At 41.8% G+C, this 136,642-nt stretch overlaps 17 protein-coding genes across 29 annotated transcripts in view; 10 read left to right on the plus strand and 7 right to left on the minus strand.

The window, feature by feature from the left end:
- Positions 1-4,795: 4,795 nt before the first annotated feature.
- LOC105684020 (cyclin-T) lies at positions 4,796-15,312 on the minus strand. 4 transcript variants are annotated; one of them, XM_020851169.2, is made up of 9 exons: positions 15,172-15,312; positions 14,864-15,093; positions 14,003-14,213; positions 13,801-13,909; positions 13,682-13,727; positions 12,349-12,439; positions 12,068-12,265; positions 9,306-11,978; positions 4,796-4,913 (listed from the first exon to the last, which is right to left on the minus strand). In XM_020851169.2, exons 2-9 carry the CDS (start codon positions 15,007-15,009, stop codon positions 4,842-4,844), a joined length of 3,546 nt encoding a protein of 1,181 aa, XP_020706828.2. In that variant the 5' UTR covers positions 15,010-15,093; positions 15,172-15,312; the 3' UTR covers positions 4,796-4,841. The 4 variants fall into 4 exon arrangements, with proteins under 4 accessions (XP_020706828.2, XP_012252524.2, XP_020706827.2 ...); XM_012397101.3 differs by having other exon boundaries at positions 13,801-13,924; XM_020851168.2 differs by having other exon boundaries at positions 13,801-13,924; positions 14,864-15,096.
- A 276-nt stretch (positions 15,313-15,588) lies between these two features.
- Positions 15,589-18,748, plus strand: LOC105684022 (KAT8 regulatory NSL complex subunit 2). 3 transcript variants are annotated; one of them, XM_012397107.3, is made up of 8 exons: positions 15,589-15,727; positions 16,245-16,497; positions 16,552-16,733; positions 16,810-16,978; positions 17,618-17,796; positions 17,897-18,156; positions 18,234-18,374; positions 18,447-18,748. In XM_012397107.3, the coding sequence occupies exons 2-8, from the start codon at positions 16,250-16,252 to the stop codon at positions 18,696-18,698; spliced, it is 1,431 nt and encodes a 476-aa protein (XP_012252530.2). In that variant the 5' UTR covers positions 15,589-15,727; positions 16,245-16,249; the 3' UTR covers positions 18,699-18,748. The 3 variants fall into 3 exon arrangements, with proteins under 3 accessions (XP_012252530.2, XP_048512002.1, XP_012252531.2); XM_048656045.1 differs by having other exon boundaries at positions 17,633-17,796; XM_012397108.2 differs by lacking the exon at positions 15,589-15,727 and adding an exon at positions 15,916-16,032.
- A 78-nt stretch (positions 18,749-18,826) lies between these two features.
- Positions 18,827-25,596, minus strand: LOC105684050 (zinc transporter foi). 3 transcript variants are annotated; one of them, XM_012397144.3, is made up of 12 exons: positions 25,444-25,596; positions 23,613-24,082; positions 22,982-23,061; positions 22,659-22,887; positions 22,419-22,588; positions 22,156-22,359; positions 21,951-22,080; positions 21,611-21,883; positions 21,363-21,539; positions 21,106-21,293; positions 20,843-21,034; positions 18,827-20,762 (listed from the first exon to the last, which is right to left on the minus strand). In XM_012397144.3, exons 2-11 carry the CDS (start codon positions 24,070-24,072, stop codon positions 20,888-20,890), a joined length of 2,058 nt encoding a protein of 685 aa, XP_012252567.2. In that variant the 5' UTR covers positions 24,073-24,082; positions 25,444-25,596; the 3' UTR covers positions 18,827-20,762; positions 20,843-20,887. The 3 variants fall into 3 exon arrangements, with proteins under 3 accessions (XP_012252567.2, XP_012252571.2, XP_012252568.2); XM_012397148.3 differs by lacking the exon at positions 25,444-25,596 and adding an exon at positions 25,241-25,392; XM_012397145.3 differs by lacking the exon at positions 25,444-25,596 and adding an exon at positions 24,184-25,226.
- Positions 25,597-25,731: 135 nt separating this feature from the next.
- Positions 25,732-37,470, plus strand: LOC105684058 (serine/threonine-protein kinase ATR). 2 transcript variants are annotated; one of them, XM_012397163.3, is made up of 37 exons: positions 25,732-25,894; positions 25,986-26,191; positions 26,265-26,435; positions 26,508-26,665; positions 26,727-26,876; positions 26,962-27,163; positions 27,247-27,365; positions 27,444-28,012; positions 28,093-28,737; positions 28,812-28,995; positions 29,069-29,431; positions 29,494-29,616; positions 29,691-29,938; positions 30,015-30,236; positions 30,313-30,484; positions 30,569-30,695; positions 30,775-31,060; positions 31,141-31,301; positions 32,631-32,824; positions 32,904-32,988; positions 33,062-33,207; positions 33,276-33,392; positions 33,467-33,606; positions 33,668-33,892; positions 33,972-34,232; positions 34,301-34,526; positions 34,620-34,807; positions 34,895-35,076; positions 35,159-35,331; positions 35,411-35,554; positions 35,632-35,789; positions 35,895-36,126; positions 36,193-36,331; positions 36,410-36,524; positions 36,605-36,758; positions 36,840-37,073; positions 37,160-37,470. In XM_012397163.3, exons 1-37 carry the CDS (start codon positions 25,851-25,853, stop codon positions 37,340-37,342), a joined length of 7,446 nt encoding a protein of 2,481 aa, XP_012252586.2. In that variant the 5' UTR covers positions 25,732-25,850; the 3' UTR covers positions 37,343-37,470. The 2 variants fall into 2 exon arrangements, with proteins under 2 accessions (XP_012252586.2, XP_048511999.1); XM_048656042.1 differs by lacking the exons at positions 25,732-25,894; positions 26,265-26,435; positions 26,508-26,665; ... (1 more) ...; positions 26,962-27,163; positions 27,247-27,365 and having other exon boundaries at positions 26,022-26,191.
- On the minus strand, positions 37,372-42,642 carry LOC105683947 (odorant receptor 13a-like). Its single transcript, XM_020851190.2, has 9 exons — positions 40,115-42,642; positions 39,450-39,608; positions 39,203-39,383; positions 38,957-39,112; positions 38,771-38,883; positions 38,102-38,201; positions 37,921-38,025; positions 37,669-37,824; positions 37,372-37,580 (listed from the first exon to the last, which is right to left on the minus strand). The coding sequence occupies exons 1-9, from the start codon at positions 40,351-40,353 to the stop codon at positions 37,509-37,511; spliced, it is 1,281 nt and encodes a 426-aa protein (XP_020706849.2). The 5' UTR covers positions 40,354-42,642; the 3' UTR covers positions 37,372-37,508.
- Positions 42,643-43,106: 464 nt separating this feature from the next.
- On the plus strand, positions 43,107-48,635 carry LOC125500938. Its single transcript, XM_048655174.1, has 2 exons — positions 43,107-43,662; positions 47,391-48,635. The coding sequence occupies exons 1-2, from the start codon at positions 43,317-43,319 to the stop codon at positions 47,747-47,749; spliced, it is 705 nt and encodes a 234-aa protein (XP_048511131.1). The 5' UTR covers positions 43,107-43,316; the 3' UTR covers positions 47,750-48,635.
- Positions 48,636-51,513: 2,878 nt separating this feature from the next.
- On the plus strand, positions 51,514-66,171 carry LOC105683948 (muscarinic acetylcholine receptor DM1). Of its 3 annotated transcripts, none has more exons than XM_048655084.1 (7): positions 51,514-51,590; positions 61,158-61,441; positions 61,533-62,261; positions 62,377-62,671; positions 62,954-63,080; positions 63,197-63,553; positions 65,102-66,171. In XM_048655084.1, the coding sequence occupies exons 3-7, from the start codon at positions 61,763-61,765 to the stop codon at positions 65,798-65,800; spliced, it is 1,977 nt and encodes a 658-aa protein (XP_048511041.1). In that variant the 5' UTR covers positions 51,514-51,590; positions 61,158-61,441; positions 61,533-61,762; the 3' UTR covers positions 65,801-66,171. The 3 variants fall into 3 exon arrangements, with proteins under 3 accessions (XP_048511041.1, XP_048511039.1, XP_048511042.1); XM_048655082.1 differs by lacking the exon at positions 51,514-51,590 and adding an exon at positions 55,946-56,649; XM_048655085.1 differs by lacking the exon at positions 51,514-51,590 and adding an exon at positions 55,946-56,649 and having other exon boundaries at positions 62,377-62,656.
- Positions 66,172-71,468: 5,297 nt separating this feature from the next.
- Positions 71,469-87,186, plus strand: LOC105684046 (serum response factor). Its single transcript, XM_025746148.2, has 5 exons — positions 71,469-72,287; positions 72,985-73,236; positions 84,663-84,771; positions 86,559-86,687; positions 86,760-87,186. Exons 1-5 carry the CDS (start codon positions 71,622-71,624, stop codon positions 86,945-86,947), a joined length of 1,344 nt encoding a protein of 447 aa, XP_025601933.2. The 5' UTR covers positions 71,469-71,621; the 3' UTR covers positions 86,948-87,186.
- Positions 87,187-88,199: 1,013 nt separating this feature from the next.
- On the plus strand, positions 88,200-89,210 carry LOC105683979 (protein FAM136A). The gene is made up of 3 exons (XM_012397004.3): positions 88,200-88,390; positions 88,544-88,684; positions 88,778-89,210. The coding sequence occupies exons 1-3, from the start codon at positions 88,304-88,306 to the stop codon at positions 88,979-88,981; spliced, it is 432 nt and encodes a 143-aa protein (XP_012252427.1). The 5' UTR covers positions 88,200-88,303; the 3' UTR covers positions 88,982-89,210.
- A 3,171-nt stretch (positions 89,211-92,381) lies between these two features.
- Positions 92,382-100,844, minus strand: LOC105684024 (DAZ-associated protein 2-like). Its single transcript, XM_012397111.3, has 5 exons — positions 100,687-100,844; positions 93,858-93,926; positions 93,663-93,766; positions 93,377-93,541; positions 92,382-93,311 (listed from the first exon to the last, which is right to left on the minus strand). Exons 1-5 carry the CDS (start codon positions 100,700-100,702, stop codon positions 93,132-93,134), a joined length of 534 nt encoding a protein of 177 aa, XP_012252534.1. The 5' UTR covers positions 100,703-100,844; the 3' UTR covers positions 92,382-93,131.
- A 12-nt stretch (positions 100,845-100,856) lies between these two features.
- LOC105684023 (vang-like protein 2-B) lies at positions 100,857-105,222 on the plus strand. The gene is made up of 4 exons (XM_012397110.3): positions 100,857-101,540; positions 101,635-102,229; positions 102,313-102,471; positions 102,571-105,222. The coding sequence occupies exons 1-4, from the start codon at positions 101,398-101,400 to the stop codon at positions 103,405-103,407; spliced, it is 1,734 nt and encodes a 577-aa protein (XP_012252533.2). The 5' UTR covers positions 100,857-101,397; the 3' UTR covers positions 103,408-105,222.
- A 1,164-nt stretch (positions 105,223-106,386) lies between these two features.
- LOC105683981 (sodium-dependent nutrient amino acid transporter 1-like) lies at positions 106,387-110,992 on the plus strand. Its single transcript, XM_012397006.3, has 8 exons — positions 106,387-106,856; positions 106,941-107,193; positions 108,346-108,571; positions 108,670-109,044; positions 109,789-110,155; positions 110,253-110,529; positions 110,621-110,715; positions 110,814-110,992. The coding sequence occupies exons 1-8, from the start codon at positions 106,827-106,829 to the stop codon at positions 110,949-110,951; spliced, it is 1,761 nt and encodes a 586-aa protein (XP_012252429.2). The 5' UTR covers positions 106,387-106,826; the 3' UTR covers positions 110,952-110,992.
- Positions 110,993-112,443: 1,451 nt separating this feature from the next.
- Positions 112,444-116,157, plus strand: LOC105683962 (sodium-dependent nutrient amino acid transporter 1-like). 2 transcript variants are annotated; one of them, XM_048655575.1, is made up of 9 exons: positions 112,444-112,712; positions 113,574-113,880; positions 113,972-114,198; positions 114,312-114,686; positions 114,770-115,136; positions 115,265-115,364; positions 115,491-115,667; positions 115,736-115,830; positions 115,908-116,157. In XM_048655575.1, the coding sequence occupies exons 1-9, from the start codon at positions 112,689-112,691 to the stop codon at positions 115,982-115,984; spliced, it is 1,749 nt and encodes a 582-aa protein (XP_048511532.1). In that variant the 5' UTR covers positions 112,444-112,688; the 3' UTR covers positions 115,985-116,157. The 2 variants fall into 2 exon arrangements, with proteins under 2 accessions (XP_048511532.1, XP_012252388.2); XM_012396965.3 differs by having other exon boundaries at positions 112,447-112,712; positions 113,972-114,194.
- Positions 116,158-116,176: 19 nt separating this feature from the next.
- LOC105683949 (sodium-dependent nutrient amino acid transporter 1-like) lies at positions 116,177-119,852 on the minus strand. The gene is made up of 9 exons (XM_048655574.1): positions 119,712-119,852; positions 118,369-118,881; positions 118,038-118,266; positions 117,599-117,973; positions 117,313-117,499; positions 117,058-117,234; positions 116,879-116,978; positions 116,508-116,779; positions 116,177-116,443 (listed from the first exon to the last, which is right to left on the minus strand). The coding sequence occupies exons 2-9, from the start codon at positions 118,766-118,768 to the stop codon at positions 116,258-116,260; spliced, it is 1,926 nt and encodes a 641-aa protein (XP_048511531.1). The 5' UTR covers positions 118,769-118,881; positions 119,712-119,852; the 3' UTR covers positions 116,177-116,257.
- Positions 119,853-120,632: 780 nt separating this feature from the next.
- Positions 120,633-122,665, plus strand: LOC125501015. 2 transcript variants are annotated; one of them, XM_048655577.1, is made up of 5 exons: positions 120,633-120,804; positions 120,904-121,154; positions 121,251-121,509; positions 121,671-121,748; positions 121,883-122,665. In XM_048655577.1, exons 1-5 carry the CDS (start codon positions 120,643-120,645, stop codon positions 121,985-121,987), a joined length of 855 nt encoding a protein of 284 aa, XP_048511534.1. In that variant the 5' UTR covers positions 120,633-120,642; the 3' UTR covers positions 121,988-122,665. The 2 variants fall into 2 exon arrangements, with proteins under 2 accessions (XP_048511534.1, XP_048511535.1); XM_048655578.1 differs by lacking the exon at positions 121,671-121,748.
- Positions 122,666-123,527: 862 nt separating this feature from the next.
- On the minus strand, positions 123,528-133,073 carry LOC105683950 (sodium-dependent nutrient amino acid transporter 1-like). The gene is made up of 10 exons (XM_020851161.3): positions 128,573-133,073; positions 127,341-127,403; positions 127,179-127,271; positions 126,596-127,098; positions 126,146-126,520; positions 125,886-126,075; positions 125,633-125,809; positions 125,282-125,558; positions 125,103-125,197; positions 123,528-125,017 (listed from the first exon to the last, which is right to left on the minus strand). Exons 1-10 carry the CDS (start codon positions 128,585-128,587, stop codon positions 124,847-124,849), a joined length of 1,959 nt encoding a protein of 652 aa, XP_020706820.2. The 5' UTR covers positions 128,588-133,073; the 3' UTR covers positions 123,528-124,846.
- A 138-nt stretch (positions 133,074-133,211) lies between these two features.
- LOC105683975 (membrane-bound alkaline phosphatase-like) overlaps positions 133,212-136,642 on the minus strand; it is a 4,741-nt gene continuing 1,310 nt past the window's right edge. The window contains exons 3-9 of the mRNA XM_048655573.1: positions 136,032-136,157; positions 135,851-135,958; positions 135,541-135,761; positions 135,086-135,451; positions 134,054-134,396; positions 133,650-133,961; positions 133,212-133,566 (exon numbers count right to left, since the gene is read on the minus strand). Coding sequence (XP_048511530.1) covers positions 133,370-133,566; positions 133,650-133,961; positions 134,054-134,396; positions 135,086-135,451; positions 135,541-135,761; positions 135,851-135,958; positions 136,032-136,157 — 1,673 coding nt within the window. The 3' untranslated portion in view covers positions 133,212-133,369. The remainder of the gene's footprint in view (positions 133,567-133,649; positions 133,962-134,053; positions 134,397-135,085; positions 135,452-135,540; positions 135,762-135,850; positions 135,959-136,031; positions 136,158-136,642) is intronic.

The raw sequence follows: 136,642 nt of genomic DNA on the forward strand, positions 1-136,642 counted from the left end.
GTCAATAATTCGAGTGAAATAATAGTGAAAAATCGATGAAATATAACAGCGATTCGTTCTGAGTTCTGAATCAACCTTAATCGATATTATAGTTTTATTCGATTTAATTTAATATCGTGTACAAATATTATTAATTGACAAGCTAAATAATAAAAGGCAGTCTGCGTCGATTAAAGATCCTCCATAGTATAGAGATATACGCTACAGCTTACAACCCGACCTGTATTATCTACCGAGTTGCTTGCTTTTTTTTTCTTTCTGTTCTCTTTTTCTGTTGTTTTTTTTCGAAAAATATTTGTTAGAATCACACCTTACAATGATTTATACATATATATATGTAACGCACATATATATGTGAGTAAATATTAACATACACACTGGCTAAAATTAATTCACGTCGTTTAAATTACACGATACACTCGCAATTATACAATAAATGTATATAGGTATGCATGTAGGTTATTTTTGTTTTTTTTTTTCTTCTTCGCGTTTAGTTTTATTATATAATATAATAATATCTATATAGATATATGTATATATATACCTATGTACGTGCATGTGAAGAGTGATGATAGTCATTCATTTGGTATATTTTGGCATACAAAATAATTTTATTTACAGTTCGATAGTAATATTATTATTAATAATCAATCGATCGATCGATTAATTAATTATTTAATTAATCAATCGATCAATAGATCAATATTCGTTATACTCGTTTTTCTTTTCTTCTTCTTCTTTTCTTTTTCCATTATACTAAGCGGCGATATTATAGTATAAATGATAGGTATATTACTATTATAATAAAAATAATAATATTAACATTAATAATAATAATGATAATATTTTCACAATTATTTAGATTAATACAAGGGCCGGGGGGCGAGGGTTATCGTTTTTCCTTCTTTTCCTTTTTCTTTGTTTTTTTTTTTTTTACTTCTCTTAATAACTGCTATATGTACAGGAAACAAGAATGGATAATTATCCTATATAATGGTCTTATTAAAAACGAAAAATAATTATATAATAATAGTATAGAGAAAGAACATTGCGCAGAATAAATAGTTGTTGTTTCTCTTTCTTATTTTGCTTTTCTCTCTTTTTTAGTTTAGTTTTTTTTTTTACAGCGATTTTTTTTTTGCTGTTCAACCAATTTTCATTATCATTTTTATAGTATATATTTTTTCAAACTATCTAATATAAATTCTAATGTTTATTATTACACGTAATATACTATACACACATATATATATATATACATATATATATGCGTGAAACGGTCGATAATATCATTTATTTACTTATTTATCTTTATTTATTTAATTTTTCAACCTTTTTTTTTGTTCTTTTTTTTTCGTTTTTTTAATTTGTAATCTTATTAGTATTATGATTTTTAGATCGAGAAAAAATAAGATTAAAAAAAAAAAAAGATTTATTATTAGATTTTTTTTTCTTTCTTCCGATACTACATAGAGAAATTGCAACGATGAACATTCGATATACAATATATAATTATTCGGAGTCTGAAGTTCATCGCTTTTATCGAACGATTTGAATTGCGGAGAAAAATCAAATGTAACCGAAGCCGGTAACTAAAAAGAAGTGCCAAAAAGATAAAAAAGAAAAAGAAAAGAAAAGAATTGAAGTTTTTTCTTAGTTTTTTCTTCCGAGTGTAAAAAAAATTGTCTCGTTTATAATCTTCCTTCAAACCTTCGTCATTACGTTATGTATTGTATTTCTATATGCTATATAGTTGTTCCAGGTGTTTGAAGATTTAATTTTTTGTGAGTACTTTTTTTTCTTTTTCTTTTCTTTTTTTTCTTTTCCCAGTCCATTCTCCAATCGTTGTGTACCGTACATATGCGATTGGTACACGACGTATTTTTTTTTTCTCTTCAATGATTTGATTATTATAATAATATTATGTAATATATAACGAGGCGTCGCCTACGGGTAGACAATTAACCGTGTCAATTAAATAGGTTTGTTATCCATGTATACGCATGTATTTAACTACGAAACTATGCAATAATGTATGTGCTATATCTATGCCTAAAACTAATATCTGCTACGTGTGCTATATTTATGTATATATAGTATATATATATACCTATACATAATGTATGTATACCAGTTTTTAGTTTTTGTTGATTTTTTGTATTTTTTTTTTCTCTGTCTTTTCGTTTCGATCAACTCTTTTATTAATGTAATAATATTCTAAGTATGTATAGGTATGTCGTACTCTATACATTATATATAGAATTACCAGGATTAAGTTTTTTTTTTTTTTTTAGTAATAAATAAATTTACACCTGTTTCCTGAACTTTTTTCTCTGTTTTTTTTCTCTTTCTTTTTTTCGTAATTCTACGCCATAACTTAGATAGGTATACGTGTAATATAATTTGTCCGCAAGTAACGAAGCTTTATTCATTTTTATTTTATTTTATTTTTTTCAAATTTTATTTTTATTTACTTTTTTTATTTATAACTTTTGTCTTTATTCACGTTTTTCTATCCTAATTCTTTTCTCGATCCTTTGCCCTTCTTTGCTTTTTTTTTTTTGTCAAACAATTCTTAACAATTATTTCCCAACCGTTGACAATGATTATACTTAATTGCTAATTATCGTGAGATATATATATATGTATATATATTTTTTTATTTAAAGATTTATAAAAACAAATGAATTTTATTACACAACTCAACGAGGAAAGGAAAGAAAAAAAAACATCGATGATCGCGACGTGTGAACGGGTAAATGGAAGAAAAAATTAAATCTACACCTCGAATGAAAATTCTAATGGCAATTTTTCTTCTGTTTTATCTTTCTTCTCCCTTTTTTTTTTTTTACTCTTCTCTCAAACGAACGGAAAACGCGCCCCGTGGTTCCGTGACAGCGGTAACGTCAGAACGAAGATTCAAAAGAAAAAAGAACAGAAAAAAAAAGGAAAAGAAAAAGGAAAGCGAGTAGAAAAAATAAATTAAAGGATACGAACCATTGTCGAAACCTAAAGTTGTTCATTGTATGTACGTAAATACGTATACAACCGTCGAGATGAATCGATAATAATCGACAATAATTGTTCATACAGGAATAACTAGCTTACACAGGATAATCATTTTTTTTGTTTCTGATTTTTTTTTTTTTTTAGCTGGTTTTTTTTATCAATATATATAACGTGATTTACACTTACAGTATCTACGCAATGGTTGTACCTACTTCTACTTTATACTATACTATGTTCATTAACGCGATGGAAGAAAATCAAATAAAAATACAGGTAGTGTTATAGGTGGTAATGTAGATCATCAATATTTGTTTGTATGTTCATTTTCTTTATTTTATTTTCTTTATTTTATTTTCTTTCTTTTTCTTTTTTTTCTTTCTTTCTTATATTTTCTACCTAGCCTCTGACGAAACTAGGATATAATTACCTGAGTAAGAATATAATCATTTATTATTTCCTTTCTTTTCTGTTTCTTTTCGTCACTTATTCCTTCTCTTTTTTTATATCATTTCTTTTTTACTTTCTCTCAATCAACTATAAAAGATTTTCAACGTAATTTTTATATCAGCTTTTCTTCTATTCGTTCGGTTTATCAGTTTTATTATTAAATAATTTTTTTACCGTCATCGTTTTCCTTCTCTAGCTTTTTTATTTGTTTGTTGATTTCTTTCATCATTCTACTTCTTTTTTCATACTTCAAACTTTGGCTAATATTACATAACATGTGTGTTGTGTGTACTTATGTATATCCACAAATTTTATATGTGCATACACATTTTATAACTACATTCATTTTATTCATTCATTTTACTTTTATTTTAGGTATTTTGTTTCATTAATTTATTTATTTATTTAATTATTTATTCATTTATACGATGCACCGCGAGCGCACTTCCGACTGTGGATTACAGTTTTGTTATTACTATTATCATTATCGTTAATATTACCATCATTATTTAGTCCAATTTGCAAAAAAAACCGATCTCTTTCCATAAATTAAAAAACATTTACTCCATCTTGAGGTTATTATTATTATTATTATTATTATTATGATTGTTATTATTATTAAATATTATCATTATCATTATTATAATTGTTGTTATTATTATTACTGAACTGCGGAAATTGGTTTGATAATAATAATATAATGATTTATTAAAGAATCGATCAAATCTGTATCGATATAATTAACAACAACCCCGACGTAGGTTTTCATTGATTTGTTATTATTATTATTATTGTTGTTGTTGTTGCTATTATCACTATAGTATTACCTACCGAATACAAAGAAAAGAACGATATTACAGTTCTTTACCAATAACATTACTATTCATTACGATTATTATTAATATTATTAATATTATTATTACATATGATGATTTGTTAACGTTATTATTTTCATTTGCTTCCTCCTTTTTTTATTCAACTTCTTTTTTTCTCGTTCCTTTTCAACTTATGGACTGTTTTTACTTTTTCTCTATATTTTAATGTTAAAAAAATTTTTTATTCATCAATTTTTGTTTGTTTGTTTTTGTTTTTTTTTTAAATATTTTTTTCGTCGATTTTTCATTTTTTAAAGTCTATTTACGTTTATGCGGAAAGAGTTAAAGATAAAGAGCGGTGATAGATCGATAGATAGATAGTTAGTTGAATAGATATATAGTTATAGACAGATAATAGAGGTAGAGGAAGTGAAAAGAAGGATGAAAATTCGCTATGAACATAATTTTTTGTGTGTTCTTTTCTCGTGTGTGTGTATGTGTATGTTGTTGTTGTTTTTTTTCTTTTTATCTCTCTGATTCTATTTCTCCGTCTTCCAGATCGTCGGATTACTACGTCGGATGAGACGAGTGCTGCGACGAGGACTTGCTCAAAGTCTTGTAGTAAGATGACGAATGCTTCTCCTGAAACATAGATGCGAAAAAACTTGATTCATTTTTTGTAATCTTCACACTCATTCAATTTTCAATTCTAATTGTCGTGTATTTGGGGGATATCGTGCACGGTATTCCCCACATATGGAAAATAGTTATGCAAAAATCGTCGAGTCGTCGATTTTCGCAGGGTTTTTTTTCTCCTGTTTTTTCTCGCTTTTCTTTATGCGCTACTATCTTCGAAGACGAAGAAATTCCGACCTCCTTCCGCGATGCGAAAATTAAATAAGATTAAAAGGTCAGCGGAAAAACTGTACTCGTAACTTGTAACGAGGAATTTATACTCCGCGGATTGAATCAAACTATTGTAGTGGAAAAAAAGTGAATTTGGTGTACGACAAGGAAAACGGACAAACGTCATTCGAAGTAAGTATGTATACGCATCTACTACTGTTACTGATATACTGCTACTACTTAGCATCTAACGTGCATGCGGATATCTACATCATTCTAATGAAACGAAATTTTCATGCAGGGTATCAAGCTTGGGATGCGATCGAAAAAACAGGTGTGCAGCATGCAGGAATCGGTTTTTCGATGAGAGGAGAATGAGAAGGGAAAAATAATTCAAGAAAATAGAAAGAAAGATTGAAAAAAAAAAAGAGATTCAGCTGATGAGAGAACGTTACATACAGTGACACGATTTAACGGACGATACAAAATGTCGGGTTAGTATATATATATATATGTACACATACAGAAAATGGTATATAGCTCATATATGCAGATGTGTTAAGCAAACATTTATCACTATTACTATCATTATCATTAATATTATAATTTTTTTTCTTTTTTTTTTAACTTTTGTTGTGGTGTTGTTAAAAGACAAAATAATTACTAAGGTATTTTCTTTTCAATAGATCGTTTATTCACTAAATTTTTTGTATATATATATATAGTTTTTTTTGTTCGTTTTTTGTTGGTTCCTTTTTCACGAGCTGTACTGTGTACGGCACATGTGTTTTTTTTTTGTATTTTTCGAAGATACCAAATTTTCTATTTCGTTGATTATTGTAGATGATATTGGAAACAAGAGAATCAAAAGAGAAAAAAAAAACTTTCGTTCTTTCTACACATTTTGACATGAACATTTGTATAGTTTTTTTTCTTTTTTTGGTCGTTTCATTCGCTTTTGCTTTCGTTACATTATAGTGTATGGGATAATCGGTGTCCGAAGTTCCATCGCGCAGCTAGAGGCTTAAATTTAATTCACTTTTAACAAGATATGTGTGTGGAAAGTTTTCCGAAAATTAACTTCACTTTACAATGGAACCAAAAAAGAAAGTATAAATGAATAACAAAAAAACTATCGCCGACAGTCGATTCCTTTTATCCATTGGATTATTTATATTTCATATTATCTGTGTTTCGTTTCCTTCTTTTTATTTATTTATTTATTTTTTTGTTGTTTTTGGTTTTGAACAAAATTTAGTTTGTATTATTATTAGTAAATGCAACTATTGTATAATTAGATAGTATATATATATACAAGGATGAATGTTTCCTCTTCTTTTTTATTTTCTTCATTTTTCTGCTCGGTTTTTCAATTCGATTTTCAATCGTTTATCAACTACAGAGACAATTATCCTAGTCCTTTCTTTCTTTCACACCTTAGCAATTATTTTGTCCTTTCTTGACATTATTTTCGTACAAATATAGTATCGTATTTCGTGTAGTTTATCTATATAGATTATATAAATATTTAATATTACCATTATTTTGCATGGTATTATAGAAAAAAAATATATAATGTTTATATATGAATATATATTTGTCTATGCATACTTTATGCACGTGAATCTTTAAATATATATCTCTTTGTTTCGTTTTTTAGTTCTCTGTCTATTTTTTCGTTGTACAAAACTTTGACAAAACTATACGTCATTTTAAATTTTATGTACGTACGTCATATAACATTTCGTAAGTATTTCTCTCTCTTTTTGTAAATTTTTTTTTCTTTCTATCTCTTTGTTATAAATTATTAAGGAAGTACCTGCGCGTTTACATTTACAATTGAATAACTTCGGCTGGTAGAAATGAATGAAACGTGAGAAAATTTGAAGAGAGTCGAAGAAATAAAAGAAGTAGAGACAATGTTAATAAATAATATAAGCTCAATTTTCAATTTTCTAATCATTTCAACTTTTTGGTATTCCGTAATCAGTTTAACCAAAAATCATATTATAATAAGTCGTTGTAAAGTTTGAAATTATAAATTTTATTTTTCCACTCTTAAATATTGTGAAAAAGAACTGGAGAAAAATCCATCTATACAGCATATAACAGTAATAGATTAAAAAATGAAATAAGAAGAAAAAAGAAAAGAAGAGAAGAAGAAGAAAAAGAAGAAATTATTTACATGATTATTTTTTGCATAACATTGCAACGATATTAATGGTACGGAGACTAAATTTTATAGTGCAGTCAACAATTTCATTCGAACTATAGAGTTTTTTCTTATCATACCCATGCGCTGTGCATTCTTTTTTCTAACAAAGAAAAATAAATTTCTTTATATTTACAATAACTAATAATATCCATATGTTACAAGCTAATCCATTAGATCTCATCTATAACCCATATAACAAAATTTGAATTGCTAGAAAAACTGTAAAAAAAAATATACCAGACAGTAAGCTATCTGTTTTTGCTTGTCTAAAAACAATTGGATCGCTATATTTCTGTATTTCAATAGCTCATAGAATGTCTCTTCATTATTCTTTTTCTATTTTTCACGTATTTGAACATCGAACAGAAGAAAAAAATAATTTTTTTCTTCTTTTTTTCATTTTATTCTATTATATTCTTTTTTATCCCAACGAATGTTATCTGGATATATTTTTTTTTTTCTTTCCATGACATTGAATCCCAAGTGTTTAATTTATCTAATATTTATTATACATTCTCTAACTAGATTGAAAAACATAGTTTTTTTTTTTTTTTTTAGTTTTAATTTTATCTATATACACATATATAAATGATATATATTTATAATAATATCTGTCAACTGTGTGAAAATTGATTTCCGTGGCCAACAATGAACAAGAAATGATTAGCACGTAAAAAAATTAATGCAAAAATTTCATATTAGTAACTTTGGAATTTCTTTACCAAGTTGTTCATATGTGATAATGATTAGTCAACGTTGAATGAAGGATCGGTTAGTAACCACTTATGAAAAAGAAAGAAGTTATTATTTTTTCATTTCTCTCATTTGCCTAGATATTTCTAATGCGGCATAAATATTGCAGCGTTTTTTCTATTTCTTTTCTAAATATATATGTATATATGTATATAATATTTTAGTTTTCAACAACCGATAATAATCACAGTAATAAGTAAGAACACCGTTAAATTAAATATACATAAATCCGTGTCTTTTGTTCTTTCCTTCACATTTTTTTCATTAAATTCGAATAATTGCAACTCTCTAGATTTTATATATTACACAGGAGAAAAAGAAATTATAGTAATCACGACCCGATGGAATATATAACGAAGAATAACAAGTTTCTTTTTCTTATCAATTTTTTTTTTTTTTTTTTTTTGAGCAAAAAATAATTATACTTCCTGCGATTAAAATTTGATTAATTAATTTGAGCACTGATCAGATTTCTACTGTACAAAGAAAATACATTCATTTATATGGGAAAGGCTCTGGGATATCTAATTAATAACTAAAGATGCACGTGCAGCAAGAAAAATAACTACGATAAATTCTTCTGTACGACTGACGAATGTGGGGAGGGAAATTTTTAAGATAAAAAAATAACTTCAAGTCTACGACAACTAGCTAACTTGAATAGATAGTTTTTATAAATTCTGTCATTTCTACTCAGGTGGCGGAGGTGGTGGAGGGGAACTAGTCGGGGGTGGTCCCGCAGGCAATGGTGGTGGCTTGCTTTGATCATCTTGTATAATAGAGGGTGGTGGTACAGAAGTGTCGATGGAAGTGCCCTCAGAAGTAACGATTATATTACTCTGGTTCGCATACATGGTTGGATATTGTTGGTGGAATTGATGCATGTAAATGCATGGGTCGTACTGAACATAGCCTGGATGCGGATAAATTGAATGTGGAGGTGGCGGATAGCTTGAAAAGTAATAGGAAGATCCTACGGGTTGTGAAGGAGGAGGTAGGGCTGTGGAGGATAAAGAATTGGAAATAGGCATCGAAGCAGGAGCTATATTCGGGTTGTATTCACCTCTAGAATTTACCATTAGTGGCAAGGGTGGCATATGGGGGTGTCGAGGAGCATAGGGATCGCGATTGTGTCTCAGATGAGGAGGGTAACCACGAGTGTTAAATTGCCTTCCGCCTCTCCCTCCCCCTCCTCCTCCTCCTCCTCCTCCTCCACGTACCTTATTATTTCCTGCGGGGCCACTAGTATAATGGCGTCCATTTTGCTGTCTTTCCATAGCCCCAGGTCGCTGTTGAGCGTAGTTAGCAGTCATGCCCGGAGCTGTCCCAGCGACAACGTTAGCTTGCGTGTGTTTCTTCATCGGTGGCGGGCCCCCGGTGGTAGGACTCCCCGCGTCTGACTCCCTCTCTCGTTTTCTCACGTCGACGTTATTACCAAGGGTGCTTCCACCGGTTCTTATTTTGATCTTCAGGGGTGCCTGAACCTGCGCTTCGCCCTGGTTCTCACCACCCTTCAGACGTTCTTTGAGAATTTTTATCTTCAAACTAGATCCCTCCGAGGGTCCGTGCGAAGCTGGGTGACCGGCGTCGCCACCGGCTCCCAAATTTATCTTGTCTTTGGGTATGGTGATTTTAATCGGTATGGCAGTGGTCGATGCTGAGCCGGCCGTTGCGGAAACGTCTTCGCCAGCCTTATCTTTGTCTCTGTGATGCCTGTCCTTCTCTCTGTCTTTGTGTTTGTGCTTGTGCTTCCTCTCTTCCTTGCTCTTATCTTTGTCCTTGTGTTTGTGCTTGTCTTTCTTCTTCTTTTTTTCGCTCTTGTGGTGTTCCGATCTCTTCTCTTCTATCACAGGTGCTACCGCATTTTGTATCGTCGCGGTGCCAGCCACAGGCGCCTCTGCGATTCTGTCCGTCCAGGACATATTGGGTGGGAGGGAATGAGCAGTTACTTGCGGTTGCTGGTGTTGCATTTGCTGCATCACATTTGCATCTGCAACATTCTTATCGTAAGGATACTGCGAGTCGTGCGACTCTTGTCCAGGAACCCTCGACGCATCGTATCCGTTGGAAAAGGGTCGTTGAGTCATTCCGGAGCCTTGAACTATCGGAGAGGGGTTTGCGGCAAGTGGTTCTGGCTCGAATGGTTTTATAAGGTCTGGAGGTTTCAAGTCATTGGCAACGGATGAACTTTTCCCATTGGAAGAGGTCGGGTTGTCCCTGATAGGCTGTATGAGTTCGGGAACCCTCCCAAGCATCTTCATCGCATCGAGACCTGCTTGGTCTTCGACTTTTACCCTGGGTGTCTGTTCGGGTTCACATATCGACGATGCCCGGTGTCTCTTATTCGAGGAGGAAGGTGGCACCTCGTTGACAGCTCTTTTGTTAAACGATGGCAGATGCTCGATGGTCCCCGGAGGGCTGGCGAAAGGAGAAATGAGGTCCAACGGTTCTTGTTTGACACCGATCGGTTCTTGTTTGATATTTCTGGCTGCGGAGGGTGGTGTTTTCTGCTTAGGTTTAGCCCTCTGAAGATGGCTGGACTCCCTGGTCTGTACAACAGTTTTTTCCGGGCTAAAAAGCGACCGATGTTTACCCGCTGGTGGAGGTTGATGCGCAGTAGTGTACGCCAGAGCCATTCGCAGAAGGTCTTCGGACGTCGGTTTTTTCTCGACTTTGATATCATCCACGTTGACTGGCATCTGCGTTGATTGCGCGGTCGCCGATTGAGCGTTTCCATTCCTAGAATTGTCCTTCATTATCTGCGTAACTCCGTGATGCGCGGCGAACTGTCCCTGAATCGGCTTAGGTTTCCCCATCATTTGTTGCGCCGGAGGCACGTTGACGTTTCCCGGTGACTTTTCCTTCGCGAATCCTTTGATCTGGTTCAAAACCACCACGGGATTACTCTGCAATTTTTCCATTCCGTACTTCCCGTGATGATGAGCCTGCTTGATCATATTCGCGACGTACTCTTCCTTCTGTATCTCTTGTCTAGTTTTTTGCGCAGTCATAGGCGGTGGGATGGGTTTCTCTATGATTTTCCTGACCTCTTCGCTCCTCTGTTCTATAATATCAGGCTGTGTCCTCTGTCTCTCTATCCTCGAACTCTCGGCGGCGTACTTTCCGTATAATTTCTGCTCCTCTTTTCTGTGTTCGGGCGGCTTATGCCTCGCAGGGTCGTACTGGCGTTTGTCGCCGGTCTGTTGTTGTTGCGGTTGAAGGTGTTTGTTGTCCGCTGAGTGATGCGCAGCATGAGCCGCACTGTGGCTATTGTTCCCCTGTTTGTCCTGAGCATTGTGAGACGCGGTATCCGCGGTCATCCCTTGTTCAGCCCTTCCCAAAATCGAATCGACTATCGAGGAACTGGGCGCAGAGTTGTCCGGAGCAGAGGGACCGTGTCCGTGGGTAAAAACGGTTCCGCCGCTGGTCCCGCTGCTCGAATTATATTCCCTGGGGATTCTTTGACGGGCAGGATCGCGCACGGATTCCCTCGGCGCCTGGTTGTTCAGGGAGTGTCTTGACGAGGGTGGAATTTGTTGAGCGGGAACCAGAGCGCCCGGTTTCAGATCGGGCCTGTTGTGATGGTGATTGTGGTGGATGTGGGGCTTCTGGCCGGGCGGTACAGGGTGTTTTCCCGGAATCTGTGCGCCCGAGGGAACGGGTTTGTGGTGATGAGCGTGGCCCTGTGCAGCCGCAGCTGCCTTCTCGCGGTCCAGACGCTCCCGTTCCTTCTTTTCTCTGTACTCCCTGTAGTCCACCGGTGGCCTGCCCGAAGCAGATGCTGAGGTTTTCTTATCGTCGGAACGCTCACCGTGGTGGGGTCGGTTCGACTGGAAAGTTGGTCCTCCGTCGAGGGCTGACACAGGAGACTGGATCTTGCGAGGTTCCATACCCTGGGGAAAAATTGTTCGAACACTTTTTTTAATGCGCTGTGCTCAACCGAGTCATGAAACATGGAACATGGGTACGAAGGGAGACTTACAAGGGGTGAGCTCGGCAAGCTTGGATGGCTCATGTTCGGGCTCTGGTTGGCAGAGATGCTCATGATCTTTCGCTTGAGTCTCGAAGGACACCGGTCAAATATGTGGAGGAACTCTGCGGTCAACTGCTGAAGGAGTTCCGACGTCACTGTTCTGTCGACGTACCAGAACCAGTGCTTTCCCTCATTGCTCTGCGGTATCTGCAAGGTGACGCGTTGTTAGCAAAATTGAGTAGCTAAAGGGGGAAGGCTCGATGACGTCACGAGAAACGGGGGGATTTTACCTCCCAGTTTGACCATTTGCAAGCTAGATGAATGCAGAAGCAGGCAACCACAGTAGGCTTGTACTGAAGACACATGGTGGTCAGGTGCAAACTGAAACCAAATGGAGACTTACAATTCACGGTACGATAACAGTCTCCCGCTACGAAAAAAAAAAAAATAGGTGAAAACTTTCCTGTAGAACTGTCGCATTGTTCCAAGTCGCATTAGCTTCTAACAATATCGCGCTAAATCTAGAGGATTGCTCGTCAACCCGATTAAAAAATTTTCAAAAAACTCATCGCTGTGGTTATAGCCGAATCGTCCTAGGACACAGGACAAGACCGGACGCTAGATCAATTGACGGTCAGCCGAAATTATGCCGAGTCTGAATTTCCACAGACTCGATGCAAAAAAACTCGGAAGGAAAAACGGAACCTCCGCCAGCATGGCACCCGAAGAGTTCGAAAAATTACTCTCGGATTTCCATTCGATTGCATTTTGTTGGCGGTTGTTCGCGGTACAAAGATAATCGTTTGTAGCGTGAAAGCGAAAAAGTTACAGCAATCTGAAAATATCTGCCGCATCGGATTTCAGTATTTTTTGGGGGTGAAAATTCCTTCGGTTTTAGCTTAGATTGTGTTTCACGGAGAACAACTACGAGCGTTTTTGGATCTGGAGGTATTTTTTCCCACGCGAAATTTCAACGTTGACTGCGGCGCGTTTTTAAATCGCTGTAACTTTTTGGTTTTTGAACCGTAATCGAATACGTTTGAAATGCGAACGAATAATAAAATGGAGTCGAACGGGAATACGAAAACAATTTCTTTTAACAATCCGACTGTTGCGTTGACGGAGATCAGAACGGAGGGTGATAAGGTGATATAATTATTTCTTAATTAAATTCAATTTACCTTCTGTTAATCCGCATCGTCAACTTAGCTTACGAAATTCGCGCAACTCGGCTTCGCTTTGGCATACGTTCTCTTTAGAATCAGACATAAACGCGACCGCAACGCAACGTTCCTCCCCAAAAAATACTGTCGACATTCAAATTGAAATATCAATATTAATTAAATAAATTGATTGACCGATGTGAACAAACCATAAGAGAAGATATTGTAAATCATAGAAATTTGCTTTCGTTCATGGATCTCGAGCTTCATTTCCTAAGTATCCAAGTTCGGAAACTCTTAGAGCTACGGGAATTGAGTGAAAAGAACGGCAGATGAGACGTTATTTTATTGAAATAGGTCAGAATGTTGCGCCGTTTAGCCACTGCCCGACAGGCTCGAGTTCGAGGACAAAACCCGCTCGGCTTAGAGTAAGAGAAAGTAGGAAAAAATCTGTAGCCACCTGTTTGACGCCATGAAGTATGAAGTCTGGGCCAAGTCCTTGCTCGCTGAAAACAGCAATTTTTCAATCAGGAATCTCTGAAACTATCGAAACACCGGGAAACACCTCAAAAAGCTTACCTTTAACCAAATGGCAGCACCTGACAACGTGGGTGTGGGGATGATCGATGGCGACGTCGAATCCGAGCGTCTGCAGGAGCACATTCTCGTTGAACACAAGATCCTGAGCCTGTTCGAGGTATTGCTGTAATAAGAAATGCAGAGTTTCAACTATGGGTACAAATGGGTCGGTTTGAACAACGGGAGCCGATCCAAGACTAACTTCCGACTTGGTGTCCAACGCAGGCTGTTCCCTGTGGAGGCAAAGGTGGGCAACCTTGATGACATGTTCCAACTTTCGTGGCTGCTCCTCCACCTTTGCTGCCAAAAATAGTGCCGCCGCCGCTATCGCATTTCTGTGAAACTGCGTGAGCGAGTGGAACACGTAGAAGCGATGCATGTAGACTATTGCCGTGTTTATGCATAGCTGCGATCTGTTGTTCCGAAATTAAATCAACGCTAAGGAATATAATTTACAGTTATTCTGAACGGATACCGATGGGAGTGAGAATACAAAGAACAAAGGAATATGGATTTCAATGACATAAGGCTGATGCAACATCAAAAATCTTTCCTTCGGAACAAGGGTTCGTCAAATCATTCAAAGAATGAAACTCCAGAACATTGCAACACGATAGATGCTAAAACACTGTACCTTGGAGAGATGACGAGGCAAATGGTGGCTGCTACGATAATCAAAACAAAACACACGAGGTTAAATCGTGGATATCAAACCTGAGTTGGGTCACTCGATGAGTTCGACAATGCCAGAAGATCGAGTCACGATTAAAATGAATGGAATATTCGGAAACTACCACAGTGTTTACAAAGCTTAGTCCATAGTCCTGCTATCGACTGGTCGGAATGAGCCCAAATATAATGCGCACATACCTTTTTGCGTTTGTATTTTTTTTGATCCTACGAATTCCTCGGAAGTCCAGGGCACAGGAGAACAAGAATACAGAGGCAAGGTGGCCAGGGTAATGGGATAAATGATGGTAGAAGGATAAAATGTAAGGCGGCACGCGGGGTTCGCTGAACCTCGCGTCGGGTTGGTGAATGTACAGTTTTTTGAGAAGGATACACGACGAGCCGTTGCCCCATATCTTGTATAAAATTTGCTGCCTGCTGACGGTAACTTAGCTCTTTATCTGCGTCGAAACCGTATCTTCTGCTCGGGGTTGATGCTAGTTGTTCCTTCGTAAAGTACCATTTTTCGTCAGCCGCCATTTATATGTACACTAGCGTATACGCAGAAACTGTGCTCCTTTTCACGGCGTTCCTGCTGCAACGCCGTCTTGCAATATATTTCACCTGCTGGCGAAAAACGGAAATGTTTAGTTCACGGAAACCGGAAAGCGCTAGTGTCACTCTTGAAGAAAAGCTATATACCGTGGGAAAACCTCAAAACCTGCGTACAATAACCTTCTGAAGCACCGTTCGCTTCGAGGCTCATTAGATTCGTTATTTTTTGAACGTTTTTTATCGTTTTAATTGGTACACCGCGTTTGTCATCGACTCCTCTTCCGTAAGTTTCTAATCCTGTGATGGGGTGGAAATTTCCTGTCTTCGTTCCGATCACATTATGTGTCGATAATTGATCTTCACTACGTCCCCTTGGTGATTATTGGCGTTCGCGCGCAATTTCCATAACTATACGAAGAAAAAAAATTGATAAAAACCAATTCTTGGAAAAGAGCGTTGTTGTGGGTAACGTAGTTGTGCAATTTTGCAGTCCTTCATTTCAACAAATCATGCACCGAAAGTGTAATGATTTGTGGTCATTGATGAATTCAGATAATTAACTGAGCAAATCGAAAAGCCAAAAGCAGGGAAATTTTGCCCACGCCCCTCTTTTTTCTAATCTTTTGACTTAAACGTCAAACTGTGAATACGTTGTTGGCTGAAGAAGTCTTCGTCCGTCAACGAGTCGAAAAAACTACGTGACGTAAGTATTTGCAACCTTTAACTTTCTCGCCGCTGTTCATTATAGATTATCCAATGCAGAGCTCGTGATTTTCTTCCCTTTTTGCGGTATTTTACATTGTAATATTACTTTTTTTCGGCACAATACGTACGCACGCACGTAGCGACCACCACCGTTTTTCTCTCTATAACAAAATGGCGACTATCCTAAAGGCTGCGAACACTATTAATCTAGAGTCACGGTAGATTATGTATGGTAGATTATGTACACTCGTTAACCGTTATTTCACATCCTAGAAAGCTCTAGTAATAATCTATGGATCAATGGTAATAGTCGTATTATTCCCTCAGGTCTTATCGATCATAAATCCATTCCTTTGACAATAGAACAAGATCAATCCTGATGAGTCGTTCTCTGAAAAGTAAAATTAATAATTGTCCTACGGAATTCGTGCCTTGCTTCATCTCCGCCATCTTATTTCACCCATTCTTCGATTATAGTACCGGGAAATTTGGATAAATAATTTCCTTTTTTCTAGGAACGATGTTTCGCGTTCCAAACGCAGCTACTACGTCGACAAAATTAGGGGCTGGAAAAAGTTCCTCTGATAGTAAAAGCTGTCTCTATGCTTCATACGAATGCAAACAGCCAACACTCGAAGGCTATGCTTACTGTGCTAAACATATTTTAGAAGATAGCACAGCTCCATACAAGCAATGTAGTTTTGTCCATAACACAAATGGAAGAAAATGCCAAAACCCGGCACTGAAAGGAGAACGAAGGGACCTTACGTAAGTCCTCGATTACTCAAGTCATCCCAAACATTATATGTTGTAATCCTTCAGGTACTGCCCAGAGCACGCACGAAGAGCTCAGTTGGCCAGGATAAAATCCACATCCAGACATTTGCCACCTGAAACACCGGAAACTTTACTTTTAAATCTCAGTCACTATGTAAAGCCTACCGATTCCAGTGCAGAGGATACCGAGGAAGATGAAGGAAAATTCAAAGTCCTGGATCCTTTTGGTGAGAGCTGAGATGATCCTCGTACTTGGCCCCTTGCATATTCATTTTCTAATTCAAATTGATTTAACTGTTTCAGTTGAAATTGACGCCTACAGAATAAACGCTAGCGGTTGCGATATCCTGGACTATGCCAGCTCGTCCGATAGTGACGTGGAACCTATGGCTGTCAGCGACACTCTTCGTGCGTCATTTTTAGATGAGAGTGAAGATGAAAGTCTCCAGAGTTCACAGGAAGATCCGCTTAAGTATGTTGTAATATTTGATTGGTTGCAATAAACCTCAGGGAGAGGGTAATCGTTTGCGAGTACACTAGGCAAATCGCAGCACCTGACGGCTTTCACTAAACTCACTCATTTCATGCACCAAGTTTGAAAAATATTCACTCGCCAATCCCTTTTTTAAACTTTGTCTGGTGGAAACCATCCTTTAATTCAGCGCCACATAGAAGATACATCCCTGACGTTGCTTTGCTCATCCTACAGTCATCTATCCTTAACAGAGTCGACAATAGTTAGAATGTAATTCCAATCAGTGTTCCAACTCTGGGATATTTTTGAACCGATATAGCTTATTGTCAGGATTTTGTATTTTGAACCCATTGATACTTGTTCCGAAAGAGGTTTGACTTTATTCTTCCTATTTTGTAACGCTAGCTTGCTTTTGCTTGTGCATTATTTTTAAGGACCTTCCCCACCAATACGTACCACTTCATGCAGTTTTAAAATATTTATCTCGATAATTGTATTTATATTGATATTTTAACATTTATATTTATATTTATTTTTATTTAGTTCTCATTTCCGGATTACGGTACCCTACATTTTCTGTCCTGTAGTAGCTGCTTTTAGCGTGACAAAGACACTTTTTATCTATTGAATCATTAGTATTAATTTTTTAAGGCACGCTGGGATATTTACCGCCGAGGAAGTGATCTACATCGCGAGGGAAAAACTAATCAGGCTACAATCCCTCTACATAGATCAGTTTCGAAGGCTTCAGTATATATTCAGAGAAAAACGTCGCAAGTACCTCCAGTCAATTAAAAAGGAAAAAGAAACGTCATGTGAGTCTTTAGATCGTAAGGAAGACCAGATCCATAAAATAACATCAAACCAAAATAAAAACAACTCATCGAGTCTGAATATACTAAAAAATCAAAATAGGTAGCATTCACGATCAGCCCAGGGAAACCGCCAAGGAGAAGAAAATCTACCAAAAGTTGAAAGCCCTGAACCGTTACCACAGGCGGAGTGGCGTCGAGGCTATTTTGTACAAGAAATCACTGGAAAGACGAGCCCAAGTGACGGACGGCCCGGCGCAGAAGCCTCCTAATGTTACAAAATGTATTTTCACTGAAGGCGGAGTGAAGTGCGGTGACAGAACTTTACCAGCAGCAAGGCACTGCAGAAAGCATATATTAAAGGTAATATTAAACGACCATTAAATCGTTTGAAAACTGCAGTGAAAAAATACCCCGTCAATTTAATAACCACTACGCAGGACCAGCATCAAGTGTTATTCAAAGCTTGCGGGGCCATTAGAGCCGACATAGAATGCCACGAGCCTGTGCCCGTAGTATTCGATTCGTTTTGCGTTTTTCATATGAATCTTCCACCACCGTTGAAACTGGAAGCCATGGCGGTGAGTCCTGTCAATTTTATCGTTAGTGGGAAATGGGAAAGATATTACGATGACTCGACTTGACATTTATAGTTCGAGGAAGTGAAACGCGAAGTCGTAAAGGAGGCTCCGGCGTTGGATAACCAGTCGATGGAGATAGACGTTGTCGGTGAGACGCAGGAAATTGATCCCGACGATGACATGGCTGGGTTAATGAGGGAGATGAACGACGTTGCAGGAAAAAAAATAACTTTCAACGAGTGCGTTAATAGCGAAGCCAGTACGGACACCGCCTTCAGTTTAACAGCTCAGTTGAGTGATAAAGACGAACTAATTCTGATTTGATAACTCATTGTTCGTCTGCCTTGTAAATAAATAATTATTTTTAACAGCAATTTGTGTCTCTATATCCCATATACCTATACACATATCCAACGAAAGGTGGGGCAGAAAAAAAAATGACTAACTTCAGATTCCTTTTGACATTTTATTATAAAAAGAAAAATAAAACGTAAATCATTTATTTTTAATTTTTTTTTTTTTTTTTTTTGGAAAATTGATTCACTCCTTACTTAACTTTAGCCACGTAAATATGGTGCTGTTTGTATGAAAAACTTTTATGACTGATTATATTAGAAAAATCAGAGAGCTAAGCGCATTCTCGAAGCATCGAGGAGGCGCCTAGCTCTAAATTTCCTGCAAAATCCACGCAGAATCATATGTATGAGGAAACAAATAACTAGCGTCGAAATTATTTAGGTTTCAACCATATAAATACGATTCCTATCCACTTATGCTATGATTTCAAACATTGATAAGTACAACAGATGCGGTATTTAAGTCAAAGTCTTTCGCCCTGACGATAATATATAAAAATTTTATACTAAAGTCTTGGGAATCGGGGGATAAGTAGCTTTCGTCCAGACCGAAAGTTCGATCGTTCTTCTTGCTTATTGTTAGAGGTGGAATAAGCAGTTTCAGTTTCTGTATGCTATTAGGGTGGTCCTTGCGAAGGTAATTTTCAAATTCTAATTAGCACCCTCCCTCAAATCCTTCCGAATAAGATGAAAAAAGAAACCTGCCTAGTTGGAGCTCTCAATATCAATACTAAAACGACCCTCCACACGATAAAACTTTTGAATCGCGAGTGAAACAAATTTCGATTTTGAAAAGTACGCGTATTTTTTCACTTCGTTTCCATTCATCGTTTGCGGGTCGGGTTGGTAGTAAAATTAGCGATAAAAAACATGTGATTGTTGTTACCGTTCACTTAAAAAATTTGTTCCAGTTTCAATTTTCAGTTGTAAATATTTCATAGTTAATTCGTTTAAATGAATAACAAATCGTTACGATGAATATTTATTTGAAATTGAACATTTCTTGTTTCAATCCAGAATGATGTTTGAAGTTCTTTTTGATCCTTTTGAAAAATCTTTCGAAAGAAAATAGTTACAAAATTTTTCGTTCACCCCATTCTGCCCCATATTGCTCCGCGTTCCCTTATTTGGACGACCCTAATATACATAGATAAAAAAAAATCATATTCATAGTTCATCCTACATTACGACGTGGTTCAAGGGCTGATTAAGTACCTTGTCTAAGAAATTAATTTATGGAACACAAAAATACGGCGCACCTCATACATAATTCTTACACAGCAGCGTTGTATCCTTAGATTTTATTTCGATCTCGGTTTTGAAATGTGACTTTCTGTTTTAAAATATTCGCACTCTTGAAAAACGCTTTAAAATTATAAGATCATAAAGAAACACGAGAAAAAAAAAGGAAAAATAAAGAGGACGAATGTATGAAATTCCGATTAAATACTTTTCGTGAGAACGGATTCTTTTTTCGCTGTCCCGCTCGGAAACGAGAGAAAAAAAAAATCCAGAAGTGTTGTACGTAATTTATACGCACGTCGATTTTGTGGAGATTAAATCGCGAGTGTTATCCAGTTCCTTTGATATACATATACACAGCGACGAGTGCTCCTGTAATCTTAATTTATTTTATTTTAGTTCACTTCGATTTCCTACATTCTTCTTCATTTGCTCTTCTGGCAGTGGTCAGATCAATTTAAATCGCAACCGTTGATCGCAATAGCACCAGATATTCGAATCAATCAAATAACACACTTTTCTTCGCAACTCTTTTCTCCGACAATACAATAAATATTAACGCAGTTGAATTTGGTTCCTCATTGTCAGTCTCAACCGATCCGGTCCTCTTAACGTTTATTCACTACCCTCTCTTAGCAGATATTTATTGGCCAAGTACATAACGCGGCCTTAATGATAATGATACTGAAAAATAGCCTTATTATGTTTTTCCGATACTCACGACCTCCTCTCTCTGCTTCAGCTTCTGCCTCTCTCGATTAAATGTCGAACAAAAGACAAACGCAGGTCGCTGCGAACAGAGAAAAAATATCGCTGGAAATATGAAATACTTAATCCTCGTAGCTCCAAATTCTCCATTCCTCAACTCACCCTCTAATGTTATTCATATAAATGAATGATTAGCCAACTTTTCTTCTAATTACTAAATATATGTTTCAAGTCATGCTCGTAGAGAGCAATTATCAGCATAATGCCAAGCCCCGCAGCGAGTCCGAGAGCTTGTAGGATGCATTGCCACTGCGAACCTCCTTCGGCAGAGTGGCTCGAAGTCAGTTCGGGTATCTAAAAATCGAGAGCATTAACACCTAAAGAAATAATAGCCGTTGAATAATCGCCTTCGAGACGCTGCTCACCATGTCTACCAGAGCAATGTATATGAACATGCCGGCAGCTGCTGCGAAAATCCAGCTCGTAGCAGCAGGTGTGGCGCCCAACAGAATACCAAAGATCATTCCGAAGAGGCACAAGACGGAAGACAAAAGATTGTAAAAAACCGCTTGCTTCGCACTCATACCAGCTTTTAGCAGGACCGCAAAGTCCCCTGCGGAAGAGACGAAAGTGAGAAAAGGATTCTCTGCCTCAATTGGCAGCTTGATTTCAGTCTACGAACCCAATTCATGAGGTAGTTCGTGACAGAGAACCGCTATGGCGGTCGAAAAACCTCCGGCAATGTTAGCGGCGAAGGCCGCACCTATGGCCATGCCGTCTGTGAAATTGTGCAGCCCGTCCCCCATGACAACCATCCACGCGACACTCGACATCGATTCGGGAGCCGAATGTACGTGACCTTATTGGCATCGAAATAGTTCAGCGATACGCCTTACGGATGGAAAGAATAATTTCGAGGAGTTCACTCACCATGCGAATGCGTGTGTCCATGATGTTTTGTTTCATGTTCGCGAATTATTACTGTGTAACTTTCCGCCTCGTTTACCGCCGGATCGACATTGTCTTCACTTTTTTTGGAATGGTTGATTATCGTCTCCTCCATTTTCCAATTTTCATCCGTCTTCTTTCCTGCATCTGCGTCGGTCGATTTACAGACAGCGTTGCTGTTCGATGTTAGTGGCTTTTCTTCCTCCGTACCAGCTGCTCTTTGATGATTATTGTGATGACGATTGTGGTGATTATCTATGGGGCGGTAATCAGATGGTTCGATTATCTTGCTGCTACATTATTTCTTCACTCATTCGTTTACCTTGAGTCTCTGTAGTGATTTCCCCGTAGCAGTACGGATATGAGGAATATTTGTGCTTGCAGTGTTTGTCCCCAGCAGTGTTACTGCCCGCAGTATCTGTCTCACGCATGACCTTTACTCTCAGGGGTAACTGAAAAATGAAAATCAAAAACATTGTCATAGAAAAATACAGCGTTCGCGATCACATTTGATCGAAGATAGTCACCTTGTTTCGTCGTTGTCGCGATTTTCGCCATTCGGCGACCATCGTCAATGCCTTTTCGGTAAAAAAGAACAAGACCAACCCCATCATAGCAACTAGACCTTTCCACATGTTCAGGTCATGATCGGATTCGCTGCTGTGAAAATGATGTTCGTGTCCGGTCTGGTGCTCGTGTGAATGAGAGTGGCCCGACGACGACATCATGGCCTGAGGGAGTTCGGAGAATGTATTGAATTGTTCTGCGAGATAGAAAATTCTTCACTTACATGGGGCAGCAGATGTATGAGCGCATCGCCACACAGGGTCCCAACAGCTAGAGCGACCAGAAATTGTATCAGCTGGTGGTAGTAGGTTTTATTCATCACCGGAATAACGACAACTCCGAGCAGCCCGCAGAGACTTATAATTAAAATGCTGATAGAGGAATAGATCCAAACTGCATGGAAAAATAATGACGCATGGATGAGATTTATGAGGAAAACCAGAGCGATTTTTTTCTTACATACCTTGAATTGGATTGCTCGAGATTTCTTCAACCACAGATGGGGCGTCAGAGGGTTTCCAGTTGTCTGGAACTTGGATACATCCACTCCTATCGGAATTAGCTAATTGATAAACTAGTGCAGGACACACTCTCTCGAACAGCCAGGCTGGTAAGGTTGTGCTGTTTTCAACCTCTGACAAGTACGTAGGGTCCTGAGAATATGTTGCGAGCAATTCTCTGCTCCCAACGCACTGAATTCATTCGGAAAATTCGGAAAAATTGAATCGAATATTCCAGGTAATCATTAGAAATTTTCAAGATTACATGACAATTTTTTCTGATTACCTTTTGCTTAGTTTTCGCACTAACGCTTCCATCCTTCAGCCCACTACTCCCTGTAGTTTGATTCAAGTTTTTAATATTATCTGTGAACGAAGAACGTGCCCATGATTAGTAATGTTTTATTCATAGCAAGAAGGCCATGGTGGTTGAAAGATAAAACCTGCCCATATCTAAAACGGATAATATCACAGGTCAAGTTTTGTTATGTCTCCAACAGTTCATGAGTAATTCAATTCCTGAAGGCAGAGATAATAAACGATAGAATTACACGTGCAAACACTCTCCGCTATATGAATTGCTCAAAATCATGCTAGGAAAGTTTGTGCGGAAACTAAGAAGATTTTGTTTCGAATGAATGAGATAATCTCCTCAAAAGATTGGAATCGATATGAAGAGATGGACTGTGACAAGTTGATGATATTGATTTGTAAAACCCTGTTTAACAAGTTAACTGATCTGATTGAAAGTAACTAGTAATTCGAGAGGTCAATTGGATATAATTGGGATATTTAAACACTCAAATTGAAGGCTAATAAAATGTAGTTCCATGGGAACGTGGTTTGCTCGACGACAAACTGCCGATTGAAATGGGTATGGGTTCTTTGGATGAAATTAATAAAATAAATTCTCTCACCAACACCAGAGGTCTTTTCTTCTCTACCAAAGATGTGATCATTTTCTCTCTCGTCAAGGGTAGCTAGGTGTTCTAATAGTCCAAGTTTATCCAGCAGCCTTTCAAATCCCTCTAAGGTGATACTGTCTCCATTCCCATATGCCTCAAAAATTCTTCTTGTGAAGTCTGATTGACGCACTTCAGAATCTCTTTTTTTTCTGAGTCTCTCCTTTACATTTTCGGTATCTAATGTCATCAGATCCAATTTCTCTCCAGTATCTTTTATCCTAACTATTTCTTTAGATCCGATTTGATTTTTTAATGGCTGAAGGCGACTATCGGGTCTTGGGGATTCCTGTAGATTAGGAGAATCTTCTATCAGAGAAAGTCGAGATCCCTGAACATCATCGTGGGCATGACATGGTGCATGTGCAGCGCATAGAACGCATACTACACAAACGGTGACAAAGTGTTGTGACATTGCTTCAGATCTGTAAATATTAAATAACGTACGTAATGTACATGAAATTATTTAAGATAATTATTGAGATAAAACTACGAGATTTATCATGTCTCCTCAAAGAAGTATTACCAGAAAATCAGTGTCACACCTTGCAGGGGTGAGGTGACTAATAGTTTCTTTTATAGTTTGAGTGAGTCTACTGAGTAGCTTGAGATAAGTAAGCGACGTGGGCTGTTGCAGTTGGAATGCTTTATCTCACTTTTTCCAATCTTTAATTAGACTCAGTTCCCTTGAATGGAAGTGTGGGTGTAAAGCATCGAACGTGATTAATTAAAATCTCAGAACATTCAATGTTGATTTATAGCTTTGGGTATGGATAATTATTCGAAACTATAAAGCTAGTGATCCTTTTCTGATAGTGATGCAGGATCTCTTTCTGAGCGTTTTTTTTTTTTTGTTCCAACAGCTATTTATAACATAATCTTTTTCGTACGATGGCCGACAACCACGAACCTCCGTGATTCTCCTCGTTTCGTTTTAGAAATAGAGACGCCGGATTTAGGTTAGATTTCTGATTCGTATTTACGCAAGGTTATTTTAGCGCCTTAAGAAAAAGACAGCGATGGATCTTGGGGGAGTCGAAAGAACAGAAGGGAACATAGAAACCACATTATTCCAGGCTGTAAACTAGGAAATCCGCAATCACAATGTCGACAAAACAATATTTGAAGACGTGGGAGAGAGTGGATTGATCTAAAACATGAATTTCTCTCCTTTCGCTTCGCACCAGCGTCCCTTTCCTCGAAATTCATAAGCTTCATAAATTGCAACGTGCTCTCAAATCGCACCGGTCCATCTTTGTCATTATAAATATGAGGCAGGGTTTAATAATATGCATTCGCTCGCCCACCGCACTCTCTACAAAAAACACCTACGATCAGCAGATCAACAGAAACTTGAAACTCGACCTGGGCCAACCTGAGCACCGTAAAAATAAATTGACATGGCTGATTGGCAATAAAAATTTGTCTTTTTGAAGGTCTACAAAAAATGATTACGTTAAGTACAGAGAGATTATTATTATAGACAAATATGTTATGCAGCGAATAGCACAGCTTTGTATGAATCTCGCGTAAACTGTCGTCCTTCTTTCTTGACTCTGAGCCAAAAAATAACAGAATATCACCAGAGTAAGTATGAAACGCCTTGAAAAATTGATTTGAGCAATCCGTTAGCGTCAAAGGCCAGAAGCAAAGATCACAGCTGCGATTCTAGGCAGCTAATTCTTCAACACCGCTGCTGATTATGGTCTCTCATTGAGACGATATGGCAGTAAATAGATATACGCACACAATCGCACCTAAGATATAATAATTATTATAGACCCACTGATTGCATGGAATTATTTATTTCCTTTTTTCTTCCTCCTCTTCCACCTGTAGCAATGTAGGCAACGATATAGCCCGCCCCACACACTACAAACCGTCTTGTCTTTCTTCTGTACCCGTGAAATATACCGCTCACTTTCTGTCGGTAACTCCAAATGCGCGATCCCCGTTTCTCCTACGGGGGCTGGTTTGTTTCCCACTTAATTTTCATTCCCCCTCCATTCACATCTTCCAGCACTTGGCGCCCCCTACGGATGTCAAAATTCGAATGACCACGTGACTGGAAAAAACGCGCGAAAAGTCACGTTACTCCATTTTAACCTCTTGCAACTAGTGAAGTGTCAAAGTCTGTCAACACTTGAATATTTTGATAATGGATCCCCAGAGATAGTCGTCTATCAATACACCATGAACAGTGGCAGTACTGCAGAAGTTTCCCATAACGGCGATAGGTAATTTCAATCTCGTCCTTCTCAACTTATCGTGGAATCATTGTAACAAATCTTGATCAGTAAAGCCATTCTTCTCTTCATTTCTTCGCAGCAACGTTGCAGCTGCTGAGACAGTATGGCGAGTCATAAACAATCCTCTCGTGGCAATATTGTCCGATCTCAAAGACCCCACGGCAGAGAGAACGATCCAAGTAATCTTGGATTCCATTTTACGAGGGTCTGCAAACCTGACTAATATTTTAGTACCTCCTCAAGGAGTTGGAGAAAACTATGACAACATTCAGAAACAATACACAGGTTTATACTTGTAATAATTATTCACCATCAACCAAGCATGAGCTAACTTCTTCCCCGTGTTCTGTTTTCTTAGCTTTTACAACATGGCTTTTTGGAACCATGTTTTACATATCCAGCGCGCCATTCGGTAAAGAAGTTCTGGCTAGCAGTTTGGAAGTTCAGACTTGTATGCTGCGCATATTGGCACGACATTATATTGTTAATTTTGATGTAGTATCTTCTGAACTAATAGATATTCTTTATGGTATGTGCAGAGGTTTAAGAGATTTCATTTACTGATTCTATGATCCAAAATTCATTGGGGATTATTTTATAGAAATATTAGCGTTCGAAGAAACTTGCACACCTGGTGAACACATAAGGCTTGCAAAGTTTCACACTGAACCCGGTGTCATTCAAAACTTAGAACTTGTATCCTCACCTCTATGTATACAAGAAAACAGACTGCATTTGATACAGATTTCCATAACAAAGGTAAAATCTCAATCTTTGTTCTTGGGTTGATCAGCTATTTCAATACTGCAATCATTTTAAGGTGATCCTTGAAACTGGTGTTGCTTTGTGGAACCAGACAAGGTTGTGGGATATCAGCCTTAAAATGATGGTGAATTCTGCTCCAGACATTAAATTTATGGCACTTGAAATTTTCACGCAGATTATTGAGCGGTCGATAATAACACCTACGGTAGATATTCGCTCTTTCATTACAACAGCCGTAAAAATGAATGAAAACATGATTTTTCGAAAAATAATTGATATATTAATTAAAGGAACAATACGAAGTTATCATGCGAATCACAGAAATTGTTAAACTCATTCCTACCTGGAAAAGTCTCGGCAAATTATCGCCTGAAGTGGATACAAATTGGGTAGAAAAGTTTATCAATTTCATCGGCGTCATTGATTGCTCTCCATCTGTAACAAGTCTGTGCTTTGACATACTCGATTTAACAATATTCAATAACTTGAATGGTGAGTTAATGAGTGAGGGTTTCACACGTCATCCGCAACATCACCAAAAAAGCATAAATAACACATTGTTCTTTTTACCCCAGGCTTTGAGAGTCTAACAAAAGCAGCCTGTTCAAAAATCACAAGCTACTTGAAGGATAATCCCATGATTTTTACGCCAGAAGAAATAACCAGATGTGCTAAATATTTAAAAAATTGGCCCGTGGGTATCTACAATTTTCAAATGTCTGTCGATTTATCTTTATCCCTCATCCCCAAATATCCTACTTTTTTTTCAAAGGGTTTTCTTGAGGTCATGCAACCCATGGTGTTGAACGAACTCATGAATTCCAGTCCTACTCAACGACCGAGTATCAGTCCGTCCAGCAAGATGTGGAATGTTTTATTAAACATTTTCCTCGATAAACTGTCGGAAAAAAAATTTGACGATACTCTCAATATCCTGAAGTGTTCGAGCTGGTTGGATTCTTGTTTAGCCCAATCGAATAAGGAAGGCGTTTTTTACGGGGCTGAGATAAAACGCGTAGCCGCAACCTTCGTTAAAGAACTTGATTCGAAATCAGACGTGGATACCGTCATAATTTTCGAGAATATCATTCAATTGTGCAGACACAGCGAATTCAAGAATACAGAACTCAACAACGTTCTGTTAGAGTCTCTGCCTCGCATCGGTTCCTCTTCCACAAAGTTATCCAAGCAAATCGTCGCTGCTTGCCAATCTCTGGATATGGTTACAAGAATAAAGTGTTTGGATACACTCTGCGAATTCGGTGATAGCGAAAAACGTATTCCGTTGATCAAAGCTTGCGTTACTAGCGGCAGTATCGAATTGGCAGTTGCTGGTATTCGGTAAGAAAAAAAAAAATTGAAAGGGGGGAAAAAATAATTGTTCGTCTCGACAAAATAAACACGCAGTTTATTACTTTTAGTAATCTCATGTTCGCTGTGGGAATGGGAAAAGGATATTCTCTGGGTTTGATTCTGGAAATACTGAGTCTGGCCGCAGCTTCGGGAAACGAAGAGCTGCGGCTCACAGCCTCAAAGTATACGGGTGGACTGCTGTGCTTACTTTCTGGATCTGGAATAGTCAAAAAAATTTTTCGACAAGAAGACGCCGAAGCCGCGTGGACGATAAATTGTGTAGATTGCGACGAATCGACCGTCTCTGAGCATTCCGAGAAAAAAACTGTACCTCCCGAAGTTGAGAGATTTCTGAGCTTACAGTTTCAATTTTTTCCAAAGATGTCAGCTAATCAGCGTTTACTCGTATCTCATACTTTTCCGTCATTTTCGAACCACACGAAGTTCTTCAAGAGCAACGCAGCTGCAAAAGTCTGGCTACCGTTCATCAAGGATGAAAATCACAAAGTCCGGGCAAACGTTGGAAAAGCCATCATATCTGTGATCGAAGACAAAGTGAAATCACAGAAACCGTCTCCAAAAATATCACAAGATTTCAAAGAGTTTCAAGCATTGGTACTCGAGACATTGACGGTAGCGCTAGAAGCTGTTCTAGAATCTCCAGATCTCAATTTACACATTCTGATAATTGAAATCGCCCAGAAAATTGCCAGGTATCGTTTATCGAGGACTTGCACAGTGGAAGCCGTTAGAATTGTGGATCGTGAATCGCCGCCCTTTCTTTCAGTTTCAGGGACCATCTTCACCTCATGGAACAATCGATGCTCAACATATTTCTACTGACGATTCTCCACACGAATTCAAATTCCATAGCCGTTTCAACGGCCGTTGCCGCTTTCCAGGAAATTTCCGCCTGCAACGAAACGACCCCGAAGCTTTTATACCATCGCTATAAAAAGGGGTTTTTGGACGTAGGAATAGAATTCATTCATCCCGTTCTCGTCCCCAAACCGCACGTGTACATTAACCGATTTTGATTTACAGCTGATGATAGACGTGGCTGTTCGTAATTGCGTCAATCACGGCTACAATTTAGCGAGCTCCTTTCACAGGGCCGCGAAATGTGTGGGATATCAGGGCTCCCGTCAACTTTTGCACAAAGATGCAAACTACGCTCTTTGCACCCTCATCCCTTGGGTCGTGAGACACCCGCAAGTCAGGACTCTCTGCAGCGACATGGCTGACCTTATTACAAAAGACGAGAAGGACATGTTCATCGAGTACTTTCAGTACATTTGTCCTCACGTGTTGCTCACCGAGGATGAACAAATTGCCAAGGAATGTTTCCTTCTGGTGGAAAATATCACGAACATCAGCGTCTGCGATCTGATGCGCAGATCATTTATGGTGAGATAAATTTACCGGGACCGTGTTCGCCATTCACTCACTCTTCGTACCGCGTTCCGCAGGGTATATTCAGCGAGTTGATGCTCCATTTTCATTTACGGACGATCGACGTTATCAATCATCTAGAAGTCTTGTCCCAGTTCGACATGGAATACGAGGGGAAATTCGACACGCGTGAAAACATCGTGAGTAGCGCCCGGATCGAAAGAAGGCGGACAAAAAAATATCAGGCATTGTTAAGAGACTCGAGTTTTTTCAGGCAGCTTATCTCAAACCAAGACTCCACGGAGTTCTGGTCAATCTGGACAGCAATCTCAGTGCAAGATCCGATCAATCGGTCCAGCAGCTGGCCTTGGGATCGCTGTCTGTTCTCATGGAATTCATGGGACCGATCCATCTCACCCCTTTGCGATTCAAAGTCCTCGGGACTCTGCGTACATCCCTGAATTTCAACAGACCTGGATTTCAGCAATTGATTTGCGACGCCTGGGATTCTTTTTTGCACAAGTTCGTTTTTCATTTCCACCTATCGCTTGTCGCGTGTCCAGCAACATTGCGGTTAATCATCTTCATCCCTTTGCAGTATATCGGTGGAAGACTTGGGTCCGTTGATTCCAACGATATTCATATCGCTTGCAACACTTCTCGAACGTTGTCCCGAGGAAACGAGCGCTATGATGGAGTATCTGGTGATCAAATGCGAGAAAGAAGCAACCGGATTCATATCTGAGCTATTTTTTATAGACGATTTGAATGTCCCCGAAAAAATCGTTGCGGTCGTCAAACGCCACATACGGGAAGCGCGGTAATGGGACAGAAATCTTCTCCTCGTCATCTTCTTTTTTATCATCCAGTATTTTCATCCGCATCCGTCTTCGCAGGCCCCACAGTTTCGAGGATAATTTGAGCATGTGGTTGAAACGGACTACGCACGAAACGCACGAAATACGTTTGAAGGCTCTGATTTATATGAAAAAATTCTTGGCCGACTCCCGCAGTCCTCTGAACGAGATGATACTGAGCGGGAGCGTCGTTCATCCGCTCATTGTTCAGGTGAGTGGCTGGGTTGCGAGGAATTGCTTTATCGCGAATGATAAGGTTGTCTGAACCGATTTTTTTTTCTGCGTTACTTTAAAGCTTCTCGACACTCTGTTGGTCGGCTGTCGAGACAAAGATGAAAACGTTCGACTAGCCTCCGGAGAATGCCTAGGAGAATTGGGCGCTGTCGAACCAAGTCTCTTACCCCGAAGGATACAGTCGAAAGGTATTCAGATATATCCTTGAACCCTAACGTGTGTCTGTATGAATTTTTGAACAGGGGTGGTATTTCCCGGTTATTTCAGATGATGCGAATTTCATATTTGAAATAAATGTAGACTTCGCTTGCCTCGCTCTCACCTATTTAGTTCGAGCATTCCAGTCGCAGAAAAACACCCAGAGCATGGGCTGTTTCGCTTTGGCTATACAAGAAATTCTGAAGACTTACAGCATATCTCCGGACGGTGATAACAGAGAATACTGGGAGCAGTTCCCGAATACGGTTCAGCAAATGATACATCCTTTCTTGAGCTCTCATTACAAAATCACCGCTATCAAAGACGACAATGAATATCCGCATCCCATCTACGGGTGAGTCGAAACACGTGTCAGATATTCACGGAGTTCTTCTGATCTGGTTGATAAATTTATCGACGAATGAATGCATCTAGTTCTGAGGAGGGATCAACGTTCGACAAGTGGTCTTACAACTGGATGTGCAGTATGTCCGACAGCGTTCACGAATCGACGTTGAAAAATATGATAGCAGCTTGCAGGCCGGCTTTCCGACGAGACGTCAAAACTCTGATATTATTCATCCCTTACGTCGTATGTGAGTGACGTTTGTACTCTGGATTTATTTCCGTTTTTGTCTGTGTCTTTTCCACCGAAGTTAACTTGGCCTCCCAATATATATGATTTAATAAAAAATGTTTGCCATCGATTGTCGTCCGTTTGCCGATGTTTGCCATATCTTGATCTTCGTTTGCCAAAGTTTGCCATGTTCTTATCTTCATTTGTTGAAGTTTGCCATGTCTTTATCTTCGTTTGCCATGTCTTTATCTTCGTTTGCCGAAGTTTGCCATGTCTTTATCTTCGTTTGCCGAAGTTTGCCATGTCTTTATCTTCGTTTGCCATGTCTTTATCTTCGTTTGCCGAAGTTTGCCATGTCTTTATCTTCGTTTGCCGAAGTTTGCCATGTCTTTATCTTTGTTTGCCGAAGTTTGCCATGTCTTTATTTTCATCTGCCATGTCTTTATCTTCGTTTGCCATGTCTTTATCTTTGTTTGCCGAAGTTTGCCGTGTCTTTATCTTCGTTTGCCATGTCTTTATCTTCGTTTGCCGAAGTTTGCCATGTCTTTATCTTTGTTTGCCGAAGTTTGCCATGTCTTTATTTTCATCTGCCATGTCTTTATCTTCGTTTGTCATGTCTTTATCTTTGTTTGCCGAAGTTTGCCGTGTCTTTATCTTCGTTTGCCATGTCTTTATCTTCGTTTGCCGAAGTTTGCCATGTCTTTATCTTTGTTTGCCGAAGTTTGCCATGTCTTTATTTTCATCTGCCATGTCTTTATCTTCGTTTGCCATGTCTTTATCTTCGTTTGCCGAAGTTTGCCGTGTCTTTATCTTTGTTTGCCGAAGTTTGCCATGTCTTTATTTTCATCTGCCATGTCTTTATCTTCGTTTGCCATGTCTTTATCTTTGTTTGCCGAAGTTTGCCGTGTCTTTATCTTTGTTTGCCAAAGTTTGCCATGTCTTCATTTTCATTTGCCATGTCTTTATCTTCGTTTGCCGAAGTTTGCCATGTCTTTATCTTTGTTTGCCGAAGTTTGCCGTGTCTTTATCTTTGTTTGCCGAAGTTTGACATGTCCTTATCTTCGTTTGCCATGTCTTTATAACATCTCAAAAATGCCGGTGCATCATTGTTACAATAATAATTAATGATCATAATAAATAAGCATGAATCAAAGTAATGAAAACAAATCAAAAAGGGGAAAACGAAAATAAAGACATGGCAAACATCGGCAATCGAAGATAAAGACATGGCAAACATTGGCAAACGAAGGACAATCGATGGCAAACATTTTTTCCCAAATGGTACATATCGGGGGGGCCAAGTTAACTTCGATATTTTTCTCCCTTTCCACACGTTGTACACCCGCAGCACACATTGTGGCCAACGGAAACCAGGAAGAATGCGTAAAAATAGGGGAGGAAATGTTAGCTGTAATAAATGTCAGCGAGCAGACATCCGTTGACAAGGAACTCCTTGACCGAAGACCGCTTCGCTATCAATCGGAATCGACTACCCACAGCACCAGGATCTCCGACGAGGACAAACGAATTCATTGTTCTCAGGTCAGAAATGGTTTGCCGAGGTAGCCGTGTTAGTGTATCAACCTTTGATGTCATGCTTCTTTTTTTTACCCGATAACAGGTCGTTTTCTCGATTCTCGATCACTTGCAAAGATGGTTACGAGAAAGGCGGTTGAACAAGGACCAGAAATACCAGTTCATAAAATGTGAGGAACCGAAAAACCGAATCAGTAGCTAAGCATTTCTGTTACATTTTCACTGATCTTCACCCTCGTTCAGCTTTCTGCGAGACCTTCAACAGCCTGGCCCTGGCGAAAGGTTGTTACCGAACGCAAGAATATCACCGGGCGTTGATGTACCTGGAGGATCACATGGTCTCCAGTAATCAAGGACTCACAGAATCCATGGAAACTAGTTTACTCGCGGTAAAAAATTGCTCAACCATCCAGACGTCCCCTCAAACTCTGAAGCCTCGTTTCTTTCGAATTTTCAGAAAATATACGCCCAGCTCGAAGAGCCCGACGGTATTTCGGGTATCCTCGCGACTCAGGACGAAGTCCCGACTCTGCAGCAACTGGTACTGGCTCACGAAGTCAGCGGGCAACTGCAAGTAAGTTGAAAAAAAAACCTTCGGTAACGAATCTCCTCGATACAATCCACGCGACGTATTGAAATCGTTCTCAGGACGCTGCCACCTGCTACGAGAGATTAGCTCAAGGTCAAAAGGTGAAGCCAAAATATCTGCAAGGTATGGTGCAGTGTTACATCGGTCTCGATCATCCGTTCACCGCGACCAATATCACCGAGGGAATTCTCAACAACAGGTAATAACGAGAAACTTCGGGCGATCTCCGGATTTCAACGACCGCGTTTCTCTATGTTCAGGCCCGAATTGGGACCCCTGATAGCGGATGAGGAGGTTTTCTGGCGCTTATCGGATTTCTCGCAGCTGGACGACATGGCGAGAAACACGGCGAAGAAATCGCTGCTCGACGGACTGGCCACCGGACAACCGCCCGATTTTCTACCGATCAAAAGGAGGCTCGTCTCTCTCCTGGGTGCAGCGGCCCGACAAGGTGCCTACCAGCAAAGCTATCCCCAAATAATGAAGTGAGTAGCCGTCGTCCCCGAGACGTAGACGTACCGTTTCCCATCGAAATTCGAAAACAGTCGATATCATCCAATTCAGGTTGCACATACTGAACGAATTCGAAAAAGCCATTTCCAAAATGCTCGTCGATCCCGAACAACTGCCGTCGATATTCAAAGAGTGGGAGATGCGGGGGGAACTCGTCAGAGCTTCGCGCGGCGTCGAGGCCGTTCTCAGTATGCGGAGGGCGACCCTCGACCTAGCCGTTCAACTCCAACGGCAGACTACGGGCCTCGAAAATTCCACGTTGAAACAGGAGATCGGCAAGATATGGCTGAAAAGCGCGAAAATAGCGAGGAAGTGAGTGTCTCTCTTGTTATTCGAAATAAAAGTCGAAATCATCCGTAAAATTTGATCCGTTTCGTCAGATCGCGGTTGTACCAGCAGGCGTACATGTACATTTTGTCCGCGAGCGAGAACTGCCCGCCTCAAGAATTGTACATAGAACAGGCACAGCTGTACTGGCAAAAGGGATGCCAGGAGGAAGCCTTCACCACCCTCAAGAGATGCTTCGCCAATTGTTTCCAACCCTCCGCTCATTACAAACAGATGCCACCGGATACATGCGTGGAAGAGAGGAGACAGTGCGCCAGGGTGTGTATCCAGACCGGTGTGATTGATATTTTTTTTCAAGGGGTTCGAAGTTTGCGACGAATTTTGCTGACGTCTCGGTGTTTTTTACCGCAGGCCAAACTCCTGTACGCTAAATATAACGACGAAACGTTGAACGTTGACACGGATGGTAATATTTGCAACTACAAAGAGGCCATCGAGGTTTGGAGGGTATGGGAAAAAAGTTTACTATCTTGCGCTCGTTACTTCGAGTCGATCGTCCACAGGATGACCCACGACGACAGGGACACCAAGAGCGGAAGGTTAGTCGGAGTAATTTGCGAAACGGAAGCGAAGGAAGTCTCGAAATGTGACGAGAGGTTGTTTTTTTTTTTTTTGTTTTTTCACAGGGATTTGCAAGTTCACATGATGAATTATTACGGCAAATCGTTGCAGTACGGGTGCAAATACGTTCATCAGTCGATGCCTAGAATGCTCACGATCTGGCTGGATTACGCGTCTCGTGTCCAAGCAGCGAGCGGTGATACGAGGACTCGTCAGGAGACTCTTGTGAAAATGACGAAGCTCGTCGGTAAGATTTTATAGATATGTATACCGATGATTGATGATCCCCGGAGGATTGAAATGTTGTTTTTTTTTTCTATTCGTCGCAGAGGTGTACCTGGAAAGACTTCCCACGTTTATGTGGCTAACGGCTTTCAGCCAATTAGTATCGAGGATTTGTCATCCGTGCCGTGAAGTGCAGAACACATTGTGCTCGATTTTGGTTAAACTGATATCCGCTTATCCTCAACATTGCTTGTGGATGATGGGCTCCGTTTTCAAGGTGGGTGATCCGCATCGCTACGACACCAACGAGGAACCGTTCACCGGGAGTTGATAGGCTACATTTGAATTTTTTTCAGTCCTCTTATCCCGTCAGGCAAAAACGATGCCAGGAAATCTTCAATCACCCAACCCTGCAGTCCCCACAACACACCAAGTTGATACAAGACTTGAACAGGCTTTGGGAGCGACTCATAGAGCTGTCCAACAAAGCCATACCTGAAGTAAGATCAGGTCGAGCGATACGCAGCGAGTGGAAACCTTCGAAATTTTGCTTTTTTTCTTCATCCTCTCTTTCCAGGGCACCAAGACCACGAGCGTTTCATCCCTTTCCAAGTACTTGCCGAGGTTGTTGGCGTCCTCGGATTTCGGTGAAATCATGATACCCACCACGAGATTCAGGCAGCTTCATCTACCTTCGAAAGTCACGCCGTCCGATGCCCACGATCCCTTTCCAACGTAAATGTCGTTCGAACCGACGATTCGATTCCGGATTGCGCTTGAACTTTTGATTTTCTGATTTTCCGCTTGTTGTTTTTTTTTTTTTTTTCTTCAACCCTACAGGCAATGGGCCCATATCGTCGGCATCGACGACAAGGTGGTAGTGATGCCGTCGCTCCAAAGACCGCGAAGGATAGCGCTACGCGGATCGGACGGCAGGGAATACCTGTTCATGTGCAAACCGAAGGACGATCTGCGACGCGACTTCAGACTCATGGAGTTCAACGACATCGTCAACAAGTACCTGCAAAAGGATCCCGAGTCACGTCAGAGGCGACTCTACATTCGCACATACGTGAGTCCCCGACGCGATCCTCAGAAAAAACCCGCAGACTTCCAAACCCTCCGTATTATTTCGCAGAGCGTCGTCCCGTTGAACGAGGAATGCGGACTGATAGAATGGATTCATAACTTGGTCGGATTTCGACCGATACTTTTGGAATTTTACAAAGAACGGGGCACCTACATGACCGCGCGAGAACTGAAAGCGAGGACGTGCGGTGAGTGAGTGCCGGTCGACGTCGCCGATCGTCCAATTCATCTCGAATAATTCGATTTCTCCGGATTTTTTCCCCCAGGTCTGCAGGAGCCCTTGGAGAAGAAGCGTCGAGTCTTTCTCGAGGTACTTTTGCCCCGGCATCCCCCGGTGCTCGGCGAATGGTTCCGTCTAACGTTCCCCGATCCTTACGGATGGTAAGTCGAGACCGATCCCCCTCTGAAAAATATTTTCCGCCTCTCCGATCCGCCGCTAACCGTTCCCCGATACGAAATAGGTACGAGGCGCGAACGGCGTACATCAGGACTACGGCGGTGATGTCGATGGTCGGCTACATACTGGGCCTGGGCGATCGTCACGGTGAAAATATTCTGTTCGACTCGAAGTGCGGCGACTGCGTCCACGTGGATTTCAACTGTTTGTTCAACAGGGTATATGGCCGCGCCGTGTTCGTCCACCCCGCGAGATTCCCCTCGATTCGCGCGATTCATTTTCACGCGATATTTTTACAGGGTGAATTTTTCGACTGGCCGGAACGCGTCCCTTTCCGTCTGACGAACAACATGGTCGAGGCCATGGGGCCGTTGAAGTTCGAAGGACCGTTCAGAAGGTCATGCCAGACCACCATGAGAGTCCTGAGGGAGCAGGCGACCACGTTGGTCAGCGTCCTCACCCCCTTCGTCTACGACCCTTTGGTCAGTTGGAACAAACGACAGCCGGACGCGGGAGAGAAGACAAACGAAAAAGTGAGTCTTCGGCCTCGAAAGCCGACAGACGATGTGATAACAACGATAATATTTTTTGTTTGTTTTTTGTTTTTTGCTTCTCTCAGGCGGTGGAGCACATAAAAAATATCGAACAGCGTTTGAAGGGTCTGCTGAGATCCCAGGGAAAAAAGTTGGAGAATATCGCTCTGAATCTGAGCGTGGAGGGGCAGACCAATCACCTCATTCTCGAAGCAACGAACGTCGATAACCTCTGCCAAATGTACATGGGATGGGGACCTTACTTGTGAATAATTTTCTACCGGTTCAACAGCGAGTATTCGCGTCGTTGAGAACGACCTCGACGCATCGAGGAGGATCTTTTTTTTTTTACCTGACACATTGATAAACGAAAATAAATTACAGCGTTTTCTTACAATATCTGTCCATAATTGTTGTACGATTTTTTCCCTGAAATTATCTCGCGGCGTAGTCTCCCTGGCTGAAACTTCTCAGCACCATAAAATACGACATGGACGCGCTCAGTACCTGAAACCAAAAATTGATAACCGATTTTCGAAAATTGAAAGAAAAAAAAAATAAGATAACACGTGTATCCGTACTCCCATGTACCCACCGTTCCGAAATGTTCCATGCACATTACGTTGAATTTTCCGGCCGTTATTCTCGAGGGTTTCTGGCCCCTGACGATGACGAAAATCACGTCGGCCTTGAACGATTCCGTGGCCAAGTACCAGTTCGTGGAATAGGCGGCGTCGCTGACCGCCGAACTCTGGTATTCGCAATCGATATTGAATTTGTTTTTTTAAGAAATAATGATTTTTATAGAAATTTTTCCGTGCTTTCGAAGACGAGATGGAAAATTTACTTGGTTGATCAGATCGTCGCCGGGCAAGCAGAACATCATCAGCTGATAAAGTGCCATCATGAGGTAGGCGAAATACTTGAGAACCTTTCCCTCGTCCGTCAGAGTCTGAAACACGGGTAGAGAAAATCAAGGTCGTACGTTGTTGTGTTTATGTTTTGAATTAGCGGACGACCGAACCCACCGAGGTCATCTGCAGCCCGACCAAACAAATGATCAGATTGCTGGCCAGAACTTGGCACAGCATTATCGGGCTGAACAAACGGTTCAGTTTGTCCGAAAACCTGCGGCGATGATAAGGTAGCAGCTGATTAAAATCGTTCGAAAATATCGACGTCTGTAAAGTTGCTGAACCACTTTGAGTCGCCAGTAAAAATGCATGTAGGAAAATTCGTTACTTTTTTGTCGCTGATTTGTTACGCCGATCCGAATTTCGTTGCTATTACCATTTTCGAAAAAAAAAAAAAACGGGTTAGCTAACTTTGATTCCAGCTGGATGCCGCCTGATTAAAAAAAAACAAAAAAAAAAATCGGCAACCGATGGGAATGACGTTTTTTTTTGTTGCTAATTTGTTACAACAATCCCGAATTCGTTGCTCTTGAAAATGGTAAGAGCAACAAATTAGCAACAAAAAAATAAAAAAAAACGTCATTTCCATCGGTTTCCGATTTTTTTTTTTTTTGCCAATTTGTTGCTCTTACCATTTTCAAGAGCAACGAATTCGGGATTGTTGTAACAAATTAGCAACAAAAAAGTAACGAATTCTCCTATATGAATTTTTGCTGGCAGCTCGAAGTGGCTCCGCAACTTTACAGACATAAAATATCGAAGGTTTCCGAAAACTATTGATACTTGATCACGGCTCGATGATGATCGATGTACGTTGTTAGTTTATCGCGATCCACAATTTGCCGGTTCTGTCGGGCGGATTCTTCGCCGCGTTGACCGCGTTCTCCGGTTTCGTCCTGCAACAGGAAACGTTATAATTCAGGGATTTCTCGAGCAGAGCGTTTCACCGAGAACATTTACGTCCCTCACGTTGTTCGCTTCGTTGTTACCGAGCCCTCTGAGATTATTTTGGACAATTTTGAACTGTCCGCAGGTGAGGAAGAGAGACGTGGCAACGATAGTGTCGATCGCGAGAACGACCGCCGCGCAGGAGAAGGTCGCTATCACCTGCGAGACGAGTGCGATCTGGGAGGAAAGTAAAATCCGTATATAATTTTTTTGTTTTTTGGTTTTTTATTTAAAAAAAAACTGCGAGGAAAGAGAAAAATTAAGCACCTCGTAGAGAGGACGCTGCGTCCATCCCTCGGGATACATGGCGGGGAATAAAAAAGTACGACTCTTATTAACCGACTCGTTATCAACGGATATCGCCGAGCGTACGAACGGCGAGCCGCAAAAGAGGAGCAACGCGTTCAGCACGAGAAAAAAGTAACACCTCGTGAACGTCCTGGCGAACCTGAACGGAAGATAATAAGTTGACGAACAATCGGTAATCGATTACGGATATCGAAATTTCACTCACCTGGCGTATCTGAGAAAACAAGATGGCGTCTCATCCCCGATTTTAGCCACCTTCCAATAATCGTCGAACATGTAAGATATCAGATCGCTCATGTCCTTGCTCTTCAAAGTCCAAACTATCATTTTCAATAGTGCGAGTAATATGGTGAGCAGAACGGAGCTGAAACGAGACGGTCCGTTTTTTTTTTTTTCATTAATCCCCCCCCCCGAAAAGGAGAAGAAAAGGAAAGAAGGAAGTCAAACGATCATCAATTCCCGACGGACCGTATATCTAATTAATTTCAACCGTGATTCTTATTGACTCGAATTTTATTCAATCGCTTGACACGAATATTACTATGGATTCTAGTTTTCGATACCGGTTTCGGTTTCGGCGATTCGCTCACAAGCGCGAAAATAACGGTTTTACCCGGCCAATAATAATAATAATATCGGAGGAATCGAAAGACGGTCAGGCTTTCGATTTCGATTTTCTGGATCGTTGCAAAAGTCTGGGGGGACCGCGCGTAGACCGTGTAGAATATTTATGGGGAAAGAAAAAAAAAAATAAATAAAAAAAAACGACGACGATGGCCGATCTGACTTTCGGTTAACTTTAAATCGGTCTAATTATCGCCACACCTCTGCGTGTGACTTCCTTGATCGTGTTCACGGATCCGGACGAACCTTGTTTCCAAAATGACCCCGAGATCGGTCGAGTGATAAATTTGTAGGACTTGAGGTACGACTATCAGAAGCATGAAGAAAGCTACCGTCAAACACCTCAGTCCATTTTTCGGGTACAGGCCGACCATACTCAGGATCAAACGATTCATCAATATGTACGTATCGGCATCCTCTCTGCGATTTCCCGTCTTGTTTCGTACGTTTGACTTGCAGCACTGCGGAAACTTTGATCGCACCATTTCGCGATGAAATAAATATGATCCGCAAATAATGTGTACATCCCGCGATATATATACTCGAGTGTTCTTCGTCGTTCGTTCGTTTTTTTTTCTACCTCCTCTCTTTCCCGTTCTTCTTTTCCACGTTAATATTCATGCGGGTGCCACCGCGCCTATTATACCCCCGGGGTAGCAGCCGTAAGGCTGCAGAGATCGATCGATCTTTTGAATTTTTAACGTAAAACTTGATGGCGAAAAAAAAAAAAAAAACAAAGCCAACAAAATATCTCCAGACTTGCAGATTATTATGACGGCGGCGAAGCGACCTCCTCCTTAAATTAGCGACAATTGAGCGATAATTGTTGCCCAGTTTTTTTGCCAAATAGATCGCTGATGAATTTGGTAATTAATTGCGTATTTAGTGCAACCGACGATCGTTACACGATTTCGCTATTGGTTTAATAGCATTCAAATTGTCCGGATCAAACGCTCGAGTTATTTTCTCATGAATTTCTAATCCTCGCATCCGATACGCGACGCAAATTTTGTATACGACGTGGTTAACGATCCCTGCTTGAAATTCGTTGACATTTTTTTTTTTCATCCTCTCGTCGTCGGAGAGGGTGAACATGATCGCGTCAATTTTAGAGGTCAGTTCGTCGGAATTTCTATACGCAAATTAGGAACAAATTACATTTTTTTCTTCTCTCCGACTTCCCGATCTCCAAGATACCCGACCTGATCTGTTTCGAAAATTTTATCCAATCGAACGATCCTCTCGTTTTTCAAAAAAACAGCATCGTTGAGTGACGATGATATTTGAGAATGAATTTAACCATCGGGTGCAACGTAGATGGTAACAATAATTATGGTATGATATAATGATAATTACAGTAATTCCGGACTTTTTCTATCTTTTTTTTTTTCAAAAGAATTTTGGTGTTCCTTGCGCACGTGAATCTAGACACATATTTGCCTTTTATTTTCTTTCTCTCTTTCTCTCCAAGAGAGAGAAATCGTGGAAAGAAACACGAATTATGTGCTTTTTGGACATACGTACGTATCTGCATAGCGTATTAACTAGAGAAGAAGAAAATAAAAAATGAAAAGAGAAAGAAAAACAACCAGTGACCAAAACGAAAAATCGTCGAGTGGCAAAAAATTCGGTATAGGCGTTGCCGCGAAAGATAAACTTTTTACGGTAATTTCGTTACAACGTAGGCACATCGTAGATAGAAGTAAAAGTCGTTATACATGTGGATCAGTGTAGCGACTAATATGACATCATTTTTGTACACCAAGAAACTTATCGGATCTGTAATTATAATATTTGCGGTACGAGAAAAAAAATTTCTCCAAACTTCTTCGGGGATATTTTTATTTCGATGAATTTTTTTTCCGTTTTTTTTTTCGATAATTGTCTGCTGCAAAAGTCGCTTCAGGTGAGGGATTATAAAAAAAAAAAAAAACAACCCTTTAAAAACGGTATCACGATATCGTTGAAACGTTTCGCGTTTTTTTTTTCTATTTTATTTTCCTCCCTTCGGTTTTCACGTTTTTGACTTTTTTGGTTTTTGATTTCTTCGGATACAGGTGAGCGTGAAGAGCCGGGCGATTGACTATGGGAATTTAATGGGCCTGTAATATCGAGTTATCAGATGGAAACGAGAAGTTGACGAAGCCCGTTAGGAATATGAGCTGCTCGTGCGAGGTACGTAAAATGTAGGTAGAGTGAAAACCGGGCCAAATTCTAGCACGCCTTATATATTATATCGAAGCTGCGCGTCCCCGCCGTTTCCTCTTTTTCATCTGCTTCTCTCCTTCTTCGCTTCCTTCTGTTCGCCGAAAATTTTGGCGATTTTCAAATAAGCCTGAAAATCAGCGCACTCGCCAATTTCTTCGTTCTCCCCATTTTCCTACCTCCTCTCTCTCTCTTTCCATACTTCTGTATCATTTCTTCTTCCAACCGATCGCCGATCGGTTTCCGTAAAATAATAATCATCATCACGGTTCGTTCGCAGTTGCCAATTTAATCTAGGCGATAGATCTGCACCTTTGCTTGTATTAATCGGGAATTGAAATCGTGCCAAATAATTCCAACACGTCTTCAGCTGTCACTCATCTGTGCCGATTGTCGTACGTTCGTTCTTAATTCTCATTGGCGCGTTTCGCGCATATTTTGCACTACTCAATTTTTCACACTCGCCCGTCTCAACTTCGACTCTTTTTTTTTCAAATTTTTTATTTTGTAATTTTTTCTTTCAAGAATCAATCCGTTCGAAACACCACCTGAAGTTGCAGCTCGTTCGTAAAGATTGTTTAAAAAAAAACAACATCAACAACAATAACAATTCTTTTTCCCCGTTATCGATTTATGGTAAAACAAACCTCACAGGGTCGGATTTGGAAAAGTAAAAAGCAAAAAAAAAAGAAGAAAAAAAAGAAAGACCAAATCGTATGCCTTTATGATAATCAATCACTCAGCGGTCGATGGCGATCGATTCGGATTTTCTAAATCTTTCTGAGGGGATAGTCGAGATATCCGCGCGATGAATATATATCCGCGATAACGACGACGACGAGGAGCGCGTTGATCTTTTCGATTAATTTACTAATGGCCGAGTGATTCAAGCGCGAGAGATAATCGTTATAGATTAAATACGAACTGTGTTTCGGATATAAAGCGCGCGCCGCGTCGCGTTCGAGATGCGGTTTTAATAGAAAGCGCGCGAGGATCGAGGAGGATTGAAAATTCCGAGGAGGGGGAGAAACACCACCTCGATATATGGAGAGTCTGACGACAAGTCTGCTGCACTAGATCCTCGGCGCTCTCGGGTGAAGAAAAAAAACGAATTTTTCGTCTTCGGCCGTAAATCGTGTGCGTGGCTCGCGAGCGCTGGAAATCGAAACCGATTGATTTCCGCGATTACACAGTGTTTTCTATTTCAATCGACGAGAAAATAAAGTCGCGACAAAATTCAAACATGTCATTCAGGACTATAATAATCGTCCTCATCGGCGCTGCTTGCATCTCCACGACCTTGAAAACCACCTTCGCTTCGGAGGACCAGTCCTCGGATCCTCTGAGCCCGACTCTGGCTTGTTTCTTCGAAGAAAATGCCATCGACTGTGCGGTCAAAAGGATAGACGAGCAGCTCGACGCTGTTCAAAAATCGGGACAAAACGATCCCCGGGAACCACCGATGACCCTCGTCATCCAGGAGACCAAGGACGTCGTGGCACAGGGTGTCGACGCGGTAGGCGAACTTCTGGGATCGGGGGAAGGAGATCGGGAAGACATCGAGGAAGAAAAGGACGACGACACCAACGGTAGATAAAAATTATTGTTTCCACATTTTGACTTTGTTGTTTTCCCCTTAAATCTGCGCCAATTTCGTTCGGACACAAACGATGAGAAAGATCGTCAATTTCCGCCGGTTGTAAAAGCGAAGAGATCGCGAAACGAATATCGTCGAACACCCGCAAACTTTTGACAATTTAAAAAAGAAAAAAAAAAAAAATAACAATTTTGCCGGGTAATCGGTGGGATTTTGATTTTCGCTTCCGATGCGAGCTTTTCTATCCTCCCCGCGGCGGAGCGAGACCGCGCGTCTTTGAAAAAAGATTCTTCTATCGAATTTTTGGGAACCTGGAGAGAAAACGTTTGAATTTTATTTTTTTCTTTCTTCAACAAGACTCATGACGGAAGTGAACAACGCGATGAGGTAAAATAATCAGAGCGTTTTACGAGCGTGGGTCTAGTTCACGGTGATTCTAATCCTCGTTATCCTCGTAATTTTCCTTAACGAAGGAACTTTGAACTTGGGCCAACGCGGATCTGAGTAACGGAAGGGCACGACGTGGAGAGAAAAAAAAAGGGAGAAGAGAGGGACACGTGGAGAACATGTGAGAAACTCAAGAGCAGAAAATAAGCAAGTGGGTTACCGGGTCGCCGGCAAACATCGCGATGTAAGCTCGATTCAACGCGCTCGTTTTGATCTCCTGTAAACGATCTTCGACGTGGAGTCATTTTTTTTCTTCTTTTTTTTTTTTCTCCTTTATTTTCCTTCTTCGCCCGATTCGATTTCTTCTGGTTTCTTTTTTTTCGACGCGCCGCGCTCGGCTCTCGCTATATCCCATGCCCACGATGTACCTACGGTATTTGCATCGGGTCGAAGATCCTTCGGTTTTTTTTTTTTTTTCTTTTCCTCGTTATTTTTCTACGTTTAAAAGGTGAAAAAAAAAGTTTTTCTTTTTTTTGTACTCCTACCGCGATCCACGGGTCGCGTTAATTAACCTATAATACATTTACACCTGTAATTACTAAGCAATTTATCCGTAGATTATTATTCGCAATTTGAATACAAAGAAAAGTAAAGGTGAGATCCACGAATGCGTAAAGTTTCATTTATCCGCGCGGAATCATCGATTATATATATATATATAGGTATATATATACACATATTGGATTTTTTTTTTCTCTCTCTCTCTCTCTCTCCACTTCAACTCTTTCACATTTTTCGTTCATCCGTTCATCGGCCTCGTTATCGTACCCCATTAAGTACACCAGTTTCGGTAGGAAGAAAAAAAAAAAATAACCAGACGAATATAAAGAGCGATTGCTTTTTTTCTTTTTTCTTTTTCTTTTTTTTCTACTTTCTGCGCGCGTGTTTTGTTGACCCGGGTAATTCTCATTCGGTGGGAATGCGTACGAGTAGAAAATTTCCGAGGGAACATATCATCGTGTACGAATTATACCTGGAAGCATACCTGATGTATAGGGCAGGATCCGGAGAGATTAAGATCGAAACTTGATATCTTCCGGATCAATTACGTGCAGGGTAACGACTCGCGACAATATTTATATACACCGCGCGTGGTCGTAAAAAACTAAAGAACAAAACGCTCTTCCCAAACTGAAGATCGTTCGTAGTGATTTTTTTTTTCCTTTTCTTCTCTCTTTGATGGGATCGTTCTTTTTTCTCCAATAATCGCTCGATTCATAGATCTGTGGGATGAAAAAAAACGTGTCGAATAAAAAATTGTACAACAAAATTGATGATTTCTTTTATGAGATTTTTTTTGTAATACAAGGAAGAAAATAATTCGGTATAATTTGACGATTTGAAATTTTTAGTTTTTTCACGATCGATAGATAATTCATAAATCGTCGTGAAATCAATTTTTTTTTTCTCTTTTCCCTCAAAGATCTGGAATGTATGAAACATATTATATTAATTTATGCACATAAGGGATCGAAGATTTAATAAAAAAAAAAGCTACCAAGAGGTCGGAGATATAATTTGAAAAATTTTTCGATACTCATATCTAGCAAAGTTTTTATTATGTATACGATATGCAAATATTTTCGAATATTGATCATCAGACGGCATGCTTACATTAAACCTTTTCTAATTGATTGTAACCTATGATTCGGATATAATATAATATCGAGATATTATACGCATTTTAAATCACAATTTTATTCCGTTATATACGTAGCTCATGTGGTGTGAAATCTATTTATACCTGAATCATATGTAGGTACACTTTCTTCGATACATTTATCATTCTCCTACCTGAAGGCCGAGTTATTAATTGTTGATTTTTTTTTTTTTTTTTTGATAGTTTGCGCACAGGTGTACATAATACAGGTATAATTAATCGCACGCGTGTACAGCGTAGCCCGCGCGTCCGAGATTTATACGAAAATTTTCTCATTCTTCAATTTCATGGGATACCTAATTTTTTATTTTTAGTCTTTATACATATATTTTATCTCACTTCTTTTCTTTTTTCTCTCCCCAACAAATGGTCAAGCGAATGGAATTCGGTTTATGTGTCAAACGGATCGTAAAAATTCACCGACGAATAAAAAGTACGCGGAGGAACACGCGCTTCCGTCTCTATGTATAACTACGTATTATTACATTACATTTATGTACACTACAATACGGTATATGTAAGTACATACGAAACGCGCGCACGAACGATCACGCACGGTGCCCCTTTTTTTTTTCTATTTTCTTTCTTTTTCTTCTTCTTCTGCTCTTTACTTTGTCTTCCCTTCTTTCTTTATCTACTTACGATTTATTTTATACTCTTCTTTCTTTCTTTCTTTCTCTTCGCCATGTGCGCCCCTTGCGTCACAATTAACGGTAAAATAATGTCTCCGGTTGATATCCTCATGCACATCGAGCTGCCCCCACTCGATCCCTTTTCCGCCTGCTCCTCTTCTTCTTGTTCCTGGTTTGTTTTTTCTTTTCTTTTTTTTTTTTTTTTTTTTTTTTCTCCTTCCGAATTGAATTTTCCCCCTCCCATGCGTCGAGCGGCGTTTCCGGTGCGATATCCTGATTTTTTTCACCACGCGAATTCGAACATCCCGACGCCGCTGGTAAAGAAAAAAAATAAATAAATAAATAAAAATAGAAGAAACGAATCGGAAAAAAGAAATTATTGCTGTGCATGTGGGCTGCAGTAGTGGACAGTCGGAATTATAAATGGCGGCCGTGTAAACACAATAATATTGTATGTGATATAAATGATTGAAAGATTTCCATCGTATCTGGGACAACGGAACTGTTATTATAAATTATTATTCGATCAGCGTATCGCACACAATGTGCTACTAAGTGAAGCCGTACGGAATTAATAATGCACATTCAGGAACGTTTAAGAGGCCGGAAGTTAAATAAACAACAACTTTCAAAAAAATTATTCAACTCTCCCGAAAGTTAGGCCATCGAATCCTACGGCGCACGACACGGTGATCGATGCGTTGAATATATTTCACTCACCCGTTCATTAACAATTTTCTTTGTTTTCTAACCGTCGGATTTTTCATTTTTTTTTTTCTGTTTTTTTTTTCAATAAAATTCTCCCCTCGTTCAAATTAATCAGGTATGACCGCCTGAGGTGCGCCGGCATGCCGATACGATTGTAATCTTCTACACCGACTTTTTTGCCGAGTCGGTACGGCAGGTGTTTTCCCTCACCAGCAGTCGGCAAAAGAAGAGTCGGAAGTTAAAGTCGATCCTTTTTTTTTTCTCTCTCTTCAGGTGAATCGCGTAAAAAGAAGCTGGGAAAGAAGAAGAAGAAGGCGCTCCAAAAAATCCTCATGGTCGCTATGGTCCTCAAGGCGAAATTGAGCCTTCTTCTTCAGTTGCTCTCGACTCATCTTCAGATAAAATTCTTCGCCATCGCTACCATCAGTCTTCTGTTGAACATCGTGAAGTTCTGGATAGATATCAAGAAAGGTGGACATCCCCAGAAGGTGATTTATTACGAACACGCTCAGCATCAACATCATTACGAACCTGAGATCGAGGAACACCCCGGATATTGGGGAAGGTCTTCCGACGACGCGCAAGAACTCGCGTACGGCGCTTACCCCGAATTGTCATCGAAACCCTATTAGAAACTTGATGAAGAGAAAACGCATTTCATTCAATCGTAGATCACGTCATTGGAATGCTCGAATCGCTAGCGTTTATTTATATAATTAACGATTTTATTTTTCCACATATTATTCATTTATTTATTTATTTATTGTCAATTCATCAGATCACTCGATATATGTATAACGTGTACGGTGATATACGTACGTGTGGGGATAATATTGAAAAATGAACCTTTGCGCAGAAATCGCTAGAAATCGCCAGCGTCGAGCATTCTTATTTTAAGAGAAAAAAAGAAAGAGGAGAAAAATTCATCGAAATATATGCAATTATGTCCGCGCGGATGCGATCGATCGTCCAACGCACAAGATAATCAAAACTATGCGAAGTAGTTAGTAAAAGGAAGAAAAAATAACGGATAAAAAATATTTCAAAATTTTTTTTATAATTCGACTCGTTACGAACTGTTACTTAACGACTCGGTGTGTCTCTAACTTATGTACATACGATACGCACAACCGACGCTTCATTGTCGGATGTAAATGACTGTGTAGCTGTTTGTCCGTTTTTTCTCTTTATTTTATTATCTTTTGTAAACTAATTATGAATACCGTATAGGATAATGTTATACGGATTGTAACGAGCGCCATTGTGCTACAGATATTCAAATGTCATTTGTACCTAATATATATGTTTCCCAATCCTCAGTCGATACATATGTATATATATGTATATCTATACACACGTACATACGCATAGTATATAGCTTTCAATATCGATTCGTGTACGTGTATATAAATATGTGTGTCAATATACGTTTAGTTTTTAAGTACATTTATGTATCAGCGTTTATACGTACGTTTAAACTGAAATCAAAAAGAAATATATATATAAGCTGATCATATACATCACTGGAATTATGTACAAGAAATTCGTAATTTATGTTCACATACGATCCGATATGCGTGTACATAAATCGGAGCAGGTAGAATGGAACATTGATGTGTAATCAAAGACTTCCGGTCTTGGGTAGTACATACCGATGGTATTTTATATGTACCTAAATATATACGTATACTATATGTACGTTTGTCGGGCGGATCGTCAATCACATTTACGATTGTCGCGGCGGTTATATTTACGACGTTGGAATACCCGTCCGATGTAGCGAGTTTGTTTATTGGAACGTAACAACGTTAATTCGTAGGTTAAAAAGAGGTTATGGTTATTCGAAACGAGTCGTATAATTTTCGAAATACTTATCCAGTTTAAAAAACTGAGATACTTACGTGCGGCGCTACCTGCGGGAGGGTCACGTAGTCATATACCTGCAGGAATATATATATATAATACATATATATAAATATATATATGTGCAGAAAGTCGGGTCTAAGGAAGGGGATTATATATGAACGTGACTTTCAACTCCTCGACCTTGAGGTGATGCGGCGCCTCGGCATAATTCGGTGGATCGCCGAGAGTCCTTGCGAATACATTAACGAGGGTACATATTTTTTTTTTTTCGCAGCGGAGCGCGTGCATCGCGGCGACCTCGAGCCCTGACCTAACCTATTCTAGGCTATGTCTCCGTCTATTTGATACAGACAAAGCCTAGGAGAGGCTAAATCAGACGCTACTTTCTCTCCTTCCTTCCTTCCTTCCTTCCTTCCTTCAAACTTTTCCCGCGCCGCGAGTCGACCGTCCGAATCTCCTGCGCTAGCCGCATCGCTTCCCCCCCCCCCCCCCCCCCCTCCCCCCACAGTGCGACGCGCCGTCGAAGTCACCCGCGCAAGCGACGAGCCGTCGAAGTCACCCGCGCAAGCGACGAGCCGTTGGAATCACCCGCGCAAGCGATGCGCCGTCGAAGTCACCCGCGCAAGCGATGCGCCGTTGAAGTCACCCGCGCAAGCGATGCGCGCCAAACCCCGTTGAAATCCCTGCACAAGCGATGTCGTCGTCCGCGCGACCGTTCAGCCGCTGAAATTAATTAACTCATTAATTGATCCACCACGACGCTCTTTAATTAGTTGGATCCGAAATGTTCCAACGTTTTTTTCCCCACGGTGTCTGGAGTGGGAAAAAACGTAAAAAAAAAGAAAAAAATACCACGATTCATCCGACGCGTTTAAGCTTCGATTTCCAAAATTCAGAGACTCGCGTTATTTTCACGAGTATCTCGGGATATCGAGACAAACTTTTTTCGCGTCTCTCAGGAATCCGCCGCGCGGACGAGCGGAGTATTTTTCTTAAATAAATTATCGACGTCTGCATGAGGTGAAATGCGAATGCGGATGGGGTACGACCGCCGAAACGGGGGGCGTTCGGGGGGGGGCAGGAGGAGGAGGAGGTGAGAGAAGAGACTTCTGCAGTAGGAGGCGTGGTTCCGAATGAGCCTGCGGAAAAAAATTCCAAGGACGCGTTGTTCCGGAGATCGTGCGGGCGCGCGCGCGCGCGCGCGCCAATTCAAGTCGTTACACGCGATGACGTCATTTTAGAAGCAGCGGCAAGCAGCACCGGCAGAAAAGATGCCAATTAGCTAGCTCAACCGGCTTTTCTATCCCACCACACGCCGTACATACAAATGCAGTTCAGCTGCAGGATAAACTCCAGGCGTTTCAATTTTTTTCTTTCGTTTTTCGTCTCTTCTATTTTTTTCCCTCATTCTTTTTTGTTTCTCTCAATGAGAAAGTTTGCAACAGAGTCAGCGCAGACGTTGTCGTTCTTTTCACGCGAGAAAATAAAATGAAAATCGAAAACAGAAAGAGGGAAAAAAAAGGAAGAGGTGGAAGGCGACTAAAATACACCGTGGAGCACCAGGTTCGTAACGGTGCTGCAGCTCGCACAACTCCTCGGGGCAGTGCAGCGTCGTTGGGTATTCAAGAACCGGAATTATTTCCATCAACGACTGTATGGTAAAATAACGAATAGATCGTACACGTACACGCATATAGGTGTATGATATTGTACATACCGTGTATATATGTGTACGTGCACATAAAATTTAACGTGCATCGGTAGGTATAACCCGGACCGACGAGTTGTAAAAAGCCTACGACCTTTCGCCTGCAGAAATCGACCTTCAATTTCACGATCTGATGACACGAAACGCAGAGGAGAATTCCTGCTTTTTTTTTTCTTTTCCGGCTTTATTCGCTTTTTTTTTTTTTTTGGCTTTTTTGCGAAAAAGTATGCAGCGCACCCGTCGCTTTCCGATCAGCTCAGCCTCGTCGATCCCAAAAAATGAATCCGCGCCGTTATTCGCCGATTTATTGCACATGGAAAAAATTGAGGGGAAAAACCGAGGAAGGAATTTGAAGTTTTTTACGTGCAATTTCAAAGGCGAAGGAATGAGAATCTATTTTTTACCGGTATTCGGAGTTACAGCCGTACACGAATTTTTCGCGCATATAACTGGATTCATTTTTGATTTTTGGTTTTTTTAGATTCTATTTTTTTTCTGTCTACGTTTTTTTTTTTCGGAACGGCGCTAGTTATTCTGCGTTTGCATATACCCGTCACGCGACGAGCTGTACGATAATAATTTGTGAAAAAAAATTCTTTCCGAGTATACGTATATATATATATAATATGTAAGGTACAAAGAATCGGCTAAAAATAATTCGGTATAATATCAACTTGTTTTCGAGAGGTAAGCCGGTTTTTTATATTACACACGAACGTATATGCATATATATATATATATATATAGTTATAGGATATGTACGTAGTTTCTCACATACTATCATATTATATCTTACCGATGCAGAATGCGAGCGTTTCTCGTGAAGTCAGCTCGCGATCTCGACGCGGCTGGTGTGCGTGAGCTGGTGTATAACGAACTTGTGTCGTGAAATTACAAACGTACGTATATATACATATATATATATACCTACTCTGATGTAAATTACAAGTAGCACATACGCACACCTTGATAGTTTAATATTTTTTCATACACCGTTTATATGCAGATATACAATTCCTCGCGGCACATGCACACATGTAATCTTTGTACATATATTCCTATATGCGGTCGCACCTCCTACACACACGACGAACCTCGCAAATTTTTCACGTTCGCACTGTACTTCACACGCGACACGCGACGGTATCGTCATGTTCGTTCCTCTTTTTAAAAAAATTCCGCAAGCTCTTCGCAATTATATTGGGCGAAAAACTCTCCTCAAATCTCTCCCTTTTTTTTTTTGCGATCCGTTTGTTTTTTTTTCTCTCTCCATCTCTTTCATTTCGTCGCACATTTTTATCTTCGTCAACCGATTACCGTTTACAGACATTATATACGTATCGTAGCGTCACTGTTCACACTTTGGTGAGGAAAAAAATTTGAAAAAAAAAAAAAAATCAATCGTGAATTGTACGTATGAGGAAATATGTACTCACCTTTGCGTATGTGATGTATACATACATTTCAAAGATCCATTGGAAAAAAAAATGTTTGCACCAGCTGATCGATTTGTGGTTTTTTGTTGCTTTTTTGATTTTAATTTCTATACAATTCGCGCACGACCCACGAAAAAAAAAGGAACACTTTGGAAAAACTTTGAAGAACGAGAAAGTATTACTTTTCCTTATTTATTTATTTGTTTGTCTTTTGCACCGGTTCGCGAAACTTTTCTCAACGTTTTCGCGAATGGACGAACAGAAGAAAGAAGAAGAAAGCGACGAGAGGAAATAGGCAAAATTATTGGGTTACGCAAACGAACGTGTGGGACGTGGAGGTATTCGGAGAACGCGAAAATTGATCGGAACTAAAGTCTTGGCGAAACAATCTGGGAGAAACTTTTGGCGCCCGGTGCAGCTGAGAGGAGTTCTACCGACGGAAGGAGGGCTGATTGCGCGGAGCGCTGCGGGTCGGTCGGTCCTCCGAGTCAAATCGAGCATCTCGATCCGTCGCGAGTGTTCGTTGGAGTTAAAATCGTAAATGGTGGGGATTACGCGATGGGATAGGCGATGCAGCAGCGGTTTGTATACCTCGTGACACACGCGTATCCGCGCGAAAGGCTCTTTCGCATACCGACGGTCAGACCGCGGACTCGCCTCAACAATTCGAAACGCAACGGACGCGATAATCTGCTCCCAAAACCAGCTGGACGGATAACTTCGAATATAGGTATTCGCGGACCGGAGTCTCACGCGAATGCGAAGGTGGCGGAACGCTTTTTCGTTCTTTCTCCTACTTTTCCCCCCTCTTCGGAATTGTTTTTTTTCATTCACTCTACTGTCGCCTCGATGATTTCGTATTGGGCTGAACATCATACCCAACGGATTCTCCGGATCTGACCTTTTCGCACCGGAGTTAACTTGGCCCCCAAATATATGTATACAACTTGAGAAAAATGTTTGCCATGTCTTTATCTTCGTTTGCCATGTCTTTATCTTCATTTGCCATGTCTTTATCTTCGTTTGCCATGTCTTTATCTTCGTTTGCCATGTCTTTATCTTCATTTGCCATGTCTTTATCTTCGTTCGCCATGTCTTTATCTTCGTTTGCCGAAGTTTGCCATGTCTTTATCTTCGTTTTCCATGTCTTTATCTTCGTTTGCCGAAGTTTGCCATGTCTTTATCTTCGTTTGCCGAAGTTTGCCATGTCTTTATCTTCGTTTGCCATGTCTTTATCTTCGTTTGCCATGTCTTTATCTTCGTTTGCCATGTCTCTATCTTCATTTGCCATGTCTTTATCTTCGTTTTCCATGTCTTTATCTTCGTTTGCCATGTCTTTATCTTCGTTTGCCGAAGTTTACCATGTCTTTATCTTCGTTTGCCGAAGTTTGCCATGTCTTTATCTTCGTTTGCCATGTCTTTATCTTCGTTTGCCGAAGTTTGCCATGTCCCTATCTTCGTTTGCCATGTCTTTATCTTCGTTTGCCGAAGTTTGCCATGTCTTTATCTTTGTTTGCCGAAGTTTGCCATGTCTTTATTTTCATTTGCCATGTCTTTATCTTCGTTTGCCATGTCTTTATCTTCGTTTGCCGATATTTGATTTATTTTCATTACTTTGATTTATGATTATTCATTATGATGATTAATTGTTATTGTGATAATGATGCACCAGCATTTTTGCGATGTTATAATATATTTTTTTACACTCTTTCACTTTTTCAAAATGATAAGACATGGCAAACATCGGCAAACTAAGATAAAGACATGGCGAACGAAGATAAAGATATGGCAAACGAAGATAAAGACATGGCAAACGGAGATAAAGACATGGCAAACATCGGCAAACGAAGATAAAGACAAGGCAAACTTCGGCAAACAAAGATAAAGACATGGCAAACGAAGATAAAGACATGGCAAACATCGGCAAACGAAGATAAAGACATGGCAAACATTAGTAAACGAAAATAAAGACATGGCAAATTTAGTAAACGAAAATAAAGATATGGCAAACATTGGAAACGAAGACAATCCATAGCAAACATTTATTTCTAAGTGGTATTGGGGTGCCAAGTTCACTTCGATCCCTATCGCGTTGAGAGAAAGGAAAATAGAACGTTATAGACAAAAATTCTGAAAGAAAAGCAAACAAAATCATACAGCTTGACGTAGAAACGCGATAGTCTTTCGTCGGCTGCGTCGCAGGGTTGTTCGAGCGAAGCTCGAGGTGGTCACGTGACGATGACCGCAATATTTCCGACGATGATTTTCAAGGTTGAAATTTCGCGTCCGTATCGTCGAACCGTACCTTCGCGGATGATATATTATCAGGTTTAATCCCGTCGTTTATAAAGCGCGTCTTGATCGACGACCTTGGCATTTGATTGTTTGCCGCTGCACTTTTCACGTCTGCAGGCTGCCCGACGTGCGTCAGCGAAGAGGAGGGGGAAGAAAAAATCAAGAGTAAAATGAATCGTCTAGAAGAAAACATTGACTAAGAATGAATGAATGCGAGGATCGACGAAAAAAAAAAGGATAAAATAAAAAGAAGAGAACGGCAGTCGATGCGAATTAAATTCACGGCGCCCGATCAATCGCAACTTCACACTCGTCTAGTTTATCGCGAGAGAGCTTTCGTTTTTTTTTTTTTTTTTTTTTCATGTAACGCGCTTTTTTGTCAAGCTTCGTTTCGCCACTGTCCTCTGAGATAGCGCCATCCATCGGTTCCGCAGGTACTGCCATCTGACCAATCGTATTCAGGCTTTCACCTACCTCATGTGATTCTATTTTTTTCATTTCTTCCATTTCATTTCACCTTCCCGCGTGAAAATTCACCTTTCGACCATAACCGTCTCGATTATACGGTCGGGTGTTGGGGTAGTTTTTTGTAATTTTTGATTCCGTTTTTCTTCCTTACCAACAGTCGGCTGTACTTGTTGTTGTTATAAATGAAAACTTGGTTGCATGAGTTTGAATTTTTTTTAATCGTTTTTTTTTCTCACCCGCCAAAATTCATCGTTACTTTTTCTCTTGAATTTCTATCTGAAATTTTTTGTACATCGATTAACGATGATGGTTCCTCTGAGTTTGAACATACGTTTACCTTCAATCAACGAGACCGCGAATTTTGATGAAATTCAAACCGATCAAATCAGCTCGCAGTCCATAAAAGTGTAATACCTATTTGACTACGGTGTGAAAAAGAAGAATCTAAGATTATACCAATTACATAATAGTAGAATTAATGTAGATCAAAAACTACCCCTTCTTTCCTTTTCCCCCGCAATGGATCCGTCGCCAAAATCTGAAGTAATTGTCTCGCAGAAACGAAGGATAAATTTCGTGTTAAAAAAAAGGAAAGAAAGGCAAAAAAAAAGGATCACGCTATCCCTAAAACATATGTAAAATAATCATAGATCCTAGATCACAGTTGGCGATCTCATATACGTACGACAGGATAACGAAGGATCTCCGCGGTTTTCCGAAACTAAAAATAGTCCTAATTTCGTGAACCAAAAACCCGAAAATCTAAAACGAAAGAAAGCGCAGGTAGTGCGAAGGTACGCGACACGGGGGCCAGGTGTACCCGATAGGTACGTAGGTAGTCGGGAAGGTGAGTCGAGCGAGGGGGGGCGGGGGGGGGGGGGGCGCAAGGGGGATGAAAAGGGGGTACGGGGCTCCGGCTCTGCCTCCGGGAAGAGGTAGCGGCTAATTCGAAAGATGAATGCGTTCACTTATCTGTGAATGGACAGGAGCAGATCGCGCGGGCGGGATGCGCGCGCCTTGAAAATCAATGTACACTTGCCCACGCCCTGTGCCCGTGGGTCCATACCCGTGTACCGCGAGACTCGGCGGGGCTCAGTTGTACCGGCTACCCCGAAACCGCGGAGTGCTCCGACCCGATCCGCCGAGAATACCTCCCGAAAGAAAGGGCGACCGACGTTAGGCGAGGCGAGAGCGCACTGCGAGCCGAAGGATAAAAAACGGCCCCCCGCAACAAAAAAACAACAAAAAAAAAAAACAACGGGCGAATCGAAGGGCCCGATAAAAACGCCCGAAAAAAGGGGGCGAAAAACGATTCGAAAGGAGATCGAAGAGCCGAAAGGGAGGGAAGGGCGAAAAGAAAATCGCGCGGTTTCGCCCATTAATTGTTACACACGACTATGCGTACGCGATATAATATGTGGTAAGGTGTGCGGTGGTGTATCAAGTTGAATTCGTTACGTGGACAACTTCGCTCGATGTACGCAGGATTTTATTCGAGTTTTCTGTACGCTCGCACGTACGCGTGACGACATGTAGAGCGAAACGAGGGTGAAGTAAAAAAAACTCCGGACGAGAGGGATGATCATCGCGACACCGGACGCGTGTCGCACGGTACGTGATCGCATCGAAAGGGGGATAAGTTTCGTTGAGACAATGGAGACGCAATTGTAGAATGAAAATCTACGATAGAAATTACATCGGACAATCATTACTCCGGCGGTGATGATAACCTGCAAGGATAACGGACGGATATCATCGCGTGAGTGCGGTACTTTAGTTTCTGAAATTCCAAATTCACACATCCTCACCGCGTCGTCGGATCCCCGAGGAATTCGCGTCCCTCGGGGATGGGCCGTTTTTTTTTTCCCCACAGTTTCACACAGCCTCCGTCTCGAGGCTGCTTCGCGTCTTTTTCAGTTTTCTCTTTTTTTTTTTTCTTTTCCCCTCTCTCGCGGCGGAGTCGATTAATTTCTGTGAAAGAAGAAAGAACTGAAAAATAAAAAACAGACCGAGAGAAAATGGTGAGCGGAATTTTCCTAAATATTATCAAACGTCGGATGGGGGTGAAAATCGTTCGAGGGATTTCGGCACGTGCATTTAATTAGATCGATCGACGGATCGATCGTCGACGGATCCGTGGTTCGAGGTGGTGCGGATGTGCTTTTGATTCTTTCCCCCCCCTCCCCCCCGCACGACTCTCGGTGATTTCTGCGTTTTCTGGGAGGGTTAAAACAAAGGGCATTCGGCGAGGGCGGCGTGTTGACGTAGAAATCGAGCCCCCGCGCGCCTTCTATGGCGTGTGTATATATATGTATATTGCATCGCGATATCATGGCGTTCCTTTACGTCGCATTAGGCGAGGCAATAATTAGGACTCCCTTAATTCATCGAGAATTACGTTTACTCAACTATTCTCGAATATCGAAGCTTTGTCTGCGTCCGATATGAAAACTGCAGCTAAATCATTTTCGCTGATCATTTCCGTGCGATGTACCTTACAATTTTTCCTCCCTTTTCTATCCTCTTCTTTTTCAATCTAATTATTTTTATTCATTCATTCGTTCATTGATGTTCATCCTTTTTTTTTTATCCTCGGACGCGAACGAATTTTCGTTATTCAAAACTGATATTTGATTTTTTTGGGATTTTTTGTTCCTTTCAAAATTTTTCGTAGATACTGCGAGCCCGCAATTATTTTCACATCCTGAATATTATTCGCTCATTTAATTCCTCACTCTTCATTTTTTCATTTTTTCATTTCATCATTTTTTTCTCATTTCTCTTTTCGTTTCTCGTTTTCTCATTATACTACAATTCGCGCGAAAAATGGCGGAAAATAGTAAAATTTGCTTGCAGTTTTTTGTCCTTTTTCTTCTCCCTCTGTCGTTATCATTTTCTTTTTCTTTCTTCACCCGGAAAAATTTACACGATTCCTAGTTTTTTTCTCTCCCTCTGTATTCTCATCCTCGTTTTTCATTTCGATTTTTTTTTTCTCCATCTGCGGTTCGACGTTCACGGTTTTGGATATTCCGGTGTACGGCAAATTCGTAATCATCAGCTAAGACAATGAGACGGAAAAAAATCACGTGGAAGGGTAAAAATACGCGATCATTGTCATCGTCATTATAATATGTGGTGTGTATACGACACGAGCGGGAATAATGGTACGTACCACGGGAGATCACAAAACGGGAAAGTCCACTGTGATATCGGGAGAGTTTGCGCTACAACCCCCACCCCATCGAACCCCCCTGCCGCCCCCCGATCCGCCGCAAAACCAAAAGGAGAGAGAGAAAAAAAAAAAAGAATGAAAAATCAAATGAAAAACGTGCAATCTCGTTGAATGGCAAAAGATATCCAAACGTTTGCGATAAGAGGTGTTTTTGTTCCGGTTTCCATTTACCCGGAAAAGAACGAGGCGGAGAACGAGAGTCGAAGTTAAAAAAAAAAAAAAAAAGAAGACGAAGAAGAAGAAAAGAAACGAAACCGAGCGATAGCGTTGGCATTTTGAAAATTAACAAAAACAAAAAATGACGCAACAACAACGATGACGATGACGGGAGTACAAGGGTTTTGTTTGTCGATTCGTTACTTGTGCGCGGTGCGGTACGATGAGAAGGTGTATATTTTAGTCGAGTAAACAAAAAATGAAAAGAGACGATGTACCCCACGTACGTACGTACGGTATGCACGTACATAATATGCATAGTAGAAGTAACCCCCGGGCGGGGTGGCGGGGGGTGGGGTTCTCCAGCAGCGAAATGACTTACGACTGACTTCGTAAGACCCGTCGAAAGTGCCCGTTAAAAGACTTCTCAACCAAAGACAAAAGAAGTGCAGGTACAAGTAGGCACGGTATGTACATTGTACATACCGTGCACCTACTGCTTACGTGCATACATGGATTACATAATACACACGTGCGCCACCTCTCGTTATACTCAATTTTTTCCGCATCGCGAGCAAATTTCGTTGCACGAGCGTGTTTGGCCAGCGAAGATCAACGTTTTTCTACTTTTTTTTTTTTTTTTTTTTTGACAAATTTTTTTAGCCGATTGAAAAATAAAAACAAAAAAAGGGATCGCGAAATTGAGATTTCACGACATCGATGTCGCCCGCTGCCGTTCCGCACGGTACGGATGAAAAAACGGACCGGGAAAAACGCGAAACAATCGGATAAGTCAAAGAGAGAGAAAAAAGGACAAGCGTCGACGTACTCGACACACCTCTTCTTTTATACACGTTCCGATTTATTGACCATTTTAACAACGGGGAGTCTCTCGCCAACGTACGGTGGATATCAATTGCCGTTATCGCACACCCCCCTTTTCTCTGCTGCGCGGTTCCTTTATTTCTACCATTTTTTTTCTTTCTTTTTTTCTATCTCTCTCTTCTCTTCCGGTTGTTCTTCGGTTCGTTTCGTCAGCTCGTCGAATTTCTTTTCGCAACGAGAAAAAAAAAGAAAAAAACAAATATATATGTACGCGCGCGTGTCGTCAATATCGTGTACAAAGTAAACACGGTGTAACCTTGGTGGAATTTGAAGAACAAAAAAAAAATATGGCGGACCATAATACAACACACCTCGTCTCGTGTATCGCAGATTATAACGTCGTTGCGGTTGTTGTTGTTGTTATGATCGTCGTCGTTATTACGGGTTGCGGGAAAATCTTGTCGAAAATTGTCTCGATGAAATAAGAAACGTTTATCTAATCGGGTTTCCTAAATCGAATGTAATTATTATTCGGGCGAGGCGATCGTAGGGGGGGGGGGGGGGGGGGGGGGCGAGGGCGAGGGCGAGGCGAAAACCTGCACAGGGGTAGGCCACGGAACGTTTTAATCGGAGAGTGTCACTGTCGTCGTTGCGCGCGCGTTCCGCCTCCGAAATATACATACATCCACGTACATACCCATGTGCACATGCCTATATGTACCGTTCCGTGTACATCCAGCTATCTCTATATACCTCGCGGAGTCTTATATTATGTACACATAACCAGGTACACAGGTACGCCCAGTTTGCATGTCTCTCTACCTGTACGGTCGCGGGACGCGAGAGGAACGACTTCCGGTCGTACCGGAAGCACCCCGAAGACGATCAGCCGTGCCGCGGCGTTGCGCTAAATTTGCTTCACCTACGCCGCGTAGAGTCGGTGTTTATTTACTTGTTCACTTATATTTTTTTGTTGTTCCTTTTCGTCCATCGAAGCGTTCGCTTCTTTTGATTTCGATTGAGATTTTTTTAGCCCGTCTCTCGTTCGCCTCCGCGATTGGTAGACGTGTAATTGCTTCGTTATCGATTAACTCTCGCTTTTATTCGGCTGTCTCAATTATATTTTTCTCCTTCCTCCCCTTTTTTGTTTTTTTTTTGTTTTGTTTTGTTTTTTTTTCACTTTACTCAGACACCGGAGGAAATTATTTCTGCAATCGTCGTATCGTTATTACCATCGAGGATCTCTTATGTATATATATATATATACACACATACGCGATACCTGTGTACGTGTAAATATCGTTTGTACATAGGTGTACACGGAGGTCGTTAGCTTCGGTGTAATTTTACCGTAACAACTTCTCATCCGGAATGAAATTATTTCGGGATGATTAGATTTCGGGCCGCGCAATCCCGAGCGACGTAGAGACAGATACACGTACGTACGCGTGTATGTACACGTATGTACACGAGGCACATGTCGTAACGTGGGATTTTTCTCTCCGACGGGGGGAAACATTAACGACATCGGGGATGGACGGCGATGTCGCGGCTACCCCACGTCGCGTACGCATTTTGCGCAAAATTTCTCTTTCGACACTCGGACGTCTAATTCGCCCGGTCGGGAGTCCCACGCCGTGCTCGGTCACGTGGTACTCCACACGAGCCAAGAAGAATCACCGGAAGAGGTTAGGGAGATACCGGCGGGATCCGGAAAACGGATCGTAGCAACGGGAAAATTTTCCGCTCGTACGACCGAATCCCTCACTTTTTTAGGGATGATTTCGGGAGCTCAGACCCTGGCCAACCTCCTGGTCGAGGACTCTGAGTCCTTGAAAGTCGGCAGGTGGATGCAGGTTGGATCCTGTGGGATCGGTTTCTCAGGTTCGACTAGGCAGTTCGACCTCTCGAATCCGTAAAAATGTAAAGGGCATTCCGAGGGGTTCCCCGGGATCAATTTTTCTTCCTCCTCTTCTTCTTCTTTTTGTTTTTCTTTCTTATTTTTTCTGATTCGATTCAGGACGTTGGTCCGGACGGTGTGACGATTGTTACAGGATTTGATGCGGCTGCGGTACGTGGCGAGTCAACGTTTCTCTCGAAATATCCAGCTTGCGGAATAAGTTCGGAGCGACGAAGGAGCAAGAGGAGGAGGACGAGGAGGAGGAGCAGCAGCAGCAGCAGCAGCGAAAGACCGGCGGTGGTAGCGATGACGATGGTAATCGAAAAATGTGAAACGGGGAGGAATCACGAACGTCCGTCGCGGGGAGTATCAAACAGCGATTGTCAGAGTTCGGCATGTCCGGAATCGTCGAAAATCACGGGGATCCACCGTCGTTGAGTAAGCTCCTCCTCCCAAAAAATAATAAACCGATCGGTTCCACCCCCCTTTCGAATAACTTTGGACTAAAAATTGCTGCTTACTTTTCCAGATTCGTTCGTCTCGTTATCGCACGTATATGGAATTGGCATGGGATGTAGTTGACGATATAATATAGTGCCGCTGAAGGGGAAGCGCGAAAGCGAGAGAAAGAGAGAGAGTAGAAAGAGAGAGAGAGAGCAAAGAGAGAGAGAGAGAGAGCGAGAAACGGCGCTAAGTCGAGGATACATTTGGGGGGTGGTGGTGATGCGAATGTCGACGAGAGCATAACGTTTGTACGACATGAACGTAACGACAAATGTTAGCGGTTTTGCAACGCAACATGGCAACGATACACTGAACGTGACGTACGAGCCGTCGTCGTTGGACGTTGCGGTAGTCGTTGGTTCGTCGACGCGTTACACCGTGCTCGAGATAGTAGTGATAACGATCGTCGCCGGTTTCCTGAGTCTGGCGACGGTCATCGGCAACAGCATGGTCATGATATCGTTCAAAATCGACAAGAGACTGCAGACCATTTCCAACTACTTCCTCTTCAGTCTGGCCGTCGCCGATTTCGCGATCGGTCTCATCTCCATGCCGCTATTCACCGTGTCCACGTTGCTCGGTTACTGGCCCCTCGGACCCTACATATGCGACACTTGGCTGGCCCTCGATTACCTCGCGAGCAACGCCTCGGTACTAAACCTCCTCATCATCAGCTTCGACAGGTACTTCTCCGTCACCAGACCCCTCAAGTACAGGGCCAAACGGACGACCTTGAGGGCCGGGATGATGATAGGTGAGGAACCCCGAGGAAGCGAGTCGGTGTTTTTCTCTTTTTTCTTTTTCTTTCTTTCTTTTTCTTGTTTTTTTGGAGTCGCGCGAACGAAAATTTTGTCGAATTCCGGTTTCAGCTAGCGCGTGGGGGATATCGTTGCTGTTGTGGCCGCCGTGGATATTCGCCTGGCCTTACATAGAGGGTGAACGCACGGTGCCCGACAACGAGTGTTACATACAGTTCATAGAGACGAATCATTACATCACGTTCGGAACGGCTATAGCGGCTTTCTACGTACCGGTCAGCGTGATGATATTCCTCTACTGGAGGATATGGAGGGAAACGGAGAAGCGGAAGAAAGATCTGCCGAATTTACAGGCGGGGAAGAAAGACGCGAGCAAACGCAGCAACTCGAGGTACATGCCGAATAGGTACAACCCCTCATTGTTATCGCTATTTCGTAGAACGTTGAAGTAAAACAATAGGACAAGTGGCGCGTGACGCGATCCACGCAGAAGATCGTACGCGGCATCGCGCGGAAACGCACGCGTTGAATTGAATTGAATCTCGTGGGCAACTCGGCGTCGTCGACGACGACGACCGTACGGTATGGTCGGTCGATCCTTCGTCGAGCGCGTTCACGCTCACTTGACGGTTTTTCTAGAAAAAAAAAATTTCTATCTTTTCCCCCCGATATTTTACTCGTTACGCAGCGACGAGGCTCTGGATTTGGACGAATGGAAGCGGCAACGAAGCGAGTCCAGTACCGGAGCCGATGAAATCAATACGACCTACATGACATCGTCTTGCATGGACGGTCGTTACGCCGAATATAAAATGGTGAAGATGAATATTCCGATATTTTTGGTCCTCTTTTTTTTTTTTTTTTTTGTTATTCCGTTTCCCTCGATCGTCTCGGGTAAATGATTTTCTTCTCATTCGAACTGTCCACGTAGAAACACCGTCCATTTTCTTGGATCTGGTTGAAATCGTGGTGCGTGGCGTGGTGGCACAGCGGAAGGGAAGACGAAGACGACGACGACGATATCGTCGGTGGCGAGAGCAGCAGGACGGGTCAGGGTTGGGATGAAACATTGACGCCGTTATCAGCCGAAACGCCATTACCTAGTAACATGTCACGTTGTCCATCTTTGAACGTAATTCCATCCACGGGCCTCTCAATAGCTCGCAACAATTCGCCAAGTTGTATAGCCGTGCCGAATTACGGAGGTATTGCGGAAAAGGGTGGTGTTGGTGGGGTTGGTGGAGGTGGTGGTGGTAGATTAACGACAAATAGTACTTCAAACGATTCGGTGAGATTTATGTTTTCTCATATTCATCCGACACTGTTAGCAAACATTAACAATCATTTGCACAAGCTTCGAACGAATCGATTCGGATTTCGTACAACAAATTGCCCTGAAACTTCAAAGCCAGATGTCTGAAACCATTGCCGACTAGATTGCATTCAGTTAGACTTAAAACTAGCTGCAATTCCCAGGTTCAAGTCAATCACAAAAAACTTGAAACAATTCTCATGTGTCTGAGACAATTCAATTAACAATTGTCACAATAAATTGCCCTGAAAATCCAAAGAGTTGTCTGAAACCATTGCCGACTAGATTGCATTTTGATAGACTTGAAACTAGCTGCAATTCTCAGTTTCAAGTCAAACACAAAAGCCTGAAACAATTCAATTAAAAATTGGCACAATACATTGCCCTGAAACTCCAAATCCAAATGTCTGAAACCATTGCCGACTAGATTGCATTTAGATAGAATTGAAACTAGCTGCAATTCTCAGTTTCAAGTCAATCACAAAAACTTGAAACAATTCTCATGCGCCTGAAACAATTCAATTAACAATTGTCACAATAAATTGCCCTGAAAATCCAAAGAGATGTCTGAAACCATTGCCGACTAGATTGCATTTAGATAGACTTGAAACTAGCTGCAATTCTCAGTTTCAAGTCAAACACAAAAACTTGAAACACTCCTCATGCGCCTGAAACAAATCAATTCAAGTTTGGTACAATAAATTGCCCTGAAAGTCCAAAGCCAGATGCCTGAAACCGTTGCCGACTAGATCGCTTTTTAGATAGACTTGAAGCTGGCTGCTATTCTCGATTTCAAGTCAAATACAGGAACTTGAAACAATCCTCATGCGCCTGAAACAAATCAATTCAAGTTTGGTACAATAAATTGCCCTGAAAATCCAAAGCCAGATGTCTGAAATAATTGCCGATTAGATTGCATTCAGATGCAATTCCCGATTTCAAGTCAAACACAAAAACTTGAAACAATTCTCATGCGCCTGAGACAATTCAATTAACAATTGGCACAATACATTGCCCTGAAAGTTCCCAATGTCAAGTCAAACACAAAAACTTGAAACAATTCTCATGCGCCTGAAACAAATCAATTAACAATTGGCACAATAAATTGCCCTGAAAGTTCCCAATTTCAAGTCAAACACAAAAACTCGAAACAATTCTCATGCGCCTGAAACAAATCAATTAACAATTGGTACAATACATTGCCCTGAAACTCCAAAGCAACATGTCTGATATTATTGCTGACTAGATTGCATTTAGATAAACTTGAAACCAGCTGCAATTCCCGATTTCAAGTCAAACAGTTATAAAAGTCAACAACCATTGTCAAACGCCTTGATCGAATCGACTAAGATTTGGTACAGTAAATCGCCCCCGAAATCCGACTGACTCGGTTTCTTTTTGACTTGAAGTTAGTCACGGTAGCCAGTTTAACTTGTCTAACGCTAATTGAAGCATTGTCGAAGTTTGCTCGACTTCAACTTCCCTGTGAATCGCAATAAACGTGACATTTATTAATAATTTCAGGTTTACACGATATTAATAAGACTACCTACTGCAGACGGTAACGGCGAAGCCTATGGTAGCGATGTTCCTAGTATAAAAATGTACTCAGACGACATGATGGGGCTCCGAATAAATCACGCCGTCGATAATTTCGAAGACAATTATAAATATTCAATAAAATCTGGCACGGTCGGCCACGTGGACTGTCACAATTTTACGGCACCGTCATCGACAGCGTTGAGACGTCCTTCGCACATATCTGAGATGAGGACATCGGCGGTATCATCGTCATCGTCGTCAGGACCTCTGAACGAAAAGATAATACAGAAGCACATAATTACCGGAAGCGGCGAGGGTGCTACCGGATTGGGTGGTAGAGGTTTGCTCAATAAAACGCCAAATAAAAAGAAGAAAAAACCGCAGGAGAAAAAAGCCGACACAAAAGCTGCAAAGACGTTGTCAGCTATATTATTGGCTTTCATATTGACCTGGACACCCTACAATATATTAGTATTGTTGAAACCGTTGACGGCTTGCGTCGGCTGTATACCGCAAGAACTATGGGACTTTTTCTATTATCTTTGTTACATTAATAGTACGATTAATCCTGTGTGTTACGCGTTATGCAACGCATCATTTCGTAGAACATACGTAAGAATACTAACGTGTAAATGGCATAGTAGAGACAGAACTGCGGTTAATCGAGGTTATTACAATTAATTGATTCGTTATGCGGTAGAATCGTGTTTAAAAGTCGGAGGAAATTCGGAAAGAAGAAAGGGGGGGAGAGAGAGAGAAAAGGAAATAAATATTACAACCGGAGCACACGTAACGATTATCACTTAATCATTCACATATACCCTAACGAAGAGGCGAGAAAAATGGAAAAAAAAACTGAAAACTGAAAACGAGAGAGAGAAAAACAAAAAAAAATACCAAAAAAATAAAAAACTTGAAAATTGAAAAAAATATAATATTATGAGTATATAGTAGTCGTTGTGCAGTTGATATTTATATACATAAACAATATTTCCTACCGTTGCCAAAAATGAAAGAAAAATAAAATAAAAAATAAAATAACAGTAAAACAATAATAATAATAATAATGATAAAATAAATTAATAAATTATAAATAAACTAATTCGCGTTATCACAGTGTATATGTATATTTTACATACGTATATATACACATACGCGCATACACACAATCTATACATGTAATATACATCATAACGAAAATGATTGTCATTATTTTTATTATAAATCGACGACAGGACGAACCACGTCAATATTATTGCCGATATGAAGATGATGATAAAAATAATGATAAGAATTAATTGAAGACGACAGAAACAAAAAAAAGTACGGAAGGAATTGCAAGAAACATATAATAAGAAAATTAGAGAAAATAAAGAAGAAAAAAACTAAATAATTTGAATAAATAAATAAATAAAATCATGTAACGTCGCGGAGATGAGCCCTGATGACTACGATCGGCTACGAAACAACCGAGGGTACATAAGAATCGAACGAGTATGTATATGTATATATATAGAAAAAACAAATATATATATACATATACACTCATAAATAATGAATAACGAATTTTTTTCTAACGAAATGTTAATGTGTAAAAATTGGAGAACGATAGAAAGAAAGTGTGTGTGAGAGAGAGAGAGTGAGAAGCAGAGAGAAAGCCATTGAACTAAAGGAATAAAACGAGGTAAGGAAGGAAGAAAAAAAGAACAAACCAAATCGAAGTGAATTTAACGAGAGAAAAACGAAGAGATATAATTTGGCGACGAGTAAACTTGTTCTCGCGGAAATGAGATTGTAATTAACTGTAATACGAAATGAAGAAGAAAAGAAATATATACACATCTTATATACACAAAAACACGCGCGCACATTTTGTATAATAAAACAGAAAAATAATGATTAAAACGAATAAGAAGAAATGGGCGAGGGGGGAGGGGGGTGAAAAACACGAGAAATAAATGAAAACCAGTAATAAAAAATGATTAAAGAACTTAATATAATAACAATAAAGTAATGATAAAACGAATAAAAATGAATGAAATAAATAAATAAAATCGAATGCTTCCGTACCGAATGACATTCTAATAAACGTGCCAAATAAAGCTTTAAATTAGAGGTTCAAATGAAAAAGAAAAAAAAAATACAAAAAAAAAAAAAATGAGAAAGAAAAGAAATACTAATAATAATATTAATAATGATAAATAAATAAACGAATAAAAACGATGATGAAAAAAAGACAGGAGAGGAATTAAATGAAGATGAAGAAAAAAAAAAAAAACAACCACACAAGTTATAATTATATGAAAGAGGAGTCAGTCGTAAGCGAGCGCACACACACGTTATATTGTATATGTATAACGAGACATTTTTTAAAATCTAGGATAGAAATATTATCATATAATGTACTCAGTCTATGTTTATATACGTGTTTTATAATAATAGGATATTGTAAATGAAATACAAGAAGAAGTGAAAAAAAAACAAAAAAAAAATACCAAAAAAATTAAAAAAGAACGAAGAAATATGAAACAACGTTTTTTACTCTGTGCTGTAACTAAACGAGTTATAAGGATATGGATATAAGAATAATTAACAAAACAAAAAAAAAAAAAGGTCTCGTGAAATCCAAAAGAACAAGAGAACAAGAGATAAAAAAGAAAAAACTTACAAAGAAAATTGTGAAAAATGAGAGAAAAAAAAAATAAAAATATTAAAACAAAACCAAAAAGAATCAGGATGATGAACTAGATGGAAGAATTTACGTCCTTTTATCCATTCGATTATCCTGCACGTACGAATTGAGATACAGAGAAATGTAGATTTCGATTGACCTTTTTAGATAAAAAAAAAAAAAAAACAATCGGTTCGGTATCCGATTATTCGAAACAGTGCTCGATATCCCTAAACGAATCGCGCGTACGTTTGAATCTCGTGCGTACCGCGCTATACAAAATGGCGTCGCGTTCGGCGGGCCCGTCGGGCCCCTCGGGTCTCTGTAGGTGCTGCCGCGCGCGGCGCATCGGAGAACCGCGAAGATTCGAATCGATTTCGCGAACGTCTCCGATTCGAAAATTGTCACGGTTTTTGATCGCGGGAAATATCGACGAGCGGAAAAGTTTCATTTGTAACATCATCGAAGTCCGAACAAAAACCGACGCCCTCCGAAGAAAAAGTAGACGGAAACAACGAAGCGCGGAAGTCCGCGGACCCCGGCGTTTCGCGCGCTGACATTTTCGGAGGGTGCAGCGCGTGCCGTTTTCGAAAACGAATCGTATTCGTCGATGATTTCGGGCGGATATATCGGCACGCGGTGAGCGGCTGGAGACGGTTTTCCCGCGGTGATCAACGTACGGGCGAGCTTTCTAAATAAAAACTGCTTTCCGAGAGGGGCGGGGGGGGGGGGAGGAAAATACCTCCACCCGTTTATTCTTTCTACTTCGCTCTTCTTCCCTCCCCCTCCTCCTCCTCCTCCTCATCCTCCTCCTGCTCACCGTGATAAATATACACGTACTCGCGCGCGTCGGTACACACGAGACACGCGGTATACGTGTACGTGTATAGATACAAGTTTCATGTACGTTCGCCCCGCGAGCGAACCCGTTTCCTTCCGTGATGCGGGGAACGACGTTCCCCGTTGCATATTACAGAGTAAGTATTACTTCTGCGGATACACGCGTACCGGTGTGTATATATATGTATACGAATAATAAAAACAAGCGAGGAAAGCTCGATGCGCCGGCATCGCGCCCCGGCCCCGCTATATATACAAACCGAAGAAAGAAGGAGTCGAGAGGAGGAGGAGGAGGGTATACGTTACACCGCGGAGCCACCGCGCATGCTACATAATATTTATAATACATTACGAGTATAGGTATTCCGATACCGTATACGTGCATATAAATCTTCGCACGATCGCTCATATTTATGTTATAAATATACATTGTCGTGAAAATTGTGTGTACGTATGTATAAAAGCGCACGTCTCTTCGTGTATTCGGACGATAATCGCGAGGATACGATTCAACCGCGATTCTGCGGGTTAAGTCGTATCGCCGGATTTTGAGTCATGTGTATATATAAGCGTACGCGCTTTTGCGAGGAATTGATTCGAAGAAAAAAAAAAAAAAAAAACAGGAAAAAAGCAAGAGAGTCAAACTTTACGATTTTCAAGTTTTCTCTCTGCGGATGGTAAGAAAGAAAACCGAAAAAGGAGGTTGAGAAAAAACAAAAAAAAAAGAAACAAAAAAGAAAAAAGATACAAATTTTTGGAGAGCAAAAATCTCAAAGTTTCGCGCGCTGCTGCAGATACATATATCGGGGGGATGGAGGGGGGAGGGGGGTGTGTGTTACGAACGGTAAATTCGATATACGTCGGTATATCGTGTCACCCCGGTACAATTGATGAAAGTAGACGGGGATGAGACGTAATACCGTCGAGATTCCGATCCGATTGGTGAAAAAATAGTCGCGAATATCGCGTTTCATAACGTAAACATTTACAGGGGACCCGAGCGTGTACGCGTTACGGCGTGGAAATGTCGATGATCCGCGTGCAATCGTAACAACGTTATTCGCGTGTAAGTCGGACCGGGAAGGCGAGACGCCGATTTTATCCCTCGTGTCCGTGTGTCGGTGCGAATGCATCAGCTGGTCCGTACCGAGAGAGAGAGAGAGAGAGAGAGAGAGAGAGAGAGAGAGAGACGGTATTACGTTCTTTCGTACCGTACGCGAGTTTTAACGTCTATTCGAAAAGTAAGGAAGGACCACCTCCGTTCACCATATTAGGCGAACTTTACCTAATATGGTAACGTCGACTTCTAAATATGGCAGCAGGGGACACCCTCTCCACCGTCCGTTGTATCGCTCCGCGTCACTCGGATAAAGTGTCCCGAAAATGGGTCGCCGAGCGGGCGATGCGAGAAACCGAGCCGCTAACCCTCGCCTACGTTCGGGGGTGAGTTTTTTTCGGGGTTCAACCCCCGCGGAAACCAACCCCTAGGAGGACCACCGACGAGGTGGTACTACTTCGCGACGGCGCGCGTTCGGCCCAGTTCCAGGTGGGGGGGGTAAAAAGCGTGCTACGGCCGGGACACGCGCGCTCACGTAGGTCAGGTTACGAACGAAACGTCGCCGCGCTCTTAGTCGCTGCGAGACGGCCGTCTCGCTCGGTTCGTTAACGTGAATTTTTCCGAGACGCCGTTACGGACTTGCGTCACGCTGCGGTTTACGTCTGCGTCGCACGTCACGTTACACCCGAAAAACGTGAATAAATCCTAACGTGGGAGAAAAAAAAAAAAAAAATTTTTTTTTTTCTCTTCTCTTCTTCAAATACCCAACCACGATCGCGCATCGACCGAGTAAAATTTCACGAGGCAACCGACCGACTAACGGAGGAGATTCCTTCGTTGACCGGAGTTGGAACGACAAATTTTTAGTTCCAAGAAAAAAATTTAAATAAACAAATCAAGGGAGAACTGAAATACACGCACGTGACGCAAAAGTACATCGAATTCTCGTTGGGAATTGTCAGTTTGTTGTTGTTGTTGTTGTTGTTTTTGTTGTTTTTGTTGTTGCCGGTGTTGTTGTTCGAACGGGTACGTGCGCCGCGTGACAGTGTTGTTGTTGATGTTGTTGTTTCGGCAAGCCGATAAAACAACGATGATTCGTTAGCGATCGCGGTGTCGCGTCGGTAAGGAAGAGATCGTCGGTTATCCCCGGAACAAGAAAAAACAAAAACAAAAAGGCGGCGAAACGAGCGACGACGAGATAACAAAAGAGGGCGGCGAGGGCGGCCGAGGGTTGAAAAACAGCGGGCGATCGTCGCGCGCGCGAGATCACGCGGTCCCCCCTGCTACATGAATCGTTCCACGTGCTACGTCGAGGACGATAACAACGGAGGCGGTCGCGGGGCCGGTAGCAGCAACCGAGGGGGAGGAGGCGGAGGGAGTTGCGGCGGAGGCGGCGGCGGCGGCGAGGAGGAGGAGGGCGGCGGTAAGACCGGCGAGAGCGGCGGGAGCACCGGCAGGAGCGAACCGGACGACGAGGAAGACAACGAAAACGAGGACGATTCGAGAAACGACGAGGAGGAGGAGGTCCCCTCAAAGGTGGCGGAAGAGGAGGAGGTGGAAGCGGGGGTGGTGGCGGACGCGCGGCGATACCGCGACAGGCCGATGCCGATCGTTTGAACGAGGGTGGACTCGATTCGCCGAGGGTACGCGGTGTAGCGCCCACTAAACCCGATTTCGGTCGACGGGACACTCTGGTCGGGAATCGCGCGATTCCCAGGGAGGCAAAAAAAACTAACAGAAAACAAAAAAACAAACAAAAACAAACAAAAACGCGAAAAAACAAAAACAAACGAAAACTATTCGGAGCGAGAAAAGTCGTCGACGGTGGGTGGGGGGCGCAGGGGAGGAGGATATCGAAGAGAGTCCGTGCGATTTTTTTTATCGTCGCGTGTTTCGTTAGATGCGCTTTGGCGAAGTAGTAGCGGTCGACCGTTATGGATAATAATCCGACAGGAAGCGGCGGAGGTCCTCGGGATTCCCAGAGATTCGCGAACCTCGGTTACGGCATGGGGATGATGACCGGCGACGCGACCGGCAACGAACAACTATACGGTACGCACACCGCTCACGCACCGCATCCGTCCCAGCCGCCGCAGAGCGGTCGGGGTTTGTCGTCGGCCTCTCTAGCTTCTCTCAACTCCCACGGCGGCGGCGGCGGCGGAGGAGGTGGGGGCGGAGGAGGGGGCGGGGGAGGAGGAGGAGGGAACGGAGGTGGACGAGGAGGTGGCATGCTGTCGGGAGGAGCGTCCGCGTGCAACATGCCACGTTCGGCGCACAAGAGAAGCTCCTCGGACATGTGCTACGACCACCAGGATTCCATCGTGGTAACGAATCGAGGCATGACCACCTCTCAGGGGGGTCCCGGCGGCGGGGGCGGGGGAGCCGGGGGTATCAACGTTATCAACGTCAGTGGTGCGGGTGATTGTGTACCGGACAATTTGGACGACACTTTCGCTGCCCTTAGTCAGCAGCCTAAAAAATCGCCACCCTCCAACGGGAAGAAGACTAAGGGGCGTGTCAAAATAAAGATGGAATACATCGACAATAAATTGCGACGTTACACGACGTTTTCAAAGAGGAAAACCGGAATCATGAAAAAGGTTCGTATTTTTTTTGTTGAAACGGAAAAACGAGAAACGAACGAACGAAATGAAAAACCGACGACGACGTGTAATCTAATGTTATGTTCCTCTAACATTCTAACCCATCCACACCCTTTTCGGAAAGTAACGACGCTACTGCCGAACTAACGAATTACCGAACACCGACTACCGACCGTGGGAAACTCCGACAGACTCTCCTCGTTCGGAGAGATCCGAAAAAAACTAACGAAAAATTCTTTGACACGAAGTGGAAATTGAAAGATTCGAGAACGAACGAGGTGACAAACTCGACCACGGGGGTTACACGTTTCTCCTACGAACCACGAAACCTGGATCCCACTGTGGTCTTTTTTTTTTTCCCAACACTCGAATCAGCGCCTCTTCCGTCTCGGAGACGCAACGAGAGACGTTTCTCCGACGCCCGACACTTTTTACCCGCCAATTTCGAATCCGTTCCGCTTGAAAAATAGGCTTCCCCCGGCGTCCCGACGCTTCTCATCCCACTTTTTTCCGCAACCCTCGTTCGCTCGACGGTTTGTGTCAAAAAAAAAAAAAGTAAAAAGAAAATAAAAAAAAAAAAAGAAACGGGGAAATTCAGAGGTCCCCGCCAACGAGACGACGAGACTGACTGAAAAACCTAGGGGGAAAAAAAAAGGGTCCACGTCGTTTATACGGCAAATTGATTGATTTCCAGGCGTACGAACTGTCGACGCTGACGGGTACCCAGGTGATGTTGCTGGTCGCGAGCGAGACGGGTCACGTCTACACGTTCGCCACCAGGAAACTCCAGCCGATGATAACGAGCGAGGCGGGCAAGGCGTTGATCCAGACGTGCCTGAACAGCCCGGACCCGCCGTCCTCCGGTTCGACGGGCGACCAGAGGATGTCGGCCACCGGTTTCGAGGAGACCGAGTTAACGTACAACATCGCCGACGAGGAGCAGAAAGTAAGGCAACTGGTGTACGGCTCGCCGCATGGCGGGGCTCTCCAACAGCACGCTGGCTACCCCGCACCACCGCATGCGCCCGCGCCCCACCAGCATCACCTTCTGGCAACCCACCACCCCCAAAACTCGCCCTCCCATCTCGTACCGTGCTCTAGTCCCGGACCCATGCTTACCGCTGGCCCGTACCAACAGTCGTGTCCGTCCCCGTTGCCGCCCCACGCCACCTATCATCCCCACATGTCACACTCGCATCCGCAACGGTAGTCGAGTGACTTCGGTCGTAAGACCCTCGATCGCATCATCACCGCCGCATCACCACCGCATCACCAACCACCCCCGAGTCCTTGAAAAACACCTTCGAACTTCCGAACCCTTCCCGTTCCGGAGATGCTGTAGTGGCTGAAAATTTTTTCGTTTGTTCTTTTTTTTCTTTATCATGTGCATGTCATATTGTTTTATGCGTAATTGGACGAATAGATTGATTATTTCGCAAACGACAGTCGAAAACTGCGTACGATCGTCGAGGAATCGATCGAGCGAATTTTTCATCTCCGTCGTTGGATTTTCTCTGAGAGGGTGCGGGGGGGGATCCGTTGATAATCGGGGATGCAGATCACCCCGTTACCAACCGCGGGGGTGTCCCAATGTACATCCGGTTAACGTTTCGTCGCGACGAATCGTTGTCGCGAAAATTCGTATCTCCGATTCATTTTACCCCATTTTCTGGATTTCCCGGGGCGTTTTCGCGACCTCGAGGATTCGTTACGGATCGACTTGTGACGGGGGGGGGGGGGGGGGGAGTCGAGGTTTAACGCGATGATGAGGAACGAGCGAATTGAACTTGTCGCTATTCCAGGGCATTTGTGTCGGGGGAGGGGGGGGGGGGGGTGTTTTTTATTTTTATTTTTATTTTTTTTGTCTCCAATGTTTACCTTTTTTTCCTCGTATCTGGGAGCGGCGTGTCGGACGCTCGGGACTGTTTGGTTGCGTTGCTTGAACGGGTACCTATATTACACTCTTTATTAGCTAATCAATTTTATTATTCTGTCCAAAGACCCTCGTCGTCTCGCGAGCGTTGAACTTTTTATCCGAGGATTTCCCTGACCTTTTTTTTTTTTCATTTTTTTCGCATTCTTTTCATCCATCGGATTTCAATTTTTGGGTTTCCTTTTTTTGTTTCTTCGAAAGAAATCGAGGCGAACGTTTTGTTGGAAAAATTAAATTTCATAGAAAATTTCGACGTGCGTATGAGTAATTAACTTTCTCGTACGCGTAAACGCGGATTTTAATGAATATAAAAATAGTTGGACGAAAGAATGGAAAAAAAGAAATTTAAAAAAGAAAAACCGAATAAGAAAGGTAAATCAAATATTTTAGTATAATGTAGCAATGAAGTATTAAAACAAAAAAAGTTAAAAGAAAGAAAGAAAAGTAAATAAATAAATTAATAAATAAATAAATAAATAAATAAATAAAACGACGTTAACGATAATAATTTATACTATATTTATTAAACGATGTTGTATATATTTATTATTATACCCGATTATATACGTATGATTATTGTATACATCGGTTAGACGCGAGTAATTATTTCAAGGTGCGAATCGAGTGCCCTGCGTACAACAGGATGATATTATATAGTTCGATCGAAAGATTAGGAAAATGGAAAGGAGGAAGGTAGAAAAAAGAAAAGAATTATGGCAGAATCAAAATTAAGTTCATTTTTACGATATAATCGGTTAGTTTATACGGTAAGCGATCGACGATCTCCTATTCCCTTATCACCCCATTCACTTTCCTTTTACCCCCATCCTTTTGGTGCTTGTCAATGATATCCGCGGTACTAGAATCATTATTTATTTATTTAAGATGTAAGACACGTTTTTTTTTTTCTTATTTCTCATATTTCGATACCGATCATTCTTCAACCGTCGTTAAAAAAAAATCTCCGATCACACACGCGTACACACGCACGCGTACGTATAGATGACGAATTATCGAAATTCGCAAAAAAAACGAATGAAAAAAAAAAGAAAACAAAAATAATCACCGAACGTGAATTATTCATTAATCTTCGTCACGATTATTTTTACTTTTTTACTTCCCGAGTGGCTTGATCACGGAAAATTTGGAATTTCAATTAAAATAGCCCCGAGCCCCGCCTGCAGTGAATAAAAATCAGTCAATTTTTACAACTGAACATACATAAATAATAAATATATGTATGTAACGTATATGCATATACATTTTCTATTTTTGATATTTTTTTTTTTTTTGGTTTTTTTTTTCTTTTCTTTTCATTTAGCAGTACCGTTGATGTTTGTTGTATCGTGTTGTTATGTAGAGTGTGGCATGTGTATTATTAGTATTTTTATAGTTTTTATGTTTGATTAATTTAATTCGTTTATTATAATATAATTATTAGTACTTTAAATACGATTATTATTTGATATATCGATATTAATATTAAACATTAACAATTATTTTTTATCATTACGATTATTATTATTATTATTATTATTATTATTATCATTACGATTAAAATTATCCTTTGTTCTTTTTTAATTTTATTTTTTATTATTTAAAATTTTTTGCTTCCGTTTGATTTTCTCAACTTTTATTCCATTTTAATTTTTTTTTTTCTTCTGGTTTGACGTTTCTTTCTACACATATACTATAGACCACCCTTCACCCCGTCGATATATATTTATTTATAACGTATACATAGTATACGTATGTTTATATATAAAATTTATATATGTAAATATACGGACATATACTATGTGTACACCATATAGAAGCACTCTATTATGTGATATGTGTGCAATTGTGCATGTGTGTTTTGTATATTTTGTATAATCGAAAATATGGAAAAAACAAAAAAAAACAGAAAAAAAAAAATAATTACAAAAGAAAACAAAGAAACAATTACGATATACACAAAACTCACGATCAATTTTTTTTCAATTTGTTCGAAAATTATCTCGACGTCGTCATCGTCTCGTTCTCTTCGGTGATATGATTATAAAAATATTCTATCAATATATAGAAACGAAACGCACACGGAAATAAATCATTTTTTCCCCGATTGAAATATTCAGATACATATGTACATACATTGGTATATATACTCATCTCTGCATTGATATATTGAAATTGTCGTTTACACGATACACGCGTACATAAATTTTACACATATATCTACCAGGTATATAAAAAGTTATTTAGTATACGCTCATTACTCAGGTGGAGTATTATACGAATTTTGGTAGGTATATCAACGTTCATCCGATAAAAACATAAATTATTATTTATTTATTTAGTTTTTTTCTCCTTTCTCATATACATTTCATTTCACCTAGGTTCTTCTCTCTCTCTCTCTCTCCTTGTTTTTTCTTTCGCACAAACGAGGCATATTTCAGCATGCTGGTTATCTATACATACATATGTACACGCTTCCTGAAATTATTTATTTGTTTATTTATTTTTATTCTCTTTTTTTTCATCCCCACCATTTCGTTCGAACGTCTCTCTACCCAGCACACGACGATTTACTCGCCATTTTTTTTTCTCTCCCCATTTCTCACGTGCACGTTGAAACTTTCGTTACAACTTTACGTTACACGTACTTCAGCTGAGATCGGTCGCTTTTGAAACGCTTATATATTTTTTACGTTCCTCTCGTTTTTGTTAATACGTACCTTAGCTACTGCGGTTGTTGTTGTTGAAATCGTGATCGTTGCTGTCGTTGTTTGGCGCAAATTTGAACCCCATTTTTTTTTTAGACAAAGCTTACAAACGCGTACAATCGGTGTTCGAGAAATCGAAAAACTCGTCGAACACGAAATAAAACATAAACATTTATAGATACGCATAAGCGAAAACGTTGCTGTTCAAAATTCTCACGAGGAAAGAAAAGATGGAGTCAAAATACATTTCGTTGGGCAACGTAGAAGAAAATCTCCGTCTCATTGTCAACGAATTTCTACGACAAATCGGTCGATTCGTTTTTCCGAATTTTCTTCATCCATAAACGCCGGACGACGAAACGATTTTTATCGCGCCGTTGTTGGAGTATCGTGTACCAAAAGTCTTCGGGATCATCTGGGTTCGCTCAAGATACGGAAGAAAAAAAAAAAAAATCGGCGATCCTGAGCCCCGGAGATAAAGCTAGCGCTGGAAGGTAGGCCTAGACCGCCGCCACCGTTCGTTACTCGGCACACCAGGTGCGCTCGGCTTGGCTGGCCGCTACCGCCGCCGCTTCTCGTTCTCCTGCTGGAGAGCGATCGAGAGTCCCACGCCATATAGGGACAGGAGGCTTTTGTCAAAGACAACTTGACACGCCTTATATAGAGGCAAAGAAGTGTACACGATGAAGTAAATAGCCAGACGAGAGAAATAGCATAGGCATCGTCCGGCCGACTCGCTTCTGCTACTCCGTATAATATATATATATATATATACATAGTTATACATGAGTATATGCCGTCTATGTACACATACGCATATGTGTGTACGTACATGTACGTCTATTCGTCCCGATGCATTGCGGTATATGTATAACTGGGATATCGAATGAATCCCCTTCCATCTTTTCTAGTTAATTTTTTTTTTTTTACTTTTTTTTCTTCACTATTTTTATTACTTTGTTTTTTTTTTTTGTTTGTTTGTTTTTTGTTTTTTTTCGTTACCACCATAAACGCGAGCCGCGCGCGCGCGCGCGCGCGCCCGCGTTCCGCATCATGCAACATCTTACACAGGTATACGATATACCTGTATACCTAACCGTGGTGCACACGTTATACATATAAATTATAGTCGTTAAATACCTTATTATATACTTATAATTCATTATACATGTACGTGTTCGTATACAGTGTGTACAAAAGGATGTGTTTTATACGGCAATTAACTAACGACTTATCATAAATCTCGTCGTATGTATCGCACACCCGTACATACATACGTGTAACTTACATATGGGCACGTATGTAAACGCGTATGTATGTACGACGAATGATTTTTCTGTATGTGTGTTGTAGCAGAATTCGAAAGATCGTCATGTACCACGCCCACTCTACAGATACCTCGTACACGTATGTGTGAAACTGCAGCGTGGACATCAGAAAATTTCAAAAAATGAATTGTAAAAATTTCAATTTATTTTCGATCGTCTGATGAATATTTTTTTTTTCTTTTTCTTTTTCTTTTTTTCTCTATCTCTTTCTTTTTTTTATTCGTGAATCACGCGTCGATTTATCGCATACGCATATGTAGGTGAGAATATACGATATTTATTTTTTTCTCGTCATTTATCCTGTGCGAAAATCGATGGAGATCTTTTTTCTGAAAATTTTACTACACGTGGGGGAGCTAAAAATTGACAGATTAGATTTCGGTGGGTCCCGTCGCGCATTTTATTCGATCTGACGGAAAAAATAATGCAAACAACAAATTGACGTAAACGTGGGATCGTTCCGAATTTGGCATTTATTTTTCAAAAATTGATGAAAAAGTTCCCGACTCGAGCGCCCCTGTTTTGTTTTTTTTTCGATTTCGAAAAATGTTTCGAAATAGGATTACCTATCCTGCCCTTTGAAAATACATTTGTAATACCGTGCGTTACTAGAAGTTGGAATAAAACTAGAACGCGCATGAGCTCCGGCCGGTATGGTTGTTTTTTTTTTTCTTTCTTTTTTCTTTTTTCTAAGAAAATGTAATTCCGCTATATATCGCTAATTAGACGGCGATGAAAGGCCGTGCGAGTGTGTATATCGCCCGGTGTGCCGCGGGTACAACACCGCGAATAGTGCTACAGTTGTTTGTTGCACCGTGTTTATGGGTATACATACACGGTAAACGGCAGAAAAACAACAGCCACCTGTCGCGTAAATTCCTCACTTCAATGATCGTTTAATATCCGTCCCATCCGTCCGTCCGTCCGTCCGTCCGATCTACCCGTCGATCGTTCTTCGATCATCAACGCTCGCCGTCCCGAGATTTTTATCGCCGTGCGAAATCACCCCGCGATTAAAATCGCCGTTTCGTCAACGCGATTCCAAAATTTGGAACGATTTGTTACCATCCCTTTCAAACGACGAAGAAATTTTTTTTCTGTTTTTTTTTGTCCCTCCCCCTTTCTTCTTCGATGAAATTAGGTAAGAATTGGGGATCGTTCTATACGTTTCGTTGCGTCAAGTTTGTCATGAAATCGATCGGAACGAAAATTTTTTTCTTTCGCAAATCGGCTAAAACTTTTTTCTTCTTTTTCTTTACCTCATTTATCTTCTCGTTGATTATTGTTAGCGTACGCGAATCTTCACATGCTATAGAATTGCTGTGACGAAGAATTTCATTTTTGCAACACACCGGTGTGTGTACGATGATTATTATTATTATTATTATTGTTGTTGTTGTTGTTGTCGTTGTTATCATTATAGATACAGACCTCAAATATATAATAAGGTAGTGCACCTGTGCATTGCATTGCATCGCGAGGCATTGTACATTAAAAGATATATATATATATGTTCGTATGCCTATGTGGAAACTAGCATATTTCGAACTAAACGTAATTACATACATGTACATAGAGATATGTATATACGCGCGCGTGTGTGTGTGTGTGTGTGTGTGATGTATCTGTAACTATACACGGTTATCTTTAAGACCCTATTTGATATACGCTTGAAAAGTTCACGTTAATGACGACGACCATGATGATTATAATGACGGTGATTGTAATTAACGTGATTGTTTTTACAAATGCGTATATACATACATACATATATATATATACAATATAAATAACGCGTATAATTGTTACAGTTTCATCATCAACCCTCGTTGCGACGTATAATATACACGTCCTAGGTGTATGAAATATACTCGCGTATACAAGGTGTTCCGTTCGTAAGCGAACGAAAAAGAAAAAAAAAACGAAAAAAGAATCGTCGGAATAATCGAATAAACTATACAGGGACGAGCAAATTTCGATCGAAAAGTCCAATTTCTTTCTTTTCGTCTTTGGGACAAAAGTCGAACTCGCAAACTCTCGTAGGTACGTCGTTCGTTTTCAGAGACAATTGTTTCAACCGTGTGCGAAATGCGCTTTTTTTTTTTTTCTCGTCGAGTTTTTGCCTCAAAATCGGCCATATCTGCGGCGTTCCCAGAGAGTTTGACGAATCATCTCATGCTCGCGCGGCTGTCGTCGCTGTCAGTCGAAATTTGCCTCGTGTGACTCGGAAAAGTAGCTCCAAATTTTCGACTTTTCCAATCCTCCGTCTTCTCAGCGTGGAGAACCGAAAAACAGGCTCCAAAATTTGTCGTCGTCGTTCTCGCTTGAGACGAGGTGGGGAAAAAAAAAAATGGAGAATCCAAAAGGATCGTCCGATCGTAGATCAATCGAGACTCGACCAGTTTTGATGATTTTTCGAAAAGTGTTCCGATTTTTCGGATCGAGATGAGAAAAAAAAATGTCATCGGACTCTAAATCGGATTCGTTGGAACGACGCTTCGCGGTGGCTGAAAAAAAAAATTGTTGAAAAAAAAAAAAAAAAACAAGGACGAATAGGAAACGGAATTTCGCGATTGCAAAATTTCACAGTTCGTCGAAACGGAACACCCCGTACATTCGGGGATATACGTACACACAGCTGACGTACAAGTGCATCTAATCGTGAGATTATATACCTATGTACGGTAGTGTATAATGGCTGTATATAGGATTTGTGGAGGGGAGTGTTTGAATTCCGAGAGATTTTCTTAAGTTTTCTTCATTTCTTTCCAAGCGTTTCAAAAGAGAAATTTTCGCAACACTTGCGGCTTTCCGTATCTGCGTGCCGCCTCCTTTGCCTGCAGTGAATTAGAAAAAAATCTTCCGTTCGTCTTTCTATTCTTCTATCTATTTCATTTTTCGATCCTCGCGCGATCTGCCGTAAATCGCTCTCGATCAATCCGCAAATCAAACTTTGTAATCCTAATCGCGAGATTGTTATAAAAAAAAGAGAAAAAAAAGAAGAAACAAGATGGAGGCGGGACGAAGTTAGGAAGACGGGTAGCCGGGATAAAAAAAAAATAATGATCGAAGAAAAGCGAATGATTAGATTCAAAAAAAAAAAAAATCGAAAAAGAGAGAGACAGAGAAAAAACGAAGATGGAGTGGAAACGGCAAAAAAAGAATCGAAGATCCCGACGTGTTTCAAAAAAAAAAAATATACATATATATAAATATACGTGCGCGTGTATGGTCAAAAGTAAAAGGAGAGGGACTTAGCTAAAAGGAGGCGTGGTCCAGATTTCACTTACACACGTATACACGTGAGAATATAAAGTAGTAGATATACACACGCGCTACGGATAAGTAAGAAGATCACAGTGTCATCGGTGTTGGGTATCTTCTGCAGCCTCCGGGTGATATAAATATATATCTACATACTCGAGCGTTTCGTTACGTGTGCGCGTAAATACACAAAATGTAAAAGTATATGTATAATGAGGAAGCTGGACGCCGCTGAGCGGTTAGCCGACTCCGTACGATCGCGCACAAGTTTTGTGCCGGTATAAAAGAGGAAGAGGATCGTACGTCGCGTAGCCGGAGAGGACGAAAAAGAAGGACGAAAAAGTCGACGACTACTACGACGACTACGACGACGACGATGAAGAAGGAGATGAAGCGGCGGTGGAGGAGGAGGAGGAGGAGCCGCCGCCGCCGCGTACCGTGCAGGTGATTTTGTAAATTTGACGCGCGATATCACGTCCACACCAAGGGGCACACGGGGGCTCCCGTAGGTGCGCGTCGAGTTGAGCCGCGATGGCCATATAAGGAGCGACGAGGCACGCATCTTTTCCCCCTACCGAACGAGGAGAACCGCCGCACGGATCTTTTATACGTACCCGCACGCGGGTACCACCTATAACGCGTTATTATATATATATATATACACGTCGGATACCTTCGACAACCATTGTACAACCCATGGGACATCATTTCGCCTTTAATCAGCCTCCACCCCATTTTACCTTTTCCTTTTCCCTCCCCCTCCCCATCCCCTTCCTCCTTTTTCACCTACTCAAGAGTTCGCGGAATAAGTTTTCTCCCGTACGAAGATTCGCACTTTTGGAATCGACCTTCCGAACGGACGTCGAAAAATGAAGAAAAATGAAAGAAAAAAATGAAGAAAAATGAAAAAAACGCAAATAAAACAAGCGCAACGGGGGCGATAAAAATTACGTGGGAGTTACAGCTCCGCCGCAGTATACGCGTTACGAATACGTGTCAGTCATTTTGTGTCGATCGAAAATCGCGACGCAATTTTCGCCGAAAATTCAACGTCGAGGAATTTCTGCAGCAAAATTTTCCAACCGTAAAGTCGCGGTTTCCGTTTCCTCGGAAATCGTCGTCGATAAATTTTCTCAATTTTTTTTCGCTCCGCGTGTATCGCAAGCGCTGTATACGGCGTTATTTCTCGCAGACGATTTAAAAAAGAAAAAAAAAAAACAAAAACAAACAACAACAAAAAAAAAAACCAGAAGGAACGAGAAAAAAACAAAAAGCGGAAAAACCGTCGAGACGAAAACGAATTCCTACCTGGATGAAAATTCAAAGATCGAAACGCGTCACCTTGTAGGTTTCACCTGAAAAAAAGGCAAAAAGAGAAAAAAAGAAAATAAAATAAATAAATAAATTGTGTTACATATGATGTATATATATAGTATATATATAATGATTTATAGAAAAAAGTTCAGCGAGTCTGACTACCTGAAGTCATACGATACAGATATACGCGTCGACGGTATATGTTCAAATGTATATAAGTGTTTAAACAACGTGGCAAGTTTTTCCATTTCCCTTTATGGGCCTGTGTATTACACCCATGTATATCGAGATATATTACATAGCTATTTTATGTGCGAGTTTGTTGCGCTGCGATGCAGGCACAATACGCACTCGTTAGATACTTGACGTTGAGATCCGCGCAGCTATACGCGCGTAACGAACGAAATCGCGCGTATCGAAAAATATCTATCGATTATACTTCGAGACAAGGTCGATAACTTTTTGAAAAAAGAAGAAAAAAAAACAGAAAAAAATGTCCGCGCGTACCTCGTACACATAAATTATATCGGATCTACGTTCAAACTCGATGTCTCATTCGAGACGAAGAGAAAACTCTCGTTTTCCAATATCCCGATCACATCCGACGAACGTTTCAATTTTTCCAAAATTTGGAAAATTTTCGCTCTCCTCTTTCACGCGTTATCCTCTAGCGTGAAAATTCCGTTGCTGCAGCGTCGTCGTCGTCGTATAATTCCGGATCGAACGTCCGATTATTCGATTCGACTTTATTTCGACGCGCATATTATTTCACGCGAATAGCGATACCTACCGTACGTATATCGCGCGTACCAAGAGATATCGTATACACACGTAGGTCTATTAGCCGGCGAGTTGAATATTTCGCCCCCGCATAGCGGCTGCGATTAGCGATTATCTCACGTCTCGTTTCGGCGCTGCGTAACCTGCATCCCTCTCTAATTTACTCCCGCTTCGTCGTTGTTTCTCGTTTTAAATGTATCTCCTTTCGTTTATTAGTTTATTTTATTTTATCATTTTTTTTTCGTTTTTTTCTCTTTTTTTTTTTTCAACACCGGCAAAACGTAACGCCTCTTCGCACGCGCCGATATATGTATAGTTGGAGCTGCTGACTAACTTAGCCAACGCGTTTAATCCAACCGCGGGTATTTTAATATCGCACACAAAACTTATTGCGTATGCACACACCTTTATTTATAGCAAACTATGTTCATACACGACCAGATGTACATACGCGGTTACGCGATGTGCGTAACTAGATATTAGAGCGAGGAATTTCCGAGATAATGGTCGAAGTGTTTTTCCGTTTTTCCATTTTTTTTTTTTTTCTTCCTCTCGTTTTCGAAAAGAGCGATTATTCGCTGAAATCGATGCGCGATCGCGACTCCGTAACGCCCCGCGATTAGGGATTCAAATTCTATACGATTATATCCTTGACGAATTTCCCCCCCGTGTAGAAAATATTTCGGTCGTTATTTCATTTTCGAAAGAATTCTTTCGTCCGGTCCGCTTTTACTGTTTCAAGCGTTACCGGCACCGGTGCGAAACGTCGCGCCTTTTAAGAACTAGGAGACGTACGGCAAAGACGTGGAAGTTGCGGACGTCGTATGAAAATCATTTCCGGTCGCCCTCCAACGCGATCCGATCGCGAATCTTTCCTCTCCTCCTCATCTCCGTGGCGAACGACACTCCCGTGGAATGGCGCATGATTTTTTTCGGAGATGTAGATTTCTCTCTCTCTCTCTCTTTTCCCCAATTGTTGATCGTTGACGAGGAAAAAAAAGGTTCCTCCTCATTAATTTCTCTCAAAACTTTTGTAATTTTTCAGGACGACGCAGCGTCCCCGAGATCGGACGTATGCGGAAACGACAGCGACGTTGATTCGAGCGACGGTGAATCCCCCGGGGCTACCAAAGACGCGGGAAAAAATCACACCGGTAGGTAAATCGAAATCGGCGGTTTTGGCTGATCGAAAGAAAATGTGTTTTTTTTTTTCCACCTACCTACCCCCCCCTCCCCCCCCACGCCGATAACCGAAATTGATTTATTATTAAGGTTTATATATATGTACGTATATCGTGAGTGTAACGACGCCGGAGTAGATAGAAGTCATAAATTATTTATCGCGCGTATATACGTTGTATGAATAGTTATATGTAACTATATATATATGTATCGAAGCGCAAGAAATAGCTGTATACGCGGAGGGATGTGGGGGGCAAAGAAAGAAAAAGAAAAAAAAAAAGAAAAAGAAAAAGAAAAAACTGAAGAAAGAGAAAGATAGAGGAAAAGAAGATAGCGGGTGTGTAAAAAGTGAAGAGAGATGGAACGCGATAATGTCGTCGCGGCGCAGAGTTTGTTCTTCTGGAAAGAGGGGTTTGTAATATGCGATACCCGAGGAATAAAATAAGGACGAGGGCTTGGGGGGGCTGGAGGGGAGGGTGCGGAGTAGGCAGGTAGGTACGCGTATTGGTGCGTGCGGACGTTACCGCGCGTATATCTCTCTCTCTCTCTAAAGATATATATATATACATATATATAACAGACAAGTGGGGGCGCAAAGTACGCGCCGCTACTTGCTATGCGAGGTGCGTACGCGATGATGGGGCGAGGATGCCTTTAACTCCCGTTTAAGGCTATGCTACGTTCGCATGACCAAACGGAGACCTCGGCTCGCTTCCTAACTCGGAAGTATCCGGTCGAAAGCGGCAGCGCAGGTGTACAACGTTTGCACATAAATATAAATACTAATGCTTAAACTGCAGAACCGAAGAGCGCTTACCCGCGATCTTCAAACGGTGTTATCGGTATATACGTATGTATGTATGTATAGGAGACGAGCGTAAACGGGAACCCGCGGGCAAAACATCCTCCTTTAATCTGGCCACAATTTGAGCATTTCTCGAACAGCGCTTCGCGGGGGGGCCCCGACCGAAGATCATCCCCGGCGGTTCGAACGCCGGAAACGCCGCTTTTTTCCTTTCCTCTTCTTCTGCCTGGTTTCCGACCGCCAAAATCGATATTTTGATGGACTCAGAAACGTAGCTGAAATTGAAAAAAACTTGTCAATTATTCTGGGAGCGATGATTCATTGATATCTCACGTTTTCTGACCACAAAAATCGATATTCTGATAGACTCAGAAACGCAATTCAAATTGAAAACTTGTCAATTTTTCTGGTAGCGAGGATTTTTAGATATCTCACGTTTTCTGACCACCAAAATCGGTATTTTGATGGACTCAGAAACGCAATTGAAATTGAAAACTTGTCAATTTTCCTGGTAGCGAGAATTTTCAGATATCTCACGTTTTCTGACCACCAAAATCGGTATTTTGGTGGACTCAGAAACGCAATTCAAATTGAAAACTTGTCAATTTTTCTGGTAGCGAGGATTTCTAGATATCTCACGTTTTCTGACCACCAAAATCGATATTTGGATCGACTCAGAACGCAGCTGAAATTGAAAAAACTTGTCAATTATTCTGGGAGCGAGGATTCATTGATATCTCACGTTTTCCGACCACCAAAATCGATATTTTGATGGACTCAGAAACGCAGTTGAAATTGCAAACTTGTCAATTTTTCTGGTAGCGAGAATTTTTAGATATCTCACGTTTTCCGACCACAAAAATCGACATTTTGATGGACTCAGAAACGCAGTTGAAATTGAAAACTTGCCAATTTTTCCGGTAGCGATGATTCATTGATATCTCACGTTTTCAGGTAGCATGTCGTCGTTCTCGTCGGGAATGATATATCCGATGTCCCAGAACGTCGTTTACTCTCCCAGTCCGGGGGTGCTTCTCAGTATCGGACAGAACGGCCAACCGGTGCAAATACCTCAGGACGCCGGTGGGTGAAATGGGAGGAAAAGTCGGTTCGCGACTCCGTGCGAGTTTTCTAAGCGAGTCTTTATCTTTGCAGGGGTCTCTTCGACCGGATCGGTTCAGGGTAATCAACAGCAATTCATTACGATACCGTTGAGCGTCGCGATGACGGCGGCGGGGCTTTCGGTACCGATAACATCCAAGGTGTTGTCGCTGCCAGATTCTACGTCGTCATCGTCCCCGCATTCTGACCTGCCATCCGACCTCACCAAAGGTCGAAAGTGAAACCCGATTGTACGATATGGTGAATTGAAACTGATGGGATTATTTACCGAATAAAGAGATGAGATCAACGACTCGTTTCATACGACGCGTCTGTACCTCGAGAACTTTGCGGAGGAGGAGGAGGAGGAGGAGGAAAAACACCTTGAACTTTCATCGCTCGTGTCAAAATAATATTTTGAAATATAATTGAAAATATATCATATACGTTTCTAACAAATATATACACATGTATATATCAACGATGACATTATGTTTTGTACGTAACGATCCCGATATTTCGTCAATTTTTTTTCCCCCTCATGTTTCCCACGTGTGCGTTACTTAGAATAAATTTTGTTCGTTTGACAAAATCGTTTTCTATTCAGGGGAGTTTCGTCGTTCGAAGAAAATTGAGATTCTGACGTTTGCCTGGCAACCATCCGGGCGAATTTTTATAATAATAATTGTATCAACGAGATATGGTTGTACAGTGCCTGTTTCGTTTTTGCAGTAATTAAATACGCTATTCGTATCTCGTAGAATGCTCTTCCTTCTCGGCCGAGGAGCAAATAGCCCAAGGGGTAGATGTGATTCGGAGTCGAAGCTTGTATTTAAATAGAGTTTATACAGCTGTATCGCCGAATGGACTAGTAGGCGAGTAACTTTCTAGCTAAATAATTATACGTATTGTGTTTTTCTCTTATAATATTAATTGCTGGTCCATTGGTACCCGGAGCCCTCCAGTTATTTGACTCGTTATTAGGTCAAATAACTATCGCCAAACGAACGGTAACGAGTGAAATGTTGCGATCAGGCTTTGTAGGCGGAAATCGTCGACCGAAATTTCGCGTCAATCACCGTGCCTCGCATGCATTTGATAGACGAACGATCGACCATCGATGTAATTTCGGAATCAGGACAAACGATTCGCGGTTCGAAATAACTGTCGATGGTTTTTCAAAGGGCTGTGAGCACAAGTTCCTCTACGTTCTCCACTTAAAAGAGAAATGAAGAGAGGTAATCGAACCGGAAGTGGAAAGGAGAGCAACTCATCAATGCCATCGACAAACTGCCTTACTGACCTATTCAAATTCAGGCACAAAGACCCTTCTGATTGTGAGTTCAAGAAAACCTTATCCTATGGTCCCTACAGACTTCTGCGAATTGAATTTCGGTCGATTCTGATTCTGAGTGCTTTAGGCGACATCCTCAGGCAGAATTCTTGACCCGTGTGGCAGCTAACATTCTCTAGCGAGTGAATTTGAAACAAAAATTAAAGATATTGAAGAGACAATAATTGCGTCAGGTCAGGCAGTAGAGGAGATATTGAATCTCTTTAGCTTTTGAGGAACCGATAGCGATTTAAATAAGTGAAAAATGGTCGAGGAACAGAGGCGTCGTGTAGAGGACAAGATGTCCAATATGGTAGAAGAGATTGACAAGACGTACTTACGAAAGATGCAGGTAAAACATATTTCTAGCATATTGCCTTTCAATTGTTAACCCTTTAAGATCACATTGCCGGTCCACGTGATCGATACAAATGTTCAATGATATCACCTCTTCATTCACATTCATGGTCAGCTACTCCAAAGCCTCAACGAGCACTTTTTTCAGAGCGACATGCATAGGTGTGCAGCTTCCTGCTGCGATAATCAATCCTACAGTATGCAGAGAGTTCATCAATGCGTCGAGAATTGTAGCACGCCTCTCAACAAGGCCCAGCAATACGTTCAGGGTGAACTTGAACGAGTTCAGGTACACTGGACTTATTTGAGCCCATAATACCAAAGATTAACACTTTGCTTTCTTTCAGAGAACTGAGATAACGAGAATATTCATTTTTTTCAGACAAGGCTGCAGAGGTGCGTAATGGAGTGTAACGATAGCATAAGGGATCAAATGCCGCCAAACCCCTCGCAGGACGAAGTGAACAAATTTAGCGATAGCTTTGAGAAGTGTGCTACTAAATGTGTTGACGTATACTGTGATTTATTGCCCTCTCTCGAAAAAACAATGAAAAATATACTATCCAGTTCAAAGTTCGACCAATGATGATGGCCGATTATGTTATCCTAGGAGAGATCTTATTTGTAGCGAATAATTAATGTGGATTATAATTCAACTTGTTATTTTCACGAAGCCTCATACTCTCTGACCAGGGTTGACTCACCATGTACAAAAACAATGCAAAACGTTGTTGTAGTTAAAAGGAAAACAAAAAACCTTGTTACCTCCGATAATTTTTAAACGTTACAGAAAATAAAATTACTTATGTAAAGGACCCATTTATTGTTGAAGTATCTATGATCCCCACCCAGCGTACGAAATCACGGAATAGAATATTTTTTAAAATCAATTTAGGATTTTTATTTCGGTACATAGGTACATTATACGTACACATGTAGATTTGTTTCGAGTTGATTCTGTTTCTTTTTTTTTTTATTTCGAATTCTCTTTCTCCATTTTTTCAAATGGAGAATCATCAGCTCGTGTACCCATACAGAATTAATAATCTTCATTTTCATTTTATTTTATTTCATTTTTTTTTTCGTTTTCTTTTACTATTAAATAAATAAACGAACCAGTCGCTGATTGTAAAGTATGAGTTGTTCTTTAATACTTGAAAAAATTTTTTTAATAGAGATTACATAATGACAGCGGAAGGCCGCAGATAACGGGGTAAAATTTTTTCGTATCATTTTTCATTTGTGTTAAAGAATGCTTCACATTAGGGGAAAAAGAAGGAATTTTAGAATGATTATAATGTATAAATGTACGATTCACATATATCATGTGTATTGCCATGTTTGCAAATATTATCAGAAAATTGTTCAATAATCGTAATAATTAATCAATTAACACTGAAATTCGTGAGGGTGTGATACAATAATCATCATCGTGGATCGTCGTATTGACTGATCACAACCCTCGCATAAATTATTTTTGTTCATTCGTTCATCAATTCGATTGTAACATAATTTGAATAGTTTAAAATTTGAAAGTGAAAGGGAATAAAAATAAGATAAAAATAAAATAAAATAAAATCTAAAAATAACCAACAAGTTCATTGTAAAAATTGCCATTATTCATTGACTCAATGAAAGAATCTGTTCAGCAGTATTCTAATTTTCAAACTCTCATAATCAGCGAGAGAATTTATAGCACGAAATTTCTATGTTACAACCAAATCATTTAGAAAATACAGACTGTTTGAATTATTTTAATTCGATTGCACTATAAAGAATAATAATATTAATATTAATATAATAAACTGTAAATAAATTCTTAGTTTAACTAAGATTAGGTAATATTGCTACGTTGTTTGTTCTTTTCGTGTGGAGCACGAGCTCATTTATTTATATATTTTCTTCTTCCTTCTCTCGTTCTCACCATTTTCTCTAATTATTCATTATTTATTATTAAATTATGAACGAAATAATTAGCCCGTGCCACGCGTGTATTTCGTAGAATTTATTTAACATATGGCTGATAGATGTGAGTTGCTTTGAACGTGTCAAACGGTGATTCATACTTTTCTTTCATTTCCTTTACCAATTTTTCTTTTCGGTTTGGTTAACTTTTTTTTTAATACATTTTTTTTTCAATTTTTTGCGATTTTTTTTTTCATTTTATGAATTTTTTTTTTGCTCTCATCGATTCACCAAACGTTCGGGCGGGTCGCGTTGATCTTCGTCAATCTTGAAAATGACCACATGACATAAAAATTATGAACAAGGAGATCAAAACGAACCGAAAAAAGAAAAATTGTTGTCATGAATTGATCGTAGGAGATATCGAAATTCTTTTTGTTTCCCACGTTAAGTATAATATCCTATACTCTTAAAGTTTAATTATCATTTACTAAATTACCTTTCAATTTGTTTCATAACTCTGTCGTTTAATATATATATTTATAAATTCTACGCAGATTTTTTTTATTTTTCTCTCGTTCCGAATGAATGAATTTGAAGTGTAAAAAGCAACTCTATTACTCATTTATTTATTTTCTTCTCTTTTTTCTCATTTTTTTTTTTCGTTTTTTTTTCAATATTTTTATTTATTTAAATTAAATAATAACATGACTTATTATACACATATATAATAAGCTGAACTATGAACTGTAATTGATCGATTGATTGATTGATAATAATCAATCAATCAACCACAGCATAAGGAAGAAAAACAATAATAAAGAAAAAAAAAAAACCACGAACGTTTATTCATAGAGAATGAATTTATTCTCTACAGATATACGTATCAATTAATTTATATACCTAGAACAACCTCGTCGCAAAACGGATCTATAAAAATGGAAAATAAAAAAATTAAATAAAAAAAAAAAAAAAAAAAAAAAAAAACTATGTCAAATCGGTAATCATCGAATTTTATTTCTGTGAGCAGCAATAATTTTTCTCCTTTTTTCTACGCTTTCGATACATTAGAATTATTATTAATTGTTTTTTTTTTTTTTTTTTTTCCTTGTTTTCGCTTAATAAAAAGGCTTTTCGGATCGTAGATATATACACAAATGTATGTTTTATTAATTTAGTTGTCGAGTAAATGGATTCTTTTAGAGTCATGAATAATAATTCAATATAGCATGTTCAGACTAATTGTTTTCGATAGTTCGTCTACTGCTTGATATTTGTTTGGTTTTTTTTTTTTTTTTTTTGTCGAGTTTTGTGAATTAAAAATTGCTAATCTACCTATTTTCCGACATCGGTAATCGTTCATCTGATCAATATTTATGAGGGTGAAGCTAACCAGACGCTGTTTTTGTTTTTAAAAAACGACATTCATGCGATGACTATACAAAACGGAAGGTGAGAAAAGTTCAAAAAAAAAAACAAAAAAAAAGAAAAAATTAGAAAACAACAATATATGATTAATCAAAGATGCTTCGGAGGTGCGTTTGGAAGATGTCAACACCTGTGAGCAACTTCGTAGCAGTAAAACTTGCACAGATTTTGTCATGTCCGATAATGATTCGTCGCAGAAAAGTTTTGGCGCACTTAAAATTTTACTACACTTGTACATGTTATCCAAAAATTCGTAATACCGTGTAGAGATATTCGTTCCCCCCGTATGAGAATCGAAATTTTTTTTCACATCATCCCCGTAAAAATTTCAATCCCTGCGCACGAGAACAAGGATGACTCAGTTTTGGAATTTAGATGAATTTTGAAAAATTTCTATAAAAAACACTTGCCCGAACCATCGATGAGAAATAGTTTCAGTGAGATTCCACGAAGAACCTCTCGATAGTTTAATAAGTTACGTTTCATTTTTCACGACGAGTTTATTTCCAAGCTTTTCGCTTAGCGATATGAGATTCAAAAAGTAAAAAAACAACTCAAAAATGACACTCCCAATGAACTAGCGTAATGGTAAACTCCGGAAACGATTCGGTGTAACAACGAATCAGAGGTTGAGATTATTGATGTAACGAGAATTTTATTTTTATTTTTATTTTGTTTTTGTTTTTTTTTTTTTTTCCAATGCGGTCTGCAGAAAGCGAGCGAAGACGAATTTATAAGCTATAAAAAATTGGGACTGACTCGCTGCCGTTGCGACCCCACTGCTTCTTCACCTTTTAATCTACCTACTACCCAAAAACGGTTGTAATATCTACGATAACTGTCGCTTTCTTTCCGTTCGTGCTTTCGAATTTGTTTGTTTGTTTGTTTTTGTTTTTTTTTTTTTTTTGTTTATTTTCGCTTTTTCCTTTCACTCTTCTTTTATTTTCTTCCCTCATCTTCTTCACTGCTGCTCTCACGTGACTACTTCGCTACACGTTCTTCGTTTAACTAACGAAAAATCGAGGCAACGTCGTTTAACGACGCTACCGCGATATCGTCTTCTCTCACCCCGTTCTCGTTAATCATTGTCAGCTACGCAACTTAATTAACGTCATTTTTATTTTTTTATTTTATTAATATTATTATTTGCCTACATGGATCGCAGCGAATAGATTCGTCGTCGTCGTCGTCGTCGTCGTAGTAGTAGTCGTAGTCGTAGTAGTCGCCGCCGTTGTTCTCCGTTTCTTCGCAATCACATTCAACGTCATCTTCATTTTATTCTCGCCTCTATTTTCATCAGCCTCGATAAACACGTCGTCGTCGTCGTCGTCGTCTCAACCCTTTCCCTTTTTTCCCACCCCCACCGACCCCCCTCCCCTCCCTCCCCCCCGCGTTGCCCACGTTTACCAGAACGTATAACCACCCTCTGTTCCACCTCCGAGGAACGACCCTTTCTTTTGCGACAGAGCCACGCTGTGACCGGCCATCGCCGCTAGCTGTGCGGCGTTAGCGGCTACTCCGGGTGGTGGTGGTGGCAACACTTGTTGAGATATACCGTCGAATCTCCCGCCGTCGAATCCGTTCTGTTGGAAATGAATTTTTTCGGTGTGATTCTTTGACGCGGCGTACGAAGACTGCGATTACTTACAGGCACCATAATCGTCGGCCTGACGGGCGCTGGTTGCATAGCAGCTGCCGGATAGTAAGCCGCAGCCGTGGCCAGGGGAGGATAGTACTGAAGTGGACCGTAGGCCGCTGGATATCCGGTGAGGTAGCCACCGGGGTAACCTTGACCATACATCGGTTGGTACATCTTGAAAAATGGAAAGACAAACTTGGGACTCTGGTCTCCGAACGTCGAAGTAATGGGGAGATCGGGCTCAAAGTAGTACCGGAGGTCACGATTGACCCCGATATCAAACGATTTGTCTTACCATGGGATGAGTAAGGGTCTGATCGTACGTGGGCGGCGGCGGCCCTTGCGTCGCGTAGAGTTGTGGCTGGTTGGGGAAGACGCCGTAGGGCGATGCGCCTGCGACTATAGACAGGCATTTTTAGAGCTAGCGAATTTTTGGACGAGGTATTTTTGTTTTTTTGTCATTCTTGAGATTAGGGGGGCGAACACTCACCGCCATATGTAGCGGGCTGGGCTGGCGCTGGCACAAAGCCGGTTGGTGGATGAGGTGCGACCGGGTATGCTGCAACACAAGTCACATCCAACTCTAGTCTTAGCTTCTCGACACAATTTATAGTTGTATTGTTTTATTTGCGAGTACACGAACACGGTGACTCGATAAAAGAAAAACTCAGATATCTAGCGTGTTGCGGATGGCTCGTGTTCACCGTAGAATCTGAGACGTGGTCGTTCCAATTATTGTACACGTCTAACGAAAACCGAACAATCCTTCTCAAAGTTCGGATCACATACTTCGACCCAACACGCTCAGATCCTACCCTGACCGGAGCCATGTGTGTATATTATCGATCCGTGGCCAAGTTTTCCCCGAAGTAAACCAGCCTCAAATGCCTCTCCTCGTTTGTCAATAAAAAGTAATATTTATGTATATATATAAATATATATACACATATATATATATATATGTATATATCGTCTACCATGCACACCTTAAAACGTAATAATGTCCGACACAATTTTTGACAACAGGATACGCTGACTGCAAGTAACCTGGTGAAAACTCGGCCACCGACGACCGTAATATACCTTATTCAAAGTATATAATATCTTACATGTAACATACACTGGTATATTAAATTACTAACTGAAGCTCAAAAGGAGTTAGTGACTAAATTAAAACTGATGGAAAAAAAAAAGAAGTATAAAACAATAAATTAATAATAAAAATAAACAGTACCAGCACCCCATCCGCCATTCAACTTTACACAATGTTCATGCTCCGCGAGCAATGAAACTTCGATACTAATGTTCAATGCGTCCCGATCGTAGGAAAAACTCGAATCGTTCAATCGCGTTTATAGAGTTGATCGATGGATTCGGTGCCCCGAGGTATGTATAATATGTATACCCATCTCAAATCTGCGGGAGAGAATATTTCACTCGAAGCATTCCGCTCGACATCGAAAGTCTGGATCATTCGGAAGTCTGACGAAATTATTGGAACGCAGCTGTTCGTGCGAAGATCGTCTCTCCTGGATTTGAGATGGTATCAACTTGTGAATGACCTACCTTCACCAATACTAGAAATATGAAACTGATCTCAAAGCAATTAGCGGTACACAATCAAAGTATAAGCTAAATACATTCTGTCTAAAACAGAGTCCCCCCTTGAAGTCTGAGAAAACTTTACAAGTTACACGGTTTGTCGGGGAAAAAAAATATATTGTCAATTTAGAAGAAATATCTGCCAGCGTGTTAAAGTTTTCTTTCTACGAAGACAAGGAGGTACTTTTGGATTGAGAAAAAAAAAAAAAAAGAAATGTATATATATGTATATATATATAAAATCAAAAAATGATTTATTTTTAAATGAAAACTGAGCAGAAATTAAGCCAGTTGTAAACAATATTTAGTATGAAAGTTTTAATTAAATGAAAATCAAGCCATATAATTGAATTTTTAACCCATTAACGCCCAATCGTTTTCTTACACACAGTTTGATCATCGACAAATAAATTCCTTTTGTTTTTTTTTTGACTCTACGCGGAATACGCGTAACAGAGGAATTGTCAAGTGGTATCGTTAATATCATGGGACAAGAGATCGATCGTACACTCTTCACTGTCCCTTGGTACAAGTTGGTGGAATTCGTTGATCGGCAGTAGGCATTAATAGGTCAATTATATAGGTATTATTTAATGCCCGAAACATTCTTAATTCAGTATACATATTTAACTGAAGTTACGTTCGAGCTGTGAGTGTGTAAATATACAATAAGTACAGTGGTACAATGAATATATTAAATTCCACACATTCACAAGATTCAGCAAACAACAAATCTCTGCAAATATCCAATAAATAAAGTCAAACATTATTAAACGTAGTTTAAATCATATAAGTTGCATTATTTACTATCAATGTTACCGATCATTGGGAGCTGTGCAGTATTCAATCTAATCTAACAATCACCCAATTACCTTTTCAGGTTCAAATAATTCCTGGCTCTTTTTCATTTTGTTATCTGCTCAGAATTGCGAACAGTTTATCGGTCAATGCAAAACACCCAACTTCTTAGTGTCTTCACTCTTTTTTTTTTTTTACTTTCTTTCTTTCTATTGCTTCCTCGCTCACTTTTTTCTTTTTTTTCACTTCTAGATTAATAACGCCACTCCGTAGCAAGCGCAATCTCAAACTGCATGTGCTAGGGACTGGCCAAAGTAGATTTTGGACGTTATCAAAACTTTCTAACATAGACGTCAGCCCACACCAAATTCTCCATAACCGTATGTCAGCACAGTAAAAGGAATCCGGGTCTCGGTCGTCAAAGGCTATGCGCTACTTGATGTTGTCATACAAGACCCTTGGTTCTTTTCTCGACCGGACGATGCTGCGAAATGACCGAATCCTTTTACCGGAAAGGCATTTATTAAATTGTAATGAGTGTTCACGCGCAGGAGCTACGATGCGATGAATCTAAGTACCGTGGTATCGTCAGAGAGAGAGAGAGAAATTCATTTTCTGTTATACAGAATCATCATTGGAGCGAAAAAATCGTATCGCATCGTAGCCAAAGATTTAATAGAAAATGAAAGAAAAATCATTTTACCAAAAGCTAAGTGGTAGTTCACTCGGATACATTTTACTATTGAGTATAAATGTTTAATAATAATGCTTGTCGTCAAGGGGGAGCCTCCGATATACTCTGTTGAAGTACGAGGATTTGATTTGCTCTTGCTCGTGGAAAGTTTCTTAAAAAATTCGATTCGCTATCCACATGGATATCCTCTGAAAAGTGAAGGAGCATATCGGAGGCGCTTCCTGGTGGAAAAATTAAAGTCCTCGCAGACTTTCTTTGACCTCACCAAACACTATGATTCAATTAAGCTCACTATTAACTGCGGAATAAGTATACACGAGTAGGTGCGCCTTGCGCCTACCAACAAAGTCATGCACATGCTTTAAATACTACATGCATTGGCTTGACGTCATCACAGCAAAAATTTGCTATCTCATTTTTTTACGAACGACTCGCTAAAAAACTAATCGAACTGATATCGAAAATTGGCTAAATGTTCGAGTTGAATACTAACGAGCAAAATTTGCAGATGATGACGACTCGGGCAATAGTAACTACCATAAAAGATCATTCACCAAGGCAAATGAAAGGTTCTTAAATAAGAACATGCATCAATGACGATTAATATGCAAATGTTCTTACCAACGTTTTTTGTTGCTAGAGATTTATATATATTTTTTTTTTTTTCAAATAAGTTTTTATCCACTAATTCTTTGGTGGAAAATTTGTCTGTGCTCCAATCGAAATTTCGTGAGTACGTTTTATATTATGTGTCCAGATTTGAGCCCAGATAAATGGGGGTAACAAAAAAGTTGGTAGAATCTTTGTGCGATCGAATTGGATGCTCAACGTTGATCAAAATAGGGTTCCATTACCATGCAGTTTGCCATTGTTGCGAATACCTCTCTGAGAAGACTTTTTTTAGCGAATGATTGATCATTTATTGACGTTTTGATTTGAGTGAGAAATTGAGAGGTGTTTGCACGGATGGATAACTAATTATATTCATAAGACTGTGGTCAGTTTTCATGCATATAGAAAAATGATAGTGGGTATCATCATCGTAAGACAAAATAAATAAGTTTTCAATCACGTATCGAGACTAATGGATACTGAATAACGACCGCGTGCAAGTACTGTCATCACGTTGATTATTATTTACGTACTTTTATTTTGAAATTCGGATTAAAGACTGTTTATTCTTAATCGAATTTATATCTTCAGAGTTATCTGTAATGCAACGTGTGCATATATACGTGTCAATATATGCATGCACGCTATGTGCCCAGACATAGACATGCATGCATATAAAAACTCGTGTAACAAAGAACGAAGAAAACTACAAAAAACTAAGATGTACTTTATCGTACCTACAGTTATAGTTTTACCGAAAAATCAACAACTTGGATATAAAACGAAATTCTATTCATAGGACTATTCGTTGAAACTTTAAATCATGCAACGTTGACCACAAGTTTCTCAGTCTCAGTTTGTGAGTTTCAATATATTTTGAAGCTATGACAAAGACATCATTATTATTTAATTGGCAATAATGAAACTTGTTATCAAAACCAAAGCGTCATGCACTAATGTTAAAAGTGAGCTACTCGATGGAGAAAAGAAACTTTATTAAAGTCGAGCTTGTACAGTATTCTCGTCCCTCCTGCTGACTCCTCGTGACCCGGTTAAACTTGCATCGCCAAACATTCTGCCAGTTGTTAAAACCCGGGTCAAATATGGACCCCGAACACTCCCTTGAATCTAAAAGATCGGCCACATGTCTCCGGGCCACGATGTCCCCAAAAAAAATAATCTAAGCAAACAACCAATACCACAATCTCAGTACAACGTAGCGATGCACCAAAGTAAACAGGTCATGTTCACTTGGGTGCATCAGTAGCAAGTGTTTTCTGCTGGTATAAACAACTGACTTTTTGATTTTGGTTCAAAGATAATCAAACGACAAACACTGGTAAGTGATTGTTAATTTTCATGTCAGTTATTTTGTACTGCATGTAGAAATCACCTGCTTCATATAGTATATAAAGATATACATTCTGGTACGTATTTAATAATAATATAAATAACAACACATGTACCAAGGTGGAAAGAGCGTAGCCACCTTCATACTTATGTTATGAGTGTGGGCGTGCGTATGTATGCATACATATATATAAATATAGTATATATACACATATATGTACATATAAGCTACTCTGTACGAGCATATCGTCAGCTTGAATTCAAATGTGATTACTGTTATGTTGTGACGAAGGAAGTAATTGAAGATTGCTGATTTTCAATTACTTTGGAATTGACGATATGCATCGATATATGTAAATATTAGTATGTAAATAGTTATAGATTTATATACATATGCATAGACACTAATAGGCACATAGACATGTAGTGAGTTAATGTAATATAATATATAGAGAAGGTTTAGGTAGATACGTGGCTTAGTCTGGACTTGCGTCGCTCGCTCGATGGCTCCACCTACTGACTTGGATCAATCCGCTGCAAACACATCGACACCCTGCACAACCTTGGCCTCTATATCCTCACTTTTGACGATTACCACCAGCACTAACTGATTTCATTTAATTTATTTATATTTCCTTCCAAGTTTTGCTCGTTTGGTTTCTTTTTCCTGTTGCTAGTTTTACATAAAAACCAGTCGAATGAATCTTACTGCTTATCGTTATCGAACTTGAATCATAGGTCATTATAATTGACAATGTACTTACGCCGATAGACATTATAAACTTATGACAAACCTATCTATCTTGAGTGAGAATATTTCTCCAAAGACTTTTCTCCAAAGTTTTGGAACTATTTTTGTTCAAAGTCTATCGCAACTATCCAAAATTCAAAGAGGGTAATATTCTTCACAGTTTTGAAAAATCTTAAGACATCAAGCAACATTGTGGAGAATAGATAACGAAGAACAACAAAAATTTCAATAATAGACAAACAGATGAAAAAGGCAAAGAATAGGAAAAAAGAAAAAACAGAAAATACTAGGCATACCCTACTAGAGGAACTGTTCCTTAAGGCCAAAAGTATTAAGAAGGCTAGAAGCGACCAACTCCGTGGGTTAATCCTGCGGTACCTGAAAATTCATCATAAAAAAGAATCAAGCTAAATCCCGCCCTCCTCCCGGGAGTGAATGACCGTTTTGTTTCTCTCTGATCGTCCTGATCATCGTTTCCTATAAATGTTCACCGTAATGGACAATTGCAGAACAGGAATCATTTGCTTATGGGTAAAGAATATTTATATCATAGCATCAATGACAATATTTTTTGTTACTAGCATTTTTCAAAACTGTAAAGAATTAATTTTCTACTTATACTTATGTGTAGCTTTCAGAAAATAATGAAACAAAGGGAAAAAAGCGCAGTATCCAACAAGACTTGGTATCAAAAGAAACTTAATAGATTTATAATATTCAAGTAAAAACAAGATAATTTTTGATTATTGATTCTTTCCTATTACATTATTCATGCATCTTTATTATACGTTTCTGTAAAATAAGCTTTCCTTTGTATGTGGTTGGAATCATCATAGACTCTTTCTTCTATTTTAATTTCATCCATATTGTTCTGCTTCTGCTATTGTTTTTATACATCTTCAAATCGTTATTTCTTAGTTTTTGCTTTTAGAATTAAAGACAACAACAGACAACCGATCTGTTGGGTCTTGTAGATTCTGAATGCAGGTATGAGTGTGATGCTTTAATGTCGTTTATTGTCATTAAATTGTTGGTGTTTTTTTTTTTTTATTTCAACAAATTATCGTTAAATAGACGTCGAGTAATCTAGGGAATCAGTTCTGCTAAATTATGAGAGCAATTTCAATACAGTTCCAAGGCCGGAAGCCATTTTGTATATTCCTACACACTCGTCGGAGGAAGAGTATTGATCTACTTTGTGGGAGGGATGCAGTAATTTGGTATGAATTTATCGCGTTTTATTACAGTTACGGTGGATAAAAACGATATTGAAGAACATCCCGAGGAATTATTGTTGGAATGTACCTATGGGGGATTCGATAACGATTATTCTAAGACATTTTTTATGAAACAATCAGTGGTATAAAGTGTATTTAAAACTATTATAACTGATAGTTGTAATATTTTCTTGTGTGATAAAATTCGTTTCCTTTAATATAATTCTATCGTTTAAGGGCGATAGTTGTCGTGAGGTAATTTCATTGGAATAATAATTGTATGCTGGATAATTACCTTTTTTGTCAGTCATTATTGCTTTCAAAGGTTCTCACGGTTTATTTAAAGTAAAATCAAATATTATTCGTTCAATTCACCAAATGTTTCGACTTGTTTCGAGTTTAGAAAACGGGAATATGGCTACCTGACACTTGACACTTGAGACAGAAAGCGACGCCACCTAACGCAACTTCCCTAGCTAAATATTGGATCCTATCCCCACCCCAAATTATGTACACCTAAAATCTACAGGGTAGACAACTTATTTCACTAAAATGCATGATTCTGGGGATCTCGAAAGGTGGCGTTGGCTTCAATTTTGCTAACCTGTGCGTCACCGTAATTATTACACGGACATTACGGTATGCAACTGCAAGCGCGAGCTTGAAGGGGGTTGGCTGGTGGTCGTAAACATTAGGTGTGTCTTGTCGGCGTCGTTTTCGTCCCTTATCTGTGCTACGTCGAAAAATTCACTCAAACTCCCAATGGATATCATATAACAAGAAACTGGAAGTTAGATTTATATATTCCTACAAGAAAAGAAAAACAAAAACTTGAAAAAGGAATGATCTAATGCCTTGCCAACAAATGACTAGTAAAGGGTGATAACTGTACAATTGCCCCGACAAGAGTTATCTTCTAAAAATAAACTCCTTGGCGACTGATCGGTGGGATTGAGGAGGTAATGCTTGTATCGGGTAGCAAGTGGTTATTGCCTGGGCGGAGGGCATGGAGACGGAGAGCGTGAAATCAGGGGCTAGCGAGCACAGCCATAGCCACAGCCACCACAGCAGAGGCTCGCAAAAACATCATAGGTCACATAACAACAAATCACACCATCATACGCGGCAATATTCTCACAGATCTGCAAGGTACGATTGAACTCGATCATTTATCTTTGCAAAATATCCTCCGACGATTCATTCGACATTGATCGATGGAACGATTTTCTTGTTTCACTTGTAGAAGCAGCCGCAGCCAAAGAAAAGAACGTCATAATTTGGACGCCAGTGAAATGGCACCCTTCCAAACAACCGTTAATGTACGCGGTGAGAATGTCGACCACTTGGGCCAGGAAGTGATAGAGGTACAAATACTGCCACAGGATGAGAATTGGGGAGAAAATACAACCGCTGTTACCGGCAACACCTCGGATAGGTCTGAGTCTACCGAAGATGTTAGTAATTGGCCAAATGAGAGCGAAGGATCCTTCGGATTCACTTGCAATCGCTGTGTAGGACCGGCCATCGCGACTGTTCTTGGACTGAGTGCCTTTCTCAGCCCGATCGCGATGGTCATATTACCTAAACTTGGATTTTTTCCGGACTCGAATAACGTACTAACGATACAGCAAAGGCTACAACTGCTCTCTTGTAACGCCGAGTGCAAGGGACAGCTTCTGGGACTCGCATTCAAACTTTTTTTACTCGGGATAGGAAGTTGGGCTGTTTTTTGGAGACCAGCTAACGCCACTCTGCCTAGAATATTCTTCTTCAAATCCGGCGTCCTCGGTCTCACGTTCTTGTGCATCTGTACATATTGGCTGTTCTACGTCGTTCAGGTATTTCAAAATTCTGATTTCACCGCTCTCAAAATCAAGCCCATTGAATTCGCCTTCAACTCAGTTGTTCCACCTCATTTCAGCTGACCGAGAGCGCGAAAACGGCAGCAAATGGCGAGATAACCGAGTACAAAAGTTTGGTCAGTTACGCGGGTACCCTCGTCGACACTCTCCTCTTCATTCACTACATCGCGGTTTTACTAATCGAAATACGTCACCTGCAGCCAACGTTTTACCTCAAGGTGAGTGTCCGTTCGATTAAAACGACCCTTCCTCTCTCCGCACAACTCTCAACCAATCGATTCGACTGAAAAAAAAACAAACCCTCCCGTTGATTGCAGGTTGTCAGATCTCCGGACGGCGAATCACGGTCCTACGCGATTGGTCAACTTTCCATCCAAAGAGCGGCTGTTTGGGTATTAGAAAAATACTATACAGAATTTTCCGTCTACAATCCTTACCTCGAACGCCTCCCCGTTTCCAAATCCAACCGTAAACAATCGAGTTTCAAATTTTACGAAGTGGACGGTGGTCCCGGCACCACCGTCCAACAGCGGGGAGCGGGTGGAGATCGGGCCGTCCTGGCGGCCCAGGCTCGCCGCCGTGATTCGAGTCACAACGAGCGATTCTACGAAGAACACGACTACGAGCGAAGGGTGAGAAAGAGGAGAGCCCGTCTCATCACGGCCGCCGAGGAAGCCTTCGCCCACATAAAGCGGCTGCATTCCGAAGCGGAATTGGCCCCGAACCCCGGCCCCATGGATCCGATGGAGGCTGCCCAAGCCGTGTTTCCCTCGATGGCGCGTGCCCTTCAAAAGTACCTGAGGGTCACGCGTCAGCAGCCGCGTCACTCGGTCGAATCGATCCTCGGCAGACTGGCCAGATGTTTGGCGCAAGACGCGGCTCCCCGAGCATTCTTAGAGCCATTTTTCGCGCCCGGTCCCGTCCTCGCCAACGAAAAAGAGCGGCAAAGGAGATCGCAGCACTGGGCTCTAGTTTGCGAGGGCGAGCTGCCGTCGAGGCCCCTGACGTCCGGCTGCGAGTTCCAGTTGAGACAAGGTGAGATAGCGCTACTTTGCACCGCTCATCGGGTCCCGCATTTCAATCTCACGGAACAACTCGCCCACCCGAAGTCTAACAAATTTTTACTTAGACTGAACTCCGAGACATCCGTCTAGCGCCTTAAAGGATTAATTTTTTCAAAATACGTACCTAAACCTTTGCAGCTTTACAATTTAGGTCAAGTGTTTAATTTTTTAGTGGGTAAATGAAATTTCGTGGCGCAAGATTGATATAAACTTTGGAAATAATTTACGAACGTATCAGCTGGAAGGCTACTTCTCGCTCTCGTTCAAGGTGATTTTTTTTTTCAACTCTTAGTATTTTTCCTTTTCAAATTAGCTCGTAAGTTTTATTCCAATCTCCCCGCGAGAGATATATCCGAAACGCGACTGTAACCGCGGCGAGAAATTTTCGAACCATCGGCGAATAACTGAATATTCGGAAACGCTTTTTTATCAAAAAATCAAACGCAGCAGACTTCTGATTTTCCGAATCGCTCGGGATCCGGACGATTTCGGAGGAAGACTTTTTTTTTCTTTTATCGCGGCACAGCATCTTTCTCTGTCGTCGTGAAATAAAATCACCCATTCGGGTCGTCTTGATTCGGATGTCAGATTGTTTTGACAAGGCCGGGACAACGGAGGGGGTTCGGACAATCGATGATCTGCTGTTAAGAACTGCACTTAGATTTTAGCGAGATAAATTTAAGATTTGATTATTTTCTAATCGACCTTTTTGAATATACGTACTTACTTTAACGTTTGCTATCAACCTCGTCGACGGGGGCAATAGGAAACTAGCTAGAGCTAAAGTGTGCTATTTTTTATTAGAAAAATATACCAAGACGAGTATAGATATCGGTCGTATCTAACGCATAAGATCGTCAAGCTTTACATACACACTACCCTCGGTATTCTCAAGAATCAGCTACGCAAGAAGAAAATATAAAAAAAAAGAAAAAAAAAAGACTTGACAATAGTATTACTTATAAGTAAAACAGCCGCATTTCTTATCACAGTGCGCACAACTTCCATTTTCTCAAAGTTAAACGGCTATCGGAGTCGTTGCTACCCGCAACTGACGATAGAAATATTCGGTACAATTTCTCGCTGAAAATTTTTCCCAATAACTTACGATCTCGTTTGCGAAAATTTAAAAATTCTCCCTTCCGGAAACGAGGACTCGAAATTTTCACAAAGGATCCAATGGGTATTCGGAAAGTTTTTTCGGTCGTCGATCATTTTCGGCGGAGAGTGGCTGAATCACCTTTTTTAATCCATCGAACAAAGTTCCGATGAGTCAAATAATTCTATATTGGCAATCGACGAGTTATAAATTTTCGGCGGTGACTCAGATAGCCTTTTAAAATCAAATGAAAAAAAAATAAAAGAAGAAGATGAAGAAGAGGATCATTGTTACGTACCTTAATTTTTTTATTTTTATAGTAAGATGTTGGCTAACTATTTTCACTCTGAGATCTTACAGGGCGTATGTTATCGAGGAGAATGAAAAAATACGCCTACAATAAACGATATCAAATATTTATTATTAAGTAAAAAGAGGAACAAGGATCTGCCGGCTCTTTTGGCTACATATCATCGTCGACAATTGTATCCTGTATTGTTGTACGAAATGCATTCGTCAAATAATCCTCACGCACACCCGATCATAGAATTCTCAAGATCATTGAACGGTAGTGCGTTTACACCGTACTCGAAGAAAAACCACATGTTATTAGCTAAGGCATTTTTTACTCATCATCATAACTATGTAAATGTAATTTTTTTCTAAGTTAGCGTAGCTTTTTTATGCAACTATTTTTATTATTTATGCGTGGCGCGTGAAACAAATAAAATAAAACGAAAAAAAAACAAAAAAAAAAAAACAAAAACAAAACAAATAAAACTTGAATAAACTAAATTGAAATCAAACCGACAACGTGTGTTCTGTTTTTTTTTTTCTAATTTCCATCCAATTCACATGTGACCGTAAACAGAGAAAAAGGAAGAACAAAAATATCGGCGTTATACCATGAGGACGAGTACATCACGGTTTGTATACATATGAATATCTTTGAATTTGACCACGTGTTGTAAAAACTACAGTAGAATAGAAATACGTGAATGTCATTGGGGTGATGTGTGTGTGTGTATCTACACGCGGAGAATGCATGCGATATTATAATTGGGGTATTTTTATATAGCGTTAGATTAACACGCCGCGTAATTACGGTACGAAGTAGAAACAATTAAATCGGCCGCGACGACACGGTAAAACGGCAATTGAATCGTCGTCGGTATGTTTTTTTTTTATCTATCCCTCGTTTTCTCTTAATTCTCATTTTATCAGCGACAGACATCACGATTTTATGAAAAATTTATCAGTTACTACATTTCTGCGAACCGGTTGTAAAAAAGACTTTCGAATAATCGTCGGATCTGATACTGCGAATATATATATATACATATCTAGGAGCAGATGGACGTATGTACGTCATGCGATATTATCGACACGATCAAAAGTCAATTGCACCTATCTAACGTCGGATTGAAACCCTACCGTGAAAATCTCGTCGTATACCCACACAGGTGTACGTACGTCAATTATCCCCGTTTATTTGGAAAAAATTCCCTCATTTGTTGTCGCCCTCCTTTTTCGATACGGATAATTCCTCTTCTCTCTCGTACCGTCGTAAGACTTTTTCAACGTTATCGTTTCACCCTCATAAAAATTGATCAAATATTGAGGAGATTGCCGTTAGTTTATGACGAGAGTAAAAAAGAATAACGTTTAATCACGTTCGAGCTGAGTGAGAAGACGGCAGAATCTTTCGTTCGGTTGTTGATTTTCGACGGTATTGGCGAAAATGACACATTTCTCGATAACGATCGAATATGTGTTTTTTTTTATTTTTTATTTTTGAGACCTTTGACGATCGGTGCGTCGACCGACCTTCGTTCGATAAATTCGAATTTCGTTCGAATTTACGACGGCGGAATTTCAGTTTCGCCGCGCTTACCGCGCGGTGGAAGATAAACACATCGGTGTGCGTGTGCGCGTGTGTGTCGGCGATGCCGAAGGATAATTAGCACGTGTCTGTTTCGGAAGATGCGAAAGATTTTCTTCAGTTCAACTCACGTCGTTCGCGAGGGCGGAACAATTTATCGGCGATTTTCCCCAGCGACCCGTATGTCACGGTACTGAATCTGTGGAAATCCCGTTCCGATTCCCCGACCGACGGTTCTCGCGAATCCAGATAAATTTTGTTTATCGTCAGATTCTGCGAGAGATTGACTTTCGACGATCCGATTGTGAGAATGGATATTTGTTTTGCTTACGCTCGAACCGCAACGACGCTCTGAGACCCTCTTTACTCACCTCCGTAATCAACACGGTTATTGAAAATCTCGCAGTCGGTTGAACCGCCGACTTGAAATACGAAATCGTCTACCCCGATTTTAATGAAGAGGACACGCTCCGCGAAATTTGGATAACTCGAATATACAATTTCAATCGTACGTCGAATCCGAGCAGGATGACCGTGCTGGGGAGTAGCAAAACAGAGGTGACCCTGGCGAACGATTTAACAATTTTTATCCTTCCTTCCTTTTCTTGAAAAATTTCATTTCACTTTCGTTCGTTTTTCCAGAGCCCGACGGCCAGGGCGGAATGGGGTGGAGGTCTCGAGTTCCTCATGTCGTGCATAGCGACTTCGGTAGGACTTGGGAATATCTGGAGATTTCCGTTCACCGCTTACCAAAACGGTGGCGGTGCATTTCTGATACCCTACATTATAATCCTGTTGGTCGTCGGGAAGCCCTTTTATTATCTCGAGGCGATTCTCGGACAATTTACCGGGAAATCGTGCACGGGCGTTTGGTCAATGTCGCCGGCTATGAAAGGTGCGTTTTACGTTGGTTGGTTGGTTCGATTGAAAATTGATCGAAACGGGGCTAATCGTTACGTGGTTAGCGCGTTCGTCCGTCTGTGCAAACAAGACGATCGCGTCGAAGCGGAAAAAAATAATGTGCTATTCGAAATATTGCGAGTTATGATCGCTGGAAAATTGTTGAAAATCTAATCGACTCTTCTGAGCCGAAATTGAAAATTTTTTTTCCAAAAGCGAGAGAAAAAAACAAAAAATAACGAAACAGAATTGCGTTTTTGATTAGAAGAAATAACGAATAAACATTCGAGATGTCGGCGCGATGTTAAAACTAATATTGTCAACGACTGAATTTACGGAGTGACGTTACTTTTCGCCACGAGTATCACCGGAGATGCAATTCCCCACTTGTGACCGTGTGCGGGATTTTCAAGGTCGAATTCACCTCACCTTTATCGAAATTCAATTACACATGAACAGAATATATACATAATATTGTTTAATCAAGTTGCCAGGGACGTTATCCGAACCTCAAGTGGAATTGGGTAAACGTGTCTCAGAAAATCTCCTTGAACTAGAAACACAATTTGGAGAAACAAAAAAATTCCCTCTTCATCGCGATTATTTCTTAATTTTTTTTTCAAATTTTTCAAACATCAACTACCGCACACACGTGGGTGAATTTAAAAAAAAAAACAAAAAACTAATAACAACGTAGACGGTTTTTCAGGTCATTTTACAAAGTAGGTACGGCTTCATCTTTTATTTTTCAACTGCAAATTTAATCCGAAGAGTTTTTCTGTTTTTTTTTTTTTTTTCTCTTCATTTTTTCCTCCGTTTACGATACACTTCTCGAGATACATATATATATATACGTATACACACACACATCGTGCAGCTTGCAACATTCGAAACACCTCCTCCCACCTCGGGTATACATAAGTGTCCCACTTTTATCCCACGAGATTATATTATGTTCACTCGTCTAGGTGTTTTCAACAACGCAGACTTTGCGCAAACTTGAAATATTCCGCTTTAATTGTTCATAATATTTTACACACACGCACACTCGTTCGAATGTACGTATAATACGAGGAACACGTTCGTCGGCGTCGTCGTCGTCGTCGTCGTCGTCATTTTGATTTATCGTTCGTTATTATTTTCACAGGAGTCGGATACGGTCAGCTAATAACCGCACTGTGCGTAGTATCTTACTACGCGTCGTTAATGGCCCTCACGATATTTTACCTGATAGCGAGTTGTCAGTCCGAACTTCCCTGGTCTTACTGTCGCGAGGAATGGGGAGCGAATTGCATCGATTCAGCCGGTGCGAGGAACCTCTCCACCCTACCCGGGAACGCGACGACTCAAACGTCGGCGGAAATTTATTTCTTGTACGATAAAAAAAAAAAAAAAATTCGTTTTTCACGATCAACGAACGGACTCGATATCTGCAGCCCCCGTTCACTATGCGGCGTGTTTAAATTTTCAGAAAAGTCGTCCTAAACGAGATCGACTCGATAGAGAACGGCCTCGGTCTTCCGTCGTGGCGGCTGACTCTGTGCCTAGCCGGAGGCTGGATCTGCATCTTCGGAGTTCTTTGCCGGGGCGTGAAGTCCTCGGGTAAGGCGGCCTACTTCCTCGCGTTGTTTCCCTACGTCGTGATGCTCGCCCTACTGATCAGAGCGGTGACTCTGGAGGGTTCTTGGATCGGTATACAGTTCTTCATAACGCCGGAGTGGTCGAAACTGGTCGATCCGAGCGTCTGGTACGCCGCCATAACGCAGTGTTTCTTTTCACTGAGCGTTTGCTTCGGACCGATAATAATGTACTCGTCCTACAACCCCTTCGAACATCGACTGTACAGGTACGACGCTCGGCCGCAAGGATTTTCGAAAAAACACAAAGACAAAAAAACACATAAACAAAAGAACACAAAAACACAAAAACAACAAAAACAACAAAAACAACACAAACAAACAAACACAAAGACAAACAAACACAAAGACAAAAAAACACAAAGACAAAAAACACAAAAACAAACAAACACGAAGACAAAAAAACACACAAACAAACAAACACGAAGACAAACAAACACAAAGACAAAAAAACACAAAGACAAAAAACACAAAAACAAACAAACACAAAGACAAAAAAACACACAAACAAACAAAGACAAAGAAACAAAAAAACACAAAGACAAAAAAACACAAAGACACAAAAACACAAAGACAAAAAAAAACAAAAACAAAAAAACACACAAAGACAAAAAACACAAAAACAAACAAACACAAAGACAAAAAAACACACAAACAAACAAAGACAAAGAAACAAAAAAACACAAAGACACAAAAACACAAAGACAAAAAAACACAAAGACACAAAAACAAAAAAAACACAAAGACACAAAAACAAACAAACACAAAGACAAAAAAACACAAAGACACAAAAACAAAAAAACACAAAGATAAAAAAACACAAAAACAAACAAACACAAAGACAAAGAAACAAAAAAACACAAAGACAAAAAAAACGCAAAGACAAAAAACACAAAGACAAAAAAACACAAAAACAAAATAAAATCGCTCCTCCTAACCGATTTGCCCTCCAGGGACGTGATGATCGTCACCACTCTGGACACCTTCACCAGTCTGATAGCCGGCTGCACGATATTCGGGATACTCGGAAACCTCGCCCACTCCATGGGCACCGAGGACGTCAGCCAGGTCGTGCGCGGGGGCACGGGATTGGCCTTCATATCCTACCCGGAAGCTTTGTCGAAGTTCACGTTCGTTCCGCAGTTGTTCGCTGTGCTTTTCTTCCTGATGATGCTCGTCCTCGGGATCGGGAGCGCCATGGCGTTGGCCGGGGGTCCGTTCAGCGTCATCTGCGACAGGTTTCCAAACGTCAAACAGTGGGTGATAATGCTGTGCATCTCGGTGGTCGGTTTTCTTATCGGATTGATGTACGTTACGCCGGTAAGGATTCGCCGTTGGTTTTCACGCTCGACTTCCGGTCGGGGTGGTTTTTAGCCTGATATTTGCTTCCGTTTTCGGTTGGTTTTCTTTTCCGCAGGGTGGACAGTGGGCGGTTACACTGGTCGATTACTTCGGAGGTACTTTTATCGCGATACTCGTTGGCGTGGCGGAGATCGTCACGATATTCTGGATATACGGGCTGCGCCGATTCCTCGACGACGTCGAATTCATGACGGGGGTTAGACCCGGTTTGTACTGGAGATTGTGCTGGGTTGCCGTCACCCCGATACTCATGATCGTCATCATGGTTTACACGATCGTTATCTACACTCCTGTCACCTACAACGACATCGAATTCCCAACTTCGGCCTACGGTTCGCCATTTTTTTCTTTTTTGCCTCACCTCGTCGATTCGTGTTTCCGTTTTATTTGACTCTTTTTCTTTTTCTTTTTGGTTCGCTGCAGCCATCGGCTGGACGATCGTTGGCCTGACGATCGCCCAGCTGGTCGCCTGGATGGCGTATAGGTTGATCAGAACCGGAAGCTCGTCCTTCAAGCAGGTACGATTTATCGGCGATTCACGATTTTAGCGATTCTTCTCGGTTTTGGGCGGATTCCGACTTTCGTCTTTTGTTTTTTTTCTTTTTCATTCTTTCAGACCTTGAAGAACGCTTTCCTACCGGACGAGAAATGGGGTCCGCGCGACGACAAGGTGAAACACGAATGGCGGCTATTCAAAGAGACGAGGAAATCGGAAGCTACGTCCAATGGGCTCTACAATCTCTTTTTCGACTAGGGAAAAATCATTGTAAATAATAATTTATGCACAGATTCGAACGATCTCGTAAAATTCTTTGGAGCGTCGACGATGCGGGGGGTGGGAAACGTTGAGCGTTTCTTTTTTTTTCTTGTTTTGTTTTTTGTTTTTTGTCAAACTGAAAGGCGCGGCGAGTCGTCCCATTGGTCGACAGGGGGGGAGGGGCCCCCGATACACCAGAGGACGCGAACTTATAGCGATATATTTGGGCAAATTTGGTGCGACAGCCGCCGCCAAAAGTGACGGAGCCCTACGCTAGACCAATCCCAAACTCTCCTCGTCTCTGCACCTTCCAATCGGTCGATCCAATTTCACGGTATTTCGACCCACGAACCCCGTTTTTTTTTTTTTTTTTTTTTTTTCTACTCTATTCCGAAGCGACGAACTTTCTTCTCGTCGATCTCCCGACGAACTACGAAATCTACGGTCGTCCGATCGTCCGTGTCTAAGAAAAGTGGGAGCGATAAAAAAAAAAAAAATATCTAATCGATCCGATCGCGATTAGATCGAGAGGTTTTTTTTGAGGTACGATGTATCCTCCTCGTCGACGACGAGAACAAGAGCCGAAAAATCGTGAAACTCGGTGTCGATCCGTTCGTCGGTCGTTGAATTTCTCGCCGTTGCCACGGAACAACGTGACGCGTTTCGGTCTCTCTCGTTTTTCCCAGATAAACCGTGCAAAGCTTCGTGTAAACCTGAAAGCGGAATTATCGGCCTAACTAACACCGACGCGCGGAAAAAAAAAATAGAAGTCGAAGACGAAGAGTCTCCGGCTAGCGTATCGTTTTGTTGAATTAAATTTATGTCGCGTCTTACGGTACGTACGTACGACGCAACGTATCCGTTCGTTTACGACTTCATCGACTCTGTTTACACGGCGATAAAATTTACCGCGAGTCGGTCGCGTGGACAAAAAAAAAAATTAGCATTCTAGAGGTTTATTTTTTTATTTATTTATTTTTTTTCTTCTTCATCCAACAACGAGAAATCCCCGGGCTTAATTCGCTCCCTTTATTTTTAACCCTCGACGAAAAACCCGCGGAGGAACGAACTGCGCAGCTCGTTATCGCCTCCTCGTTCTTATCTCGATAATTCGTTCGGATGCCCTCGCGTTTTGTTTTTTTTTTTTTTTTCTCTTTTTTTTTTCTCTCCGTTTTCAAATTCGAACGCAGCGACGCGGCCTCAGAGATCGCGATCGTCGGTTAGCTTTCCGTTTTTTTCCGAGCGATAAAAAAAAAACGGAGGAGGAAAATTAAATGAAACAGCGAACCCGCGGGCGTCTCGAGAGATCGGCAGCGATTCGAAATATCGAGAGAAAACCGATAGAACACGCGCGTTCGTACGCCAGCGATGCGCGCAGCTGCGTTTGCAAGATCGTTTTTTATCTCATCGACTTTGGCATTTTTTTCGCAAATTTGTTTTTCTTTTTTTTTCCCTTCCACAAACGTTACTTCTTTTCGTTAGGCACGATCTTCGGACGGCTCGTGCGCGTTCGCCTCGCTTCGCCTGCGTTCGTCGCGTTGTGACTTTTGTAAATTTCAAGCTGCCTTCGCGCCCCGCGTACGAGTCCGTTCGATTGCAAACTGACATTTCAGTCTGTCGCGTGTCACGGAATAAGAAGGATCAGCCGTAACGATATCACGACACTTGTCGAATGACGGGACGAAGATACTGAACGACGTATTTGCTTCGTGTCGATACCGTGGAAGCGACGTGATGCGAGGAACCGTCGACGAGAGGGTGAATAACAAAAAAAAACAAAAACAATTTCTTCTTTATTTCGCTAAATCGTTGGTAATCGATGGAGAACGATAATTCTGAACGCGAGCGTTGGAATACAGCGAGTTTTATTTGCCGTGTGTTTTAAAAAGTCGCTATGCGACACACGGAGCAACCCTGGTATTCCGCGAAGCGTGAAGAATCCGATACCGATCGCCGACTTTAATAACACGTTCGAATGATATAACGATCGAAATATCTGCGTTCGCTTTTATTTTTTTTCTCTTTCTCCTTTTTTTTTTCTTTTCTTTTCTTTTCTTTTGTCAACGTATTTTAAATTATCTAATTTAGCGTGGAACAATTTGTCGATTATTCATTCGTTGTTTGCGCACCAGGTATTGTACAACGGTATGTGAATAGCTGTAATCGATGTGCGCGATGGTACAAAACAAATACGAGCATTCACGCACAATATCGGCACCAGTTGTGCTATCAATTGATCAGCGATCGGGATGATCGATCGCCCGTTAGCCTGTGTGGACATTAAACACCCCCGACGACGATCTTCTCTTTTTGTTCTTCTTCTTTTGCTTCCTCATGTTCCTCATCATCATCATCATCATCATCATCATCATCATCATCATCATCATTATGACCAAATTAATTACCTCGTACGTCTTATCTGATTCGAAACGCTGATCCCTAACACAGCTACAGCTATCTAACAATTGGATGTGTACGTACGTACGTACAATTATGTGTAATTAAATGTGTAGTTTGAGAAACGGAAAAGAAAAAGAAAAAGAAAAAAAAAAAACAAATAGTCCGATCGCATCGCTAAAAATACATCTGAAACCGAAATCGTTCTTCACGGTACTTCAGATCGGCAAACCGGAAGGTCTGGAGATCGAGGAACCGGAGGTAAAAGTCCCCGATGGCAACGCGTCCCGTGCCCAATGGGGTCGCGATTTGGAGTTCCTGTTCTCCTGCATCGCATTTTCGGTCGGTCTCGGTAACGTCTGGAGGTTTCCTTACACGGCGTACGAAAATGGCGGCGGAGCATTCCTCATCCCTTATCTGGTGGTGTTGTTCGTGATCGGCAAACCTTTCTACTACATGGAGATGATACTCGGACAGTTCAGCAGCAAGTCGTGCGTGGGCGTCTGGTCGGTGTCGCCGGGTTTCAAAGGTGGAAACCATTTTTTTTTTTTTTCTATCCCCCCTTCAAATACAGTCGCGATTTTTGTCCCGACGGTCTGAGAATCGAAATTTTCCCGAAGGTATCGGCGTCGGCGTTACCTTGGCCACCTTCTGTCTGACGACCTACTACTGCGTCCTGATGGCGCTCACCTTGTTCTACCTGATATCGAGCTTCCAGACCGTACTGCCGTGGAGCGAGTGTTGGGACGAATGGGGCGACAGATGCCTGAACTTTTCCACGTCCGCGGACAACTTCACGGCGAACAACGCGACCCGCTCCAGTTCGGCGGAGCTTTATTTCACGTCGGTATAACCACGAGGGGAGGGGGTGGCTACTTCCGGAAGCGGATTAAACGGCGCGCGGGGAAAACGGAACAAACAAAGAGACTCAGCTCCTCGTTCTCGTTCTCTCTGTTCCAGGAAGGTCGTTCTCCACGAGATAAACGACATAAGCGGTGGCCTGGGAACGCCCGGCTGGAAACTGGTGCTCTGCTTGATCGGAAGTTGGTCCGCGGTGTTCTCCGTGCTCTCCAGGGGCCTCAAGGGTACCGGAAAGGCCTCCTACTTTCTCGCGCTCTTCCCCTACGTTATACTGATAACGTTGTTCGTCAAGGCCGTCTCGCTACCGGGCGCCATAGACGGCATAGTCTTCCTCTACAAACCGAATTGGGAGAAGATAATGGAAGCGCAGGTCTGGTACGCGGCGGTTACGCAGGCTTTCTTCTCGTTGGGCGTTTGCTTCGGCGCCGTCACCATGTACTCGTCATACAACAACTTTCGCCACGACGTTCACAGGTCCGAAGGATGATGAAAAAAAAGAAGATCGCCGAAAAAAGGGAAGACTGAGCTAACGGGAAAAAGCGATTTTTTCGTTTCAGGGACTGCTGGATCGTGACCACTCTGGATTTGTTCACCAGTCTCCTGGCGGGTACCACGATATTCGGGATACTCGGGAATTTGGCCCACGAATTGGGCTACGACGACATAACGACGGTGGTACGCGGCGGCACGGGACTCGCCTTCATATCCTACCCGGAAGCGTTGGCCAAATTCTCCTTCGCCCCTCAACTCTTTTCCGTCATATTCTTCCTCATGCTTTTCGTCCTGGGACTCGGCAGCAACGTGGCATTCTGCAACGTCGTCATAAGCGTGATAACCGACAGTTTTCCCCGAGTAAAAAACTGGCTGGCAGCACTCGCGGTCTCCGTCACCGGCTGCACCATCGGACTGATTTATTGCACACCGGTAATCGATCGATCGATCGATCGAGCGTTGGAAAATTCTTTTTTTTTTTCTCTGAAAAACTAGTCGGCTCGTTCGATTGTTTTTTTTTTCTTCTTTTATCGTTTCTGTTTTGTTTTTTTTTGTTTCAGGGGGGGCAGCACATGCTGAATCTAGTCGATTACTTCGGTGTTACCTTTACCATAACTTGCCTGGCCGGATTCGAAGTAGTAGCGATTTCCTGGGTATACGGTAACCGTGAATTTTCATCTACGGAAATAAAACCGATAGCGATTGTTGCGAATTTTCGGATAAAAAAAAATACGATAACCGACAATTCGACCCTAAAGTTTTTTTTTCATACCTACGATACCGCAGGTGTCGACAATTTCATGGACGACGTGGAATTTATGAGCGAAAAAAGACCCTCGATCTACTGGCGTATATCCTGGGGATTTTTGACGCCCGTCATGCTGTTCACGGTACTCGTCTACTTCGTATTGAACATAAAACCGCTCACCTACAACGACGGGGATTACCCGACCTCCGCAATAGGTAAAAATCCGGAAGGATAAGATCGTGCTTTTGATCGGCGACGAAATAATCGAGATTTACAATTTCAGTCGCTGGATGGGCGCTGCTGTTTGTCTTCGTGGGACAATTTCCCGTCGCTCTGACTTACACGAAATTAAAAAACAAAGACTCCACCTTATCCGACGTGAGTTTATCATTAAATCGTTTCACACGATCCATAAACATTCTCTACATTATTTTATCCCGAATTAACCCTCGCAGATATTCAGACCCACCAGCGGATGGGGACCGAGCGATCCGGAGCTGAAGAAGAGGTGGTTGGAATTCAAGAAAATTAAACAACACGATCGTTCCTGCAGGAAGCTGGAATCGACCCGCGCGAGGATAATCGCTTTACTGACCGGCAGGTGACGATCGCCGATCGTTCCGAAAAACGTCTTTCTGTTTTTTTCGTTGTTTTTTTTTTTTTATCCTTCCCTCGTTTTTGGTTAATAAAAAATGTTCGTCTCGATCACCGTCCGTTTTCTTCGTCCATCTCACTCGACGACTCGCTTCAAAAAAAAAAAAAAAACTAACGGCTCTCCGGATCGGACGTCTCCGAATTTTCTCGCCTATTTCGAGTCCTCGGTTTTGTTCTCCCCCACGTTGAAGAGGAGACGCAATTTTCGGGCGAGCCAATGGCCGCGCTCGTGCCGTCTTTGCGACGATTTTTCCTCCTTGAAGGTCAGCCAGTCCCGACGATCGTGACGTAGCCTCGGTCCCCAAGTGTCCGCGGGACGGAAGGCCTCCGCCAGCATCTGGAAAAAAGAAGATCGACAGTTCGAGGATTGTTCGATTTTGAGGAAAGCTCGCGGGACTCACCGCCGAAAACGGGAGTCTCTTGTGCTTCAGGATCGCAAAGATCATCCAGATCGGTACTTGGGAGACACCGAGGACGGCCAGAGTCCATCCGAAGGCGTGAGCTACGCTCGGATACTCGACGTTCCCGTAAGTCAGTGGCTCCATGTCGATCATCACATAGACGAACACGGCGATAAGGACCACGGGGATCAGGACGCACCAGCAAAATCGCCAGTAGACGCCGGGCCTGGACTTCAGCATGAACTCGACGTCGTCGATGACGTTCTCCAGTCCTGGATGAGCGAAGAGGAGAACCGGGATCATTTGAAAAAAAAAAGTCCTTTCGGCTCGAAGGCTGAAATTTTCGGCGAGGATTCTTTCCGCCCACTTACCGTATACCCACATGATGCCGATTATCTCGCAGGTGGCAACGATGTAGACTATGAACGAGGCTCCGTAGTGGTCGACCAGAGTGAGCACGAACTGTCCGCCCTGAAACGAGAGGAGGGTTACTCCTCGTTACCGTCGCCGCTAAACCGACCTCGAAAGGAAAAGTCCTTCGCGGACTCACCGGCGTGACGTATATCGTTCCGACGCAGAAACCGCCGACGGCGGTAGCGACGACCACCTGCCAACGTTTCAGTTTCGGAAACTGGTCGCAAACGCCCGTTATTATACCCGAACTCATGCCGGCGCCGCTACCCACGCCGAGTACGAACATCATGGTGAAGAAGAGTACGCCGAAGAGCTGCGGGAAATCGTATCGAAAAAAAATCAGTTCCGGGTATCTGAATTTTTTCAGAGGTCGTCGAAGGTCGACATTCACCTGAGGCACAACTTTGAACTTGGCTATCGCGTCCGGGTAGGATATGAAGGCGAGTCCGGTACCACCTCTGACAACGGTGGTTATCTCTACGTTCATTTCGTGGGCGAGGTTGCCGAGTATACCGAATATCGTGCAGCCGGCCATCATGCTGGTGAACGTGTCGAGGGTGGTCACTATAAGGGCGTCTCTGGAATCAGTCGATCGAGCCGATCGTCAACGAAGGGAGGACGAGTCCATTTTTTTTTTTTTTTAATTTTTTTTCGCGCGCGCGCGGCGATCCACTGACCTGTATATGTTGTGCCTGAACTCGTTGTGGGAGGAGTACATGATGATCGATCCGAAGCAGATGGATAGCGAGAAAAAGCACTGGGTTATGGCCGCGTACCATACCTGGGGATCGATAATTTTAATCCAGTTCGGAGAGACGAAAAATAGGACGCCTTTCATCGCACCTTCGAGAGTGAGCGCCCTGATCAGTAGAGCGATCATGATGACGTAGGGGAACAGGGCGAGGAAGTAGGAGGCCTTCCCGGTGCTTTTTACGCCCCTCGAAAGGACGCCGCAGATCGTCAGCCAGCTGGCGAGAAGGCAGAGGGTGAGACGCCAGTCGGGCAGTCCGATACCCTCGTCCACGTCGTCCACCTCCTTGAGGACCTCTTTTCTGAATGATCAACGCGGCAATCGTGAAACCTCCGGTTTTTCTCGGCGCGAAGAACGAGACTTACGTGAAGTACAATTCGGCGGAGCTTCGTCTGTTCGTCGTTTCGTTGGTCCAGGTGAAATTGCTCCTTCCGCTTCCCGAATCCACGCAATCGTCGCCCCATTCGTCCCGGCAGTAGGCCCACGGGAGTTCGGAGGAGAACGAAGCGAACAGGTAAAACAAATTCAAGGCCATCAGCGAGCAGTAGTAGGTGGCCAGTATGGTGAGCGAGAAGGTCTGTGCCCAACCTACGCCTGGAACGAAGCGGAGCGGATAGTTTTGTCGCTAACCGGGGCGACGTCGACTTCAATTTTTCGACGACGTCGGCGTCCAGGCGGCCGAACGTCCTCCGTTACCTTTGAAACCTGGCGAAATTCGCCAAGCTTTCAGGTGCGTCGAGCTGCAAAATTGCCCGACGATCATCTCCAGATAGTAGAAAGGCTTGCCGATGAACAGCAGGACTATCACGTAAGGTATGAGAAAGGCGCCGCCTCCGTTCTCGTATGCCGTGAACGGAAAACGCCACACGTTGCCGAAACCGATCGACAACGCTATACAGGACATCACGAACTCCACGCTGTTTCCCCAAGTCGCTCTTTTCTCCGCGCCCGCCGATTGGCCGTCTCCGCGAGCGACGGGGTCGTCGCCGTCCGGAATCGGTTGCGAAAATTTTCCGTCGTTTCCCCCAGACTTTTCGACGGCGTCGAAACCTGTAGCCTGGTCATTCTCGAAGCTGAAATTCGTCGTTCCGTCCATCGCGGAGTTTTTTTGCTTTTTCGAGTTTTTTTTTTCGAGTTTTTTTCCACTTCCTCTTCAAACGAACGCCGACGATCTCTAAGGGCGCTGAGGTCAACGGCTCTACTTTGTCGCTGAAAATAATTGAAGCGATAATAATTTACGACACGACGATCTTCCTGATCCCATTTTATTGCACGCGCTACAAAATTTATTACTTTTGTACCCTCGATATTTTTAACATATCAACAATTGTTGTTGTAATACGTGTCCGATAAAAAAATTTCATAATTCACGTTCGAGCGACGGCTTGCCGCGGATGACAATGAAAGAAAAAAGAAAAAAAAAAAACAAACAACTATTTTACAACGCGAAACTTCTGCCTTCCTGCGCAGCTCGTCGTCATTTGTTTTTTTTTTTTTTTTCATTGTCATCCATTTTGCTATTACAGTCAATGCTCGTCGAATGATCCAACGGGGGGGGGGGCTCCCAACCGCATCGAGTGTAGATGACTGTGTACGAATTATCGATATTCGATCAATCATTTTTTTCAGACATGATTCCATTCAATTCAGCTCGTATTGTATACGTGTAGAAGATTTCCGACTTTTAATACACACCGATTGTTAATTACAACGGCGATAACTCGCACGGGAATAAAATTTCTCTGTAGATTGAAAAATAGCGAGAAGAAAAAAAACGAACGTTATCGGAAATCGTACGTACTTCGAATTATTATTTTTCTTTGGACATTATGCGTCATTTTTATTTTTTCTCTGTCTTTGCTTCGGTTTCTCCAGAAACGCTTTCGACCCACCGATCCTCGCGAGTCTTGAGATGAATTTTGAATCGCGCGAATCGCGATTATTTTCGATTTTTGTTTCTCGTTTTTTCTTATTGGAAGAGGCGAAATGCGGAGAAAAAAAAAAATGAACGGAGATTGAAAAACCTTTCGAGTTCTTACCGTTGGCCGTTTTCGGTCCGATTGTCCTGATCCTTCTTCCACCTGACGATCGCGTTCCCACGTGACAAAAATTTTTTTTTTCTATTGTGACAGTTAACCCGACCACTACAATTAACGAACTGGTGGCAAACTTCACGAAACGATGAGACGAGCATCGCTTATCTTGTTAATCATTTTGCGTTCCCAATATATCAGATTATAAAACTAAACGAAAACGATAACGGTTTTATTATTATTTTCTTCTTCGTTTTTTTTTTTTTTTTTTATTTTTTTTTGTCTTCGCTTTCTCAAAGTCGCGAGGGCGGTTGCCGGAACGAAAAGTGAAAAAGTGAAAAAGTCAGATGTGAAAAAATGAATCGACGAGTGAGAAAAATTTTGGCAGTAAAAGGCAAAAGAGAGAAAATTGGCAAAACCGAAATGCGAATTGTTAAGAATAGTTTTTCGGATAAGATCCATTCGCACTGCGGAGACCGAATAGTTGAATGACTATCCCATTATCTTTGATCAAAGATCCTCTTCGGGTAGATGATGTGCCAAGATTGTATTCGACGCGATTAAATGTGTAGTAAAAGTGTTAGATAAAAGTGACATACTCCTAAAAAGAGGGGCACGGGATGGCACGGTTTGTTAGATAACTCTGAAGTGAGTCGTGAATCACGAGATAATGAACGTCGCGTATTCACGTATGTAAAAAAGTTTTTTCTTTGCCTTTTTTCTTTTTTTTCTCTTTCTCACTCTCGTTGAAATCCGAACCCTCGCGGCCTTCTGATTAACGTTTGTTTGCGTAACCTCCTTGCGGATCGCGAGATAGACAAATACCGCGAGAAAAAGAGGAAGAAGAATAATAAGCCGAAGGGGAAAATAAGAGAAGAAAAGGATATTCGGTATCGACGAATTTACTCATCAAGGACCAAAGAAAGGACAAGGAAAAATGTCCAGATCCGAGCGGCCCGACGACACGCCGGAAAAAGTTGTGATCGAGAAAATCGGTCCACACGTCGAGATCACCGTCGGACGTTACACCAAGAGACAATTGAGGGAGATGCTCGTGTCCTCGCTCTCATTGCTCTCGAGGAGCGGAGCAGATCGCGAAGTAATTATTATAAAAAAAAAAAAAACCGTTCCCACCTTCTCGTTTCGTCGCAAAATTTGAAGCGGGTTCCTCGATATGTTTCTTCTTCCTGATTTCAAGAACGATTCGGTGAGACTTTCGGGTTCGGAGCCGGAGGACGTACGCCGAATAAGGAACGGCGAGGACATCACCGATTTAGAATACGGCGATGAATCGGCCGCGCTGCGTTTGTCGGATTTGATATCCGTAGAAGAGGGCGCGAAATCCGGAGACCTCGAAAAGGACATCGCCGATCTACTCAGGAGCAAGGGGATCAGCGACGACCTGATAAAGAAGATTCTGTCCCACGGTCTCACCGACGAATTGATCAGGTGAGGTAAAACGAAATACAAATCGCCGGTAGGATTTTGACATTTCTCTTTTTTTTCGTTTTTTTTTTTTTCTTCTTCTCTCCTACTTCGCAAAAGGCTGTTGAAAGCGCTGGGGTTCACCGACGGGGACATCGCCCTGCTACTCGGAATGTGCAACGCTGTGACGGAACGGCGTGAGGACAGTTCGGACGAGACTTCTTGCAAATCGTTATCCTCGTCCGCCGCGATGACGGCGGATGGATTTTACCTGATGAGTGAATTCAGGAATCCGTTGACCCGGGCCCTCCGCGATGTCCTCAGTAAAAAGCCGAGGAATCCGACCGAGTATCTCGGTCACTGGCTCCTCAACTACAAGGTTGGTGGTCGTGAGTCGACAGTCGGTAGGGGTAACGAGAAAAAAGAAATCGCCGAACAATCGAACCGACGAACCGAATCGTCTTCATTCCTCATAATCCAAAAAAATTGACTCATCGGTTTTTTTTTTTTTTTCGTTTCTCTCTCTTCTCGCTCAAAAAGATGTGCGAAGAACGATCGCAGAGGCAGAAGGAATTCGACGCCGAAGTTCAGGCCGAAAGAGAACGACGTCGGACTGAGGTAGAACTGGCGAACGACGCGGGGAAAAAAAACAAAAAAACAAAAAAACAAAAAATAGAAAAAAAATTGAAATGGAGGAGGTCCTTCGGGTCCTGAAATTCTTGATCCTTTTTACTCGCTCCTGTTTCCCGCAGGTGGGCTTCGATCTGGGGATTTCCGAGGGAGACGATTACGACGGAGAAGGGAAAATTAACGAGGGAGTCGAGGACTGGAATTACATCGAGCTCGAAACGGACTAAATACTGCAATTTTTACCGCGGGTCTCTCACAGACGACTTCGAGGCGAATACGTATCTACCGTCGTGTAATACGGTAGATGGTGAACGGGAATTCAATTGATTATTATTGATGATTTTTCTTTTGCTAGACTACGACATTACGCAAGTATCATTCTTACAAAAATAGGTTATATGTATAACATTTTATCTAGATATATATATATATATTTTTTATTACTATTCTATAAACTCGATCCGTGATACAATTTTAAAATACTCATGTATTTCATGTATGATATGTAAAAATTATTTTCTCAATTTCATGTGTCATTTTTGAGCGCGGAGGCAGAGATCGGCAAGAAAAAAAATGTCTCATTTTCAATTTACCCATTTTTTTCAATCCATGTAATTTATATTGAAAACTTTCCAATCAAAAACGAAATGAACAATTCTTCGAATCGAATTTTTCAGTTCCGAAAAAATTGAAAAATTTTCAATGTAAATTACGTGGATTAAAAAAATGGAAGAATGGAAAATGAGAATTTAATTTTCGCCAATCTCTGCGCGGAGGTAGCGTCGTAGGTCGATGTACATAATATGCTCGAGCGATCGGAATATTACAATAAATATACATTGGAATGCTAGTCGTATAGGAAGAACAAAAAACTTTTCAATCAACAAAAACTAGAAAGTGTCTTCGAAAGTAAAAATATATATTCTCACCGCGGTATTTTGATTAAATAAATCTCGATCGATGGGATGCTGTGCGCCGTTTGATTGAAAATAAAATATCGTAGAATCTAACTACGTTATTACATATATGTATAGGTGTATAAAAGCGTATGCAAAAATAAATCTTTATGTAGATTAGCTGTGCTCAAGGATTTTTTGTGTCAGTCGGACTGCAAGGCCGTGATCGATTCTAGCGTTACCCGATCAAACGAGTGCCTTGGAAAAGCGCCTGCTTTTCAACTCGTGATGTTCATTGAAATTCTATTAATCCGGAATCGACTTCGATACTCTCGAGGTTTTTATCGTCGTTTTTAAAATCGTACAAAATGGTTTGCTTCTGCAATGAATATAAAAGTGGACCCCATAGCGCGTCAGTTCTACGGTATTTACCGACTCCAAACCACTTGTCGAGTATTAGATCTGTTATAAATTAGAAGAAATGTATTTATCGTCGTTCAGGTACGGCTTGACGGAGTCAGGAACTTGGAAAAGTTGAACGTCAGGATTGAAGTTGGCAGGCCTTCTTCAGAAAAAAAAAAATGCTAACTCAAGAAGACTTACGTACCTGAATCGTGTCAACTTTTTCATGCCTAATCTTCCCAGCAGACACACTTTGTAAAGAGCGCTTGATTCGTTTATCGGATCAAAAATGTTCAAACTGGTCGAGCAATGTCAATTTTTAAGTTCAAGTGTGTAATAACTGCAGTGCAGGTCACCGACCAATGGAATGTATGGACTGTTGAGTCATCTTGCAATTCAAACTTACGCTGAACTTGATTGGCAGTTGTCTTGCAATTCAAACCTACGCTGAACTTGATTGGCAGTTGTCTTGCAATTCAAACCTACGCTGAACTTGATTGGCAGTTGTCTTGCAATTCAAACTTACGCTGAACTTGATTGGCAGTTGTCTTGCAATTCAAACTTACGCTGAACTTGATTGGCAGTTGTCTTGCAATTCAAACTTACGTGGAACTTGATTGGTAGATGTCTTGCAATTCAAACTTACGCTGAACTTGATTGGTAGTTGTCTTGCAATTCAAACTTACGCTGAACTTGATTGGTAGATGTCTTGCAATTCAAACTTACGCTGAACTTGATTGGTAGTTGTCTTGCAATTAAAACTTACGCTGAACTTGATTGGTATTTGTCTTGCAATTCAAACTTACGCTGAACTTGATTGGTAGTTGTCTTGCAATTCAAACTTACGCTGAACTTGATTGGTAGATGTCTTGCAATTCAAACTTACGCTGAACTTGATTGGTAGTTGTCTTGCAATTAAAACTTACGCTGAACTTGATTGGTATTTGTCTTGCAATTCAAACTTACGCTGAACTTGATTGGTAGTTGTCTTGCAATTCAAACTTACGCTGAACTTGATTGGTAGATGTCTTGCAATTCAAACCTACGCTGAACTTGATTGGCAGTTGTCTTGCAATTCAAACTTACGCTGAACTTGATTGGCAGTTGTCTTGCAATTCAAACTTACGTGGAACTTGATTGGTAGATGTCTTGCAATTCAAACTTACGCGGAACTTGATTGGTAGTTGTCTTGCAGTTCAAACTTACGCTGAACTTGATTGGTATTTGTCTTGCAATTAAAACTTACGCTGAACTTGATTGGTATTTGTCTTGCAATTCAAACTTACGCTGAACTTGATTGGTAGTTGTCTTGCAATTCAAACTTACGCTGAACTTGATTGGTAGTTGTCTTGCAATTCAAACTTACGCTGAACTTGATTGGTAGATGTCTTGCAATTCAAACTTACGCTGAACTTGATTGGTAGTTGTCTTGCAATTAAAACTTACGCTGAACTTGATTGGTATTTGTCTTGCAATTCAAACTTACGCTGAACTTGATTGGTAGTTTGACTCGAAGACACATCACTGACACTGTCACCGATCACGCTTCGATTCCATCAACACTAGGCATTTTTCATTTTTCTCTTTCTTTGTTCATGAGGTCTACACGGTAGGTATACTAATTCTAAACAAAGAGCTTCTCGTCGTCAAAATCACTGTGCTTTTTAAGAAAAAAGTTTTTGCACTACTTCTATCGTGTTCGGGACAAATTTCCGAATCACGAAGATCATTTGATCGCTTCGTCGGAATCCTGGTCACGGCCCTGGCGTCGAAGGTTAATGAAGTTAATTACAGTTTGTCCTCGCGGCCCAAGAGAACGTAAAGGATTTGTTTCGGCCTTGAAGCCGTTCTGTCCGCTCTCCTTTTCCGCGCACGTTCCTTGAATTCGCGCCAGGACGCGAGTCGCGTTGGATTCTTTGGCCCCCACTGCTTCGACGGTTCGAAAGTCGCTGAAATCATCTGCAAACGGTTTTCAAAGAACGGTTTTACTTTCGTTATCTGCGGACGGCACAAGAAACTGCCGGGATCTCAGATATTCGCTCACCTTGGAGAATCCCAAATCACGCTTCGTTATCATCGTCACTATCATCCAAAATGGAATCTGGAGTGCCCCGAAACTCATCATTAACCATCCGGCGGCTGAAACAGATTTCAGAAATTTATTCGCTCGATCGCGATCCCAATTTCACCGATTTATCTCTCTCCCGACGCGATGAAACCCACCGTGGGCGCTGTCTGGATACGGAATGCCGCCGTATTTCAGCGGTTCCATAATGGCGATGGTGTAGATGAGGATAGCAGCCAGAAGAAACGGCGTCACGACGCCCCAGCAAATCCTCCAGTAAACGGAAGGCCGCCTGTTCAGCATGAACTCGACGTCGTCCAGGAAATTTTCCAGGCCGTACACCCAGAAGATTCCGGTGACCTCGAAGGTGGCGAGCACGAAGACGATGAAGGACCCCGCGTAGTAGTCGACGAGCCCAAGGATGAATTGACCGCCCTTGAAATCAAGGATCGAGCTTTATCTATCGAAATCGGGCGTCGCGATCCTCGTTATTCCTGCGCTCTACTCACGGGAGTGCAGTAGACCATTCCTACGGAAAAACCAAAGAGCGACGTTCCGAGGACGACGTGCCAGGACTTCCAGCTCGGAAACTGGTCGCAGATCACGGCGTTGATGCCGCCGGCCAGTGCGATCGCGCTTCCGATACCCAGGACGTACAGCATCAGGAAAAATAGAAAGGAGAATGCCTGGGGAGAAGATCGATCGATGAACGGCGGGATTCCCGAAGGATGCGCGTTCGTTTTCCGGATGGAAAAATCTCACCTGGGGGAGTATCGAGAATTTGGCAATTGCGTCCGGATAGGAGACAAAAGCCAATCCGGTACCGCCGCGGACCACTTTGCTTATGTCGTCGGTACCCAATTCGTGGGCCAAATTTCCAAGTATACCGAATATCGTGAAGCCGGCTATGAGGCTCGTGAAGGTGTCCAGAGTGGTGACGACCATCGCGTCCCTGCGGGCACGAGCAAACGGAGACGACGAAAGGACGTTATTTCGACAAAACATCACCGCCCAAATCTCACCTGTATATGTTGTGATCGAACTCGTTGTACGAAGAGTACATGACCACGCCGCCGAAGCAGACGCTCAGCGAGAAGAAACACTGCGTCACGGCGGCGTACCAGACGTTCGGATCGAAGAGTTTCTCCCAATTCGGTTTTATGAAGAATATTATCCCGTTGATGGCGCCCTCCAACGTCACCGCCCTTATCAGCAGCGCTATCATTATGATGTAGGGGAATATGGCGAGGAAGTAGGCCGCCTTCCCGGACCCCTTGACCCCCCTGGCGAGTACGCCGAATATGCAGAGCCAAGCGAACAGCAAGCATACGGTCAGTCGCCAGTCCGGAAGTCCGATTCCGTCGTCGATGTTCTCCTTCTCCCTGAGCACGGTCTTCCTGGAACGGAAAAACGGCTGACGTCGTTGCCGACGAAAAGCGCGCGCGGGACCCCAGAGATAGAATTTCGCTCACGTGAAATAAAGTTCCGCGGAACTTCTGAGGGTCGCGTTGTCCTTCGCCGATACAACGGAGTCGTTCGACCTCACGGAGTCCACGCAGTTGTCCCATTCCGGGGCGCAGGTCGACCAGGGCAATTCGGCGCTGAAGCTTTTCACCAGATAAAAAAGCGTGAGGGACATCAGCGAGCAGTAGTAGGTCCCGACGGACAGCATGGATACCATCTGGGCCCATCCGACCCCCTTGAATCCGGGCGCCAACGTCCACATTTTTACCGACGACCTGCTCGTGAACTGTCCCATGATCATTTCGAGGTAGTAGAAAGGCTTGCCGATTACGAAGAGGACTATTATGTAGGGGATGAGGAAGGCGCCGCCTCCGTTTTCGTATGCCGTGAACGGGAAACGCCAAACGTTGCCGAGACCTATCGACATCGCTATGCAGGACATCAGGAACTCCAAACCGTTTCCCCAGGTCGCCCGTTCCTCCTCGTCTCCTCCTCCTACTTCGGCGATGCGCTGGAATCGCGAGAAAGCAAAAAAAAAAAAAAAGAAGTTCGCAATCTCGAGGGGAATTCGTACGGTTCCGGTAAACCCACCAGTTGTTCCTTCGGCGCCAGCGTCGATCCGGGATTTTTTCCTGGTTCGTCGTAAGATCCGAAATTCGGCCCGTCGTAGTCCCTCTGGATCTCCTGGGAGGTTCGCGAAAAATTAGGACTCTGAAAAACGTACTTTACCAAAAGTTTGACGAGTTTACCGACCTTGCCGAGATCCGTGATCCCCGTTCCGTCGTCATCGAGAAACGTTGGATTCTGCTTTCCGACCTTAAAAAAACAATGTTTCTTTTTTTTTTTTTTTTGTTCACCAATCGTCGATCCGTTACGCGATCTATTCTCTGCTCGTGTACGTTCGTTCTTTCCGTACATCTACAAAGTGGATTTGTGAGAACGGTGAAAACTTTTCATTGAACAAATTGAAAAGAAGAAAAAAAAAAAAGTTTTTCTTTTTTCCCCTCAGTTTGTTTCTTTATTCCCGTTTTCTATTTTTTTTTTTTATTTTACACGAGGTAGAAGGTGTTCCACGTGAACGTTATCCGCTCGCATGACGCAACCCGCGTATACCCATACATCCTTCTCTCCGTTTCGCAGTCCATCATTAACGAAGAGTTGGTTTTATTTTTTTTTATGCTTTTTTTCCGGTTTTATCGCTTCCTTTCTTTTTTTTTTTCATCCTCTGGGCACCGAAAAGTCCCGAGAGTGACCAGATCCCTGGAGGCTCCGAGCGAGGATAATAAGGACTTCGATTTCAATTTCTGAGTTCCGAAAATGAAGCAAAAAAATTGCTGACCGCCGATCGTTTTTCTACTCGCTTTTGGGCCATCGAACACGCGATTGCAAAACGATAATGACTCGGGATGATCGGACAATTTCCGAGGGAAATTATAGGCGCGTTTTGATCGAAGGAGTTTAGGAATATGGGCCGAGAATCGTTCGCTTGGACACTTTCTAATTCCAATGCCAGACGAATACCATAACGCGCTGGCGATGGTATTTTACAGCGTGCAACGCGCCAGTTGCGGCGCTTCTAACTTTGTTTCAACCGTGGTGATAATATTGCAATTCAAAGTTTACGCTGTCGGATGAAAGATTGCAAGGGTGAGCGGAATTCAACGAACAATTTTTATCTACCGGCCGTTAAACGTTATCGCCGATTTTTCCTCTTTTTGTTTTTTTCCTCCTCTCCTTCTCTCCGTCGTTCGTAGTCGACCGACGACTAGTTTCCCGGCGATCCCCGTTGCGCGGAAATAAAAACGCGCCGATAATATTTCAAAACGCACGAATAGAAAAACCGAACGACGCGTCCTTCCTCTATTTTTCATTCTTCTCCCGTAACCGGATCACCTCGATATCTATTTACACGATACTCGTCGGACTTGGATGCTTAAAAAAACTACAGACGAAGAAAAAAAGGAGCGATTGTATCGCCTACGCACCTGTCGCGATACCATGATGATTTTTATCGCCTTCGTTTTTTTGGTTCCTTCTCAAATCGTGTCGCACCAAAATTAACGGCGAAATGAAACAGTCGCTCGACAGAAGACGGCAATCGAACGACTCAAGGATCCGGATGATCTAATCGGGTTATCCAGATGTGCCACAATTCGGATAATCGAATACTTTTTGCTACAATAATATTTGAAATTCACGTATCCACTTGTGTACACATAGTAATCCAATATGGCCGGCGTCTAGCCGAGCACGTGCGACCTGCACCGTCGGATCCGCGGGGTATTTTTACCGCCGATCCGAAATTCCGATCGTTTGCGCGGCTGCCGAAATCGTTTGACAGATCGAACCAGACGCGCCTCAGCTGTTCACCAGTGTCGACGAGATTCACTTTTGACAGTGGACTAACGTCATCGAGAATTTTAAACGATTTCGATCGGTCCCGTGCCGATTTTCGCGATCTTTGAATCAACCGATTCGGTCCGCTTGTGTCATTCTCATCTCGACGGGAATTGATTCAATCGGCGACGTCTGATCGGCGCCGATTTTTTGCCGATTTTTTTTTGCCGATTCTTTTGCCGATTCCGATCCTCGAGTCGCGCGCGATTAAAAATCGGTAGTAGTCTTCGGCGATAAAAGGATCATGAGGCGAGTGCACAGAGAGAGGGGGGAGGGGGGGTCGGGTAACGGGTTTAAAAATTCGGAGAATTACGATCGGCCGATGACGATCGTTGATTAGCTACCGGCCGCAATCCCGGTAACCGTTCTGGTCGAAAACCGCGGCTCTGCCGCATGCGACGTGCGGTATTATACCGATAACGAGCGACGAGGATGAGGAGCGAGAAAAAAAATCGGCCGATTTTCCTCCTTCCGTAGCCGTGTTTTGACAAGGCGCGCTCCGGGGAGTAGACGCGGTGTGCAGGTGCTGTTCTCCCGAAGTCGGACCACTTACTGTCCGCGATTCCCAGTTTGGCAAACTTTGACGTCCTCGATCGTTCCCGCCTCGCGATCTCTGACGTTAAGTAGGGATGGATACCCGTTCTTTCTCACGTGGTCCTCGGTGCGTGCAGACTTGACTACCGCTGTCGACGCTTCCACCCTTTTTTTGTTTTTTTTTTGACGACTTTTTTTCTGTAAATTCCGACGCTGAATCATCGCCGAATAGTATTAGCTGAAAAAGCGAACAAACATTGCAGCAAATTTTTTTTTCATTTCCTACGACAATTCGGAAGCGGGGATATCTTCGTCTATTTTTCGTCTATTTCGCGGAGGTCAGCGTCGTCCGAGTCCCCGAAATACGTAGTTTCCTCGTCGGAAATAATCGTGCAAATGTTTTTTTTTCTTTTTCAATAACTTCGGATGTTTGGATAATTTCGGGGATCGTTCTCGGAAGACGGCGCGCGATGCGGTTACGTGTTCGGTTCAAGATTCTTCGGTTTAATAGTTATTACCGTTGCGGTCGACGATATTATGACGCCTTCTGCTCGAACATACCCGTGTATTTTCTGCCGTAAACACGATCGACCGTGCACCGTGACGTATACCTGTATCGCGGCGAAATTATGTTACCTGGAATGCGAAATGTACACAACCGAGTTTACTCTTTTTTCCATTCCTTTTTCTTTCGCTTTATTCCGATCGCGACAATGACGACTCTCGATTCACGATTTCATTTCATTTGTTTCTCTCCTTAAAATTCAGATATTCGAAAGGATCGACGTTAGCTCGCGTGTCGCCTGTATGTACCGTTGGGCAAGTTGAGGTGTCTCTCCTTTTTTGTTTTGTTTTTCGTTTTTTAGTTTTCGACAACTGCGCTGAAAATAGGGCCCAAAAAAAATTCACATTCTCCCAGAGCCGTGCGTGGATGTATCGATGTTATCGGTTTCTCATTCGTTCTCTTTCACGTATTAGAAAGATCTAAAAGCGAGTCATTTATTTTATAGCACGCGATGCACGCGTTTAGTCGGTAGGTACGTACCTACGGTATTACAATTTATGCTGCAGGCCCCCGAGGCGGCAAACAAAAATGAGAAAGTTTAAGGCAAATTGGGCCCAACGCAGCGCTGCAATCGATCGGAGTACGCTTGTATTGTGTAGAGTTACTACAGGTAACTTATTAATCGAACGTTCGATTTTGACGTTAATGTTCTCCGATTTCTCTGCAAAGAAAAAAAAAGAGAAAGAAAAAGAAAAAGAAAAAGAAAAAATGAAAAGAATAAGAGAGAAATAAAAGAGGAACCATGTATTTATGCTCCTGAAAATCACGTAATCGGTTCGATCACCTCGTACACCAGAATTGTCGTGTGAAAGTAGCCGCAAGTAGCTCAAAATCACGGTACGGATATTCCCATCCAGTTTGGGTATTTTTTTTTTGTTTGTTTTTTTTTTTTTTGTTCTCTATAATTGGAAACTTTGTATAATTCTTTCGAATCTGATTACCTCATTTCAGTCATCGGTTAATTTACCTTTCGGTTTTTTTTTTTCTCTCGTCACCGATTCGGGCAACGTTGCGGAATAAAAAATTTAATGCAAAAAAATGAAAAAATTTTAGTTTCACATTTTTTGAACAGTCCCGGCGATTTTCAGAGGCGAAAGCATTCGTCGTAGCCGCTCGATTTTCGAGGGTAGACGATCGTCGACCTTCGCGATTCCGCGAAGGGCGCGTTCTAATCGGATTTTACCTCATTCCGACTATGTAAAAATCAGATCGGTCGAGGTTATTCCCGCGATGAGTTCTGACGCATCCGAACACGTATCTCGATTAAATATTACGACACAGCCGGATTGGGACAGGTCAATCTACGCTTATAATCGGTTTCATGTATATTCATCGTTATTGGGAATCATTAGCAATCTTGCACCGCAGTGAACGACCTCCTCATCCTCCGACGATATTACGCCGAAGTATACGATACGCGGGGATTCACGTAGCCGGCGGGAATTTTTACTCACACACGTCATTTTTCGCTCGACGAAATTTATTCTTCTTTCTTCGATTCCTCAGAACTTTTTGCAAGAGTCTCGAGCGAAATCCCAGGCGAGAATCGCAAATGCGGTGTGACCAAAAAAAAAAATGAGAAAACAAAAAAGGAATAAATGAGCCGGCCAGTTTTCGAAAATTCATCAAAAACTGAAACGAGCGACAATTTTCGTTCGATAAAAACCGGACGATCCAAAAACTTGTCGGAATCGCGAAAATTTGGTAATCTCCGGTCACGATATCGTTTTTTGGATTTTTTCAACCACCCCGTACGTCGATAGCTCGTTTTCGTATTACGCAAGAATCGACTGTACAGTGTGTAACGGTGATACACGCGCAAGTTATGCATGCACATTGTTTCTGTGTACGGGTGGCAGTACGTGTGAAATCTACACACCGGCGTTACAACGAGCGGCGTTGCGCTTACACCTGCATTGAAATTCGCTCGCGTCGGTGGTCGTAGGATGTCTCAATGTTAAACACAGTAATTTATCTACAGAGTTTACGTTCGTCGCCGCATACCTTTGATACAGGTACGTACGTAGTACCCGGACAATGTATTTTTCGTGCCTTTGCACATTATACGCGTACCTTATACACGTACATTGCTTCATGGAAAGTTATAAACTGCTATCTACCGGTTATATATACAGGTAGGTATATCGCACAAATAATATACATGAATCGTAATCTCCACGCTCTCACTCTCACTTTCGCACCACGATTCCGAATCCATATCTGCGTTATGCTCCGAAGACTGCGACGAACGCGGCGGAAGTTTTGTCGGTTTTTTTTTTTTCACCCGTCCCCTCGAAAATGGCAAATTTTTCCACCGCCTGAAAAACCGAACGGCCACGAACATGAAAGGAGTGTATAATTACACGCTTTTTTTCCCGGCTCAATTTTTACACAGATTTTTCTACAACGAATTCTGCGCGCCGACAATGCCGACATCTTTTTTCTCTTCCTCATCTCGGGGACGGTGGAAGCGACGATTTTTGTCGAACGGTGGGAACGCGGATCCGATATTTCGATCGCCGATATTCATCTCTGTGGAACGATCGCGGCGGAGTGTAAAAATTTCGGTGGATAACTTGTGCGCGTGCATCGCGATGACCCGTGTGTCCACTCGGATCCGAGGGAGTTTTTCACCATCCTGAATCCAGCGATAAACGAATCTCTACAATATTAGCGCTATTTCATATCCTGTCGGTGTCCTACTCCGATCTTTGCAACGTCGTTAAAAAGTGCAAGATAATCTAACCTAACAAGCGGCGAACATCGACTTCCGGAGGACTGGTGTTGTTTTACCTGAAAAAAGAAGAAAGAAAAAAAACAAAAACAATAACAATTTCATCCGCACCGGCGATTCTTGGAGCGACGAACAACACGCCGTTCCGCCGCGGAAGACCGTGTTTATGAAATTCACCAGTTTCAAGGTCGAATTTATTCCCATCCATTGTGTGTCGGAAGGTCTATGGCGGGGCACCGCGGTGCCGCAGCCTCTAGATTCATGGGAGAGTTACGTTTTCACAATTGTTACGCAAACGGTGGCGAGTGGATATCATTCGACCATTACGTACGTGTGTAATTGGACGAAATTAGACGAGGCGTGATTACGAGTAATTGAAAAAAAAAACGCGGAGTCTTGAGAAAATAATTTATGAATCACAGCGTCTTCGATATTTCAAGGGCGAACGATTTTCGAAAATTTCGCTCTCCGAGCCCCAATTTTTTCCGACCACGGACCCCGCGGATCGTGGGCAAAAAAAAAAGAGCACACATTTCTGCCAAAAACTTCGACTCATGTCTGACTCGTGCAAGCGGTGATTCCGTTCCCTATGCACCCAGCGTACGCCATGAAGTGCGGTATGCTGTTCTGCTCGAGGGTTCCGCTGAAGAGATGGGACCACGGACCCCTGGCGAATATGCCGACGTCGTCGCCGCCGTGGGTTTCCGAGCCGCGGGGCACCATGCCGGGGAATCTGTACCTCGTTTCGGCTGCGATTTTGAGAAAAATCATATGAAAACCACGAGGATCGTGACAATGTTCAAGGTCAAGCGTGCGCGGGACGATGACTCACAGAGGTCGTCGTAGGACAGATCGTAACGGCCGTTGTCCACGGGTTTCTTGTACCCGGGTCCGTTCGCGTAGCTCAAAGTAGCGTAGGGGAGATCGTCGTCGGCTAGGGAAGTCCCGAGTCCCAGGATGTCGTTCCCTCTGGTCGGATATCCGGCGACGCTCATCACGTGGGCGTGATCGGAGGTCACGACTATCAGGGTATCGCTTTCGTCGGTCAATTCGTCGGCCTTTCGAACAGCGGCCGCCATTTCGACGGTTTCGTGAAGGGCGAGTTGAGCGTAATTCTGGTGGTGGGCGTGATCGATGCGACCTCCTGAGCGTGATTTGCAGAAAAAAGAAAAAAGAAGCAATTACGTTACGGTTCTCCGATTTTTCGTGCGGACGATCGATTCGAGGTTCACCTACCCTCTACGAAGAGGAAGTACCCGTTCTGGTTCTTTTCCAATATTTTTATCGCGGCTTCAGTCATTTCCTCCAAAGTCGGTTCGCTATCGGGCGAAGCTTCTTTGGCGTACTGGCAATGCGACGCTTCGAACAGCCCCAAAAGGTAATCCGTCCCTTCCGGATCGTCGATGACGTTCCTTAGGCCTCTTCGGTTCCAGACGTAGCGGTACGGCTTGTTACGGTCCGCTTTGTCCTGCTTCCAACTCTCGATGAGATCGACGTCGTCGCTTCTCTTCCCGTGAGTACCCTCGTCGTCCACGGTCGAATTTGGCAAAAACTCGCGACGTCCACCTCCGAGGATTACCTGCCCAACGAACAACGTCATCGATGCACATTTCATCGCCGAGAAGTCGGAACGGCCATTTTGATTCACGCGAAAGAACGGCCATTTTGATTCACGCAAAAGACGGCCATTTTGATTTAAGCGAAAGACGGCCATTTTGATTCACGCGAAAGACCGCCATTTTAATTCACGCGAAAGACCGCCATTTTGATTTAAGCGAAAGACGGCCATTTTGATTCACGCGAGAGACCGCCATTTTGATTTACGCGAAAGACGGCCATTTTGATTTACGCGAAAGACGGCCATTTTGATGTACGCGAATGAGCGGCCATTTTGATGTCCGCGAAAGACGGCCATTTTGATTCATGCGAAAGACGGCCATTTTGATTTACGCGAAAGACGGCCATTTTGATTCATGCGAATGAGCGGCCATTTTGATGTCCGCGAAAGACGGCCATTTAGATTCATGCGAAAGACGGCCATTTTGATTTACGCGAAAGACGGCCATTTTGATTCACGCGAAAGACGGCCATTTTGATGTACGCGAATGAGCGGCCATTTTGATGTCCTCGAAAAGTTCTCGGGCTTCCGCTACTTTGCGAGATATTCGAATTCCGACGACTCCTTGAGATCGACGCAGAGAGCAGCGAACGATTTTCTTCGCGGGGATCAAAACGGTCGTTCCGACTCCTCGGGCGTCCAATTTTCACCTGAAAGTCTTTTCCCGGACGTTCGGTGACCAGCTGCGTCGCGATGTCCTTGCAGACGTTCGGATCGACGCCGTCTCTGATCAGATCCGTGTCGCATTCCCAATCGCGTTCGGCGCTCTTTGCGTAAGCTCCACCCGGAGACGCGTGAGTTACCCTAGCCGTGGTAACGATCCCGGCCGACATTCCCTCGTCCAGAGCCCATTCGGCGATGGAAGTAAGACGGTCGCTGGAATTCCTGGACGCTTCGCAGTCCCTCCTCGCCACGTTCGCGTTCAATCCGAGCATCCCGCTGTTCGTTTTCACTCCGCAGAGGTAAGCGGTTGAGGTACAGGCGGAATCCGCGACTTGCGCGTTCACGCAGTAGGTCTGCTCGTCGATGGAAAAAAGTGGATGAAGATTCTTCTGGTGTCGCGGGACACGGAAACGAGCTACTTTTTCGCGCGTGGTTTACAGACCTTAGAGAATCCCGCGTAAGGAAATTTCTCCCAATAGAGACCTTCCTCCTCTCCGTTTCTTCCTTGAAGCTGTCCCAAGTATGTTCTGGCGGCCATCAGAGTCGGAACGGACATTCCGTCGCCGAGGAACATGATGATGTTCTTAGCTTTGTTCCTGTTCTCCTTCTGGTTTATCTTCTTCCTCAAGGCCGATTGTGCGTCCTCGTTCCAGTAAGTCGACGCTGTTTCGATCGAATTCAAAAGTTCGATGGAATCATTTGGACGCATCAAAAAAAAAGGAACGATCGGGGGAATTAGATCGTCGGCTTACTTTTTTCGTTTCCAAGATTAGCCATGCGGCGATTTGACCTTGTGCTCGGAGTCCTCCGAGCGGCTTCCGGAAGATAGGGGTGCATGATCTCGTCCTGGTAATCCATAGCTGAAATTTTTCGTCCTCTATATCGGGAATTCGGAGCGAGGAAACTTAGGAAAACTTGCGGCACAATCTTCACCTGTTTTTCCTGAGAAATCTTCGCCTGAGGTTCGCTCGATACTTCTGGTCTGGATCACATGAATGTTGTCAAAAGAATCGAAGTGCATGTCCTCGTCTTCGACGTTGACCTCGTCGTCCTTGGATACTAAAAAAATTTCCGTCGGTGTTCGCGAGTGAGAGAAAAAAAAATGGAAAAGAAAAAGAAGAAATTCATTTCAATGCGCGACAAAAGCGGTTCTTTTTTTTTTCTTTGCTTGTCGATGGATTATCTAACGAGCATAGATACCGCATTGTTCCATATTATTTTTTTGCGATAAACGAGTGCTGTCCAGTGATTATAAAATTGATACATAGTTTCGTATCGGATCAGGTGGAAAGAAAAATATCGCTTTTATACTATGTGACAATTCGATGAGAGGCCATTACGATTTTTCATTTGATTGTCAAATTTTCAAAATTGGAACAAAATATTGTATGATGATATTAATCCCATCCATCGTCAGGCTCTGACGTTGCCGAGTCCGCAGCTGATGCCAGAATTTTACGAAGAAGAAAAAAAATTATCTTCAAAGTCGAAGAATTTAATCGATTAAATTTTTACCATAGGAATGTAATCTGCGTGGTAAAGAT

The sequence above is a fragment of the Athalia rosae genome, chromosome 5 (genome assembly GCF_917208135.1).
Source record: "Athalia rosae chromosome 5, iyAthRosa1.1, whole genome shotgun sequence".
NCBI classification, from domain to species: Eukaryota; Metazoa; Arthropoda; class Insecta; order Hymenoptera; family Athaliidae; genus Athalia; species Athalia rosae.

Bases quoted from the DNA above. Each gene is read 5' to 3' on its own strand.
- LOC105684020 (XM_012397101.3), bottom strand. From the start codon at position 15,009: ATGGCGGCTGACGAAAAATGGTACTTTACGAAGGAACAACTAGCATCA. The intron at 14,214-14,863 runs GTATCCTTCTCA...TCGGAACAACAG, and splicing joins ATGGGGCAACGGCTCGTCGT to ATCGCAGCTATGCATAAACA. The intron at 13,728-13,800 runs GTAAGCTTTTTG...TGCTGTTTTCAG, and splicing joins GTGCTGCCATTTGGTTAAAG to CGAGCAAGGACTTGGCCCAG.
- LOC105684022 (XM_012397107.3), top strand. From the start codon at position 16,250: ATGTTTCGCGTTCCAAACGCAGCTACTACGTCGACAAAATTAGGGGCT. The intron at 16,979-17,617 runs GTATGTTGTAAT...TTGAATCATTAG, and splicing joins TCACAGGAAGATCCGCTTAA to TATTAATTTTTTAAGGCACG. The intron at 17,797-17,896 runs GTGAGTCTTTAG...AAATCAAAATAG, and splicing joins AAAGGAAAAAGAAACGTCAT to GTAGCATTCACGATCAGCCC.
- LOC105684050 (XM_012397144.3), bottom strand. From the start codon at position 24,072: ATGTCACAACACTTTGTCACCGTTTGTGTAGTATGCGTTCTATGCGCT. The intron at 21,884-21,950 runs GTAAACGAATGA...ACCGCCCCATAG, and splicing joins AATCACTACAGAGACTCAAG to ATAATCACCACAATCGTCAT. The intron at 21,540-21,610 runs GTGAGTGAACTC...GATGCCAATAAG, and splicing joins TGGACACACGCATTCGCATG to GTCACGTACATTCGGCTCCC.
- LOC105684058 (XM_012397163.3), top strand. From the start codon at position 25,851: ATGAACAGTGGCAGTACTGCAGAAGTTTCCCATAACGGCGATAG. The intron at 33,393-33,466 runs GTAAGTTGAAAA...AATCGTTCTCAG, and splicing joins AAGTCAGCGGGCAACTGCAA to GACGCTGCCACCTGCTACGA. The intron at 34,808-34,894 runs GTTAGTCGGAGT...GTTTTTTCACAG, and splicing joins AGGGACACCAAGAGCGGAAG to GGATTTGCAAGTTCACATGA.
- LOC105683947 (XM_020851190.2), bottom strand. From the start codon at position 40,353: ATGGTGCGATCAAAGTTTCCGCAGTGCTGCAAGTCAAACGTACGAAAC. The intron at 38,202-38,770 runs GTATCAATAGTT...TCATCGCCGCAG, and splicing joins CATCATCGAGCCGTGATCAA to GTTTTCGGACAAACTGAACC. The intron at 38,026-38,101 runs GTGGGTTCGGTC...CCCGTGTTTCAG, and splicing joins TCGGGCTGCAGATGACCTCG to ACTCTGACGGACGAGGGAAA.
- LOC125500938 (XM_048655174.1), top strand. From the start codon at position 43,317: ATGTCATTCAGGACTATAATAATCGTCCTCATCGGCGCTGCTTGCATC. The intron at 43,663-47,390 runs GTAGATAAAAAT...CTCTCTCTTCAG, and splicing joins AAAGGACGACGACACCAACG to GTGAATCGCGTAAAAAGAAG.
- LOC105683948 (XM_048655084.1), top strand. From the start codon at position 61,763: ATGAACGTAACGACAAATGTTAGCGGTTTTGCAACGCAACATGGCAAC. The intron at 63,081-63,196 runs GTGAAGATGAAT...CTGTCCACGTAG, and splicing joins GTTACGCCGAATATAAAATG to AAACACCGTCCATTTTCTTG. The intron at 63,554-65,101 runs GTGAGATTTATG...TAATAATTTCAG, and splicing joins ATAGTACTTCAAACGATTCG to GTTTACACGATATTAATAAG.
- LOC105684046 (XM_025746148.2), top strand. From the start codon at position 71,622: ATGGATAATAATCCGACAGGAAGCGGCGGAGGTCCTCGGGATTCCCAG. The intron at 72,288-72,984 runs GTTCGTATTTTT...ATTGATTTCCAG, and splicing joins AAACCGGAATCATGAAAAAG to GCGTACGAACTGTCGACGCT. The intron at 73,237-84,662 runs GTAAGGCAACTG...GTAATTTTTCAG, and splicing joins TCGCCGACGAGGAGCAGAAA to GACGACGCAGCGTCCCCGAG.
- LOC105683979 (XM_012397004.3), top strand. From the start codon at position 88,304: ATGGTCGAGGAACAGAGGCGTCGTGTAGAGGACAAGATGTCCAATATG. The intron at 88,391-88,543 runs GTAAAACATATT...CACTTTTTTCAG, and splicing joins CGTACTTACGAAAGATGCAG to AGCGACATGCATAGGTGTGC. The intron at 88,685-88,777 runs GTACACTGGACT...CATTTTTTTCAG, and splicing joins GTGAACTTGAACGAGTTCAG to ACAAGGCTGCAGAGGTGCGT.
- LOC105684024 (XM_012397111.3), bottom strand. The intron at 93,767-93,857 runs GTGAGTGTTCGC...GCCTGTCTATAG, and splicing joins CCAGCCCGCTACATATGGCG to TCGCAGGCGCATCGCCCTAC. The intron at 93,542-93,662 runs GTAAGACAAATC...CCATTTTTCAAG, and splicing joins AGACCCTTACTCATCCCATG to ATGTACCAACCGATGTATGG.
- LOC105684023 (XM_012397110.3), top strand. From the start codon at position 101,398: ATGGAGACGGAGAGCGTGAAATCAGGGGCTAGCGAGCACAGCCATAGC. The intron at 101,541-101,634 runs GTACGATTGAAC...TTTCACTTGTAG, and splicing joins TATTCTCACAGATCTGCAAG to AAGCAGCCGCAGCCAAAGAA. The intron at 102,472-102,570 runs GTGAGTGTCCGT...CGTTGATTGCAG, and splicing joins AGCCAACGTTTTACCTCAAG to GTTGTCAGATCTCCGGACGG.
- LOC105683981 (XM_012397006.3), top strand. From the start codon at position 106,827: ATGACCGTGCTGGGGAGTAGCAAAACAGAG. The intron at 110,530-110,620 runs GTTCGCCATTTT...GGTTCGCTGCAG, and splicing joins ATTCCCAACTTCGGCCTACG to CCATCGGCTGGACGATCGTT. The intron at 110,716-110,813 runs GTACGATTTATC...TCATTCTTTCAG, and splicing joins GAAGCTCGTCCTTCAAGCAG to ACCTTGAAGAACGCTTTCCT.
- LOC105683962 (XM_012396965.3), top strand. From the start codon at position 112,689: ATGCGAGGAACCGTCGACGAGAGG. The intron at 112,713-113,573 runs GTGAATAACAAA...ACGGTACTTCAG, and splicing joins GAGGAACCGTCGACGAGAGG to ATCGGCAAACCGGAAGGTCT. The intron at 115,365-115,490 runs GTAACCGTGAAT...ACGATACCGCAG, and splicing joins AGCGATTTCCTGGGTATACG to GTGTCGACAATTTCATGGAC.
- LOC105683949 (XM_048655574.1), bottom strand. From the start codon at position 118,768: ATGGACGGAACGACGAATTTCAGCTTCGAGAATGACCAGGCTACAGGT. The intron at 117,235-117,312 runs GTGAATGTCGAC...GATTTCCCGCAG, and splicing joins AGTTCAAAGTTGTGCCTCAG to CTCTTCGGCGTACTCTTCTT. The intron at 116,444-116,507 runs GTGAGTCCCGCG...TCTTTTTTCCAG, and splicing joins AGAGACTCCCGTTTTCGGCG to ATGCTGGCGGAGGCCTTCCG.
- LOC125501015 (XM_048655577.1), top strand. From the start codon at position 120,643: ATGTCCAGATCCGAGCGGCCCGACGACACGCCGGAAAAAGTTGTGATC. The intron at 121,155-121,250 runs GTGAGGTAAAAC...ACTTCGCAAAAG, and splicing joins CTCACCGACGAATTGATCAG to GCTGTTGAAAGCGCTGGGGT. The intron at 121,510-121,670 runs GTTGGTGGTCGT...TCGCTCAAAAAG, and splicing joins ACTGGCTCCTCAACTACAAG to ATGTGCGAAGAACGATCGCA.
- LOC105683950 (XM_020851161.3), bottom strand. The intron at 125,559-125,632 runs GTGAGTAGAGCG...CTTGATTTCAAG, and splicing joins GAATGGTCTACTGCACTCCC to GGCGGTCAATTCATCCTTGG. The intron at 125,198-125,281 runs GTGGGTTTCATC...AATCTGTTTCAG, and splicing joins GTATCCAGACAGCGCCCACG to CCGCCGGATGGTTAATGATG.